At 39.2% G+C, this 144,179-nt stretch overlaps 1 protein-coding gene across 1 annotated transcript; it reads left to right on the plus strand.

Moving 5' to 3' along the window:
- The first annotated feature begins 11,998 nt into the window (after positions 1 to 11,998).
- Positions 11,999 to 106,205, plus strand: DTWD2 (DTW domain containing 2). Its single transcript, XM_059834032.1, has 6 exons — positions 11,999 to 12,153; positions 46,666 to 46,756; positions 52,231 to 52,325; positions 71,060 to 71,249; positions 101,539 to 101,667; positions 106,035 to 106,205. Exons 1-6 carry the CDS (start codon positions 11,999 to 12,001, stop codon positions 106,203 to 106,205), a joined length of 831 nt encoding a protein of 276 aa, XP_059690015.1.
- The last annotated feature ends 37,974 nt before the right edge of the window (positions 106,206 to 144,179 follow it).

The following is a 144,179-nucleotide window of genomic DNA, read 5'->3' on the forward strand; positions in this document are numbered from 1 at the left end:
CTGGTAATATATGTTTCTCATTTAACTCTTTAATCCTTCACTATTTGTTTAAAATCCTGACCACTTACAATGAACTATTAGTAGACACATTAATTTTAATATTTTATGCTTGCCAAATACAGATTTATGGTGTGCTGTGACATGGTTTGTTATTAGAGTCTCTGATAATGTAATTTCAGGCTAATTATACAACATTATAACATCATCTTTGCCAGAATGTATTTACTTCAGAGTTTGTCTTCTGCATGTCCAGAACTGCATTCGTACACTTTACTATTTTTTACAGGTTTCATATTTTTTCTCTCTCCACAGACTTTTCTTTTACAGTTTGTTATACCATATGACCTCCACATATTTTTCTGAAGCCTGCTATAACACTTGCGCTGACATCATTTTATTACCTCAAATAGTAAGTCATCAATGATACATATCTCTGAATTGAGCTGGTAATAAGGGGCTCAGTGTGTACTTCCCTGTCTGCCTTACTGCGATGACCTTAATGAGTTTTTGCAATGTCTCATCTTCTGCTGTGATTGCTGCAAATTTATTCCTCATTATTTCTGAGATTGGATAATCTAAGAAAATTACTGAGGTTATAAAAGCCTATCATTTTCAAATAGAATTGTCAAATACTTTTGAAAGCATTCATCTTATCAGATGCCTCATCAATCTTTATTTCCTTGTTTACCTCTATTATTGAATCATAGAGTAATATCTGGGGGAAAAAAACCCAGTCATTGTATTTTGGGAGGCACGCCCATTTATTTCTCCTTTCCTATGGATATTGTGAGTTTCTAATTTGCTTCTACCACAAAGAATATCTCAAAAGAAATGTCATATATTTGATTACCCCCAAGACCACAGTCAGAATGTCATCCTCTTTTCTTAGGTACCATAACTAATAGGATCTTCTGTTCTTACTGATTACTTCTAGTGTAAAAGGGTGTTTACACTGTGCTTTGAGTGTCTTTCTCATGACTAGAGGAATGCTTCTGGGATGACGAATCCCTGGACAGTTACTTGGTATTCCACAGGGTCCACAGCCAGTTTTATTCTGCTACTAAAGATATACTGATAAAGATATACTATTTATTTTGCTTCTTTTCCTCTGGACAACAAATTCTTGCAAAATGTTTACATCTTTCTGCAGCTGTTGCAGGATTTTTCAGGTCCTGGACATTGTTAGCAGCTGTGCATACTCCCTGTTTTTGCTCTAGACTCTCTTCTGAAAAGTGTTTCAGGTTTCCAAGATCCTCTTTTGGAGGACAGTCAACTTACTGTAGTTGTATCTTTTCTCTCTAACATTTTATTTCTAGCCAATTTCTTTATTTCACCTAATTCACCTAGAGAGCTTGCTAAAGGTTAGTCTGTATCTTCTACCAGTCTTCTCCACACTTTCTATTCTTGATTTCAATTACTGTATGATATCAAGTAAGTATAAGTAAGAGAAATATGAGGAATATGATGAAATGTGTCTGAATCATTATTTAAAGTTCAGTCAAAAAATTCTTCAGAGAATTCCTCTCCCTTCTGCAGTCTGGTGTGAAATCTGCATTTTTTTCAAAAGTAGTTTTTCCCAGGAATGCAGTTATCCTTTAGCTTACTGTCCATAAAATCTCACTACTTGCCTTCTCATCTTGATTTGTTAAAAACTCCAGCAATATTCAAGAAAATCAGTAGTTTTCTATTAGTCTCCTTTCTCCTTGGATCCAACTTCTTAAAAGCCTTGTTACCTTTTCCCCAGGATTTCACAACATTGTGAGTAAGTCTCAAGCCTTCTAATTTTTTCCTTTTTCATCCCAAAAGTCCTCTTGGAGGATCCCACTGCTGCTAGTGAACAGTGGCTGGGATTCCTCAGGGGTGGAGGGCTGAATCGGGACGTCGATTAGGAAAGGCTTAATGGTATTATGTTCAATTAGGAGGCTGGTGCTTGTGGGCCACCGCCAATCTTCCCAAAATCTACACAGGTGACAGAGCCTATGGCAGCTCTGTGACAGCCTATTCCTCACACATGTACTTCACATAGTGGTTTTAAGCTAGTTTGAGACAGTGGTTTTTCAGACTATGTCAAGTGACCAGTTCAGAGCAAAATCAGGTCTTGGTCTTGGAAACAAAATGATGCCAGTAGGCTCTTTGGGATTCACTGCTCCCACTGATATCAAAGCTGGCTCCGATTCTTCAGAGAGCATGCTCATTACTGGAGTGTCTGCTCAAAACCATAAGTGACCATTCTCGCTCTTACAGGACAATAATATAAAATGCAAGTACACACCTTAAATTCACAGCCAGGATGATCCTTAAGCAGGGAGCTGCCTTATAATAACCGCATATCCCCCTGCCTCCTGTGTCCTTATGCTGTTTTTAATGATTTTGCTGCCTGGCATCTACAGTGCTCTATAAAACAGCCTTACCCTCCTCTGTCTTCCCTATCTCTCCTATGCAGCCTCATGACTCAAATCGTCTACATTACATGCCTGAAGGAACACATTTGGTGCCTGCATAGGGGCAGCCCTGTTTAGGTGTGTAAGCACACCCCATCAATCCTTTCAACATCTGCATAGCTTGCTGTCCTTGCAGAGACAACGTCAGGGAGAAGTAGTCCCAGCATCCTTTTAAGAAAATCCCTGTCGTGACTTGTTGCAAGGACAGAGGGGTTTTGTAGACTGCCAGAATTCAGGCTGAGGTTGCAGATGGAAGAGAATACAGATGCCATGTCCTTGTCTGGGGACTGCCTGAGGAAGTATATTGCAGGGCCATTATGTCTATATTACATCAAGGTCTCTACTGACATAATTATTTTAGGCATTGATCTGGCCTACTGTATTATCTATCAAGCAGATGGTAGAGCTGCAGTAACACAAAATTATCTGCACTACCACAACTATTTACTGTGCAGGGCCACTCCATGGAACTACGTATTTAGGTTATTTACCTTTGTTCAAAGTCTTCCCTAGAAGTTAAAACTTCTTGGGAAAAGAGATTCAGTCCAGTCTAAGGAAAATAATTTGGTTGGGGTCTGGCAAAGCATTCAAATTAGGCTATTAAAAAGGAAACTGACTGCTCAGCAAAATAGAAATATTTCTAAAATAAGTAAGACAGTTTATTTTTGCTCCCTCTGATTTGCTAACTACTGGAAGAAAAAGCTTGTTTTGCCTGACAGTACTTTTTGTTACGTAAACAACTCTTTGTAGGCGAAACAAATCCATGAACTTCAACTTAACTTCCTTAAACACTTGATGTCATTTATGATATTGTTGGGATGATGAAGTATTAGCAAGTATATTGCCAGAGTAAACGAAGTGATCAGAAGCAAAGTAAAAACAGAATCACGAAACCCAGGACGTTTCAGCAGAGGTAACTAAGGGGGACATTATTACATCATGCATCACTGCTAACATTTTGTCTAAAAATGATCTTAGTTGTTCATATGCATCCATTTAAGAATTCAGGCTTGACCACGAGAATAAATATAAACTAAAGATACAGCTGTGATAGATGCCGTGTGTCTCAACATGGAAGACTGGTACAAGAAACAGTACCGAATAGCAGCAGATTTTGATCAGAAAATGATCTGCTGTGCTGTATGCTTTGCTGTCTAAGGCATAGTTTTGTTCAAAGTTCCTTCTGCTGGAAATATGTGTCTCATAAATACACCTTTCTTTCCATGCCACATACTATTTTCTCCTCCCTTACTACACAGGATGAGCTTCTTGTTCCATATTTGCCTTTCTCACACTTTGCTGTGGTCTGTATTCAACCTACAGTCTAGTCTTAAGTAGAGTGGCAGATACACAGATACACTATTTAATGCTATTTAGGGTTTGGTCTATAGATCCGGGACAATTGTTCTGCATGAATACCACTTTGGAAGAAGAGAGCTTTTCTGGCTTGCTGTATGCTTTCACATCTGTCTAGAGATGAAACTCTGAGATGCTCACATTTTATAGGCTAATGGTGTTATTTTCTTGTTCTTTACAAGAAATTTCAGCTGAATCTCCTGTGCTATTGCTGTAACTTGAGGCTGTTACTCCATTTGATGTAGACTTGTCTAGGAGACTGTGTTTACAGAACTAGAAAAACAGATCCTATGGAATGCATTGTGCATCTGTTCTGTGAAACTGCCTACAGTAAGCAATAGCAAGATGTTGCTAAGCACGTGGACATGAGTAAAATTGCCCTGACATTTCCCTTCTGCATTGTCATGTTTTCCAAATGACCCAAACCTCTTGGGTTCAAAGAGAAAGGTACTTCTCCTTTTTGGAGGCGCATTCTTGTAGCCAAGAATAAATCACACGGGTCATCTCTGTTTGTTGCATATACCATTCTGATGGAAGGAGCAGTGAACAAGCTGAATGTTACATTGCAAGACAGGTACAGTTTGGACTTCTTTCACCCTTAAAGCTTTTTGCTGGTTTGCTTGTTAAGACCAAAAGTAAGGCAGCTACGCTTGTTGTGGGAGGTGAGTTAAAGAAGAGGCAGCAGTTTCCACATATGTGCCACCTGCCTCCTTTGACCAGGGTAGGGCATACCATTACTGACACTGGAGCAGGAAACACTAAAGGAATACTGTAATTACGATGTTTGACCAGATTCCCAACACAGGTTTGTGAAGCATACTCAGGTGACATTAATGTCTTTACCAATGATCTGGATGAGGGGATCGAGTGTGCCCTCAGTAAGTTTGCAGACGACACCAAGCTGGGTGGGAGTGTTGATCTGCTTGAGGGTTGGAAGGCTCTGCAGAGGGATCTGGACAGGCTGGATCGATGGGCCGATGCCAACTGTATGAGGTTCAACAAGGTCAAGTGCCGGGTCCCTCACTTCGGGCACAACAACCCCAGGCAATGCTACAGGCTTGGGGACGAGTGGCTGGAAAGCTGCCCCGCAGAAAAGGACCTGGGGGTGTTGGTCAACAGCCGGCTGAATATGAGCCAGCAGTGTGCCCAGGTGGCCAAGAAGGCCAACGGCATCCTGGCCTGTATCAGAAATGGTGTGGCCAGCAGGAGTAGGGAGGTGATCGTGCCCCTGTACTCGGCGCTGGTGAGGCCACACCTCGAATACTGTGTTCAGTTTTGGGCCCCTCACTCCAAGAAGGACATTGAGGTGCTGGAGCGTGTCCAGAGAAGGGCGACGAAGCTGGTGAGGGGTCTGGAGCACAAGTCTGATGAGGAGCGGCTGAGGGAACTGGGGTTGCAATAGACAAAACCAAAAGCAACTGAGAAGACAGTTTTTACTAACAAAAAACCAACCAGACTCATGAGCTGACTTTGGCAACCAAAATAGTACTTTAATATATTTTTCTAGAATATGATCTCTTCCACATCTTTTGCAACCAACCACTAACAGCAAAATGGGGAATCTAGTACACAGAGATTTACTAAATCACAGAAACACAGCACCATGTGATGTGGCATGCTGGCAGGAAGCACAGCCTGAGCAGCAGGCTGCCGTGTTGCTTCACAGCACACTGTGGCACGGACAAGATGAATGCTGCAGCAGCAGCAGAGCAACAGGAAAGGAAAAGTGGTGGCTTACAAGAGGAAGGGTGACAAAAAAACCCCACAAGTGAAGCTGCCATGAAGAGTTATTTTTCACTGGCAATACTTCGATATATTGCCATTTGCCCTTCCAGCAGATTGTGACTATACCCTTCACGGGGCTGGCCTACACCGAGACAGTGACCGGGGACCGAGGCTAGCCCCTGCGGGCAGCAGCACATGCACAGAAAAGCAGTATTTTTTTCCTGGCATTTACTTTTTTACCAGGCTTTTACTTTTTTACTGACACTAGAAATCTGAATGGAAAGATGGACTTTTTGCTCCTCCTCATTCCTCCTTCCAGCACGCTTATGCCAGCACTAGTGCCTGGCTAGCCACAGGGTAAACTGAGCTGGTCTATCTGAGAATAAACAAGATAAAAAAACTTGCAGGGTGGTTGTGTGGGCACACGATGACTCACGTTAGCACCAGGGGTGATGGGGAGGGTGGGAAGAAAGGCAAGATCATCACCTTCAGCAGCAGTGACAATTTATGTACACCTTCAAATAATTTGTCGCATTTAGAAATATGCTGTGACTTTTAAAGTTTGCTAAATATATGTAGGCTTGAACAACATGCTCATTTGAGCTTGATGGAAATTGGCTGGAGGCAGCCTGCAGCAGCATTGTCTAAAACCTGCTACACTGCCAGCACTCACCAGTTTCTGAGCTGGAACAAGCAAACATTATTTTATGAGCACTCAATATGTGCATGTTTGTTGATAGATCTCCCTGGGAGAAGGGATCGCTAATCCACCATCAAGTAACCACCTTATCAGGCACAAATACCTGCAGAGAGCCATTAGCATCTGCCCACCAAATGCAGAATGCTGAACTCCAAGTGCAGGTAGACTGCAAACAGCCATCCAAGCACTGGAGTATTTATTAAATTAATTTGGAGTAGCAATCTTTCTGTCTAATTAGTAATATTGTATAGTAACAAATGCAACCAAAATGCTCAAAAGCTGCCTCTCAGTAGTATCTGCTGGCATAATTGTATCTATGCCAGAGGCTTTGGGCTCTGCTGGTATAGCTGTGTTACGTAAAATGTATTTGCAAGTGATGAATGATGCCTGCAGAAGTATGGAGCTGCAAACAAACCTTCAGCCTCCTGAGGGATTCTCTCTTCAAAATGGGACTAAACTATCTATGCGACTTAAACTAACCTGGGTGATACTTCAAAAGCAAAGCTGCAGTCTGTGTTGATATTTGTCCTGCCCCAGCACTTTCCATCTTCTTGGAAGAAAAATACTACAATATACGTACCTGTATATAACTTAGTTGAAACTAGTTCCAATGCAGATTCCCAAAAAGATTTCAGTGTTGTAGGACTGAGTGAAGAAATATGGTGCTACTCATAATATGTATCACTGTCTACACTATTATTTTTTCAAAATGGCAGGTAATTATCCCTAAGTGAAAGGGAGAAAGAGGAAGAACACTTCCTGGTATTAACAGCATGTCAAAACATGCACACCGACAGTTTCGTGATGTAGTAGTTACCTTGTAAAGTCACACCCTCGTTATTTCACAGTAACTCATTTGTGTAGTTACAACCAAAAATATAAGCATATATTCAGGAGTTAGCATGAGACAGCTGGGATGGAACAGTTATTTTGAGCTATTTCCTCACATGGAAATAGTTCTTAACAGTGCTTCTTTACAGGGTATCTCCAGGCTGTTGAGAAAAAAAGTTTTAATGGCTGAACATTATTATCCCCTAAATCCTGTGATTCTGAGAAGGAAACGATGGTACAGAAAAGTATCTCTCTTTCAGCAAACACTGCAGGAGAGAGGCACTGAAGAACAACAGTCAGCACTGCAGAAGAATTTTGATTGGACAGAATAAAGGCAGACTCGTTGCAAAGCATTGTGGACATCATTGCACAAATTTTAGTTCTTATGTCAACAGAAAAAAATGCAGATGAAGATTAAGCAACAAACAGGATGTTTCTGTCACTGCTGCTGTTTATCTAGTTTATGTAAAGGGCATTTCCAACTACTCTGTAGTAACTAAAATATCTGAAATTAATTCTGTGTTTTTCAAGTCACTTGCTGACAGTATTTACAAAGCAGTGAGCTATCATGAATGACAGACCGATCCAAAGACTTTAAATAGAACGGGTAATGTCTGAAGCCCACAGGTTCAGCAGATTAAGAGACAACATTATGCACTGTACATCATTGTTACACTGTTCTTAACATGGCATCAATTTTTCAGTACTGGATGGCTAAATCCTTTTCACCGGTTTTTGGGTGGGGGGTTTCTTTTTTTTTTTTAATCTGCAGTCCTTAGCTACCCAGGTAAACAACTAAGACAAGATATTTTACTCCCAGCTTTTGTGTTGTAAATCAATTATAGTATGGCACCTTCTAGAACAGAGGAAATCACACGCAGCTTTTGCCCTCGAGCCTCACAGCACCTCTGTGCATGTGGAAAAATACAGCACCTCCAGCAGCAGGCACGAAGTCATTGGTGGAAGATCAGAGTTGTATTATTCTGGCCAGTTACCTTGTCTCACTAAACCACTTTTTTGCTTCAAAAAGGCCTGTCTTGGGAAACAAATGGGCTGACAAACCAGGTCAGGCAGGCTTGCGTCAAACAGAAAGCAAGCTCTTCCCCAAAACTCACCAGTGCCTGGTTTTGAGTTCAGACCCTCTCAAACTTGTCCTGCATAGAGCTCTATTGCCACCCATAGTTGTATTTACCAACATTGCTCATGAACACCCTTAGCTAATACACTGGCTTCCACATGTGCATGTAGGCTTCTGTTCACACATTGCCAGCTTAGAAGGTGCTTTGTTAATACCATTCTTCTCTACAAATAGCAAGATACCTGTCTTCTGTTGTGAGGAATTGAGGCAGAAATATAGAACAAACAAAAACATCACCTCTCCTTTTTCATTGCAGCCTTTGTATGAGCATCTTCCAGCTCACCTGTCTCCAACTTCGTTTCCCCTTGGCTCAGTCCTCAGTGCTCATCAGTTCTTCAGGGTCACTTTTAGTGTCCTGAGACAGCAACTTAGCCTGTCATGGCTTCCAAGTGCCGAGCTCCGACTCCACTTATGCAGCCTATGCCTCATGCTGACACCAGTGACTGCGCAGTGAGCCCGTTCAGGCAGTTCATCCAGCTTAACTGCTGGCTTTTGGATCAATCCCCTGAATGTATGGCCAAGTATGGGGGTGGACAGAAAAGAAAAACCACAACTGGCCTGAATTCAACATTTGTGAGCTGCCATGAAAGCACATTCTGTATAGCTTTTGCAAAAAAGACCATAAATCCAGTGGGATTTCAAATCACTTATGTTGGTATTTGAAACCATGAGTCAAGCCAGGGAGTAGAAACACAGCAGTTTGAATTAAACTGGCTAAAGCTGCTGGGGAACTACACCTGCCATTTGAATAAGCTTGTTTGAGAACTGCCATCCTGACAGCTTCTTCACATCCCTCAAAACAAAAATATATTAAACTTCTTGGGGGACACACACATACGACTTTTCTGGGTATACCACTTGTAACAGCAAGAAATGTAACTTATTCTTACTGAATAAGGCCTAATCCTAGAATAAGAGAGAAATGGTTTATGTAAGGATGCAGATGAGATTGGACGTGCAGAAGAATGGTAGTTTCCATAAATTTCAGTGGACTTTTTATACTGCAGTGAGTCTACAGCTAGTCACTAAACATGTGATCATTCATGATCCCAAAAAGGGAACAGTGCAGTACATCAAAGACTACTAAATGCAAGTAAGAAGCTCCCAGTCATGCCATCATTTAGGTCTGTAAATTCACAAATTGCAAGCACTGGTCCAAAGAGATGTTGTGAGTTCCTCAGGTTTCTAGCATGATGGTGGAAGTTGTTAATTTGGATGTAAGGATGCATGTCAAATACTCAAGGTAGTCATGCATTAAATAGGTAGTGTGGACATACCTACCTATTAGCCTGCAAAAGCTTGATTATTAAGATCTGCCATAAAAACTATTTTACTTTTTGCCTCAATTTTCAGTATTAATTTCTCCTCTTAAACTTGTTCTGTTGTTTAAAACTTTTTGGCCTAGAAATCAGGCTTCCAATTTTTTTAAATGGGTATTTAGTGTCAGATTTGTAGTTTGCTGGCCTGTAGTGAGAGAAGTTGCTGGTCTGTTAAGCTCTGGCACAACATGCATTACAGCAAACACTAGCTCTGTTCCAAAAAACCACTAGGGTTGAGCTGGCTTTTAATCCCTTCTGCTTTTGTTGGTAGTCCAGAACAGCAATGTTCTCAATCTTCAAGCCTACATTTTAGGCATGGGCAGTTTATCCTAACTTGATCTCATGCCAACGTTTTCCTTCAGTTTAAACTGCTCACTTTGCTCTTCAGATGTATATATACAGAGAAAAGCTATAGCACTCTCTGTTTAGCCTCCAGCTATTCCCTGCTACACCTGCCTAGTCCCTTGACAATAAAAATACTTTGTGTCATGTTATTATTACATTTATTGTAGGCATTTATCTGCAGATCAATTCTCTTCTTCTGTGTAGTCAGACCAGAATGGTTTACCATGGTTTACTTTTAAGCTTACAACTGAAGCCGATTGTTCTTACCAGACCAGATAAAACCTCACTCTTTGAGGACTCTTGTGGGAAGCTGTGAAGGCATATCCAAGTTCCTGTCAGTAGCACTGCATAGGGACTCTTTTCAGCAAGGTGGAAGTGGAAACGTGACCCTGAACTAAGTCATCAATACTCCTCCTGTCCACTACAACTGCGTTACTTCTAATAATCAGCCTAAATAAGCTCTTTGTAATTTATACCAGCCCATGTTCTGACAAGGCTTTCAGCTTAATAGAGAAGTTCCCCCTGCCATTGGTCCCCCTGACCTACATCAGGTGACATATAATACTAGCAACAAATAACTTCGTAATTTAAGAGTTGTATAGTGGTATTTTCCTTTCCCTTACCTCTTTTTTTGCATTTACACTGTGTAATTTTACAGCCAGCTTCAGAATTACTGGTCTCTGATTTTTTTAATCTTCTGAGTGAAATGCATTCTAGCAGCTATACAAGAAAATAAATTAATTTGTAGCTTGGGCTGCAATTACAAAACTACAGTACAAGAATACAAAACCTAAAGGCAAAACCATCTTAATATTGTGCATGTATGTAGTACTGGCAGGCCTAAATTACATCAAATGGTTCTGAAGATTGTAAATATGTAAACACAATACACTTTATTTTAGATGCAGAACAGAAAACAGGAAATAACATAACTGGCCAACTTATCTGCAGTTGCTAATTTCAGGAGAGGATCTCTTCTGTGGAGATTCACTAGTTACTATCCTTCAGTAGATTTCTAAGGCAAACTACAACAACCTTGAATTTCACTTTACTGTGTAATAGACTCCAGTATACTCTGTTTATTATCATATCTAACTTAATGAGCACAGTATAACATGGACATAAATCCTGGTCCATATCTACAGGTTCTCTTATTTGTTAAGAGCAGGTTACTACAGAGGTTGGAAAAGACAGTCAGAGCTCATCTGTTATTTTACCACCCTCCTACTAGCATAGTTTGGACTGTAGCCTCTCTCCTAGACTTACGTAAACTCAAGAAAGGATACCTATGGACATGGGCAGGCCCAAACTGCCACTCTGAAGCGTTGCAAATAAAATATCAATTAAAATGGTCAGATACATATTTAACGACCAACAGTTAATTTTTTTTAAAAAACAGTATCTATGTCAGTCTCCAACGTAACTGTCACTAGCACCAGGAGACTCTTTCCTACACGTATACATGCTGAGCAGCAGGCTGCCAGCTCCAAGCCCTTGGGTGGGTTTTCTCGCAGCTCGTGCTCTGCAGAGCTGCCGACATCCACACAGGCCCCGAGCCAGGCCCCGAGCGAGGCTCCGGCCAGGCCCGCCGTCCCGCAGCCTTCCCCCGCCCCAACCCCGGTACTGCTCGGACGGGCCGAGCGGCACAGGCTAAGCTGCGATTCGCGCCGAAGGAGACGCCGCGGGTGGCAGCGTCTGTCGCCGGACCCGGGCGGTGTTGCGGGCAAGGTCGAGGCTTGCCGGTAAGCGCTAGGCCCGGCTCCACCGCTGCGACAGGCGGGCTGTTAGCGTCGCTCTCACCGCCTGCAGGCGCCGACACCCTTCCGGGTAAGGGCACGGGCCGCTCCGCGCTCCAGGGACCTCAGGCCACAGCCACCTCAACCCGGAGAGGCGGCAGGAGGGACTCCAGAGAGAAGAGCCAGCCCCCGGCAGCGACAAGCGACGCACGTCACGTCGCGTTACGTCACGTCCCGTCCCTCCCCAACGTGCCGTGTGAAAGACTCCCCGCGCCCCAATTGGACGAGCCCTCGAGACGGGGCGGCCCCCCGCGAAGGGGCGGGGACGCCACAGGTGGGCGGGGACGGCCACCTTTCCTGCCCGCCGGCGCCCCCTGACGGCAGCTGGGGCCTCCCGCTACGCCAGCATGGAGCGGGAGTGCGCGGCAGCCGGCGGCGGGGCGGCCCCGGCGCCGACCCCAGGACCGACGCCGGCGCGGGGCGAGGAGGGCGAGGGCTGCGCGGGTCTGTGGGAGCTTCCGGTGGAGCGCTGCGAGAGGCGGCCGGAGTGCGGGCGCTGCAGGTGACGCGCGGGGCAGGGCCGTGGAGCAGCCGCTGGGCCGGGGGGGAGCCTTTGGGAGGCTGCGCTGAGGCCCCGGGGCGGTGCGTCGTGGTAGCGGTGGGACGGGGGGCGGCGCAGAGCTGGGGACAAACGGGGTTTGGTTTCTTAGCAACGGGCCAGACGGGGGCTCGGTCACTTAGGAGGGAAGAAGTCGCCCTCACACACACACAGAGGCAGTGGCTCGAGTTTAACTGAAATCTCGCATGTCTCCATGTGAGACAGGCTGTGTCTCTGCGGCAGCCCATATACATACCTCGTCGAGGTGTATGTCCGTACGTCGGCAGCAGAGCTGGCGGTAGATCGGAGTTTCGGGCCACCCGTCGGCCGGTTCGCCTCAGGACGCTGCCTTCCCTGCGGCGGGCCCGGGAAACCGCTTCAGGAGCGCTTGGTGGATAAGATGGTGGGCAGCGGGCAGATGGGGAGGGCTTGGGGCGACTTACAGAGGCTGGCAACGAACTGGTGTAAAGTTTTATTTTTAAGAAGTCTCTGGTTCTCACCAGGTGTGTAAATTTGGCTGTACTAGGTGAGATCCCAAGACTTGCTTTCCAAGCACCATAGCCTGCCCCTGTGACACCTGGACGAGGTGGAAAATGTTCCCTGGAATCTGTGGGAGAGTGAGGTGGGAAGTGGATGGTGCGGTGTCCCCGAAGTGCCATGCAGTAAAGTACATGAGATCTCAGTATGGTTGCTCAGTCTTTGGTGCTTTGTCAAAAGAAAACAAGCAACTAACTTTATCTTACAACTTTACAGCTAATTTTGAAATCCATTCAGGTGCTGGGGAATGGAGGGGTCAATATAACTTGATGTGAACTCAGGTATCTTTTTAAAGCAGGCAGTGACTTCTGATCTTACAGAAATATCTTGTAACTTGGTTATATGGCTATGTACATATGTCCTTTTAATGGAGTGAGTTGGCAGTATGTCAGTTGTTCCTGAACTGAAATGTTTATGCGAAACTGCCAAAGAAAAAAATTTCCAGTACCTGATCGATTTCATCTGTTTCTGTTGATTGGTAAAACAAGTAGAAAGGCATGTAATTTTACTAACAGCGTAGTTGTAGTGTCTTTAAAGCATCAGAGTTCAGCAGCTTATTTTTGGTGAGGTTTCTGTAAATATATGTATCGTGTAAGTCATAACATTTGTAAATGTTAACTATTGGGAAAAAAAAACAAAAGTCATGGGCAAGAGTTGATGCCCAAAGATGAAAACTGAGCAGATGCATGACACTTCCCTTTTACTGCTATCTTTTTCTCCAAAGAGTTTTGGCTCAGGGGACTTCTGAGCCAGATGTGGTTTTGTGTTTATTTAATATGCCCTAATAGATTTTTTTTTTTTCCTTCTGTGAATATCTCTAGTCACCCTTGAACCCATGTAAATTTCTAGTATCTGCAACATCTGGCTGGCAAGAAGACATCTCAGGCCTACAAACCCTGTGTGGGAAGAATTACCTTTTTGTTTATTTTGGTTGTGGCTTCTACCCTCCTCTTTTGCACATAGTAGTCAAGGGGTGAGCAAGCCAGAGATTTATACCTTGGGTAATATGTTTCCGCTTAATCTTAGAAGGACCCTTCCTCATGCTGGGTGGTGGACTTAGCAGGGTTAGATTTACGGTTGGACTTGATGACCTTAAAGGTCTTTTCCAACCTAAATGATTCTATGATTCTATTCTATGATTCTCTTCTATGATTCTGTGCTGTGGGTGCTTAGTTTCCTAGTAACCTTTTGGTAAGGGAGTTTGTTAAAAGTCTTTTGGAAAGCCAAAGTTGATTTTTGACAACTATAGCATCCTCACACCCATGTTTGTTGAATCTTTCAGAGATCTTAAATAGTTTTGAAAAGCAGAATTTCCTTTTGCAAAAGCCATGCCAATTCTTCTCAAGTAAATCATACAGTTTTGTAAGTGTTCACTAACAATATTTTTAATTACAGTTTCTGCCTACATTAACAGTTTTGTTTGTTGCAGATTTTTTTTTGAAATTGTTTCACATTTGCCATTTCTAGTTCTGAGCGGCCAAGGAACTGCTGAATGAGAGTCAACCCACTGTCATTCCTTATTCAGCTATTTAATCTTGAGTTCTTTTAAAATGCCTATAGGGTGCTGCTGATTATTGTTGTTTGGTCAGTGCGTTTCACAACCTGTGCTCTAGTTCCTTCAATTTTGGACAGGTTCTCTGATGAATCACCTACAAAAATGGTTTCCAGAATAGGTATCTCCCTGTTTTCTTTCATAATGAAACCTGATGGAAAGTATTTACTCAGCTCCTCATCAGCATGTAGTATCAAAACACCAGCTTCCTAAAGAGCTCTACATGAATTATGCTTGCTATGAAGAGCATGGGTGCAATGAGGACAGACACTGAAAGAAATGTAGGGGCAGAGAAACCAAGGAGGATAAAAAGACCACAGAGCTGCTTGCTTTTTAAGAAACAAGGAAAGTGGCAATTTATTTAAAATTAAAGTTTTGATGGAGATTATGATGCAAGACTTAATTGTGCACTCAGTCTATTTTTGCAGGGTATCCTCTCCATCCTCTTCCTCAGGAATATAACTAAATTATGTTTGTCATTGAACACAGCATTCTGCAGTATGACTTGGAGTAAAAGTGAATGTCAGTGACTTAGGGTACATCGTGGGAAGGAATATTATGAAACTTGGTTATTACCCTGAACATTATCATGATGGTGGTGGTTGGGGGCAGGTATCTGTAACCAAATCCCTTGATTTTCTAAATGATAGAGTAGATTTTTACTGTAAAGCACCTTAATGAATGTGATTTAAGAGTGTTTGGAATCAATGTTTATAGTGGTGATGGTCTGAATTCAGTACAAAAGCGCAGAAGAATGGGTTTTCTTTAGCATCATCTGGTGATTCCTCATGGGGACCGAAGTAAGGTTTTGGCTTTTTTTTTTTTTAATATGGCAAGACAGCTGATTGACAGCTTTCTAACAAGTACTCAATCAGTCAAGATGTGAAACAGAAATGTGGAGTAAGGTAGATAAGTTTTCATTTTGGATAATGTCAATAACTTGAGTGTCCTGAAGGAACAGAGTGTTTCTAAGTATTATGTGTTTGAGACTTTCTCTTGCTTATGGTGATTGTGGAGAAAATGCTAGCATTTGCAGTAGCTCATGGTGGAGAATTTGAATGAAACAATGTAATGAAATTTTGCATTTTGAAGTAAGTGCTAATTTAAAAAAAAAGTGGAAAATGATCCTACTCACAGTTGGTGTTTGAGATGGCAAATGTCTGATGCAAATGAAGTACAAGATCCATTCACATGCATGTTACGTTTGGCAGCAACTAAAAGCCAGGTTGTGCCAGTAATTACTTTTCTTCATCAGGAGAGGCGGGTTCACTGTGGGACTGGAAGGACTCTTGTAGGATTTCAGGAGGGAGTTTCTGTATCTCATCATTTCGTATTGGTGTGTATGTATGGCGCTACTGAGAAGGAGAGGAAGTATCATTTAGTCTATGGAGATCTTTGTTATTTGTGGTCAGTGCAGCAGTGGTAACAACATACTAGTAATATAGCACCTTCTCCAAATGGTGGTGAAATGGAGCAGTATTACGATCTCATACTTTGGGGTAATATTTTTCCACTTTAGACACTTTCTCTTTTGCTGTGTGAAGAGGAATACCTACTTCCTATCAGGACATAATTGTCAATGACCACTCTCACCCTCTGGCAGTGTTAGGGTTCTTAGCTGTGGCTGTAGTATGATCACTCTGTCATGTCACTGTTGCTTACATCACAGAATCACAGAACGGGTGAGGTTGGCAGGGACTTCTTGAGATCATCTAATCCAGACCTCTGCTCAAGCAGGGTCAGCTAGAGCAGGTTGCCCAGGACCATGTCCAGTTGGGTTTTGAATATCTGCAAGGATGGATATACCATAACCACTTTGGGAACCTCATCCAGTGTTTGACCAGTAAAAAAGTTTTCCTGTGTTCAGATGGAGTTTCATGTGTTTTACTTGTGCCCATTGCCTCTTGCCCTGATAGTGGGCTCTGCTGAGAAGAGTCTGGCTTCTTTGTCTTCATTCCCTCCCATCAGGCATTTTTACACATGGGTAAGATCCTCCTGAGCCTTCTCTTTTCCAAGCCAAAGAGGCCCAAGTCGCAGCCTCTCCTCATATGAAACATGCTCCAGTCCCTTAGTCATCTTTGGCCTTGTGCTAGACATGCTCCAGTAAGTTTGTCTGTCTTGTACTGGGAAGCGCAGAACTGGACCCAACACTCCAGACGTGGTCTTACCAGTGCTGAGTAGAGAGGAAGGATCACTTCCCTTGACCTCCAGGCAGTGTTCTTAATGCAGCTCAGGATGCTGTTGGCCACCTTTGTGGCAAGGGCAAGGATACTTGCTGGCTCAGGATTAGCTTATTGTCTGCCAGGTCCTTCTCTACAGAGCTGTTTTCCAGCCATTTGGTCCCAAAGGATGTGCTGGTGCCTGAGGTTGTTCTTCCCCATGTGCAGCACTTTGCATTTCCCTTTGTTGAAACTTCATGAGGTTCCTGTGAGCCCATTTTTCCAGCCTGTCAAGGTCCCTCTTGTTAGAGTCCAGTATTCCCTGATGAGGTTCTTCTAGATATTCCACAGAAGGAAAGGCTGAAAGTTTAATAGCAGGTTTACTTACTTGAACATACCTGCTGTTACATGAATTTTGATTTAGCAGAGTGGTACAGCAGTGTACTGAAATCAGAATAGAATCACAGTGTGGCAATTGCAATCTACCCTGGATATTGGATCACAATAGAAATGTGATTACCGGTCTCTATATGCTAGCCATCACTACACCGTACATCCTAAGTTGCCGGGAAGGAATGCATGGGTTGAACCCAGCTCAAGCCCATTGCTCTCTTCAAAGTTCATTTGGTGTTTGTTCAGCTTTTATACTATGCTGAGCTGAGCCACATAAATACTTTCTCCATGCTGGTCTGGCTGGGTCAGGAAGATAATACTCTCTATTGATTATCTCAGGGGACACCATTTACAGAAACAGTTGACCCACTCAGCTGATAGGGCAGTTTATCTGAAGCAAAGGCCACCCTCCAGTCCCCTTTGTGTTGAACTAAGTCCAGCTTCCTTGATGATAGCTATGGTGACTTCCTACATTGTTTTCTGAGCCTTCTTTTCTTGAAAGGGTTCCTTTCTCATTCACACCTCTGGATGGCAGCACAGCCATGTACCCGCCACTCCTCCCGATGTTATATCATCTGTGAACTTGCTGAGGGTGCTCTCTGTCCCAGCATCCAGGTCACTAATGAAGAGGTTAAACAGTATTGGCCGCAGTATCAACCCCTGGAGTACTGCACTAGCGACTTGCCTCCAACTAGACTTTGTCCACTGGGTCACAACCCTCTGGGCCTGCCTGTTCAGCCAGTTCTCACTCCTCCTCATTGTTGGCTTATCTAAGTGGTACTTTATCAGTTTATCTAGGTCGGGGTTATGGGAGGCTGAGACACTGTCAGAAGCCTTATCAAAGTTGAGGTAAACAACTTCCACTGCTCTCCCCTCATCCACCAGTCTAGTCACATCCCTGTAGAAGGCCATCAGGTTGGTCAAGCATGATTTCCCCTTTGTAGATCCATCTGACTACTCCCAATCCCCTTCTTGTGCTTCATGTGTTTGGAAAGGGTTTCCATGAGGATGTTCTCCACTACCTTCCCAGGGATTGATGTGAGATTGACTGACCTGTAGTTTCCTGGATCTTCTTGCCCTTCTTGTAGACAGGAGTGACATTTGCTTTCTTTCAGTCTTCAGCAACCTCTGCCACTATCCATAGATAATCAAAATTGGCCTCACCATAGCATCAGCCAGCTCCCTTACCGTGCATGGATGCAACCCATCGGGCCTTGTGAACTTTTGAACATCCAGTGCTCCCTAACATTAAGTGCTCCCTAACCTTGACCTCCTCCACCAAAGATAAGTCTTCCTTGCTCCATACTTTCCCCTTTGGTTTCAAGGCATGGGTTTCCCAAAGGCTGGTTTTACTGGTAAAGACAGAGGCAAAGGCGGCATTGAGCACCTCAGCCATTTCCCCATCCTGTGTTACCAGATCCCCTGCCCCATTCAGCAGCAGACTCATGTTTTCCCTAGCTGCCTTTTTTGCTGTTTATGTACTTGTAGAAGCCTTTCTTATTGCTTTTCACATCCCTTACCAGATTAAACTCCAGGTTAGCCTTGCCCATCCCTACATGCTTGGACAGCAGCTCTGTATTCCTCCTGGGTCACCTGTCACTGGTTCCATTTCTTGCATTTATTTGTTTTTTTAAGCTTGAGTTTAGTCAGGAGCTCCTGGGTCATCCATGCAGGCCTCCTGCTATCTCTGCTGATTTCCTGCTTGTTGGGATGGGACTTCCCTGAGCGTGGAGGAGGTGACCCTTGAATATCAGCCAGCTCTTCTGGATGAACCCTTCTTCTCTCTGATGCAACATCCCATGGGATTCCTCCAAGCAGATCCGTGAAGAGGTTGAAGTCTGCTCTCCAGAAATGCACAGCAACGGTCCTACATTTTGCTCTGCTCTCTCTTCTTAGGATCCTGAACTCCACCATCTCACAGTCATACCAAGGCTGCTCTCCCTTGTTCGTAAGTATTCCATTCAGTAGAGCAACTTTCCTCGTGCGTTCCTCAATCACCTGTGCCAGGAATTTGTCATCAATGTACTCAGATCTCCTAGATTGCTTGAGCCCTGCTGTGTTGTCCTTCCAGCAGATATCAGGATGGTTAAATCTGCCCGTGAGGACCAAGGACTGGGAACGTGAGGCTTCTTACAGTTGTTTGAGGAAAGGCTCATCTACTTCTACCTGATCAGGAGATCTAGAGCAGATATCCACTACAAAACACCTGTGTTGGTCTGCCTGCTAAATTTGACCCATATGCTCTCAAGTGACTCCTGGCTTGTTTGTCCCAAGGCTGAGCTCCAGGCATGTTGGCTGGTGTCTCATACAAAGAGCAACCTGCCCTCCTTGCCTTCCCAGGCTGTCCTTCCTAAAAGGCACGTATTCCTCTGTCACAGCATGCCAGTCATGTAAGATATCCCACCATGTCTCCATCATCCCGATTAGGTTGTAGTGCTGTATCACAGAATCATTAAGGTTGGAAAAGACCTGTAAGATCATCAAGTCCAACCATCAACCCAACACCACCATGTCCACTAAACCATGTCCCCCAGTGCCTCATCCACACATTCCTTGAACACCTCCAGGGATGGTGACTCCACCACCTCCCTGGGCAGCTTATTCCAGTGTCTCACCACTCTCTCAGTAAAGAAATTTTTCAAAATATCCAGTCTAAACCTCCCCTGGCGCAACTTGAGGCCATTTCCTCTTGTCCTGTCGCTAGTCACTTGGGAGAAGAGACCAACACCCACCTCTTTGCAATCCCCTTTCAGGCAGTTGTAGAGAGCGATGAGGTGTCCCCTCAGCCTCCTCTTCTCCAGACTGAACAACCCCAGTTCCTTCAGCCGCTCCTCATGAGACTTGTGCTCCAGACCCCTCACCAGCTTCGTCGCCCTTCTCTGGACACGCTCCAGCACCTCAATGTCCTTCTTGTAGTGAGGGCCCCATGGATCCAGCCTGTGCAGATCGTTCTGCAGTGCCTTCCTACTCTAGAGCAGATCAACACTCCTGCCCAACTTGGTGTTGTCTGCAAACTTACTGAGGGTGCGCTGAATCCCCTCATCAGATCATCAATAAAGGTATTAAACAAGACTGTCCCCAAAACTGTAACTGCACACAGAATTCTCGCTCCTCCTGCCAGCACTGTCAGCAGGTCAAGGGAGGTGATCCTTCCTCTCTGCTCTGCACTGGTGATGTTTGTTCCCATCCTGAGTCTAGAAGCATTTCAGAGAGGCATCCAAGCATGCTGATTTCCCAGTACAGGCTTAAAAGCTTTCCCCATTAGGCTGTTCTGCAGGCACCTCCTTCTTGGCCCGGCTCTCCTCACTTCACTTCTGTTTGTTTGGTTGCTATATCCCTTCTTTTCCTATCACCATGAGGCTTGCCTACCCAACTTCCTTACTTTTTTGTTGAGGAATCACTCCCTTCCCCATAATTTCTAGTTTAAAGCTCTCCCTAACAGTGGGCTGTTAGCAAAAGTAATTTCACCCCATTTAGTAAATGCATCCCATTTCTTTCAAGTAGCTGTTGACCCTCAAAGAGGATGGTTGTAGAAACCAACACCCTGCTGCTGACACCAGCTGCACAACCAGTTGTTAACCTGCAGGGTCCATTGAGTCCTTCTGACACCTTTCCCCCTCACCAGCAGGATTGACAAGAACACCACCTGTTCCCCAGCCTGCCACCCCCAGAGCTCTGTAGTCACACTTGATACTCCTCAGGTCAGCCCAACAGTGTCATTGGTGCTTACATGGAAGAGCAGCAGAGGGTAGTAGTCAGAGGGCCAGATGAGCCTTGGTTGTTTTTCCACAATATCCCAAGTGTGAGTCCCCAGCAAGCAGCGAACTTCCCTAGAAGATACGTCATGGGGGGCTTCCATCCCCTGCAGCAGGGAGTCTTCTACGACCATCACTTCCTTCTTCCTTCTAGTGGTCCCGAGTGGGTCATGCCAAGCCATCAGAGATGGTCCACTGGACAGCACTCCCAGCTTCTCATCAGCTATGAAGACAGTGAACCTGTTGTGTAACTGCAGGTCACTGGGTGGGGCAGGAGCCTTCTTCCTGGTGTGAGAGGTCACCACCTTTCAGCCTTCGTTGCAATACGAGTTCTGTCTTACCAGCTTCATGGGCACAGGTTCTTCGTGCCCCTCTGCTGCTGTGGAAGGTTCAGGATCTGAGAAGAGATCCAGCTGATTTCTTTCTTATGCTCTTTGATGCTGTGTAGGGTGATCTCCCACAGTTCTTTCACTTCGTAGCACAGCTAGTGGAAAACTGCATGCCTCCTGCAGGCTAGAAGACTGCATGCCCCAGTGATAGGCCCCAAGCACTCGCTGCAGCCTGAGGCTTGCAGAGGTGTGTCTTCCTTCTGAAGCTCCATCTGGGTCTTAGAGCTTAGTAGCAAAGGATGGTTAATCCAGTGGTGCCTGAAAACTGTGCCCTGTAACCACAATTGCTGAGAGCGATATCCTAATCCAGTGTAGATTAATTATCATAGAATATCTCGGGTTTGAAGGGACCCATAAGGATCATTGAGTGCAACTCCCTTTTCCTCACAGGACTACCTAAAACAAGACTGTATGACTAAGGATCGTTCAGATACTCCTCAAACTCTGACAGGCTTGGTGCTGTGACCGCTTCCCTGGGGAGCACGTTCCAGTGGCCAGCCACCCTCTCAGTGAAGAACCTTCTCCTAATGTCCAATCTGAACTTCCCGCAGCGCAGCTTCATTCCATTTCCTCGCAGACTATCGCTGATCACCAGAGAGAGGAGATCACCACCTCCCCCTCCGCTATCCCCCTGGAGGAAGTTGTAGACTGGGATGAGTTCGACCCTCAGCCTTCTCTTCTCCAAGCTGAACAGACCAATTAGCTGTTCTGCTGAGTGAGTTTTCTGCTGGACAGGCTTTTACCAGCTTTCTGCCTGCTGTGGGTGGGGTTATCAGACTGGAGGTAGAAGGTGGCACTGTGGAAGCTTGACTTGGGTAAGTTTAAACTGCTGTGAAAGAGCACTGAGATAACTTAATACTACTAAATCAAAAGTATTCCCATTCACAATAAACTAAAATTAATTATATATATCTTTCTTGTGAGATACAGAAGATAATAGTGTAACTACTGATGATGAGGTTATATTAATACTGTCATCCCTGGCCATTTGACCAAAAGCTGGCAGAAAGAAGTAGTGCCTTCAACAGAGGAGTTGGTTTTGGTGAAGTTATGGGATAGTAATGAGACAGTGGCAGATTAGAGATCTGCCAGAAGAGCACAAGTAGCTGGTAACAAAATTTCATTCTGTGATGAGGCAAAAACCTCTAGAAATAGTAATTATTTGTAAACATGAAACTGGCTTTCTAGTTCTTACTGGCAATCAAAGGTTGCATTATGAAGATGCTACATATTGTAGTTTACATGACAGTTATCTCAAGAGTGTCTGCAGCATCAGCATTTGCTGAGGAAGATATTTTGGTAGGTGGTGTTTAGTATTTTGCAGATATGTCTAACAGAGCGTGTGTGGAAACTGATTATGTTTGAAGAAATTAAATCTTAGGTCTGCCTTTGGGTTTGTGTGGAAGGACTTTGTCAGCTCCACAACTCCAGTTTGAGGCTAGGGAAGAGGGAGGTGCCTAGCAGGGAAGCACTGGGGAGGGGAATTATTTTTTTTAGAAGAATAATCTTCAGCTGTTGCTGTTAATAGCGAAGTGGGTAAATTGTTCTGTGTGTTGCAGTATAGCTGAAGGAATCAGAAATTATTTATCTCTTCATGGATTTTTTGGCCTATAGAACTGAGTTTTAATTCTTGTAACTTTTTTCATTTATTACCTTTCAAAAAACATGGTGCGTTTGCAATTCTGTTGTACCCTTGTGTTGGCCTAGTAATTGCATGCATAGGTTTTTCAAAGTGTTGTCCAAACCTGGGGACAGAATTCCCTGAACTGGTGAATTGATGAGACTTGTGTAAGCTAGCTGAAACACAGATGAGCCCGATAAGGCTATATAAAGCCTGACAGGCCATGTCACCTGTATTTCTTCAAAAATAACTAGAAGTATTGGCAAAGATTTCTCATCTCCTTACTGTGAATATAAAATAAGTGTTTATTCCTGACATTTAGTGATTTTTATACAAATAATTTCAAATATGTATATAATTTAATACAGAAGGGTAGAGATGTAAATGTATTTCAGTTTCTGTAAGCATAGGTATATAGGCAGCTGAAAAGGTAAGAGAGACCTTGGTGTAAGTCAGATGTCTAATCCTGCTTTGGGGCCTTGTCAGCCCTGTAGCAACCATGAGTGGCATGAAGAAGGGCTGTGTTGCCATGACTGTATTTTTTTGATACTTGATTTATGCGGTCATAGCCAGCTTGGATATCTGTATATTTGCATAGAGAGATCTGAAGCAGTGCCCTTAGAAAGCTAGAAGGTGAGTTAAGTTCTTAAGCAAGGAGGTGCTATCGGCCTGCTGCCTGTCCCCAGACTTGGAGTTGATTGTATTTTACTGGCCAGCAGAGAATCCAGCCGCAAGACCACAGAACAAATTACTGTTTTGAGTTTTACATTTAAATACATGTGCATCAAGGGGAAAACACTCCTTAAAGGTTTTACAGCCTAATGCAGAATTATTTAATAATAAATGCTTATTTCTGCAACTGCAAAAATTATTTTGCAAACCATGGAAGTTTATTTCAGCATTAAGGGGTTATGTAGATTTTCCTGCCATTGGAGCAACAGAGGTATTTACGCAGTAGTATGTCAGCTCTTCTGAAGGCGCTAAGAAATTTTAATACGGCTAGGGGTGTGGAAAGCAAGAGTAAACAAGCTGAAAGTCTCTACTGTTCAAGAATTACCTTTTTCCTTCATACACACATATATCTTATGAGTTTTTAATTTATTTTCAGTAGAAGATTGTTAAGGAGTTTTAAAGAACAATAGGAGACATTCTTTAAATCATATACTTGATAGTAAAAGAAATGCAGAATTTACCAACCACAGATGAGGCTGTAACTTGTTTGAAATTGATGAACTAAGATATATGTAATCTGTACCACATTTTAGGACGAGAAGCTAAAGGTAAGTGGAAAAATGACAAAGCATTAGTTCTGAAGTTCAGTGCCTCTTATAATCTTAACTCACTTTTATTAATGTTGTTATTAATGTATTTACACACTAAATTCTGTGGCTTCTATTGGTTAGAATTATAAATACCACGCTGAACATTGGTCTGTGGGCTTCAGTTTATTTTTGTTCTGCGTTTAGCAGTTAGTGTATCTGGAGGAGTTTATGCTGTTGTTTCTTTGGCCTGTATTAGCAGGAATGAGCATCAACAGCAGAACTGTTGAGGAATTAAAAATTTTAGTGACTTGAATGTTACTTCTTTCTGTTGGGCTAAATTTCAAAGGCATTTATTCATTTCCTATTATATTGTGATCAGATTAATGAGTAGTGACCTTTTTAGGCCACTTATTTTGTGCCCGGCTGACTTGGTTAGCATCCATTTTGATCTGCTGGCATTAAAATTAAAAAAAAAAAAAAAAAAAAAAGGTATGTCAGGCTGGCCATGTCCTTTTGACTGTGGACAACTATAGGCTAGTAGGAGCACAACCAGAGATAAGAACTGCAGCAGAGAATAATCTTGTTAATTAAAGCAGCTCTAGTACCTTTGATCTGCTTCTTTTCTGTAATTACACCAAGTGAAACTTTGCCTTGGGGATGGTAGTGTATTGTAAGAGAAGCCAAAGATGTTTCAACATTGATCAAGCCTTCCCAATTTAATCATAAGGAATACTAAAAATACCAGTGGTTCCTTTACAAGAATTGCTATTGATTTTTATAAACATAACACAAAGCAAAAACATAAAAAAGATGTAATTTACTTTTTATGCTGTGATGGTTGATGATTTGTTATGCTGAAGTAGGTGAGAGCTGAAGACTGTTCTCCATATACCCAAATAAGAGTTTGTTTAAGCACAGCCAATTCTGTGATTTTTCTTGTAATTTAGGCTTGCAACTGAGATTGGCATAGGTGAATTTCACCTGGAATGTGGTGGTATGAAACAGAACAATATTTCCGTTTGAGGAAACCTGACATACCCCAGAGTTGTTTATGACATAGAAGTGCTGTAGAGCCTGTCAGAACATCCTGTGACTGATGTGGTCTTACTTCACTTGGATTCTTCCTCAGTTACCCTGTCTTTTTTTTCTTTCTTTTCTTCTTTTGTTTTCCCCTCAGCCTAATTGAGTTTCATTTTTACAACACCAAGCATTCCTGTCACTTCAGATGCACCACTCCAACCTCCCGCCCTTCTTTAATCTTTATGCCTAGAATTTCTTAGTGTGTTTTTTTTTTTCTTCTGACTTCTTTTCTTCTGACTTTTTTTCTGACTTTTCTTCTGACTTTTTTTCTTCTGACTTCTCCAAGAATTAATTATCAGGGTGATCAGACTTCTTCCACCTCTAGTTTTTTGGCTGCCTTTCATTTATGAATATTTTTTTTTAATTGTCTTCCATTTAATTTGTGGAGGGGGGCTGTTGGAATTTTCTTTCTTCCTTTTAGTGGCTGTATTTGATTCCGCCGTCTGATCTCCAATCCAGATTTATCCTTTGCAATGGACCTGTGTGTCACTTTCTGATCTTTTAAGTCAAATACTGTCTTCTGCGCACTGGATTCAGTTTTCTCATGGCTCTTTTATAATTTTACCAGGATTGTAGTTTTGCTCCACAAGCTCTCCTGAAATATTTTCCGTCAAAGTCTGTGATGCTTTCTGCTTGGAACAAATAATCCAACTTCAAACTCCTGGCTATGTCAGCCTAGTAGTTGCCTGTGTTGTTACTGGAAGCGTAGCTCTCCTTTGGCTTCTAAGACAGTTCTTGGCTATTTTTTTTTCCTCCGTCTTTCTACATAGCATTTCTGGGTTACACCAATGGTGCCTATAATTTCTGGTAAGAGTTTATTTTTAAATTCTTGTCCTCAGTTCCTAAAGCTATTAAACATCTGTGTTGATATTGAAGACCTGAAAACTGTCTGCAATGCATGGTTTTCATTTAATCACAAGTTTGTCTTCTCATGAATGTCCAGTTGTATCAGCTTAGTCACGTAAAGGAGAATGTGTCCTTGCTCCACTTAATTTTTGTCTTGCTGGGCACTGTGTAAAGAACACAGACAAAATGAGTCTTGGAGGCCTCATCCTATGGCTCTTCTAGCACAACAGCAGCAGATACTAGATGATTTATGTTGTAAAGTTAGCTGGAATTTTTCTTACCTAATGAATAGTCAAATACTTACTGGGGCTGATCTTTATTTCTTTCTGCATGATTTTCTTAATTGTTTCTATATTAATGATCAATAATACAATTTTCTGAGTTTGTTGGAAGTTTGTTGTTTTGGTTTTTTTTGGGGTTTTTTTTTTTTTTCTTTTATAAGCAGTCAATCAACTGTTATCCAAAAGGCTAGAGATTTTAAATAAAATTGAGTGTGCATGCTCTTTAGGTTTTGGAAGGAGCACCTTAAAAAGCACAGTTTCTGTATGAATTGACAATATCTGTTTATGCAACCGTACAAAGTTTGTTGTAAAATATCTTCATTTTCTTATGGTGTCATGGAATAGGCATGCTTCCCTATACTTCTGTTTAGTAGCACACTTCAACATTTCTATTTATTTCAAAAGTCCAGTTTAATGAAATTGAAAATAGGTGAATCACGCACTAGGGGGAGAATAAATGGAGCAAATTGGAATGAATGTGAAATTTTCAGGAATTATGTATTTTGATGCTCATATCAGATAGTGGAAAGAAAATGCTCCTTACCTTAAATAAAGCATGTACACTTTGTGGGTTTGCTAAGGAAGCCAAACAGTCTGGAGAAATCTGCTGCCACTAAAGCTGATCAGAGATAAGGTCAGACTGTTACGAGGGGACAGCGACTAACCATGGCTAGTTTTGTTAACACTGGATTATATTCTTAACAGCTAGAAAATGGTGAATCAAGAGAGTGGTATTTTATAAAGGATGATGCTCAAAAAGGGTGATTTGGGGGTTCTTACATTTTGTTACTTGTATGGGACAACAACAGTGCTCCACTTTAGTTTTATAATGTATGGAACTTGTTTTTCCTGATAGTTCTGAATTCAATATTACACTTAGACAATTTGGGAGTAATCCCTTCAATATTTTTCCTCAGTGTCTATTAGGATTTGATTTAGAAGCTTGCTAATTTCTCTCTCTCTGTTGGAATTTTCATCAAATGGAGTTTTGAGCCTGTAAAATCATTAAGGTTTAAATGTGTTTTGCTATTTTTAATAGAAGGGCTTGTTAATTGTACCCTCTAATAGGGAATTTCTTCATTAAAATACTAAAGAGATGAGCAATTAAATCCAGATGTCCTGTTTCTCTTGGAGACCTACATCTAATTCTCCATTAACATCTAAGGTCTTTTAAAAACCCTAATTTATGAAAAAACAGGCAGCTAATGCAGTGCATTAAGTTGATTTCAAGTGCCTTTTAGAATATGTCATCTCCAAGTAGATTAAAAAAGCCTCATCAAGTACAACAAACTTTCTTACATGTGTAGCCCCTTCATGCCTTACGAAACTGAAGCAGAGATTCTGATGGGTATGTATGTGTTTTAGGCTTGAGTAGTTTCAAAGGGATCTAGACATCTAAGTATCTTAGAGCTTCAGTCTCTAAAACTACTTTGGTAATGTCTTTGACATTTGTAACAGTACAGTGGATATAATCTGTCAAACCCTATTAAGTTAGTTAGCCTTTAATATCATTCTGTTATGAGCCACTGCTTTGGTTTTGTATTCTGTTAATGTTTGCAAATACAGATTGTGTAGCAGTTTGGAGAGGAGTCAGGGGAGAAATTTAATAAAGGCACTATCAGAGTACTAATGAAGTCATGTACCACAAAAGCGAGTGGGGGTAGGGGGCAGAAGGAAGAACAGCATGCCCACCTTCTTTGCCAGACTCGTTAATGGATTTAATAGTATCTAACCATGATGATGTGCTTTGAAATAGTGGTGGTTACATTCATCTGTGTGGATAAGAACACTAGGGAGGCGTTTGACAATTTTCTACAATATCCTGGTAGTCAAGTTGAGAAGATACAGACTAGATGAATGGGGCTACAAAATGAACAAAGACCTGGCTGGACTGTTGAGCTCAAGTGGTCAACAGTTCAAAGTCTATGAGACAGCTGCTTAGGAGAGGTTTCCATGGGGGTTTATGCTGTGTGCAAAGCTGGTGAACATGTTTCTAGTGACCAGGTGGAAGGCATGCACAACAAGCTTGCAGGTGGCACCAACATGGAAGGAGCAGTTACTGTAATGCAGGAGGATAGAGCTGCCATTCAGAGAGACGTTGACAAACTGTCTTGTTATTAGGAACCTCACAAAATTCAGCAAATTCAAAGCCCTGTGCCTAGGGCTGAACAAGCCCTGGCAGCATTGCAAGCCTGTGTACTGGCCGGCGAGGGAACCATTATGCAGCAAAGAACTAGGGCACCGAGGTGGGCAGCAGGCTGAGCGGGGGCCAGCAGCATGCCCTGGTGGCAGAAGAGGTCCGTTGTGTCCTGGCTGTTTTGACGAGAGTGTAGCTGTCTTTCAATTTAAGAAAAATCGAATTAATCTTTGTCAGAGTGGTTGAATGCTAGAGCTGGTTGCCTGGTGAGACTGCGGGGTCTCCATCCTTGGAAGTGCTCAGATCAGGTTGCTCAAGGCCTTTGAAATTATTCCTGCTTTGAGTGGGAAGCTGTTCTAGATGACCTCTGGAGGTCCCTTCCAATCTGAATTATTTTATGAGTCTGTTTATAGCTTTGTGCTGTTGTGCTCTGTCTGAGTTGATACCAGTGGCCTCTCAGACCAGGCAATGCTAATTTTCTCAGCGCAAAATCTTACTGTTGTGGTCCATCTCATTCCCGTCAGTCTCTTAATGAGGTACTCTGGTGCAGTCTAATTTTGTTTTTATTAACTTTTATGAGCATGCTTGCCAAATACACTACAATAGTTATAAAACTAGTGTTTTCAAGTTACACAAGAAAGGTTCATCTATGCAACAGACTTCTAGTTTTCTTATTCAAAAGAAAGTATTATTGTAAGGTATTTTTCCTAAGAAATGCTGCCTGCAAAGCACCTTGAGGGGTCATTAGGTACAAATCAATATGGTTCTGGGGTTTGATGTGGTGACTGCTATATTCAGCATTTAAAAGCACTTGTGCTTAATTGGTTGTATGCCTTAAAAGCAGCATCTTACAGTATCCCTAAAAAGCTTTAGACTAACTTAATGAACTTGATGCCCGGTTAAATAAATAAAACATTCTGCAGTCAGTAAAAATCAACATATTTTAATGAAATATAATAACTCTTTACTGCTTAATAACAGGTATACTATTTTAAAATACATTATTTCATTGGATTATACCAGGAAACCGGTTGACTGCTTTTTAATTGTTTGGGAGAAGTGCCTGCTATTCAGAAAAAGGACGCTAGAGTGTAGTGTAGCATTTATAATACTCCTATAGCTAAGCGGTATCGGGAAGTCTTCTAAACAGAACATCGCTTGCACACAGCCTTTTTTTCATACAGTACTACAATGTTGAGTTATACTGAACTTCTCTGAATATATAAACACAACTCCATTCTTCTACCATCTATGGCAGAAGAAATGAACAGTACACTAGAATACTTTCATTGAAGATTCTATCTAATACTTAACCATGTTCCTAACATTGGTTATTCATCATATGAAGCTCTGTTAACTGTATTTTTTGCTTACATTCAGCTGAAGATAAACTGCAGAGGATGGTAGATTTTCCTATTAACAGGAGTATGTACTCTTTAAAGAAGTTTTGTCTGATAGAAGGCATCCACTTTCATGTTAAGGCTAAATAGAGCTTAGAATGGGCTTTCTATCATGTATTAATTTGTTTTACCAAAATAAAGTATAGCAATACCATAATTTCATTGCGTATTTCTTATTGTTATTTGTGAAAGGAAGAATGCTTAAATTCATAGCTCTAAATGACAGGATATGGCGCTGTTGCGTGGATTGAGAGAGAGAAAAATCTAGCTCTTTTAACTTATGAAAGATGTGTGGGTGCTGAGCCTGCTTTCATTAAAAATCAATGGCAAAATTCACTTCTGACTTCATTTGGTACAGAACTGAGCTTTTAATTTAACTCCTCTTTCTCATTTGCTTGTTTCAAACTAGAATTCAGGCTTGTTTTGCTATTATCAAATAAAGTATACATGCCAATAGGCTCTGTCTTTAAAATACTGTATTAAATAAGGTAAAGTTGCATAGGTAGGCCTACATTTCAAATATTAAATCTCCATATATTGCTTACGTGGAGATAGAAAAGTCAGTTTTGTTGATACTTGGTCTGTGTTTTTGGAACAAGAGAATGCTCTGGCTGCAACTTAAACTAACTTCAAGTCAAAACTGAAGAACTTCATAAACTGTGGCATGGAAAGTTAGTGTTTTTATTCTTGCATAGGTTCTTGCAAGGTTACCCTTAATGACAAGTTGTAATTATCCTTTTTTTAATCAAGAAACCAACAATAACAAAACAAAAATGCATGAAGCTTTTAGGTAATTTAACTTCAGATTTATAGACTGCATTTACACAGCTTCAGTTGTTGTTTGAACCACTGAATGCAGCTGAACTGTACTGTCACTAGCTCCAGCTAGCAGTGTCTTAATCCCTCAGTTTCTCAAGCTGCCTTTCCCCTGGCTCGCTGCAGTGTTCACTATGACCCTTTATTCCACATGGGGTGCAAAAGAGCCTGTGTTCTTTCATGTCGAGGTACCAGACTGAGAAGGAGAGGAGGAGAAGGGCTGGTTAGCCACAATTTCTGAGAGTTCTCTGCGGGGAGGCTCTTTGAGCAGGCATGCAGGGGGCTAGCAAGCTTACCAGACCCGAGGCTGAAGAGAGGGCACTCCCACTAGTCCTGGCGAGTCAGAAGAGGTCATCTGCTGTACAGAAGTCCAAGTTCCTTGTGTAATATATTCCAGATAATATCTTCCGTATTATAAAGAAAGCTTGGTGCCAACAGAGAATCAGCATTGAGTTCTTTGTCTGGTGGCTTTTATTGCTTTGGAAGAACCTTACTGTTCTGCTGAAAACAGGCTGAGTAGGAGGCAGAAGCAAACTTCCCTTAGGCTGTACTAATGCTTGTCTAATTTATCAGTTATGTATGTTCTTGTGTGTGGAGGTACATATGTTAGCAATGCACTGGACTGATTCGTCTTGCAAATCTGTATAAAAATGTGATAAAATTTGTGAGTAATTGTGTGCATATACAGTTAAGACTTAAATAATTATTTGTTGCTAACCTAAACAGTAGCTGAAATACTGCTAAAAATACTAATTGCTGGTGAGTGTATTAATGCTCACTAAAATGACACTCCACAATATTAAATAAAATTTAATTTTGAATGGAATTTTTTATTTTGAAGCTTGCTGAAATTGAAGTGGCTGAGGAACAGGTGCAGCAGTGGGGGGCCACAGGCACAATGCAGCCTGGCAGCTGGGTGCTGCCTAGTGACGGCACCCACTGCGTGGCAGAGGCAGCCTGGGTCAGGTTTTGGCTTAGTGGCATTTTCTAGGGAAGCCACACAGCAGGTACTTTCTATGTTATGACCGTTTTTGTTTCTCTGGACTATTTTATAGCTTAGTGGTCTCTGCCCTGTTCCAGTTCATGCCTTTAACATAGTTTTCAGCTTTTTATTTTCAATTCTAGTCAAGAAAATTAAGATAATAGAAATATTTTGGGCCAGGTTAGGACAGACCTTCCTAGTATATGATGTTGTTGTGGGTAAATAGGCAACAAGTCTAATTCTAGTCAAGTAACTGCTCACACCTTTTCTCCTCTTTCATGTATAAGCCTTTAGAAAGGAAACTGGGTCAGATTGTATAACTGGAGTTTGTGAAATCCTGCCTACACAAAGTTCAGATTCTGTGTCTCTTCAATTAAAATCAATGGAGAGACATAAATTAAAGAACGGTTAGAAATGAAAACTTCAAGAGATTCTCTTTGACAGTCTATATAAGCGTTTTGTATTATGTTGGAAATGGTTTGGTGCAGCATCTTCACTTCTTAACCATGTTTTAAACAGGCTGCATGTCAACTTAAATAAACCATAGCTGGACTGAACTTTATCACATAAAGCCAACGGCACAGTTTCTCATTTTGTGATTATTATTTCAAAGGCTAAAATAGTAACAAGCATTTGGGGAAACACAACTCTGCAGTTTGAAGCAAACATTCAAACAAATGTCCTTCTGTAGCATTGCAAAAAAAATTATCTTCAGATGGTGATATCCACAGACCTCATTTAACTATAGAAGCATTAATTTAGGAACATCATATGCTCTTTAAAAATATACTTCTGTTTTTACTTTATGCTGTTAACTGGAATGTTCTCTGCACATATCAAATGGATGCAAGAATCAAGAGGCTGATTCTGTATTGTTGCAATTTTTTTTTTCTTTTTCTTTCTTGGATTGGTGGGTTTCTCTGTTCCACGGGAAATTCTGAACTTTTCCACAAGATTTTTTTGGTTACAGAATTTTTCTGTTTTGTCTTTTCTTGTGACAGCCTCTAAATTTCTGAAACAGATTGGGAATTATAAAGCTGGCAATGTAAAACTTCCGTTTAACTTCTTAATCTTAATGCCTCAATGGCTCACTTTAAATGCCATTACCGCTTCACCTTCTTCAACAAATTTAAAGCTCTGCTAACTGTCTGGCATGAAGCTTGTCAGACTGCCAGATATTTTGCCAGGCTATAGAGCCAAGATGCATGAAAATGTCAACAATCTCGGGCTCATTAGTTTTTGGCTTTCCTGGCCTTTCTGTAATGACTGCAGTGCTGCATAAGCTAAATGCTGGGGTTCTTTTATTTACTCCTATTAGTTACAGGGGAAACCACAGCCAACTTTAATGTAAACAATTGAAAGAGTGTTCTCCTGTTGATTTGTTAACTTCATTTATTTGCAAGGAAATCTGCCTGCCAAGGTCTGCTTCCATATAATAAATTAGGAAAATATACAGGGTGGATATTTTATTCTTTTCTTCTTTGTATGTTTTTTATAGCATTGGGAGATACTTCTTGTTTTCAATATGTTCAGATTAGCCTTGTAAAGATGCCACGAACATTCCAGGGTAAAAAATCCCAAAACTTACTTGTTTGTTCTTCATTTGTGATTTAATTGGTCAGGCAAAAAGGTTATTTGCTTGGGAGATGGTCACATGAAACACTGCACAATTTAGAGCCTTTAATAAAGGTGGCATGGACCAAGTCCGCATTTCTGAAATATGTTGATTTTTGTCTATATACCTTCAGCATGAAAATACTCCTTGAGGACAGCTTACACTTAACATATAGCATTCATACAGATGCTGGACTAATGAATCTACTAGTTTGTGGCAAGAAGAATCACAGAATCACTAATGTTGGAAAAGACCTGTAAGATCATCAAGTCCAACGATCAACTAACACCACCATGCCCATTAAACCATGTCCCACAATGCCTCGTCCACACGTGCCTTGAACACCTCCAGGGATGGTGACTCCACCACTTCCCTGGGCAGCTTATTCCAGTGTCTCACCACTCTCTCAGTAAAGACATTTTTCCTAATATCCAGCCTGAACCTCCCCTGGTGCAACTTGAGGCCATTTCCTCTTGTCCTGTCACTCTTCACTTGGGAGAAAAGACCAACACCCACCTCTCTGCAACCTCCTTTCAGGTAATTGTAGAGAGTGATGAGGTGTCCCCTCAGCCTCCTCTTCTCCAGACTGAACAACCCCAGCTCCCTCAGCCGCTCCTCATGAGACTTGTGCTCCAGACCCCTCACCAGCTTCGTTGCCCTTCTCTGGACATGCTCCAGCACCTCAGTGTCCTTCTTGTAGTGAGGGGCCCAAAACTGAACACAGTATTCGAGGTGCAGCCTCACCAGCGCCGAGTACAGGGGCACGATCACCTCCCTACTCCCTCTGGCCACACTGTTTCTGATACAGGCCAGGATGCCGTTGGCCTTCTTGGCCACCTGGGCACACTGCTGGCTCATCTTCAGCCGGCTGTCAATCAACACCCCCAGGTCCTTTTCTGCGGGGCAGCTTTCCAGCCACTCGTCCCCAAGCCTGTAGCATTGCATGGGGTTGTTGTGCCCAAAGTGCAGGACCCGGCACTTGGCCTTGTTGAACCTCATACAATTGGCCTGGGCCCATCGATCCAGCCTGTCCAGATCTCTCTGCAGGGCCTTCCAATCCTCCAGCCGATCAACATTGCCACCCAACTTGGTGTCGTCTGCAAACTTACTGAGGGTGCACTCGATCCCCTCATCCAGATCATCAATAAAGATACTAAACAAGACCGGTCCCAAAACTGAGCCCTGGGAGACTCCGCTTGTGACCGACTGCCAATTGGATTTTGCTCCATTCACCATGACTCTCTGGGCTCGGCCATCCAGACAGTTTTTAACCCAGCGAAGAGGGCACTTCTCTAAGCCACGATTCGCCAGCTTCTCCAGGAGAATACTATGGGAGACAGTGTCGAAGGCTTTACTAAAGTCCAGGTAGACAACATCCACGGCCTTTCCCTCACCCACTAGGCGGGTCACCTGGTCATAGAAGGAGATCAGGTTGGTCAAGCAGGACCTGCCCTTCATGAACCCGTGCTGGCTGGGCCTGATCCCTTGGTTGTCCTGCTAATGCCCTGTGAGCGCCCTCAAGATGAACCTCTCCATAACCTTCCCCGGCACTGAGGTCAGGCTGACAGGCCTGTAGTTCCCTGGATCCTCCTTCTGGCCCTTCTTGTAGATGGGCCTCACGTTGGCAAGCCTCCAGTCATCCAGGACCTCCCCCTATTAACCAGGACTGTTGATAAATGGTGGAGAGCGGCTTGGCAAGCTCCTCCGCCAGCTCCCTCAGCATCCTTGGGTGGATGCCATCAGGCCCCATAGACTTGTGAGAGTCCAGGTGACATAGCAGGTCGTTAACTGCTTCCTCCTGGATCATGGGGAGTTTATTTTGCTCTCCATCCTTGTCTTCCAGCTCAGGGAGCTGAATACCCTGAGGATACCTGGTGTGGCTGTTAAAGACTGAGGCAAAGAAGGCATTAAGTACCTCAGCCTTTTCCTTATCCTTGGCGACAGTGTTCCCTCCCGCATCCAGTAAAGGATGGAGATTCTCCTTGGCTCTCTTTTTGTTGTTAATGTATTTATAGAAACAATTTTTGTTATCCCTCACGACCGTGGCCAGATTGAGCTCTAGCTGGGCTTTTGCCTTTCTAAGTCCCTCTCTGCATGACCTAACGAGGTCCTTGTACTCTTCTTCAGTTGCCTGCCCCTTCTTCCAAAGATCATAAACTCTCCTTTTTTCCCCGCGTCTCAGCAAAACCTCCTTGTTCAGCCAGGCCGGTCATCTTCCCCGACGGCTCTTCTTACGGCACATGGGGACTGCCTGCTCCTGTGCCTTTAAGATTTCCTTCTTGAAGGAGGCCCAGCCTTCCTGGACCCCTTTGTCCTTCAGGACCGTCTCCCAAGGGACCCTCTCAACCAGTATCCTGAACAGGCTGGAGTCTGCCCTCCGGAAGTCCATCATAGTGGTTTTGCTGACCCCCCTCCTTACCTCACCAAGAATTGAGAACTCAATCATTTCATGGTCGCAAAGCCCAAGACGGCCTCTGACCTTCACTTCTCCCACCAGAGTCTCTCTGTTTGTAAACAGTAGGTCAAGCGGGGCACCTCCCCTGGTAGGCTCCCTTACCAGCTGCATCAGGAAGTTATCTTCCACATACTCCAGGCACCTCCGGGACTGTTTCCTCTGCTGTGTTATATTTCCAGCAGACGTCCGGTAAGTTGAAGTCCCCCACAAGAACAAGGGCTTGCGACTGTGAGACTTCTGCCAGTTGCTTTTAGAATGCTTCATCGGTTTCTTCGTCCTGGTTGGGTGGTCTGTAACAGACACCCAGTAGGATATCCGCCTTGTTTGCCTTCCCCCCTCATCCTTACCCATAAGCACTCAACCTTGTCATCACAATCATTGAGCTCTATACAATCAAAACACTCCTTAACATACAGAGCCACCCCACCGCCTCTCCTTCCTTGCCTGTCCCTTCTGAAGAGCTTATAGTCCTCCATCGCAGCACTCCAGTCATGCGAGTTGCCCCACCATGTTTCTGTGATGGCGACTACCTCATAGCTGAACTGCTGCACAACGGCTTCCAGCTCGTCCTGTTTGCTGCCCATGCTGCGTGCATTGGAGTAGATGCACTTGAGCTGGGCTATCGATTTCGTCCCCAACATTGGCACGCCGCCCCTAGGCTCATCCCTAGGCAGCCTGGTTTCATACCCTTCACCCTTCGAATCTAGTTTAAAGCCTTCTCGATGAGGCTTGCCAACTCATGAGCGAGAATCCTTTTCCCCCTTGGGTATAGTTGAGCTCCTGCAGCCAGCAGGCCCAGTGACGTGTAGACCGCCCCATGGTAAAAAAAGCCAAAATTCCTCCAACGGCACCAGTCTGAGCCACGTGTTGACCAGGTTCGCTTTCCTGTTCCTTTCCGTGTTCCTCCCCACCACTGAAGGGATTGAGGAAAACACTACCTGCGCTCCCGATCCCTCAACCAGTCTCCCCACCACTCCTCATATGAAGGGCGGCAGATCTCCTTGCTGAACAATGCTGTGGATTCAAGAATTTTACACGGGTTCAAGGGCAACCGGAAAAATTTTTGACATGAAAATCCATCAGATATGGAAGCACTGCCACTGAAGATACAAAGCCACAGCCAACTCCAAGTCCCCTGAGCTAAAGGCAGTTGGAGAAAGGCAGGAAGTATCAGCATATGCTTACCCTTTGTTCTTCAGATATATGTATACACTCACTACTACATCTGTTCATTGCTGGTGACAGCATGCTGTGCAAATGGACCTTTGATATGCCCTAGTATGGCCATTCTTCTATTCTCAGTCATTCTGCACAATTTAAAATGAATGTATACAATGTCAATTGCAGTGGCTTGAGATGACCTAGCTGTAATTTTTTACTTCTTGTATTCTATTTCTAAAATGTCTGTATGGATGTCTGCATTTCTCTGGGCAAAATCTTACAGCTCCTTTGGGATAGCCTTTTGTAATTGACAGGACTTACTGCCATCTTAAAAATAATTTGCTGAGTGTATTATGTTTCTGCTTTCCCTTGCCCTGTGGCTACACAGTATGTGACGTGATGCAATTGCCACAACTTTCATGCAAGATAAAAAGCCATCCTTATTAAATGAAAACCTGTCTCTTTTGCACTGAACAGTAGTGAAATAATGGATTACCTCATCCTCTACACGGCCAGGGCCCGTCTTGCAAACCCAGGGCCAGTGCAGCCAGGAGGAGGATTTGGTATTCCCTGTAGCTCTGCTGATAACAAGCATAGATCCTGCAAGAAGAGCCAAACTGCCATGGTCACCAGCTGAACTGTACGTTAAAGACAGGCCTGAAGTTCACTCTAGCTAAGTCTACACAGTAGACTTGAGATTTCTGAAAAATTGCCCATCCTCTGATCATAATAAATATGAGTCAGATTTAAACTAGAAACTCCATAGCTGATGTCCCAAATATACAAGCTCTGGTGATCTGCTTTGTTAAATGAAGCTCACACATGTTTTTAAACTACTGAGTAAGAGGGAAACTGTGAACTGTAATAATGAAATAATAAATGAAGGAATTCCTTGGGGTTCTCCATCTTCTTTTGTTTTAAAATTGAACAGGATGAGCCAATTCAGTCATTACCACTGCTTCAGTTATTATGAGCTGGCCTTATTTTCTCAGTAGTAGGTGGTTTGTACGTAATGTGGCTGGGCAATTTTAAGGCACTACAAGATGGCTGTGCAACATCACCATGTAAATATTCCTGATGGTTGCAGTGCTAGTAGTCTTTCAGTCTCATGCTCAGTTACACTGGAGCATAGAAATAACAAAATATCATCTATGGCATACTTCACATTTAATCAGGAAATTCAGGGTCATGATATATTGTTGTTTTAAGTCTCCTGCTTGCATTACTGTACTTTTAAGATGTCTACTACTATCCTGATAACCATTCAAATCAACTAGCCTACAGAAGACTAACTCCCACAGACAAGATCAAGAAATAAAAATTTAACAGAAGTCATATGTGATAGAAGCTCATCCCTTTTTAGCCTCAGTTTACTAATTACATGCCTACCATCTCTTCAATTTCTCTTTAAAGTAAGTTTTGGAAAGCCATCTTTCTGAGAAGTGCTACAGCTCTCATGAAATACAGAGAAACTCAAAGAGCCATCAGCACTGTTTAGGTTTCTTCTAGGCTTATTCTGAACATTCTTTACTTGAGCAAAATTTCCAAGCCTTAGTTTATTGGTGTTTCCTGGGAAAAATCAGGCATAGAAGATTATTCTTACTCGATTGTGTTCCAGCGTCCATCCTTTCCTCCGGTCTCTTTCAGAAGACTTGGGAACTCACTGGTCACGGGCCATAAAAATTTGAAATTAAATTATTACAAAGTTCATTAAGAGTCAACAGCCACATAAATTAAAAACACAGTATCAGAAACACAGGTGGAGAGAGTGTTGAGAACAATCAACAAAGCACTTCCTTTTCCACTTGGTAACCTGTATAGTAGCTGCTTCCTGGCAAGAAAAAAAGAAAAAAAAGAGGCATATTGCTGAGGCTTTGCTTCCCATGACAAGTTAAAAATAAATAAAACAAGTGTATGGTTTTGTTTTGTTGGGTTTTTATTTTAAATGGTGCAGCCAGTGAATTTAATGGAACATATCACAGTTTCTTGAGCAGAATGATACATTTAGTATCGTTTAGATACATTAGTGATTCTGTGATTCTGTGATTTAAATGGAGAAGCATCCAATACAAATCATAGTGAAAACTATCTGTGCTTTTTGAATTTCAAAGTCATAACTTAAAAGTTGATTAATTATATATGTATATTAATTAATAAAACACAACTTTCAAAACTGATTATGATATCTACTGATTAGTCAACCTGCATTCCTGGACAAATCACACAAATACTCCTTCTCATCCGCAGCTCCTCAACCTCTTCAACAGCTCTAGAAGCTTTTAAAGAGCACAAGAGTAATTATTCTGCTAACTTCCTCTGTAAAAACAGGCACAGAAAAGATATTCTAGCCAAAGAAAAAATCAAACACAGCGGGAAAAAAACTTACTTCCGTGTTATCCACCAACATCCATCAACTACTTTGCAAACTTTAGGTGTAAAGAGGTAACTATTTAAAGAAATTTTACAGTCATCCTGCACAAAGGCTTTTGTACCCTTTTCAACACAATTAGGGACAGCAACTTGAAGCAGTCTGACACAGGAATGAATGAACTCAGCTGATCAGAAATCTGGAATACTTGTTCTAATTCATACAAAATCTCTACCACTAAAAGGTGAGAGAGTAATGTACTCATTTGGTGTCTTTACATTTTATGGAAAATCATTTTTTGATGCATAGGGAACATGAACTGTGCTAATGAGCTAGAAGCACTGAGTTTGAATGTCAGGACTCTGTATAATGTCTACAAACATCAGCTTCCTCCTGTCATTGCTCCGGAATGCCAGGCAGAAACAGAGAAGCATCCTCCCAGAAACAGGTATTTAGGGCATTATCACACTGGATCAATTTGAGCCTGCAATGTATTCTGTTACAAGTTTCAAAACTTTTCCATCTAGTTCCAGGAAAAGCCACTGCCGCGCATTTTAAATTCATTAAGATACACCAGACTAAGTTTAGCATTTTGTACCAGACGAGATTCAAGGCAGTACCACAAATTTCCAAACCAACATGACCGTAAAAGCAACCAATTAAATACAGGTTACCATTGTATTTGACAAGTTAGTTTCCAGAAGACTTTTCTGCTAGTTATACAGTTGACACAACATAGCATTTGTTCTATGGAAGCCCTTGTGCAGCAGGACAGCTATGAGGTAGTCGCCATCACAGAAACATGGTGGGATGACTCGCATGACTGGAGTGCTGCGATGGATGGCTATAAGCTCTTCAGAAGGGATAGGCAAGGAAGGAGAGGTGGTGGGGTGGCTCTGTACGTTAGGGAGTGTTTTGATTGCATAGAGCTCAATGATTGTGATGACAAGGTTGAGTGCTTATGGGTAAGGATGAGGGGGAAGGCAAACAAGGCGGATATCCTACTGGGTGTCTGTTACAGACCACCCAACCAGGACGAAGAAACCGATGAAGCATTCTAAAAGCAACTGGCAGAAGTCTCACAGTCGCAAGCCCTTGTTCTTGTGGGGGACTTCAACTTACCGGATGTCTGCTGGAAATATAACACAGCCAAGAGGAAACAGTCCCAGAGTCTCCTGGAGTATGTGGAAGATGATAATTTCCTGATGCAGCTGGTAAGGGAGCCTAGCAGGGGAGGTGCCCCGCTTGACCTACTGTTTACAAACAGAGAGACTCTGGTGGGAGAAGTGAAGGTCAGAGGCCGTCTTGGGCTTAGCAACCATGAAATGATTGAGTTCTCAATTCTTGGTGAGGTAAGGAGGGGGGTCAGCAAAACCACTACGATGGACTTCTGGAGGGCAGACTCCAGCCTGTTCAGGACACTGGTTGAGAGGGTCCTCCCAGGACCTTGGGAGACGGTCCTGAAGGACAAAGGGGTCCAGGAAGGTTGGGCTTCTTTCAAGAAGGAAATCTTAAAGGCGCAGGAGCAGGCAGTCCCCATGTGCCGTAAGAAGAGCCGTCGGGGAAGATGACCGGCCTGGCTGAACAAGGAGGTTTTGCTGAGACGCGGGAAAAAAAGGAGAGTTTATCATCTTTGGAAGAAGGGGCAGGCAACTGAAGAAGAGTACAAGGACCTCGTTAGGTCATGCAGAGAGGGACTTAGAAAGGCTAAAGCCCAGCTAGAGCTCAATCTGGCCACGGTCGTGAGGGATAACAAAAAATGTTTCTATAAATACATTAACAACAAAAAGAGAGCCAAGGAGAATCTCCATCCTTTACTGGATGCGGGAGGGAACACTGTCGCCAAGGATAAGGAAAAGGCTGAGGTACTTAATGCCTTCTTTGCCTCAGTCTTTAACAGCCACACCAAGTATCCTCAGGGTATTCAGCTCCCTGAGCTGGAAGACAAGGATGGAGAGCAAAATAAACTCCCCATGATCCAGGAGGAAGCAGTTAACGACCTGCTATGTCACCTGGACTCTCACAAGTCTATGGGTCCAGAGAGTCGTCAATGGAGCAAAATCCAGTTGGCAGCTGGTCGCGAGCGGAGTCCCCCAGGGCTGAGTTTTGGGACCGGTCTTGTTTAGTATCTTTATTGATGATCTGGATGAGGGGATCGAGTGCTCTCTCAGCAGGTTTTCAGATGACACCAAACTGGGCGGGAGTGTTGATCTGCTGGAGGGTAGGAAGGCTCTGCAGAGGGATCTGGACAGGCTGGATCGATGGGCCGATGCCAATTGTATTAAGTTCAACAAGGCCAAGTGCCGGGTCCTGCACTTTGGGCACAACAACCCCATGCAATGCTACAGGCTTGGGGACGAGTGGCTGGAAAGCTGCCCCGCAGAAAAGGACCTGGGGGTGTTGGTCAACAGCCGGCTGAATATGAGCCAGCAGTGTGCCCAGGTGGCCAAGAAGGCCAACGGCATCCTGGCCTGTATCAGAAATGGTGTGGCCAGCAGGAGCAGGGAGGTGATTGTGCCCCTGTACTCGGCGCTGGTGAGGCCGCACCTCAAATACTGTGTTCAGTTTTGGGCCCCTCACTACAAGAAGGACATTGAGGTGCTGGAGCGTGTCCAGAGAAAGGCGACGAAGCTGGTGAGGGGTCTGGAGCACAAGTCTGATGAGGAGCGGCTGAGGGAACTGGGGTTGTTCAGTCTGGAGAAGAGGAGGCTGAGGGGAGACCTCATCGCTCTCTACAATTACCTGAAAGGAGGTTGCAGAGAGGTGGGTGTTGGTCTCTTCTCCCAAGTGACAAGTGACAGGACAAGAGGAAATGGCCTCAAGTTGCGCCAGGGGAGGTTTAGACTGGATATTAGGAAAAATGTCTTTACTGAGAGAGTGGTGAGACACTGGAATAAGCTGCCCAGGGAGGTGGTGGAGTCACCATCCCTGGAGGTGTTCAAGGCACGTGTGGACGAAGCATTGTGGGACATGGTTTAATGGGCATGGTGGTGTTAGTTGATCATTGGACTTGATGATCTTACAGGTCTTTTCCAACCCTAGTGATTCTGTGATTCTGTAATTACTCCTCGTGTTTGTTTTTGACCTGGCTTCTCCAGCCTTTTTTTTTGCATTCAGCGTGCAAGATGGGGCTAAACCAGAGGTTTATGTAGTGGCATAGTAATGTTCCCTGTTTAATTCTTTTATCCTTTCCTAGTAACACTTAACATCTGATCTGCATTTTTGAGAAGTGCCAGGCATTAAACTGCCATTTTCACAGAACCGTTTATCGTAAGGTCTTACTGCTGAATATCATGCTGTAATAACCTCAGACCCTGGGGTTCTTCTGTGTGTTGGTTTAGGATTGTTTCTTCCGAAGTGCATCATGTTATGTTTATCATTTTATGTTTTTTAACTTAATCCACTCACTCTTTTAAGGTCATTCTATAGCTGTAGTGGTTAAGGTGGAGGATGGAAAATGTAATCTGAAAACATTTTTAATTTGTGTTTGTCCTATAACAAAAAACTAGCAATAATAACATTTGTCCTCAGATTTTATAAAATGTATGGGCTTGTTCCTTTAAACTTCCAACACAGCTTTGTAAAATTCCTGAATGTTGTTTTAATGCATGTGTGTAATGGGATTGTGTTTGTATAAAACATGTATTAAAACGTTAGTATAAAACAAACATAGAGTAACTTTGTGGCTTTTCTCCAGACTTCTCAGGTGGGTTTTGACCTTGAAACCCTTGGTGTTTTGATCTAAACAGCAGAGATAACTAATTTACTTGAAGCAGCCATTTCTGTTTGGGCAGGCATGTTTCTTTGAAAATACCGAGTCTGGGGCCGGAACTTGACAGTATGTGTTGGAACATGTAAAAATTGCCACAAGTGATAGTAGTTTAAAAACATCAGCTTCCTCTTTATTTTAATATTGCAAGCGTTGTTTCTAGAGCATGTGCTTGGCATACTTACCCTCTTTACATCTGTCCCTAGAAATGTCTAGAAATGCTGAGCATAGAATTGTAACATTGTTATTCATTGCTTACTCTGGGTTTAAATCCTTGAATGACTTGCCTTTATTTTTCTGAATATGGATGTAATAGTATGCTCATTTGCATTCCCAGAATGGTGCCTGTTTTCAGAAGCCCTTTGGACATCTTGCCACAAGGTAAAAAGTTAGTCCTGAAGCAAGCGAGGACATTTATATTTGTAGGAAAATCATACAGAGACTTGGAAAGACTTTCTGAATTAGCTCACTATTTTTCAGGCTGCTGCATATTCACTTTTCAAGTATGTCTGCCCAGAAACTAGTAATTACACTAAACCTGACAACACAGTACAGCACAATCCACTGTCCAGAGTCAGTTCTTCTGGGAAAATAGACTAAATGTTATTCTGAATCTGAACATTTAGATGTGAGTAAGAGAAGGAAAGCTATGAGAAGTCTGTGCATGTTCATGGCTGTCTTTTGCGTATGGAGCACGTTTGCAAGACACAGAATGATTCTTTTATTTTATTTTTAGTCCCACCAATGTGACAGTTTACTTTGTCAAAAGTTTTAAAACTAGAAATGCTGTATTGAAAAACAGGTAAGAACTCACTGGATAGCTTTGAGCTGTAGTGAAATTGCATACAGATCCATAATACTGTAAAAGTTATCCTCCTTCAAATCCTAATCCCTACCCACAAGACTTTTCCGTAATACTCTGAATGCTACTGTTCCTGCCTGGAGCAGACTGCAGCTTTCATTTCCAGAAGTAGGAGAAAACTGATGTTTATTATTAAATAAGTTCCCTTGGTGCTGCTCCTACTCTTCTGTAACATCAGCTGCATATGTAGGGCAAGACTGTAGCAGAATTTTTAAACAAAAGAAGAAGACAAAAAGCCTTTTCTGCCTAGGTGGCCTTTCTCAGAGCAAAGGCAGCTTTTGAGGTGGTGGAACAGAACTTCTCTTGTTCTGCGTTGCTTCCTGTCTGACTGATGTAGGCTGGTAATGTCAAATTCATGTAGGAATAATTTTTTTTTTGTCTCGGCACAAAACTGTTAGGTACCAAAGTGAAAGTACAGAAATAAGTCTTGTGCCTCCAGGATGGGATTGTAAAAGTACATATTCAACATAATTAGGTACCTAACTGGGTGCTTAAAGTTAAGTAATGTATATACATATGTAAGTAATTAAATTATATTGGAAAGTATTTTATTTGTCATGGTTTGTGCTCTGGTCCCTACAAATGAAATTATAGGTAGAGTTTATCCTGTAACTATTTGAAAATGCTTGCTCTCTGGGTAATTTCCTTTTTTGGTTTAGTGGTGTGGTGTTTTTTTGGGTTTTTTTGGTGAGGTTAACCTAGGTTAAAAAACTACCCTTGAAAAATCCAAACTAGTGTGGAAAATACAAAAAACATATGTGAAAGAGAGACTTGAAAATAAGTAAGTTATATCTAGCCAACTTTGTTATGGTTAAACACCCTGAGGTCAGAAATCACTGGAAACTGTTTCCATCTGCTTATAAAAGCTGGTGAACAATGCAGCTCTTTGGATTGAAGTCACCAGCTAACTGTTTTGGAATAGCTTTGTGTAGTAAATTTTCATGCCTCAGTAGAAAATGCCATAACAGGGAGAATTTTAACAACTTTTCTTGTTAGTCAAACCAGCCATTTAATAACAGGGAGAAACTAAGTGTAACTTAGTACAAAATTGAGTTTCCACTAAATCTGATGATCAAAAAGAGGATGAGCTTCTACTTAGCCTCCAGGGGTATTTGCTTCTTCCAGGTTGTTAACAAAACTGTTTTCAGAAACTTCTGTTTAAATTGCTTACATGTGAGAAAATATTGGAAAAAAAGCAGTGATACAGCTCTGGAGAATTTCTGAAATTAGACCCAGCAGACCTGGGAATAAGGTTGATTTTAGTTCATCCATGGTGAAGGTCCCCAGAATAGCCCACTGAATAGTGAAATTAATGACTACTTAATTTTAGGCTCAAAGTCTGTCCATTAATAGAACAGAATATGTCAAATTTATGCACGATTAGCAACAGGAAAATGCCAGCACTAAAAGTGCGAAGGAAAGACAGACAGCAGGCCACTGGAACAGTATTGCAGAAGAGTATATGAGAATAATTTCCATTTTGTCATTAGGCTTATTTCTTGACCAGGGACCTTTTAGTCTAAATATTTTAAAATACTTTTTCCAGTGCTTTTTTTGATCAGTACCAATTCCTTCCCTTGCATCAATGCTCCCCCCACCGCTTTAGATTTAGACTGTTGTTGGGTAACCTTTAACTGTATACCCTATGGAGAAGGGAATTGTCTTTGTGTCTCAGTAATTGGGGCTAGAAGTAGGGGGTTTAAAGTAATACTACCTGTCAACTGTTAAAGAGGAGCTTATCTATTATTATTGCCTTTTAAAATGCCGCTATTTACTGGTAAGTACTAATGTTTGACTAGGGTACAGTTATACTGGCTTGGATTACTGTAACATTACTTAGTGCACTTGGCTGGGTGCGTGCTCTTGTGGACAAGCAAGTGCAGCGTCAGTTGGGCTCACCATGAACTTGACCTGGACCTGTCTTCAGAATTCCCTTCTGTAAATTGCGTCTACTGCAGTGATTGCTTGCTGTCTCTCATGTGTGACCAACATAGAAACTGTTACTAATAAAGACTACAAGGAGGATGCAGGTGAAGTTGTTCTCCGGGTCCCTAGCATTCTACTGGAAATCCTGACTTTACATTTTTTAATGTAGAGAAAGAGCTTTGTTTGCAGGGGTGGTATGATTTTAAGTGGTGAATACTGGTAATAGCTTTACTGTTAAGGAACTCCTTCATTTTTCTGAGTTACTGAATAACGTATGTGAGTAGCTGTAGTGACTTCTGTGCATGCATGTGTGTGTGTATGTGTGTTTTTGGTGTAATAACTTCAATTACTCTATGTATAACTTTGAGCTTAATTCTTTGCTTCTGTTTATTCTTGATCATTCAGCATATTAGTTTCATGCAAGTAATATTTAATTTCTTTAGATACAGTTCTTCTGATAGTCATTTTAACAGCTACATGTGGTACACCAAAGATTTTAAAATAATTTTTGTTTTCTTTTTTCAGACGTAAATTAGAATTTCCTGATAAGGATCTTTTGTTTTCATAGTACATGTCTATTACATATTTCAGCATAGATGGAATTATAAAAAATCAACCCAGTCATAAATATAGCATGTTGGGGGTTTCATGTGTGTATACTTCTAAAATTTTCTATTGTAATTAATCTATTGTAAATTATATCAATTATAAATATTATATGTTCTATTCTAATATTTTATCAAATTGTTGAAGCACTAACTTGGTATGAAAAGCAGTAACAGATTTCTCTGATTAGGGTACGGATTACTAGTAAGTTGCTCCTCTTGAAGATGATGAAAGGATTTTTACAGTGCTTTGATCCTAACCAGACCACAGGAGGGGTTTGAACACTTCTCAAAACTGTATTTCAATGAAAATCTTGCTTCTTTGTTTTTAGAAACAGAAGGAATTTCAAACAGAAATTTACATCAGGTTTAATAGACTGTGTCATAAGGGGAAGTTCTTAGTGCGGCTCTTGGGATGTGGTATGTATTTGTGCAAAGTATTTATGCCATCTTTCATAAATTGCTGATTACTTTTATTGTTCTCTCATTCCCTTCTGTCATGTAGCCGTCCTCAGAAGGTGTGTTTATGTCCATTCCTGCCAATACATCCGCTAAAGGTCTCCACCTGCTTGTACATAATTCAGCATCCAGCAGAGGTGAGTAAGGCTGAGGTAATGGTTGGAGTTCAGCTGTAATCTTAATGCAGCAAATGGTAGGCAAGAGGAAACAGCTACGCTGTTAACATCACATAATGATTTTTACTTTTAAACTTGATGACTGAAATGCCAGTTCACCTGAGATACTGTATCTTTTATTCAGTTCTTCTGAATTACTGTATCTTCTGAAATCACACCTTATTTCTGCAACTATTTCTGCACGCAAGACATCTTTTCTTATCTGAATAGTCCTGCTAGAATCCAAAGTCTACTTGTCTTGGTACAAACTGCAAGAATTGATCCTGACATGGTCTCTCATGGAGGTGCTCAGAGTTGATCCAGGGAGGAATGTGTTTTGGTTATAGCAGTGGTCTTTTATTGTTGTTAGTGTTCTGTTAAAAATATGAATTAAGCTATTCATCTTAGTGATTACCTTAGCTATTTAGCCAATTAAAAACTATAGTTTAGCTTCAGAACAGTATGTTTTGGTTTACCTAATAGGAGAATTTATGTTGATGTTTTCTTATCTGTCAAGAATGGAGTATGGTGGTGGTTCATAAGGGTTTTAGAAGTTGGACTGCAGTTACACAGATCTGGATAGATGGTGGGCCTACAAATTAGACTGTGAAGTTCAGAAACCTGTACTCTTCTGGTCCAGCTGTTTTCTTAGCACTGTTTACTTAGCTCAATCAGCACACAGAGAGTCTTTGAAGGAACGTAAGCAGAATGTAAAAGAGCAAGTTAGAGAAAAGTGTTCTGTCACAGCAAAACAAAACAGAAGCATTTGGTCCCTAAATGGGAAAGCTGTGATTTTTAATTGGCTGCTTATAAGAAGAATACTGTTTTGTGTTACTTATTCAAAAGTACTTAAGTATATGCTTAAGTCACTTGCTAGAAAAAAGAGGTTTAAAAATGAGCCAGAGAACTTTGAACTGGCATTTGAATTGTGTTGAATTTCTAATTCATGGTGGAAGATATCAGAAAAAGTTTGCAGATTCTTTTTAGATTTCGTACACCATTCCTGTGTCCTTCTGAAAGGCTATATACACTTTTTATTAATCAGCAATCACAACAGCTGTCTGTTACAACGGGATGCAACTGTTCCATTGGTATATGTTACATAATGATAATTCACTTGATAAACTGCTATTGGAAGACCACTGTATTTGAAGACAATCCATTTGAGAGGAAAAATTTAGCTATCTAACTATACGAGGGCACTTGCTTATCAGAGATAAATGCAAACAAATGGTGGGAAGCTAAGAATATCTTACAATGATCTTTGAAAGTGTTTGTCTTAGATGATCACAGGTGATGCTTTTGACTCGAGAACAGCAGAGGCATACCTGACAAAAGATAGGTACTGTTTGTTATAGTTGCTGATACTCAGAATACAATCAGTCTTGAAGGCAGATAAGCTTTCTGGACTGTATCTGATCCTTCAGTCTGCCATTTCATTACACATACACTCTAAGAGTCCATTTCAAAAGTATCTCATTAAACTAACCAGGTAGTGAATGTCTTTCCCCTACTGCACATCAGTGCACATCAGACTGTCATCCTCCATGTGCTTCATTATTTATTGGCTTTGGAAGTTCGCAGTGCAGTGAAGTAAACCACCAGCTATGGTCAAATGATGCCATTGAGACTTGTATTCAGGCAAGATAGTAACGTAGGAAGTCAGGAGCAAAATTTCTTGTGCTCTGATTCATGTGACTGTGTCTCCCCATTCTTACTATCCAGAGGCCATGCTGACAGACAGACCTGTGCTGGTATCAAACACAGTGAAAGAGAGAGGAATCATTTATTGCAGAGCAGTGGATCCCAAGTGAGGAATCCTACCATCCAGCTTCCATTTTGCATAATAGGTCCATGAATTAATTCGATTTTAATTTGTGAAGGAATTTGAAGAGAATTCAACATTCCATGTCAAGGGGCACATACTTGTTTTCTGAATAGTGTTAGTGTACCATTGTTTATAATGAGAGTAATTTAAAAATTAAGTATTTAGAAACCCAGTATACCAAACCCAGCATCAGAACTAGTGGGAAGGTGAAGGAGTTATTTGCCCAGCCTAATTTCTCTTTCTACTTTGCATATAGATATATATATAAAAGTAAATAAAATAATGTCATTTTTCCCTTCTCATGCCTACTGTTATGAACCTTATGTCAGGTCAGTGGCATAACTAGGTGTACAAACTCCTGTACGTATTTGTCTTACCTTTGCCTTTTATCATCCTTGGAGTGATCTCCAGCAAAGTGTAGGCCATTATGTACTTTTCAAAACCTGAGTGATAGCTATAACTCAGAACAGAACCCTTAAAGCATAGCAGAGGTGTCTGTTTAGGTTGTTCTGCTTCCTTGCCTTCTTTCTTTCCATAAGAATTTGAATTCTCAATGTTAAGCATCTGATAAGAAAACTGAGATTGTGTGTATTTAATGAATTTATATATTGATCTAATGCCAGTAATTAGCTTTGACTTGCTTATTATAATAATTCTACTGTAGAGTATTCCTTACTAAACAGTAAGAATCAAATATAAGGGGAAAAATTTTGCTAATTGTCCTAACAATTCATTAAAAAAAATGGAGGAAATATATATCTGCTGGCTTTAATAAATATTGTTATTAGTTAGCACTGTCCTGTTCATTGTAGATGGATAATGCTATGCTGACCAAAAGTACCACTAATTCCCAGAAAAAAAAAACCCCAAATGTCAAAGTGAATTGTATTGGGTCTGGCTGGGATGGAGTTAACTTTCCCCATAGCAGCCCTCATAGACCTGTGCTTTGTATTCGTGGCTAGAACAATGTTAATAATATACCAGTGTTTGGGCTACTGCTGAGCTGTGCTCACAGCGTCAGGGCAGTCCCTCCAAACCCTGCCTCCAAAGGCCAGTAGCCTGAGGGTGGGAAAGAGACTGGGAGGAGAAATAGCCAGAACAGCTGACAGAAGCTGACCAAAGGGATATCTGGTACCACATTGTGCAATAAAAGCTGAGGGGATGTGGCGGGGTGGCATTTGCTATTAAGGCTTCCTGAGCAACTGCTACATGAGCTGAGGCTCTCCTTCCCAGGAAGTGGCTGGGCATCGCCTGCTGGTGGGAGGTAGAGAATAAAATCCTTTCGGTTTCCTTTGTTTTTGCACACGGCCTTTGCTTTTCTTTATTAAACTGACTTCATCTTGACCCACGAGTTCAATTTCATCTTATTTTCTTCCCCCCTGTCTTGCTGAGGAGGGGAGCGATAGAGCAGCTTGGTGGGCATCTGGAGGCCAACCAAGGTGAACCCACCACATAAGTCCTTCAGTCCTATCTCTATTTATGTACTTCAGTGGTCAAATAATGAATAAACAAAGAGTTGCAAATCACTATTTAGAACACTGAGAAGAACAAAGGAGAGAGCAACTGCTTACTTTCAAACCAGTAAATGGAAAATAGCCAATATGATAACAAATAGGTTATATATGTAGTCTAATTAAATACAAATGGCTTTTAATAAAGAAAATACTAAACAAGTGAAGCCTTTTTTAATGTTAGTTTGACTTAGCTGTTCTTAAGCTTCTGTGCTCAAACAATTCCTTTCAGCTTTGAATTTTATGTTTGTTTTATCTTCCTGTAAACATGGGTTGTTTTTCAGATAGGAAAATTCCATTTTCCCTGTTGGTAAGAGAATGTATTTATTTGATATGAATTCTGAAGTAATGATATGACATTGGAGGGAACAGTTGAATGACTTACCCGTGACTGATGATAGGTCTTTTGGTTTTGCTTATCAAAGACAAATTGATTTTCTTCTGGTTCCTTTATTGCCACTACATTCTTGTGAAGAAGGGAGTCTTCTGACTAGTGAATTGGGGTGTTATTTAATTATGATGAAATAAAGACAAATAATACTGTATCACCATTGATGGCTTATTTGGCTTTGCTGAGATCGAAGAAATCAATGGTAGTTTGAAGGATATTTCTCCCTCCCCTTGCTAGCACTTCACTTCCTAGGTATTTTGATCTTCATCTATCCCTAGGAGACATCATGGTGCCGCTGCCTTGCAAAGTAGTGGTGGATGTAGCAGGACAACTTATTCCTTCAACTCCATGATGTTTTATTTATAGAGGATCAGTAGATATGGATCAGAAAAAGCAAAATTAATAAAGGTTTTAGGCAACAGTGATACAAGTCTTCACAGAACTAATTTAACAGCAGTTTGGTAGCAAGACAATGTGATAGCCACAGGCAGCTGCACATTGATACTTGTGAAAGGCAACAGCCACCCAGAGAGAACTGAGAGAGCTAATCAAGGCCTTACATGTTTACAAATACTGAGTTGTTGATATATGGCTCATAAATCAAAAGATGGACCAAACCCCCCCTGGGTTTTCATTAATTAATCCTGTCGTTTAGAGACTGATCTTTGGATTTTCGTTGCCTGAATCATGAGACATTCAGGTTGACAATATTGTAAGAACTCATTTCTTACTGGGTTTAGGGCTTTCATAATCCTGACCTGATCTCTAGTGTCTTGCCTCCTGCTAGATTCAGTTAATAACCTTCCTTTGCTCCTCTTGCGATAAATGAAAAAACTGAAACTTTCATTCCGTTTTCAGTGTTGGCTTGCTGTCTTCATTAAATGTAAGATAAACCTATGGTCCTTCTTCCTTGATGGGAAAACAAAAATTGACATCCTAAATATTCAAGCTTCATTTGCCATACTTCTTGTCTAGACAAAAGCTAGTGTGTTCCCATCTGTGTTAAATAAAGGACAGAAACAAATTGCTCCATTTAATAAGCAGATAGTGTGCTTCAGCTGGCAGTACTTCCGTCTTCCTCCACTTTCTGAAGCCCTGCTCCAACACAGCTCTTTAATGCTCTTTGAGATCTGAAGAGCCCCTGCTCCTGGCAGTCACCTTCCTCATCTGTGGCACAGAGATGTAGGCAGATGCCTGGTCAACACAGCCTGAATGGCACGAGACAGAGTACTCATGGCAGTGTTGGTGCCATTGTGCTGGCTACTGTGAAGTGACAGCAGAGTGGAGATGTTTGTATTTCACATTGTCTGTTCTGATACACCCAGTGCTTTTATTTTTAGCACCTGTTTGTGGAAATCGAGCCCTCCCCTCACTTTCCAATATAGAGACATTGACACCCCAACCTATTACATTAACACTAAAGCTGTTTTTTGCCTACTGTTTATTATTCTATGAAGTTTCGTCTTTGTTTTTGATACTGATAGCCTAGTTCAAATTTATGCTGATGATCATAGGTTAGTTAAGACTAAGTTTAATACTGTCAATCAAAACAGCACGATTTGAGTGCATCAAAATTGGATATTTTTTCTTGTTGATTTTTTTTTCTGTTATCTGGTAAGATTTTTTCTGTGTCTGTAGTCAAAAGAATTCGAAAGTAAATGGAAGCATTAACAATTCATAGAAGCTCTCCTTGATTTTATTCAAAAGTAACTTTTCTTTTTTGCAGGCAAGTCGAGTATTAAGGACGGTACCTTTGCTAGCAGCTTGTCTCCCTCCAGACAAATGTAAAATTTTGATTGGTCGACGTTTTAGTGAAGACAGGTGAGTGGGATTGCCTGTGCATTTTCTGGTCCTCTATATATTACAGAGATTCTTTTTTTCAGTGTCTTTATTAATAACCAACAGTGTTCTTAGATTTTATTTCAAGTATGCATATTGACTTTTGATATAATATTCTGATTTCCAGCAAAGATAAATTATATATAATAGTCAGAAACACTTGATAGGTCTTCTTCTAGGTTGTAGCTTTTACTGTCTCAGTTTTGTGCTCTTGGAAGGTTCAGGTGCAACTCTGTAACTCCTAGTTTTTGCAGTTCTGTTCTTATCTGGTACTAAGTTTGTCTTGCTATTCTTTATGGTTCTTTTTGTATTTGCTTTGTCTGACAAACCGTTTGGTGTTACTGAAATATAAGCAATAGTTTTTACTTGAGTGTGATAGATGGTACTTGAGAAGGCAGTCTATTGGTGAAAAACTCTCATAGAATATATTCTTTCAAATCCTTTTCTCTTTCTCTTAAAATTAATTATAAGAAAGCATAGCTTTCAGAATTCTTTTAATTATTTTTTTATTATTCTGAGACCTTGGACAATATTGGTCTCCCACGTAATGTCTTTAATCTTTATTAGATGAAGCTAAGTCTTAGAAACCAGTTCTTGGTACAAATGCCAATGAAATTTTACTACATACATTTTCAATAAAAGCAAATAGAAATCATCAATACTGATGAAGGAAATGAATTCTAAAATTGAGTTTAATCTTTGGAGAAAACTTTTTGTAGAGTTCAGTGAACAAAAATGTTGGAAAGTGATTCAGAATGGTGCTCCCAGACCTTTGTGCTGCCTGTATAGTAACTAGAGTACGTTAGAAATACATTGCTTTTCTATTAGTCTTCTGTGATAATAAGTGTAATACTTATCTAAGAAGTTCCAGGCTACAGGGAAATTGTACTATCTTCCCATTAAAACTGAAAATGAAGCAACTTTTCAAACTGATATGCACAGGGTGGAACAGTATCAATACAGTCTGCTTCTAGTAAATCTCCTTAGAATTTTTTTTACAAGTGATTATAGTATTACAGCTTCTTCAAGTTTGAATCCAGAGATATTTCTCTAACCTAAAGGATCTTCTTTAGGTCAAAACCAGTTGTGGAACATCTTAGCCTCAAAATAGTTTAGATAGATTCATAATTACCTAGTTCCTATGAGGTTTTTTGCCATAAAACATACTAGAGGTGATGAAAGAAATGAAAGTTTTCCTTAGGTTAATATGAATTTTGGGGATCTGACTTACCCAGATGCAGGGCTAAAAGTAATTAGGTAGTAGTCATGGCTCCACTCTGAGAATCTGCAGTATGCCTACTTTGTACTGTGGATGTAAGTGAGACTGCAGAAATTGGAAATGCTGAGTCATGGAGTTCATTCCCACCTTCCTGGGAGGAGGAAGGATAAGAAGGGGAGAAGAGTTATTTTCCAGCTTTGCAATGTGTTTTTTGTACATAATTTTTTTTCTTAGCTATGTATGCATTCTGCCAATGTTTTAATCCATATTCCTTATTTGTCACTAGCACTTGGTACTTGAATAGCTGGTTAGAGGATCATATCAGCATTATTTTAGAGTTCTAGCATCCTTTCAGGCCATAAACTGGGTAGATGTGTTCAGAGAGCTCACATTAATCACCTGGAATGACTTAAGTTCCTTCTCTGTTGTGGTATATTCTAGGAACAGGCATCTGCAGACAGGGGTGAAACATCTCAGTGTTTACTGTGAATGGGGAGGGCTGTAATGGTCCCTGCCCTCCTCTTAGGGTGAAAATCTCTGCTAATGGGACTTTTAAAACCTCAGAAGTTGCAGTGGTTCAGCTAATGTTTTATAGCATGTTAAACTAAACAAGGCTTGGGTTTTTTTCTGGTTTTCTTAAAAGCCGCACTGTCTGTAAGCAATTTGACAGCTCCTGTACAAGCAACTTAATCAACGTTGTCCCATGTTGGGGGAAGACTTCTGTCTTTGTTACTTTGAAGAAAAAAGATTATTAAAGAGTGCTTGCTGATACATTTTATAAGTATCATTTTATAAATATAATTCATAAGCACATTAAAGCCATACCTTTGCTTTTTTGGAAGTTCTGTGATATAATTTACATCCTTTGCAGCTTCCACCAGAACTGCATGGGTTGGAAGGGAATAGAAACCGTATAACTCTAAGTCTGTGCTTGTGAACATGTGAACAGTGCCTGCAGATGGAGGGGTAATGTGGAGCATGCATTCTTTTTCTGTGTACGTATAGAAGCCCTACCATGCGGCAGACCTGGGAAAGTGATGTCCTTCATGGTTGCCCATACATTTGTAAATTATCAGAATAGAATGGTAGTGGGCATATTTGTATTATCACAGGATCCAGCAGCTCTTGGCAACAGCTCGGAACACTTAGGAACACTTGAAGGTAGCCTTTGGGCTTTGAGTGAAAATTAAGTCACACACAGCAGCTGGTTTTTTAAAGTCTCCATCACAACAGCTCTAGCAGTGGCATGCCAACCAGCAAACAAGTTGTTGTTCTGTAACTGTCAGAAGAGAACTTTCAGGTGAGAATGAACATACCATCTGAGCTGGGTAGCTGTTTCAGTCTTTAGTGCCCCTCTCTTGAGGGGGATGGTAAGTTTGTTACCCAAGTGTATGTAGGTTACTTTCCCTCATTTGTTCTAATGCTACAAAATTACATTTTTCCTGTGCTTTGTAATCAGCATCCAAAACTAATGAGGACCACAGAGGTATTTCATAAGGAACTCCACATAGAATTGGGTACTACAAAGTAACTGGGATGATTTGAAAGCTTAACATTTAGGCTTTGATATTTATGACAGTAAGAATGAAAATCAGGACTTTTTTTTTTTTTTTAACTTGTGTTTGGGTGAAAGAGTAAACATAACACACATTTTTCCTGTTCCACCTTCTCAGGTCACCTTTTCTTGTGGTTGAAAACAAATTATGTAGATTACATTTATTCTTGATTGACCTATATTGCAGAAAAGCTACAGAACCAACTTTCGGAAGTCTTTCCAAAAGTGAACAGCTAATCAAAGCCTTTTGAAGTTGATATCTTCAACATATAATTGACACAGTGATGGTAAAGATGAGAACTGATTAATCCAATTGTTTTCAAGTGTTAATTTGTGATTTTTCCCAGTCTTGTCCATTCTTCCTGCAATCTGCCATTTTAATTCTACTGAAAGTATGTAAAGTTTGCATGGTGGTGTGGCTCATCAGAAGGCATTTCTGAATTAAAAGACCAGTTCTGGTAGTTATCTGTGGTTTGTTTTTTTTCCCCAAGTACTCAAAGACTTTAACTTCTGACCTATTTTGTATTGATTACATTATTGTCAGATATTAGGGTTAATCTTTGATGTGCTAACATGTTTAAGCTAAAAGTGAACAGTTTGACATGATACTTACAGAACAGTGGTATTGTAAAAATAGCACTTTTATGAGTTGTTAATATTTTCGGTTTGATCCTTTTTATAAATTGACAATGAATCCAGTATCACAGTAGTATGGCAGACAAGTGTGTTGGAGGGTGGGGTTAGCGTCACTGCTAGATCGGAGATTGAATTTTATGCAAAAATGTAAAATACCTCTCTGTGTGTCTGACACACCTTGTTAGTATAGATGCTGAGCCTGTTAAATATAGGCACCTTTTAGACATTGGCTAGAAGGATAGCATAAGCAAGCAGAGGGCTCAAATCACTTGTACTGAAATTTTCAAAACTTCTGTGCAAAGCAAGCTTCCTTGCATGAGGTTGGGTTGATTCCATTATAACTGGAGTTTTCACTTCTGACTTCATGAAGTGACCATGTGTCATGTAGTAGACACTGAAAAACTGATAGTAAGGATTAGTAAGACCTACCAAAACAGTGTGGTAGGACTCTGGTTAATTTCTAAATTGGCAGTAGTTTCAGTTATTTCTATTCACTTCTGTTATAAGGCTGTTGTTTTTGGGGTGTTGATATTGCAAAACACAGGAGTATATAGAATGAATTTAACCTTGACAAAATATGTTTTATCAGTAAATTTAACTAGAGACTGTTCTAGCAGCCTGTACCTTAGATTTTTGAACCTTCTAGAAAGGGAAATGCAGAAGTTAGTTTATATTGATACCTCAGAATATTTTTATCCTGTATTCATGAAACAAATGGATTTTTGACTGTTTGTAATAATTGTAATGTGTGTAACTTAATCACCTTCAATAGGAATGGTAGGAAAATGTTTATATGCATTTTTTTACCATTGTATCCTTTTTGTTTTGTTCCTCTCTCACTTAGAAATGCTGCTTTTCTCATGACTGTAGTTGCTGTTTGCTTCATGTCTTTTTTTTTAATTGTGTTTTTTGTACTGACAATTCGTGCCATTCATATTGCTCCTTTTCTGCCTGCCAGCATTCAAATGTGCATAACATGCATCATTTCCTTTCCGTCTCCCCTGCCTCCTTTGGTACATTCACATGTTAGAAATTGCAGATGTCTTTTATCTTTTTTCCATTCTTTGCTTAAGTCTTTTAGCAGCACAAATCCAGATAGCATTTCCTAATTTTTCCCCTCTTACAGTATTATTTTAACTGATTACTTTACAAATCCCTTACTGTTTTCATTAGCTACCACCTATCCAAGCCTTTCGTGTTTGACTTAAGATTTCTAGGTCTTCCTTAGTTGGTGGTATCTCAAATTCTCTAGCATTAGTTAGGATAACTTCTGCTTCATAGTCCTTGATCAAAACCTTTTTATATTAAATCAGTATCTCTGGATCAGTGCTTCTGCTTATCAAAGGCATATATACTTCTTCAAAGGTAATGTTCTCTTAGATTTCTAAATACTCCCACCTCCCTCTGAGTAATTTCCAGCAGCTTCCTCTCTTCTGCTCTTACTCAGTCGTCAGATGGTTTCCAGTTTATCAGTGTTCATTGCCAAGATTATCAGCCCCAAAGCTGTTTCATGTTCTCCATTGGTAAGACTGACCTTCCCATCCATGGCAGAACTTACTTTCTGTATTCACCTTATTCTCTCCTTCTTCAGTTCTGCTAACTTTTCAGCTAAGCAATTCTAAATTTTCATTTAAGTTAACTCAGTGTATTTTGCAACCTACACTGCCACCATCAAGACTTAATTTCCTGAAACATGCAGATCTTCCTCCAGCTCTTTTGCTGTCTTTCCTCAGTACTGAGGATTTTCCTAGGATAGTATTGACAGAACATAGAAGTGTGGTTTTTATTCTTGCCTTGTTGGGTTTTCTTTATTCTGCCCTGCACTGGCAAAAGAAGATTTTTTTCTCATCCCTTCCTTTCTTCTAGCTTAAGTATTTAATCTAGTGACACTGTCTTCTGATTTCTCTTGGCCTAGTCTCTTCTCCTCTATTACCCATCTTTCAAAACTTTGTTCTAATGTTGGGATATCTTCTACATTTTTATATTCTTGTTCTGTTTAGTTTCTGTCCCTCTATCATCATTTTGCCTTCAGAATGCTGTTCTTCTCTGGTTCAGTTTTGTGTATTGGTTTCATAGAAGCCTACTTCTTTTGTCTGCATTTGATTTTTACTGATTATCTACAGACACATGGCCATATCTTGCCCAGATGGTGAAAACTTGCAACTCTATGCTCTTTTGGAATAGAAGGAGAGGTCCTAATTCTCTGATATATGTTCTGGTGACTGTTAAGCTTGAGCTTACAATTCTTGTCTTGACTTTCGTCTGTTTCAAATATTTTAGTATGCTTTTCTTTGGCCTTGTTAAACGTAACAGTCTTCTCCCATGAAGGTCCATGTGAAATCCCGCTGAGCAACTGTTTTCTCAGCTTATTGAACTCATTTGTCCTGGTTGTTTGATGAATCAGGATGCTATCTCTTGTTGTCAGACTGAAAATAAGTATGTAATTTTAAGAGCTTTTCTTTGCCTGGTGTCCTGTTATCCCACTCACTCTTGAAATGTGTACATTTACCTCCTGTTACGCAAAGATGCCTGTTTCTTTTTGATTGTTGGTTGACTTTGTTCCGTGTGTCTGTTTAGGCTTGGTTGATTGTCCTGGAAACACTTGTAGAGGTAATTAGTCTCTGTTTTATCTGTCCAAAAAACTCAATTTGCTATATATTTTAATATGTGCATGCAGAATCATAAGTCAGGTTCCCGATATACTGAAAATACTTGAGGTTTGTCCTCCCCATTATTCTTATTATGGGTTTCTTGTTCCTTTACTTAATCTGTTTTACATCTAGTTTGTTAATTACTTGGTAGGGACTAGATACTTTTGGGTTTTTTTTACAATTCCTCAGTGAACTGATGTCTGGTCTCAAAAAGTGAGAGTCTTCAGTACTTGAATAACGCAAATTAATGCATTAGAATTTGTACCTGCAACTCGCATATGCAGTTGTAGTATTATGTATGTATTTGTTATGCTAATGCAGCAGGTAGTATTTTTAGTATATCACACATTTGAGGCTTTCTAAGCACATTAGTGTGTGATTACATATGCAGGAACAGACATAGCCTGAATCAAATTTGGTCATGATCATGTTGGCATGGGAACACTGAATGTCTATCCTTTTCTTCCTCCTTCTACACCACCAGCTAAATTTCTTCTTTGGCATAGAAGTGTTTAATAATGAATTGTATTCAAATGATGACACTTGGAAAATGCTTCACTGAACTTTTTGTTTAATACCCTATAAAAGAGGGCTGACTTACGCATTAAACGTTTCATATAGATCCCGAAGTTCTGACTTTGGGCGTTACCAGAAGTAAGTTTAAGTGTATGCAACCACTTGTGGCAGAGCCTGTTTCTTGTGTGTTGTTTGCACTGTGAGTACTCCAGGAAAGAAAGTTCACAGAACTCCCAGTGGATTGTGAAGGTTGCATGGTAGCAGTGATTAAGGTGATAAAGGGGAACCAAGATGCCTATTTGGTCAAGATACTGGCACACTTGAAAGGCAGATCAGATCCAAAAGTCTGCCTAGTGGAGTATATTCAACAATAAGCTTTACACAATCTAAATTTCAAGCCCTGCACTGAAAATGGAGTGTTATTGTTAGTAGACATGATACAGTGAGCAAAGGCAATTAAAAAATTAAAAAGTGCAGAGGAGGACAGAGGGGTAGCTAGGGCATCTTTTGTCTCAATTTGTCTAGGTAATTATTCTTTCCTGAATACAGAGTTAAGGTGTAGTTTATATAGCTGGACACACAGTGTGCAGTATGGTTTTCTGAAACTGCAGTTACAGAAGCATTTACTTTTGAAGGTTATCTCGTAAGATACTCCTTATAAAGAGATGATACTTCAAAAAAGGGGAAGGCAGGGGGAAAGTGTGCTAATGTCTTTTCCTAGCATCGTGTGTAGGACTGTATCTAACAATTGCAGTACATTCTTTGAGCTGTAGGTTTGCTTTTCACTATGAATTATTAGGGAAAAAACAACTATAGTCTCATATTCATGAATAAAGTATAACTTAGAGGTTTCATGTTCTTTTTAGGCTACTAATAAACTTTTTGCAGGCAATTGTTTTGAATAATACTATTTGTTCTGCTGAACAGGAATTTCTGGCATGTACTGAACAGAGATAGAAACTGTATCTAAAGTCTAACATGTCAAAAATTTGAATTATTTTAATTTGATATCATAGTTACATAAACAGCCTTGTCACTATTGCTTTTAAGTTTCATTTTATACTTTGTGACAGATTGGGAGGCTGGGTTTGCCTTTTTTTTTTTTTCCCCCTTCTGGAAAGGTAATCTTATTCTCAAACCTTCCCTCTTTGCAAATATTCACACTTCTGTAGTTTGCTAATTCTGTGCACTGTGATAAAATTATATACTCTAATGAATGATCACTAACAGGAAAGCAGATGCAAATATTTCTGCATTCACCACCCTGTTATTTAGGACAGCGAGGAGGCAATTACAAGTTTATTTGTGTTGCTCTCTGAAATCAAGCTACACAAATCTCCAACACATTCTGTACAGTATAGTTGCCAGCTCTACTACAGTTTGGTAGTTGAGATTGGAAATTAATTGGGGCACTTGGGAAAATCTGTAACTTCAACCAGTTTTGAAGTAATAAAATGCAACTTATTTCTGTTAATTTTATAAAGCTGTTTGTGGGTAATTAAATACTGTAGGTATGGCACTTTTCTAGTGCTTGTTCACAAATGAAAATATTCTTACTGTATCAAATACCAATTAATCGATTCTTACCACTTACCAAAATAAAAATATTTACAAGATATAGTTCTTTATTCAGGTAACTTTCTTGTAAGTTTTTTCCATGTGCTTCAGTGTCATTATATGCATTAAACTAAATTTGTGCCTTTTTACTCCTTATCTCAACCAACAATGAGTAGATGCAGCCAGAGAAAAAGCCTCTCACAACTTTTGTTGGTTCTGTGTATAAAAGTAATTAATGCTGACTAACTGAACATGTGCTCATTTACATCTGAAACTGTACTTTACCTATCAAATTTCAGATTCCTCAATATAATTTGGATAACACTTTCTCTGGTGATTTTCTTTGAATGTTGCAGCCTTCAGCTTTGCGGTCAGGCCATAGCAGTCCGTCTGTGCCACTCCTTCCTCCTCACTCTTTTCCCCTGCTCCAGCGGGGGTCCTCTCCACTGGCTGCAGCTCTCTTCAGAGCATATCCACAGGGAACACACGCCTGCAGCACCCTCTCTATCGAAACCATGCAACATGAACCCAATGCAGCATATGATCCTTTTGCTAATGTTTCAGTTCTTAAAGATTATGCTTCACAGTAGTAGAAGAGAAAGATTTGATATTACCAGCTTGTTGTTTTCAAATGCATACTAGTGCTTAGTGCAAGGAAAGAACTGTGCAAGTGAATGTAGTGACCAGTAGCTGTGGTTCACCAGCTGTGTAAGAATAATGTGGTGGTTTGGATTTACCTTAGCAGGATGATGCCTCTGGGCCCATCTCAGCAGCAGCTTTGTGAATTAGTGCCAAAATTCTCACTGAATTTTTTTCTTTTTTCACACTGAGTAAAAAGTAGAAGTTATCTGGCATTAGTAATTTATTATCTTTGTTTCACTTGGAAATCATTTGTTATAAATACTTCATGTTAATAGTAAAATTAATTGTATTAGCCCAAGTTACAGATGAGAAACAGGTGTATTATGTTCTTGAAGCAAAACTCGCAACTTTTTTAAAGAAACAGTAATGGATGTCATTTATTTTAAAGGGATGTGATATTTCTAGATAAACTAATTGCTGCCGCCATTTCAAATATGTGCTTTATTTCCTGGGCTTCAGTTTCTAATTTGCTTGGATTTTTTTGCTGTATTTAGGTGGTTTGTTCTGAAGTCTTTTCTCTGTACAATTCTCTGCTTTGTTTTCTTCATATACCTTGAGCTAGAATTAAAGTAAAGTATGCTACGACCTTTTGCTACTATACTGGGACTGTAGCGTTAGAAATTCCTTCCCCTCCCCGCTCCTGCTTGGGCTTAGGGTATGTCTGGAGAATTTTTTCTCTACTAGAAGGAGTGAAAGATTATTTTTGTCTCTGGTGGTGACACTTGAAGAATTCTTCATCAGCCTCCTGGCTGCTATTTCAATTTTTGTCCCCCTTCTCTCTGAAACAAGCACTTTGAAGAAGCACTGGCTTTTAGAATGCATGTGGTTAACATCCTAAATTACAGCAAACAAGTTACAAATAATGCAATACAGGTATTATAGAAAGCAAACGTTTAATTGAAGTTTTACAGATTTAGCAGGGAGTAAAAAGGAATCTTGTTATTGGTATTAAGGTTTTAAGATGTTTAGAGACATTAATGGGTGGGTAGCTTGTGTTATATAAAAGGCATCTTAAGACTCAGTAAAAGATCTATAAAAGTCTGTTAGAATTACTGCAGTTTCTCTGGCTGCCTTTCTGTACGAGTTATACATGCTGCTTGAGAGAGGATTAGACTTCTTGGTCTGGGTGTATATTTGTTGCATAGAGAAGTGGTTTAGCCTATGATTTTGGCTTCTAGGTGTTGCTAAGTACTGCTGTCTAGATTTCTCTGCAGTTAGTTGCTTAAAGAAGCTGGGTGTAACTTAGCAAAATGATTGCTGCTGTTCTTTTGTAGAAAGAATATTCATTTTCTTTGTAAGAAAACTGTATATTGGTTTTCTTACTTTTTTTCTATGATGCTAGATAAGCCGTAAAATGTTTTTGGTAAGCTTCACATTGTATGAACAGTAGATAGGAAGAGGTTACTGAATGCCATGTAAAGGGAGAAAGGGTCCTTCGGTAGAATATGGAGACCTGTGTTTTGGTGCATAAGAATCTGTTGTTGTTACTGGGTTGTTTTGGGGTTTTTTAAAAAATTTTTTTTGGCAGGGGGGTGGTTTTCAATAAACTCTCTTCACTGAGGAAGTCATTAAATATTTGAGGGAATTGGTATCGAGGTCCACTAACAAAGTAAATCTTGCCAACATAATGGCTCTGCATTTAATTTCTTGACAGGACTGCTCCTTTGGCTGCCATTGCATTAATTTTCAAAAATAATCTGCCCATGTTGCCAAATATGAATATTACTATATTAGTTAGAAGAGTCAGGTTTTTAAATGTTGAGATTGGTTGAAAATAATTTTTCTAGAAAAACCTGTTAGTACTGTAATAGTACAGACAGAAAGTAGTTTTCCTTTTATTACTAGCTTATGTTCTATTTTTGTTTTAATTTAAGCACAGTACATGAGAAAGGAGAAGTAAATTGAAATTGGAATAATAGAACACACAATAAAACCAACCCGTTATTATCCATTATTTCTTTTTATTCTAGTTTATTAAATGTTGCAGGCCAGCTCCACTTGTGACAGTAATAAGAAACTTGGTATCACGTACTAGGGTCCCAGTACAGACAAACTCAACTCTGTTTTATTTACATGTTTATGCTGTAAAAGCTAATGTTATTTGGAGGCATTGGTAATGATGGTTTTTCACCAGGGAGCTTACTAGAGTTTTTGCTAACAAAGTATTTTATATACAGGTTTTCATAGATTAAAAGGGCGTCTCTAACAAGCTGCATTTACGACCTTTTTCCCTCGTAAACGGTAAACTATTTAGTTGTAGAATTACAGGTTTCCAAACCTTAAAAATATTTCTCATGATTTGATCTTTCGACCAAAGATAATTTGTTTATGCAATTGATCTGTTTAAAAGGGAAGAAAAAAAATCCAGATTGTATTAGAGACTAAAAAAGTGGAGTATCTAATAGGAAAACAGCAATTTTTCTCTTGCTGGGTATCTCTTATGCTTCAGTCCTGATCCTAAGGGAAGGGACTGTTTCTGAGTGTGGAGATGATAGAGAGTTGTTGCCTTTATTTCTATTTATTTCATTATTTAATGGGAATTATGGGGATCAGTATTCCTACAATCTTCCAAGTGCGGGATTATTGAGAGAGGCAAAGGCACCTGCTTGTGACCAAGGTGAAATAGTAAAAATTATGAGAAAAACTGAGAAGTTCCCACAGATAATAAATTAGCATCTGTTCTGTAATATTAGTACTGTTTGCTACTAAATGGCAATATTGGATTTTTAAAATTTGAACTCTTGCCTTTTGCACTGGCTAAGTTTGATAGGTCCCTGTTGAATTAAAATCCACTTTGAGAGTTTGAGAGAAACTGAGTATAGAAGTGTAATAAAAATGTTTATGACACAAAAACTGCATTATAACAAGATAAGATAATGTTTAAATTACACATCTCAAGAGCATGCGTCCCAGAAATAATGAAATGCTACTTATCTTAAGTATGATCATGAGAACGTATAAATCTGCTATGACAAAGTGGTTGGATACAATTAAGGCACGAATGAAAGATCTGAATAGTTCTGCTGAGCGGAGACTGTTGTCAGACTGAATGGGTTATATAGGCCTGCAATACCTGCTGCATACCAAAACTAAGGCTGAATGGTGGTTTGTATGAGAAGGAAGTATTCCAAGTATTTCTCTTACAGAGTTCAAGACCAAAGTTGCACCTTAAAACATATCTTTTAAATCGCATAATCTTTTTGAGCTTTACATTAGCTGTTGGTCATGGAAAGATGGGTAACAGATAGGAAATTTTTTATTTATATATTTATAGAAAGTGATCATCTTCAGACTGATCTTGTTTTTAATTATTGCAATAAAATGTTACTTGGATTGAAGTGGAATACTGCAACTGTAAATGATACAAATTGATTTTTCTTGGAATTCCAGCATTTTCTGAAGTCCACAAACTGCTAACGAAAACTCAGAGCTAGTAATATACACAAATACAGCAGGTACAGTGCCAGGAATGAATGTTTGTAGGAAAATCATGTGTTATTAAGTACGTGTGTGAGATCACTGGAAACATCATCATGTCTGTATACAGGATATTCCTTCAGCATAGTTCCATTACTTGAAATCATTATGTTTAAGAATAAGATCAGCTAAAGATAGGTATATGTAGATATATATATATCTCAGCATACTTAGAGAAATAGGGATATAAAGATACTCAACATGCCACTGTTACTCCCCTACAAAAGTGAGATCAGCTGCATGTAGGCATGGTATTAATACCACGTACAGGAGAGTCTGCAGAATTCTCAGTGGGTCTGTTTTAACATGTGAACTTAACCATTAGAAAGTTTGTGAGGTTTTGTCCCTGTTTAGTTTGAATCTTTATTGCTGCAGTTATTATTTCTTTTCTTGTCCTCTGTGGACATAGGGAATAGGCTATTTCCTTCCTCTTGTGGTTTTGGAGACTATTAACTAGGTTTCCCTTTGGCCTTCTTTTCTCTAAAACTTAAAACCTCAGTTTATTCAGTTTCTTTGTGAAGACTTTTATCCCTCTTGCTGTTCTTGTCAGTAGAACTTCTCCAGCTAGTTCACATCTATACGTTTGTGGTTTTGCATTTTTTTATTTTTACTTTTTTTTCTAAGAAAGGACACTGCGTTTTAACTGCAGTAGAATACTTTTTGAGGTGGCCTATATTCTAATGTAAGAGCTGACTTGTTTGTTGCTGCTGGTTGTTATTATTCCATTGAAAAGGTCAACTGTGAAATTCAATTTTTGAGGGTTTACTTATTACTAATTTTATTTATTGCTATTTTTTCCTCTGGATTGCAGACCATTATTCTGATTCGTGGGCTTTTTCTTCCCTCTGGTTTTTAATTAAATGTCCTTATTTTTTACCTAGTTTTTGTGGTACTCACTTAGACTTATGCTATACTTTTATAACCATCCTTAGTATCTTAGTGAGTCTTTGTTTTATCTATACGCATGTTTGCTTATACTTCTTATCTTTTATATGGTTTATGACATCAGTGAAGTGTTCAGGATTTGACAAAAGTTCTTGTTGTGTTTCTTTTTCATCCTTTGCATTTTGACCCCTTAATTTGTACTTCTTTCTTCTGTGGAAATAGTAATTTCTTTTTTTTGTCCTTTCATACTTCGTATTGCCCACCAATTCTGTGAACAATTTTTGATTTTAAAATACTGTTGTCTTTGTTGTAAAGCTTGTTGGAGAGTCTCTGCTAGTTTTTAGCAACCTAGAAATGGTTAGAAAAGAAAATTCCAAGCCATCTGATCCTTCATATTCCTCCTTTGTTCTTTTTGTCCTTAGATATTACTTAGAGACCCACAGAAAAAAGAATAAATCTTGCTGTGCCTTGCAGGCTTCAGAGAAAGCAACACCTCTTTCTACCCGAGTGTATTTTTCAAGCAAGCTCTTTTTCTATTAAAGTCCAACACATATGAATTTAAAGTCCCTTTAGTTCCCACCAAGTGTCACTTCTATCACTTAAATCACATTTTTATAATTATATTGCTTAATACTCACTTTACAGTAATTCACAAACCTAAATCATGCCTTATAGGCAACCAAGCCATGTTTATTACCAGGACCTTTCAGGTAACATTAACTAAAAACTGTTATAAACTGTTACAGTTGTAGTATTTCCAAAAGGAAAAATTAAGCTGTATTATCCGCCCCCGCCAATAATTAAGAACTCAGTTAAACGATTGCCTTGGCTAGGGTGGAATGTTGCAGAGCTGCATATGTTTTTTCCTTGTTATGTATGTATGAGTGACTTGTGTATATTTGTACTTCACCAGACATTCACTATAATATATTCTTTTGAGATTCATGGCTTTGAAATCCTAATCATAACAAATCTACAGGAAGCTTTTGATAACTGTTGTTAATAGTGCATGAATACATGTGACACAAAATAAATGAAGGATTTGCTTAATTTGTTGTCTTCATGGCTATTAAGTTAACATAGAACAATTTGTATTTGAAATTCTTTACCTGGTCCACTTCTTTAATGAGAAGGTTTTTGTGAAGTAGCATGCAACGCAAAGCAATTCTATAGCCTGGTAAGTCTGGTGATACACTGAAGTACAGTACCTAAGTTAAAAAGTAAGTTCTCATTGTCACTCAGGAGTGTATATCATTCTTTTGCAGCATCTTTGAGAAAGGCTGAGTAGGAACAGACTGTTTAAGAGATTTTTTTTCGTATGTAGCAACGCTATCTTTCTTTTTTGCCCTACTGACACAGAGTTGCGAATTCTTTAAAAATCAACCTCTGATCTGTTAGAAGAAAAGTACTTGTTGTTTAGAAATTCAGCTTCTCAGTCTCCTCTTGAAATTTGGTGGCTTTAAAGAGTCTGCCATAAGCATATCCATTTTGACTGAAATGGAAGGTAAAATTAAAGTCCCCGTTAATTCTCTGAAGTTAGTCATGCTTCACACTAAGAAAGGCTTCTTCAAAAGCGCTATGGAAGGATCTAAGACTATGATATGGAATAAGATGTAACTTCAAGTAGTCTCCAACACTGACCAGCAACCACACTGCTCTTCACCCTCTTCATCCCCTCCCAGTTTAGCCTCTTGCGCTTACTGCTGTCCCCCTTTACCATGGCCGACCTTGACATTCTTTGACACATCTGCTGGTATTGGGCCACAGTCACATTCAAGCATTTGCAGATGAGGTTGAGGTTTCAAAGATGGCAGGAAATGTCAATGTTCTGAATGCTGGTGAGAAGAGATACAATTAAAGGAGGAATTTCTTTCACTGAATTGTTCCTGAATCCAGGTTGTCATAAACTAGCAGGTGAACTCATTTGTGGAGACTTTTCATAAACAAACCTTTGTTGAGAGGCAGGCAGTCCAGCTGTGTTGTCTACAGCAACTGCTGCCCGCAGCATAAACGTCTCCCCTTATTCCGCATCTGCACTGCCAAAGCTACCTGTCTTGATGATAGGCATGTTGTGTTTTTCCATGTTCGAAGTCGCAAATGCTGTGAAACTGTGTACTACAGTATTTCACAAGACGGCAAGAAAAGCAAGAAGACCACATTTCTGACTGTGGGCAGCTTCTGTGTGAAATTCTTCCATCTTCATCATAAACTGTTCCTTCAGTAGCTTGGAGTAGCTTGTTCTGGTGTGACTGCTCATGCTTGTGCTCCTAGCTTGTCCTTGTGCTTATCCTAACTCAGCCTTCTGCTCCTAACTTAACCTCTGTGTTTCTGTTGGGTTTCATTTCCCCACATATACAAGTCTAGCTGGACTACAGAACTGTGTTCCTGAATTTAAGTAAAAGCAGCTTGAATGCAAAAGAAAGAAAGAAACAAAAAACACCCCAAAGGATAAAGAGCTCACAGAAGAGTGGCTATAAGCCTGGTGAGACTTACTTAATTCCTGTCTCAGCTTTTAGCTGTTTGGAGGACTTGGGATCAGGGATGTGTCTTGCTAAGAAGTTGCTTATCTACTTCTAGTGCAGTCATCTAGTGCATGGCCTGAAATTTCTGTTTAGTCATTCTAAACAAGGCAGTCTGAACTGCCAGCTGGTACTGAATTTTTGACTCCACCCTTGTGTTACAGGGGAAATTTAGGCAGGGATAAAAAGCAAAAATACATTTTCCGGGGTAGCACAGGACTGAGTAAGGAGCTTCTGCTGTGACTCTGAGGAGAGTTTCAAAACTGGCATATATCCTTTAATATTTCATGAGTCATCATGAATACAAACATCAGCCTTAATGAAATTGTCTCCTGTATTTTTAATAAGCCATACTATTTGTCTCAAATCACTCTTGTACTTAAACAATGGAATAAATTATTTGTATTCAAAAAAATCAATATTAACATTGTTTGAATGTGTTTTTATAGTAGGATTATATGCACTTACTTTTAAAAGTAAAGCTCTGTGAAGATGAAACCTAATTTCTAGTCCTTGTACTTGTATGCTGTAGTAAGCTTAAGCATATGAGTGAAAGCTTATATGAGAAAAAAAAAAGCTGTACCATAGGGTGTGGATCAAGTTTTCAAAAGAGCTCAGCAGTCAACAGCTCTATTTCAGCATTGTAGTGAAATGACTAATTTTTTACAATTGTTTCCTGTAAGTTTCCTTTAAAAACATCTGACTCTTGTAGAGAAGATCCTGCCCTATAGCAGTAGTTCAGAAGTAGTGTGTGATTACAGTAAACACTGTATTAGTGTTTACCCAGAGCAAGCACATCAGAACCATGTTCTTGCTAAGTGGCTGTGAAGAGTGGTACTGTTGATATGTACTTGCCTTTGAAATGCCGTATCAGTTTGTTCAGTTAGCAGATTCTTTTTTGTTTACCGTTGTTTTCAACTGAATTGTATTTCAAAGACTAAGACTTCAGTTGTAGTGTTCATAATACGAAACTTGTAGTGCTTCATAATCATTATGGTTTTGGATTAGTTTTTAAGAATTAATTATTTTATTATTTTTTTAATCATCTGAGAGCTGTTAGTGATTTGAAAGCTCTGCTATCCCAGCATTAGGATACTTTGCTCTTCGAGGAGTTGGGCTTTCAAGACAAACATCTAAAAATAATGATTGATTTTCTAGATTTAAACCTTGAGTGCTAGGTAGCCTGTAGTGATATACCTCCTTGCTTTTAATTTTGTGTGGCATGATTCTTGGTTAAACTAAAGTGATACTAAATTACCATAATGTAAGTAAGGTTTAAAAAATTAGTGGGCAAAGAAGTTTCCGTGTACTTGTATTTGCCACGGACTTATCTTACAGATTTCCTGTCTCTATTTATACTACTTGTACTGTTCATTTTGGAAGGAGAGATCATTACCTTTTCTTTAGTAAGTAATGTTGACAGTAATGAACTACGTAGTGTTGAATCACTCTGGACTGTTTGCTTGAGGGGACAAGGATGGTCAAATATTGGAATACTAGCTCTGGACTTACTGATACATTGAATTCAGTTCTTCTTTCATTTCAGGTACTTACCATATGGTCCTATATGAATCTTAAGCTCAGGTTCTCAATGTCTTAGACACTGCAATTCTGCCCTGAACCTAACGCTGATAAAATGGTGTTCTCACATATAACCCCAGAGACTGATAATTGAGTGCACAGATTTGAAGTACACCTAATATATATTGACTCAAACCCCATTATTAACTATTTTATTCCCTGTTTTTTTCTCTTCCCCCCCCCCCCCCACCTTAAGAAAGGAGATTCTTGCCTGATTTTCGGAGGAGTGGTGCAGGTGCCCAATTCCTGGGGCTTAAAAGCTGTGGGATCACAGTGGCATTAGGAGTTTCTCTGTGTCAACTTACGTATTTACATCCTGCCTGTGTCTGTGTCCATGCTCTTGCACCTAGTGGTTCTTGATCGGTAGCATGGAGGGCCCACTTTGTGTGCTGGCTATTGTTAACCTCATTCTGATACAGCTTATTTTCTCTGATACTGGCTTCCCTTTCCACTTCGGAGCACAAATAGTCACACACTATTTCAACTACATACTGGTCTTCTCCTCCTACCACATCAGCTACTCTTTATGACCTCTGAGGTACTATGCAGAATTAATTTCTTATTCTTTGTCACATGCATCAGACAGTCAGCCCTTGCTTTGTATTTCTTCCTGCTTTCTGATTGAGGTGATTCTGAAGACTACATGATGATACTGCTGAAATTGATTCAAGACAAGTAATGCAGTCTTTGTTACACGGCCAGCTTTTTCTCAGATTCTCCCCTACCAGCCTACTTGACTTGGTGGTTTTTGAGGCTTCCAATGCTACTTAAATGACAATGCTTTTCACAGGCTTTTATAAACTAACTTATAGTGGTGTCCGGCAAAAACTTCAGGAATTTGTGTGTACATTAAGTGACCATTTAATAGACAGTAGTTATTCCTCTGGTAGCATTGCAAAATGTAGAAGCCAACAGGAAGGAAGAAGAGAACATACAAGTTTGGGGACTGTAACTGCAGAAGTAGTAATTAAAAAAAAAAAAAGATAAATTGTGATGGTAAAATTTTTTAAAATGTCCTGTTGATGTGGATTACTGATGTTCTTTATTTATACAACGTTCAAAATGAGATGATTGTAGTATTTTTGTGCCAAGTGCTTGAATAAATTTTGCTAGAATACATATGTTAAATTTTGGTAAACAATTCAAAATATCTTTGGTTCAAATAGACATCAAAGACTTAATGATTAAAGTATCAGAAAATATTCCTGAAAGCTTTATCAAGCTTTCATTGTTTACTTTTGTGGGTGTTTTTTTTCCTCCGCCCTTAGGAGCTGCAGGAGAACCAACAACTTCTGAGGTGTTGGAAAGAGAAAGTTGTAGCTGAGCAATGGACTTTTTTTGAAGCTTAAGTAAAATTTGGAGAAGATGAGTGGGAGTTAGTAACTTGGAATATCTAGAAGTATGCATTTTTCATGAAAAACTTTAATAATTACTGTCATTTTGTGTGTATATGCATTTTGTGTGTATATGCATTGAAGGTATCCTGAATTAGCAACTGTGTGCAGAAATCCCAATACTCTAATTTTGTATCCTGGAGCTGAAGCAACCAATTTGGAAGAAGTTGCTGTGATGTCTTCTAGTCCATCTGTTATGATCATCATCGATGGAACATGGAGCCAGGCTAAAGATATATTTTACAAAAATTCTCTATTCCGGCTTCCCAAGCAGGTGAGTTATAATATGTAAAATAAAAATTTTAAGTGTGTCTAATAGATGCTTGCTTTCTGACTAGCCAGAAGGGACTGTTTTTGTGAGGATGGAAAAGCATGGAAATCTTTTTTTCCTTCTCAGCTGTAACCAGCTGACAAGATAAGGAAAGCTTGAACAATTACATAAAACAGAGAAAGATGACTGTAAATATTGGGGGTTTTCACTTTGTCACTTGAAATTTGTTTTTGTTTGTTTTGAGTTAATGCATCTAACTTCATACTGAATCATTGTTTTGCAAAATTGAAAACTGGTTTGTGCAGAAAATTTTTGACTGTTGCCTAAGATCTTAGAAAGTATACAATGAAACAAGCATTTTTTTTCCCTTGCATAAGTGTTTTGCATTGCAGTAATAGGAAAGCTAAAAGTAGAATTCTGTAGCCTCTTATGAAAATGTCACACTCTTCCCTCCATATTTGTTCTCCACCATATTAAAAACTTTCTGACTTTTGGCAAATGTTGCTTAGGATTTAAGCAGAACAAATACTGGTGGCATGTGGTTTGGTTTTTTTGGGGTTTTTTTTTTCTTTTTTTTTCCCCCCTTAGGAACATCAACACCCACCCATCTGAACTGCCAATAAGGCTTAAACTGTGGTTATACAATTATTACAGCTGTCCCTGCCGTAATGAAAATACCCTAGATTTTAATACAATGTTAATAACATTAGTGGACATAGATTCCTGTTGCTGCATTGTGAGTGGTATGACACTACTTTTCAATGAATATTTTAGTGGATAATGGAGTGTGGCTTTGGCACAGGAGTCTTGAATGTAAGCTTTGAAGGTAGAACTTAATCTCATGTGACTCAGTTGCTGTTACTGAGTAAGTTTTTCTCCTGTTATTCGATTGAAGTCATTTATATTTATGTCATATAAACACACCAGGCAGCATTTCTTTATGTACTACAATGGTGTGTCTGACTTAAATGCTTAAATTACAGATTTTCTAGGAAAGGGTCTAATTTCACACTCTGCAGTTTTGTATCTGCATTGTGCATCATTCATAATGAACTTCTAAATCCAGAAGTTGGAAAATGTTACTAGTTGGATTCTTTGTAAGTCTTTGAAAGGAAGCATAACTTTTTGTTTTTCTAGTTTTGTCATATGCTTGTCAATGAAGCATGGAAAAACTGGTCAAACCATTAAATTTCTTCTGTGGCTGGAACTTGTCTGTAATACTGTAAGTTTGAATTTGTTTGGAAGTCAAATTGCTGTCTGAAGTTTAGCGCAGCCATTGCTTTACGTTTCCTTTTGTGTTGGTTCTTACAATGAGATTCTTGATTTTGCTCCTGACCACTTCCCCTACTGTCATACTGGTAGGAAGCTGGGGTGTGGCAGAGCACACAGCTCCTTGAAGGGTGAAGGGCCTCTGGCCCTTTTGAAAGAAAAGGTGCATACTTCCTTGAGCTGTCAAATGCTATGAACAAAGCTCTTGTGCAAGTAGCTGTCTTAACTCCAGTGTTTGTTCTAGTTTATAACTAGTGTGCAGTTCTTCATTTCTTGTGGTTGTTTGAAACTTCTGGGGACTGAAGGCTTTGGTGTGAATTCACAAATATATAAGTGTCCTGAAATATGTTTCCATCAGCTGGCTTGATTTGGCTGTCAAAAATCACGTACAGGAGCAATTTTGCTACAGATCAAAATGGGGCAGAATTTTGTCCTGATCACTTGGTTTCTTGTAGATAGCATGATGTCTGTAAGATATTTCCACCCATATATTGTCATAAAAGCATGTCTTAGAGGGAAGTTTTTCAACATGTGTAAAAAATACTGCCTTCTGGGTGGTATAAACAAGGATTTTGTTTCTATTTCTTAAGTATTTCCATAAGACTACGTTTATTTGTCCAGGTGTAATTTGTTGACAAAGCTGCCATTTTCATTCAGGGGCATTATTGAATTTCGTAAAGAAAGTATTAATACCAACAGTTTTACTAACGGAAAAAATTCTCTTCATCGTTGGATCACCTTTTGATCAGTGAAAGGATGACTACCCTTTCAAGAGGGGAGAGGAAGCGGCAATTTGCAAACTTAAAACCCAAAGCCTTATGACTATGATGTTAGAATGGTTTAAACGGAGTACTGTTAGTCAACATTCTGCTAATTCAAAAAAAAGAGCTACTCGAAGCCTTGTAAGAAATTTGCTTTAGGGCATGAAATCTGTTTTATATCAAATCTCGGAGTTGCTTTTAGGTTCTTACTATAGTATAGCAATTAAGTTATATTGGTGTCAGTGAAACAGAAGAGTAGACTCTAGGTTTTAGTCAGATTATTTTGGCCTTCAGAGGAAGATGGTAAAACAGATGGAATTCACATCTAGAAACTTACAGGATTCATTTCAATGTATTTCAATTTAACTGCAACTTTATGAATAGATTTTATGGAATTTATTTCACTGCAATCCATTTCAAATTCTGCAGAACATCTGTCATATGCTGAGGCACCTGGCCACGGATACATGACTTGCTTTTAAGTGAGAAAGTGTTTCCATTCATAATCTCTTTAGTTGGGCCGTACCAAATTTGCCAGCAAAAGTCCAAAATCACAGATTTGGTAAACTGGCTATTCTCAATTGCAGAGTGTATTCCTGAGTTAGAAAAAGCATTTTTTCCTAACCTATTCACTTGGAGGGAGAGGTAGGTAAAGGAAAAAAGTTTGTCGTCATTCTTGTCTGTTCCTTTTAAAAGTTGCAAAAACAGTTTCAGCTTTATTAGCCAAAGCCACTGATTATTCATGTTGCTTTGCAGCATCCCTCTTTTTTTTATCCCCTTTTTTTTTTTTTTGTCTGGAAGAAACAGATTAATATTTTCAAAGATAAGATCCAATGGTTGCAGCTAATTCCAGCCCACTATTCCACAACAGCCTTTTTCTGTTAACTTGTACAGAGTAGTGTCCCTTTCTTGAAAATTAACTTGATGAGTAGCTTAGGTGTTCTAGATCACCTTCCTTTTTGTTTCCCTTCTCTTATGTACTTGCTGCTGACAGAACTTCCTCTCAGTGTGTACATGTTAGACAGGTAATCTCTGGAAAACTTGGAACAAACAGAAGTGTATTGTATGCTTTGTAAAAGTGGTTTTTTTGTCCAGTCTTTTTAAAACATACTTAAGTTGCTTACTTCTGTTGTGTGTAATTCAGCTTTGAAGTTCATGCCACCTTCCCCTATAAAGCTGAAACTTGATCGTTGTTTTAGGAGGGGTTTTTTTGTACTGACAGACTGTCTTCAGTAGTGGATTTTGATTTTTGGAAGGTCAGTTATTTGACCATATTCTAGGTGATTGCTGCTTTATGGTACTTAACTACTATCTCTGTCTGCGCATAGTCAGTGTTTTTGGCAGATCAGATCAGTAGGAGTATTATGTGTGTAGATAATCCATTTTGTTATCTGTCTCTTCTTCTAGATAGCATCATCTCTGATTTCTCTTGCATTATAGTGTTGTATAGTATAGCTTCTGGGCTGTTACTTACTGAGCGTAGATGACTGCTGTTTCCTAATAACAATTGCTGTAGTAGAACCTATTTCTTATCCTGTATTGTAAACTATAAAATTTGATTTTTCTCTAATCAGTTGTTAACATGTAAGCTAAATTTGGATCCTAATGACCTGTTTAAACTAAAATAGCTGAACCTGCAAGAAATTGACAGTCTGTCTTTGTTTAGAAAAAAGCTAAAAATTTTACTATGGTACCTGGATTTTTTGGTAGTGATGTTTGTCTCATTTCACTTTATTCCTTATTAACACTTACTTCTCTCTGCTTCATTCTTGTACATTATTGCCGAGAAAAATAAACCAGGAGCTAACCAGCTAGTGAAACAATGACTGATTACAACAGATAACTCTTAAGAATAATCAAGGGAATTAAGTAACATGGTGAAGTCCTATTTCCATATGGGAAAGGCATTTGAAATAAAGTAGTTTCCCAATACGTTCTTTAAACAACTTCATGCTGGAATTTTGTTCACTGTATTATAGTTCCATTTAGCCTGTGAACCATACTTTTATTTACATGAGTGTAAAGAAGATAGTCAGTCAAGCATAAACCAGCAGAATTCATTAAGCAGTAAAAAATGAAAAGAAAGATAGTTGATCCAGTTTTATCCAATAGTTGAAAAGTTCTTTAAGATCAAAACTGCACTGTTCCAAAGAGAAAAATTTTATATATTCATAATGTAAATGCAGGGGCATAAAAAGAATCTGTATTATGTGTAGAACTAAAACATTTGTTTTAACCTGTCAAGCATAGCATTGAGTAAATAAGGTGCAGAAATGGAATAATAATTCAGGATAAGTTTTCCTCTTACTTAACCTTCTGTATTACAAATAAATCAATTTGCTCACGTTGATGTAACTAGAACGTTACCTGAGGTGCCTGTCAGAAACACCTGATAAAAAGCATATCTGTGAAAAAAATACACCCTGCTGACTTACTAGTCATCCAAATTCTGCCTCACCTATTTCTGATTGCAGCAAGTGTCTGAGAGGACACAGAAGTGAAGTTATTAATCTGGTCTATTATCATTATGGAAGAACTCAACGTTGAAAATAACTTCCTTAAAATTCTCTTATTTTCAAAATCCAAATGGTTTCAACTTTTTGGTTTTTGTAAGAAGTACGTAATGTTCTATTAGGCCTTTTGGGTTATCTGAGTGATTTGATCTTATGGCAAGAGTGAAAGAATGTATGGGTGAAATTTTAGGGGTCATAAAAGATAATTATTCAGAGTGGAGGTCCATAGAGACTCTGAAAACTACCAGGTCTCTAATACTTAGGCCTTGCCATACATTTAAGAATCTGTTTTCAGATTTTTTCTTATGTTTTATAATTAACTTCTTCAGTTCTCCATGTGGAACCACTTCTTCATGCTATGGTTTCTTTCTTTCTCATGGGACCCCCTGGAAACGTCTGCTGGACCAGAATCATAGAATCATAGAACGGCCCAGGTTGGAAGGGACCTCGAAAAATCATCTGGTCCACCTTTTTGTGGGAGAGGAAGCCTGGATGAGATTATCTATCTTGAAAACCTCCAGTGATGGCGACTCCACCGCATCCCTGGGGAAGTTGTTCCAGTGATTGATTGTTCTCACTGTAACCAGTTTTCATATATTGAGATGGAACCCCTTCCAGTGCAACTTGTACCTATTGCCCCTTGTCCTCTCCATGTGGCTCCCTGTGAAGAGAGAGCCTCTGTCCTCTCTGTACTTGCCCTTTAAGTACTGGAATACTGTGATGAGGTCCCCCCTGGCCTTCTCTTCTCCAGGGAGAAAAGACAAGAAGTATTGCGGTTCTAGATGAGATGGTAGTCAAATATTGAAGATGATGCACCCCTCAAGTCTGAAGAGACTCCAGTGTTTAATTCCATTTTCAAGTGTTGACACTTCGAGTCTTAAAATTATACCTGCATTACACTTGGGATGGTTGTTTTCCTGATTGTGCATATGTCCTTGAGATAGTTTTGAAGCAATCCGTTTAAAATTGTCTTATATAAATCTCAGTAGCAATCTTACTACATCAGTGTGTGGTCACAGTATGTGCTGTGTAAATGTGGGTATGATCCTGGTAAGCAGTGGCTTAAGCCAATGCTGTTAAATACTAGCTGAATTGAACCTAGCTATGTAAATCCTCATATGGTCTGAGCATTTACTGAAAGTCAAAGGGATGTGGACTAAATACATCTGTATTTTACCTGCCTAAATTTTTTAGGCCTTTTAATGGAGTGTAAAATATAATTAGTATTCCTGAGGCTGTTAAAATGTTTGCTTTATTAAAATAATAGAAAAATAGAAAAATTACGGATCATTTAGCATAGAAATGATTCTTTTAAATTTCTGAAATCCTGCCTACTGCAAAATGGAACTGAAAAAGACTTCAAAGTGGTAGGACAAGTAAAAATAATGTAATAAAAGTAAAGGAAGATACTATGCCAAGAAACTCTCGGAAAAGTGAGTCAGTAGTATTGACTGTGCTGCACGAAATGTTTTTAGCTTTTTGAGGTAGTACCACTAAATGGTGATAGAGATGATCTTCAGTATGCAAAACTGAAATACTAAACATTTGCTGGATATTCTCATCATTCCCACCATGGTTGATACTTATACTTGTCCCTGCAAGTATACATGTCTGGATACATATTTTTTTCTAAAACAATGATAGAACATAATAGTATTTCTTCATTAAAGATTATGAATTGCTTTTTAAGGGTGGAATGATATTAATGATAAAATGGGAGACAGAGAGAGACTGTTAGTGTTTTAAATGCTTAGAACTGGTATTCTGAAAAAGCCCAATTAGGATTAACATTCTTAAGCTTTCTTCTTTGGTTCTGTGATTTTGTTTGAAATGTGTTTTTCCAAAAAGTTCATAATTTCATAAGAACGACTGATATTTAATAAGTATTTAAAAAATCCAGTAAAATCAATTTATTGCTTTACTTTAGATTTACTTTAGTATTACTTTAGTTTTCACTAAGGTACTAAAATGTATTTGTGTACCACAGGAAACAAAAAAACATTTGCTGTTTACAAACAAATCTGCTCTTACTGTAGGAGGTTATTATAGCAGAAGGACTAGGTATAAATCACATCTACATGTGGTTTTGTAGAAACATAATTTGCCCATAATAGTTTTCTGGATTTTAAAATATTGTGTTTTGTACAAAATTTTATAGAAGTAGGAGCAAAGGTAAGTGTGGCGATGTTAATCTGGAGCCCTCTGTACATGAACATGGATAAAAACATGTAAATACATGATAGCCCTGGAAGTTCAATAATCAGTCTTCCAGATGCTAATTGTTAACAGAATACTGTGTAACTTCACTCCCTTGCAGTGTACACCTGTATAGAGGGTTTAAGATATTGCAAAAGTGAACTAGTGGATACATTTTATCACTGGGGTGGGTCACAGATTTTCTGAGAAAGTTCTGAGGCATTGAGTTATGAAGCAATGATGCAAACTGTCATACTCTAAGTAAGCTCTTGGGGGGAAATACGAGCAGACAGCAGGAATATCAAAAATGTTCCTAGCAGATTTGCTTCTTTGTGCATACTTGAATTCTGCATTGCATGGATCACAGCCTTTAACAGTTGCAGATACAGCCTGTCAGAATTAACACTTTGTACTTTTTATCTGATCTTTTTTTAAAGGAAAAGAATATTCTGCTGTCCCTACCCTTCTTTTTATTGGAATTGCATTGCAATTCTTGTTTTAAAGGGTTTAAATTCTTTGTGAAAAGGAAAAATACAGTGTCTCTTGAAGTAGTAAGTTAATAAGTGTATTAAAATATTTTTTTAAACTATGATGGATAATTTGGTTGTTACTAAATATACCAGAGCTAAAATCAATATTTGGTTTGATTTTTATTTTATATGCTAGTTGATACTTGCTATTTTTCAAATCACATGGAGCTGTTTTAATGACATTGTTGGAGTTCTCAAATGCAGAAATAGCTTTCTGGAGGAAAAAAAAAATGTTTTCCCATGTTGAAGTGTGATCTAACTGCCTTTAGTCTCTTAGACAAAGTTTAAAGGTTATGTTTAGTGGTTTGAGTTGTTATTTCAGCTCTGCTTGTACAGCGCCAAGTCAGAACTTGAGCTGTAACTGCAAGCAGTCATCTATGAGGCAGGTAGTGCTCAATGAAGAAACCAGTTGAGCATGGAGCACTACAAAGGCTACATTTAAGCGCTATGTACATAACTGTGTGTTAAGCTAAGTTTTGTCATTTTGTGCTGAAATGAACTAGAGGTACTTGTGCAATCCTCTATAACTTCTAAATAGTGAAAATTAGCAGTCAGGTGGTAAAAGATTATAATGAAACTGTCTGTAAGCAAACACCAGCACTCTTACGGATTAAATTTTGTTCACCCTGTGACTGTGTTCTGTTTCACCTTTCTCATTGAGCTAGACACCGTGACCAATACTCTAGGGTTTTTCTGGCTTTTTGCTATTTCTACATTATTTCCTGTTTTCCTACATTATAGTTAATATTTAAATTCTCTGTAAAATGTTCTCTACCTGAATAAGGAGTTTTTGTTTCATGTTTTGAAACTTTGGGTTGATAATATAGTTTTGCAAGATTAAAATGAGTAGAATGACATAATATTTGGAATTTAAGAAGGCAGGGTTTTGTCCCAGAAAGAATGAAGTAGATATGACAATATCTAAAGAAAGGGGGATTTAAAGGAAAAGAGGATACAATTCCTGCAGGCATTATCTGTAAATGAAAAAGAAACTGTTATAACTAATATTCTTCAACAAATGGCAATTTGAGCTTTTAATCAATTTTCTGTAGTTAGAAAAGAGCTATTTTAGTAATGAAGAGATTAGCAATTCTAAATTGCAAGATATACTACAAAGACACAATAAATTGGAGGCATTAGAAGATCACAATTAATCATGTTCCTTCACAGCTTCACTGATTTTGGGTAACACAAATTGCTATGTTGACTGATTTTAAAGATACTGTAGGATATTTTAATAAACTTTGTTGTTTTAAATTACTACTAAAATGTAGCGATCTTCAATGAAAAGCTCTTTTAATCAACAGCTCAGTCAGGAGAGCTTTTTTCTTTGAAAAGAATCTTTGAAGAAATTTCAATTGAGCTCTTCCAGAAAGTCTGAAAAGGAAATGTATCTATGAATCTAACGTATTTAACTTTATCAGAAAGATTTAAATTTATGTCTTGATCCAGAATAATTCTTATTGTTAGAATTTTTACAAATGACAAAGCATGGGCTTGAAAAAACTTTATAGCAGAAACTTATGAGACACATGACTTAAGGTGACTTTTATAGTTTATAATATGATTACATTGATTATTTCTTGTACTCCATGAGCTGGCACCCTCTAGAGAAGCACATTATCCCAGGATGTTTTCCATAGTCACAACTGAGGAAGAGGCCGCAATCATTAGAGTATGCACTGCAGGCTTTCTTGCAACAGCTGTTATGGTTTGCAAAGGTGGTACAGAAAATGTATTCTGTTAACTTGGAGCAGTGGATGCAATTAGTTCAGAGGGAAGAACGAGCTGGTTTGCACAGCAGGCATGCTTGGCACAGTTAGGCTGGTGGGATGTTGTACGAAGCGATCACAAAGCAATGTGGGTGAAGCTGCTTCTGTTTATGAGGAGATAAGCATAGCATAGTGGGAACAGATGGCTAAGAAAAACATTTGATCTTCTACTCCTTCAGCACCAAAAAAAGGTTGAAAAAATTAACCTAGTGACAAGCACACATATGAAAACATAGGCAAGCTATCCCATGTACTTACTGTCTTATCAGAAGTAGGTAATACATGAATCAGTTTTATTTATGTGTGTTTCTAGGCCACTGTTGTAAATCCAAGCATCTGATATCCAAAACCTGAATGGATTATTTCTATCACCTCATATTTTGTTTTCCTTTTTTGAACAGCCAATGAAAGTCTGCTTGGTATCATTATGTTTATGCTGTGTAGTTGTAGAAAAAAATAATTATCCATCCCTTGAAAATGTTGAAAAGTGCTATATACACTTGATTTTGAGAATTGGGGTCAGGAGGAATTCATATACTGCTATTCAGGTATCAAAAAATAATTTAAACAATGTATAATGATGTATGAAGGCTGTGAGTGTTTCCCTGTAATTTTACGCTGACATTAATGTAGCCAACAGTCAAGAGAAATATGATTTCAGTCAGTCAGGAAAGGGGTGTAAAGTGTAGTTCACTTTTAATTATTTTGCTTTTTCTTCTGGTGTGTTATGCATAACATTTATACCTAAGAATCTGTAATTCTTTGTCACTTTGTAGTCACAAAATACTTTCTAAACATCTCAGAAGAGTACAGTCTGTTTTCAGGAAGTTAGAGTATTCCAGTTGTAATGTTACCATTTGCACATGTGTAACTTTTTGCTTCTAGCTTAATTCACTGTACATCTGAATGGTGTACCTGCTTGTGCATGAGTGGGCATGGTTTGAGTCTGGGGGTAGCTTTATATTCACTTTGACTCTATAATTCTTTGTTGATGCACTCCTATGCTGCTTAATGGGCATAATAATGTCAGCAGCATAATGCCAACAAATCATCCTGTCTATTTATACATTAATCACAGCATTGCTGTTATTCAAATATTCAACACCCCATTTTCGCTTCCCATCATGCCTTCACAATTTCTGACACATCTATTTTGTTTTCCTTATCCTTCCTTTATTATATGAAAATTGTTATCATCAGCTAAAATCTGGTTTCTTACAGCAAATTTTTAACCCTTGAGGTTTACCGTTCAATTCCGCTTGCACTGTAGGCTTAAGTCTGCTTGACTAGTGGTGAGCATTTGTGAGCACATGCTTGTACTGATCCTAGCACTAGTCCTCAAGTGAGTCGATATTTTGATATCCGAGTTAAGATTATGCTCATGATCTCTCTGGCTGTTCTTCTCTCTCCCTCCTCACCCTTCCATCCCTGAGATGGGATTTATTTTCCTAATCAGCTTCGTTGGACAGAATACAGCCAATATTTTGCTCTTTTTTTTTTTCCTATCTGTACAGCTACTTCTGACTTCTCTTAATCAGGCTTTCTTTTTGTTTAACCTTCTCAATGATCTTTTATGTTACTTGGTCTCCCGTCTTTTTTTTTGTTTTGACTAGTGGACTATTTGACTTAAAAAGTCACTTCTGTGATTTCCCAGATTCTGTACTTGATCACATTCCTGTTTTTATTTTAGATTTCCCCTCCAGTGCAAGCTATGTTTCACCAGCTCTCCCCATACCACTTTTTTTTTAGAATAACTATTACTTTTGTAAAAGTCTTTTGTTTTTAGCTTATGAGAAAACTTTTTTTGACCTCACCACCTGAAAGTTCATAAGGCCAAAATCTTTTATAGAAACCAATTTGTTTCAGATTTTTTCATGAAAGTTCCTGCTGTTGATAGAGACACTTTGCAGCATTCTGGGGGAGTGGTGGTTCTGCAGGTTTAATTACGAATCAACAACTAGATGTGCTTTATTTTTAAAAGCAAAATTCTAAAGGTAGCTCTCAGAATTTAAGAAGAAAAATTAAGACCAGAATTTGCTTCTCTTATGCATATGACAAATGAGTGACGTTTATTTAAGTTGAGTTTACTTAGTATTTTACTATGTAAATAAAGGATAGCAGAATTTGGTCCTTAGTTTTAAAATTTCATTCCACAGTCTTTCTCATGCCACTGAGCAATTACTAAATATTCATGTAAGAAGCTACTCAGTAGTGTAAGTAGTGGCTTTCTTGCAGTCCTTGAGCCTGTGAACTTGAGCGTTTGATAGTAATTCTTGCATTTACTTAAAAAGATATTCTCATTTAAGGGCAGAACCCAAGTATCTAAGTACATTATCTATGTATGTTTTGGACTTTACATACACATAAGATAATATTTCAAATTCAGGACCAGATTTGGAATTGTTAAATAGGCATGTCCCTAGGCAATACCATTGTGGATGAGATACGTTCTGCTTGAAATCTCTTCACCAAAGACATGTGGAACACTTCTTTACTACAAATCAAAAAAAAAACAACAACAAAAAAAGCTTGTAGGTCCAGTGCAGAAATCCTAGATTTTACCCCTTTTGTAGTTAATTAGAAGTGGGATTTCAATTAATTGACATTCTGTTAAGTAGTAGTAATCAAATGTGATGATAGATTAACTTCATACAAGACTGTCAACATGCAGTCCTTGTAGACTTACTTCCATGACATGTAATGTAATACCCTGTCTAGCATTTATTTGTACTTTAGTCCATTCCAGCTGAGTGGTCTCTTTATCCTGCTCAGCTATAAATCCTACCTGTCTGTATTTTGCAACCTTGGTGAGCAGTTCGTGGTCTTCTGCAATGTATACAAAAATTTCTCTTGCAAATCCTGAAATACAAATTTTTGTGATGAGGCATGAATTCAGAGGCAGCAACAGCTCCTAGTTTGTTGTGCCAAAGGCAGATTGCTTGTGAGTTTCCAGAGATTGCTTGCTGTCCAAACAGCTCATTGTTTCAAAGTGGGAGGGAGACTGTATCACTTCATAGACTAGGAAAAGTAATTATACAGAATGTAAGGGACTTCAGCAAGGTCAGAAGTAAGCAGGGGAATTGGTAAAATGGATTGAAGGACTTTGTAACTCTCATGCTTTATCCATTTGTCAATTCATACATCTGTCAGTTTCATTGTTTGCCATTAGTTAAGCTTTTCTATTTTTATAGTAGCAATTATTACAGTTAGATATACACATAACTGTGAGTGAAACATAAATTTTGAGTTGACATGCTGAAGTCCCTTGGACAAGAAGTGCTTATAGCTCTGAAAAAGGGAGTAGGTAACTATCACTAGTATCTTCTTTCTTTAGTTAATACACAAAATTATGTATGGGGATTTTTATTTTTATTACAGCAGATTTTCATAAGTTCTAATAGAGAGGTGCATATGGGAGCAAAAGCAAAACACTCTTTTTTCCATGGTCTGTGGTTGTCTAGAAGGTTTTGTTGTCTTGGTAAAGTAATTTCAGTGTTTCTTAATACATACTTCTTCATTAAAATACAGAACCATCCTACTAATAAAAGGAATTTTTGATAATTTAATATCAGAAAAAATACAATAGTTTTTAAAATAATTTCTAACTTAATTTTAATAACCCTGATATGAACTACAGGTGGGTTGCCATGGATTTATTTTTAGATAACTGTTCTACGTCTATATGGAAGTTTTTTCATACTATTTTTTTTTTTTTTTAATTATGTCATCTGACTGGGAAAATCCAATTAATTGGATTTTCTTACAAGGCTGAAGGGAATAAAATTCTCCCCATCCCAGGTTCTAGTAACACAGAGCCATGCATGCTTCAGCTTTTGCAAAATTGTTAAACTGAGGATTAGGTAGGAGACAGTGGTTCTTACAAGTATTATGGGGAATACTGTGTAGCCATACTTTTTAATGCAAGGCTAGACTTTTAGTGGAATGCTTAATGATCTGCAGACAGCAGAATTGCTCTCAGTCTTTTGGTGCCGTGCTCTGTGGAGATGTGGCACTTCGGGACTTGGTTTAGTGGGCATGGTGGTGTTGGGTTGATGGTTGGACTTGATGATCTTAAAGGTCTTTTCCAACCTTAATGATTCTGTGTGATTCTGGGAGACAAATTTCCTTTAAAGTAGCCATTAAGAGTGAGCTGGAGCCACACAGTTAGCTAAAGCCATTAAACAAGTTTTGAGAAAAAAGCAGCTGCAGGAAGCAGAACCCTGCGTGTGCTGTTTTATTACTGCTGGGAATATACGGATGGTCTTACCTTATTTGTAGCATTGCTTTGTAAGTTTTTCAGGTTTGAATACTATCCTGCTACGCCAGAGGTATGCCTCTTTTCCACAGGTCTGATTTCCCTCTTTCTCTGTAGTCCCAGCATGTCAACCTGTTTGTATTATCTCCTTTTCTTTGGTCACTCCTCATTTGCTTACGGTATGATTTTATTGCCAGGTTTGTTGCAGGCAAAGCAGTTTTACTGCTTTTAGTGTAATTTCAGTAAATTTAATTTATTGTCAATAACCAAACTTCTAAGTACTGATTCTGGTAACAGAAAGAAAAAACCAAACACACAGTTAAGGATGGCTCCCCTTGTCTCTGTGAAACCTCTCCTACCCCATTTGTTCTCCAGGCCCCTTGCTACAGGCTACGTTTGACCCCTTCAGTGAGGGGAGAGGTGGCACAGGAGGTTGGAGGCAGTGCATTGGTGGTTCCTCTGCAGGTGGCAGTTCTTTCATCACCCACCACTCAACCGCTGCTTATGCGGCTGCTGCTTCAGCTGCGGCCTCTGCTTGGTCTGCTGCTAGTTTGACTCCTGTTTCCCCTCTCCTCCTGGTCTGGTGTGGTCTTTTCCTTTTGTCTGCTCTGGCCTTGTTCCTTTTTGTTTTTGCTTTTACCACTCTTTATTAAATATGTTTTTGTGCTGCAGACTCCTCTGGTTGGGTCAAGAGGCACCACGCTTGGATGATGGGCTCAGCTGTGACCTGTGGTGGGTCTGTTGAGAAGCAGGCAGCCCTTGCCCTCGTCTTGCAGTGGTCTCTCCTGCTGCCCTTCTGCTACCAAAACCCTGACAATTATGCCCAATATCATGCCCAATCATTTTCCTCAGCAAAATGTTATATTCATTACAAGTTCTGCTTTTAGTGTCACCATAACCTTAATAGGCATGTCATATAAAGTCTGCCTTTCCTAGCAGACAAAAGGAATGGATGTGGTAGCAATGTCTACACATGCTCAGTGAAACTCTGCCCCTTGCCCCTGAAAAACACCAAAATCAAGAGCATTACAATGGTTTCAACATCTATATGCATTGCAATCTCCACCCCTTGTTGCTGTGGATCAGGATATAGGTCCTGGTCTAGGTTTAACACTTCAGCAACCTCCACCCCTTGTCTCTACAAAACATGCATCCCTACCATCATAGCTGTTTGAATATTCATCTGTCATGGCTTCCAAACTTTGTCCCTCTGAGGGGGTGTCACCTTTGTGGAAACAAGAAGATTGACTCATTGCTCCACATACCCCTCCATCAGCTCATCCCAAAGGCTTTTTCCCTTACAGAGGACAGCATTTACAAGTGACATAGGCCCAGACTCCTCAGGACTCTGCTTTCTGGAGCCATCAGTGGTATCTCCCCAGCCCCAGTTGCCCCACATCGCCATAGCCATTTGTGGTGGGTTGACCTTGGCTGGCCACCAGGTACCCACCAAACTGCTCTATCACTCCCCTCCTCAACAGGACAGGGGGAGAAAATACAATGAAAAGCTTGTAAGTCAATATAAGGATATGGAGGTCACTTACCAAGTACCATCACAGGCAAACCAGACCTGACTTGGAGATACTAATTTAATTTATTGCCAGTCAAAATCAGAATAGGATAATGAGAAATAAGGACAAATCCAAAAAAACACCTTCACCCCACCCCTCCTTTCTTCCCAGGCTCAACTTGACTCCTGATTCTTCTACCTCCTCCCCCTGAGCAGTGCAGGGGGATGGGGGTTGTGGTCAGTTCATAACACTGTCTCTGCTGCCCCTTCTTCCTCACACTGTTCCCCTGCTCCAGTGTGGGGTCCCACCCATGGCATACAGTCCTTCATGAACTTCTCCAATGTGGGTCCTTCCCACGGGCTGCAGTTCTTCTCGAACTGCTCCAGCATGTGTCCTTTTCATGGTGCACAGTCCTTCAGGAACTGACTGCTCCAGCATGGGTCCCATGTGAGGCACAGGTCCTGCCAGAAGACCTGATCCTGCATGGGCTCTTCTCCACAGGCTTCAGTTCCTGCCAGGAACCTGCTCCTGTGCAGGCTCTCCATGGGGTTGCAGCTTCCTTCAGAGCTACCTGCTGCAGTAGATGTCCTCCACAGGCTGCAGGGTGTAGATCTGCTCCACCATCGTCCTCCATGGGCTGCATGGTGACAACTTACGTCACCATGGTCTTCACCACTGGCTGCAGGAGGATCTCTGTTCCAGTGCCTGGAGCACTACCTCCCCTGCCTTCTTCACTGACCTTGACGTCTGCAGGGCTGTTTCTCTCACGTATTCTCACTCCTCTTGCCCAGCTGCTGTTGCACAGGGGTTTTTACCCCTTATTAAATACGTTATCCCAGAGGTGCTACCAACATCACTGACAGGCTCAGCTTTGGCCAGCAGCAGGGAAGCTAGCTAAAACTGGCTTTGTCTAACACGGGGGTAGCTCCTGGTGTCTTCTCACAGAATCCACCCCTGCAGCCCTCCCCCCCACACTCCCCCACCTCCAAAAAACCTTGCCATGTAAACCCAATACACTGTTGCAGAGGTGCCTCCCTGGGGCAATGGCTGAGCCTCCCTCATTTAGATAATGTCACTCTTCTGGGTGAAGGACTGTAACTGGAATGGTCTGATCAGTCTGTGTTGTAAACTCACCATCAGGCTCCTCTTTTTTCCTGTCCCAGATGTTGGGGTGCTCATCTGGGACAGTTGCTCCCCACTCTCTGGCAGTGCTCTCCCTCCCTCCACAACCTGGGCAGCAGCTTCCCACACAGGTACCTCAAGTACTGCTGGCTGCTGGTTCCCTTCTGAGCTGAGCACTCGCTAGTGCCCTGCTACTCCAACAGAGACTGTTGGTTGGACTCCCCAGCTCTGCTAAGTGGTCCTGGTCTTCCCATAGTGATGGTCCAGGCTCCAGGCCACCACCAGGGCATGGACTTGAAGCAGAACCTGTCCATTGTGGAGCTGTCTGGAATTGGCTGTGTCTGGCACAGGGCACCTCGTCCCACTGAGGTCTGTCCTGCTGGCCCCTGCTACCAAAACCCTGGCAATTCATGCACAATGCACAGGTTCTAGGTCTTTGTCTCTGTGCTGGGACCTCACCTTGTAAGGACTCCCAGACAAGCTCAGAAAGCTCAGGGAGCAGCTCAAGAGTGCGCCTCTGTCCCATGGGCAAAGTGGGAAGGTGCCTTCCCAACTTCATCGGACTGCTGCAGGCAACCAGGGTGGGAATGACTGAGGAGACACATGTAATAGGTAGCAAGCTGTGGGCCATAAGGTTCTCCCTTTGAGACAGGTTGTTCCAAATGGCCAGTGCTGAGTGCGCAAAACAGTCAGCAGGTTGCTATCAAATGATACCAAGTTTTTAGTTCCACGCACATATTCTCATTTGTGTATCAGGGAAGATGAGTTTAGGGAGCCCCCATTGATGGAAATGCTGTTTTGCTGAAGTGCTTTCAACTCATTTAAACAAAACAAAAACAAACCCTGAGGTTTTTATGATGTCCTCCCATGAATGATGGGCTGTTAGCTCAGGCGTCCTAGCCAAATTCTTCCCGGAGTAATTAAACATTCCCTTAAATTCAATTTCCCACGTTTTTCCAATTGAATTAAGTGTTCTTTGTTAAACAGCTTTATGGGCTTGAAATGAACTCTTAAATGAACTAGAAAAAAAAGTGGCCTACTACTAGGTGAGGTAAATGCTACCATATGCTTTCTTTTTTAAACCTTTTTTTACAGCCAGTTACTCATATTTATATGAGATCTTAGGAATCCTGTGGTAAAATGCATCATCATAAAGCTACTAAAATATGTTGCACATTTGCAGGTAAACATAATGGTTTTGAGTCAAGACCTTCAGGGCGATTTGTTAATGAACTTGTTTGTGGCAATAAGCTGCAAAGTTTCAAGGTACCACACAAATATTCTTACTCAGCACTGTTTTTATAAAAAGATCATTCCTTCTGAGTTTATTTCCTGCTTTCTGTCTGACCTTTGTGTAACATTCTCATTCCATGCATAAGATGGTCACAGTCTGCTAAATACGCTTCAATTTGCAAACGATATAATCAGGTTGTTAAGAACACTTCTTGGTAATTTGAAATACCATAGTACTCAGAAAAACCCTCAAAATACTTCATTGTCTTCAATAGAAAGGAAAGGTTTACAAAAGGTCCTACTGATGACAGGAAGCTATAATCTTTGACCTCATAAACTGGTTCATTTGAAGTGTTACTATCAGTTCATAGTTGATGTGCTGTTTTCTAAAAAGGCCCTAGAAGTTTGCAGTGCCAAAGTTATACGCTATCTTGAACTTCAGTCAATGAAAGAGAATTTTAGCAATGTATTGGGTAGGGGGAACTTTTCCTTATTCTCAGCTTCTGAGAAACATGGGCCAAATCTATATGTTACAATATGAAGACACTGTGATGAAATATTTATGAAACACTTGTGCATTTCCATTTCTTTCCCATTGTTCACTGACCATCTTGTAATATGCCTGGGCAGTTGTCAACATAAACTGCTGCCTGGGTTTCTAGAGTTTTGATCTTTCACCAAACTTAGTCACATCACCATTTGCTTTAAGAATTCTTTGCCAATTTACCTTGTTGCTCACGTCAAAGCTTCATGCTGTGCAAAGTGAGTAGCACTTAATGAATTGACTTCATGGTTTCTGTGCTGCCTCTGGTGGGTGAGCATGGGTTCACAGATGCTTAGTGGAGCCTGAGAGTAAGTTTTATCAAGCAACTTGCTTGAAATACTCTCATCCTAGGGACTCTTTGGAAGAGCATTCTCATCCTTCTTCTGTAGGAGTCAGTGAAGGGATGCTCAAACTATTGGCAGGACCTCACTGAGCACTGTATCAGCAGTAAGAAATGAAGGCACTGCACTTGGAGTATGGAAAGCGAGGTAGGGGACCTTTGTTCAGACAAGCTGGCTCAAAACACTCTTACCACTCTTTTTGTTTAAAAGAACAGAAAAACAAAATTTAAAAAGCTGTTCCTTTAGGGATCCACCTGCTTTTCAATTCTAGTGTTGCCACTGGAGTTACTAGGTAGGAGAAGCCCATTGGGAAAAATGAGGGATTAAATGCTAGACAGGAAATAATAAAATGCCATCTGGTTTAAGGCAAAATGTATGGCAGATCGGATAAAATGCTAAAGTGTCAACAGGTGTAGGACATCGAATTGTAGTTGGCAGTAGGGTCTTCTACCAGCAATTCAACTTGCAGCAATGCTGGAGTTATCAATACAAAATTGGCAGCATTCATAGTTGAGCAGAAGCTGAAAATAATTCTGTTATTTTTCCAATAATGATGGGTAAAGTCATGAATGAGTTGATAGACAAACTGTAATGGTTAAAGGTGTGTGAATAGTTATATTGATGTGCTTTTTAATAGAAAGTGGGTTTTGTGGTCTAGTCCTCTGGTATGTTTAGATAATAAAACTTTATTTGGGGATTTGCCATTTTCAAGCCTAGAGGATTAAAAAAGGAGTAGCAGTCTGTTTCTGAAAGCATGTCAAAAAATTAGAATAATTTCTTTGCTGGGGCAAGCAGCTATTCTAAAATGTAATCTGCCATTCAGATAAATTCCTTCTAGAGGAGGTTAAAAACTTACTTCTAATATAGTTAGTGCTCACAGACATGAGTGTAATACAGTTTAAGATGTTTAGGCAACTGTCTGAACACCTTGAGAGAGGATTAGATTTAATGTAAAAATAGAAATATGGAAACATCCATTCATCTGCATACAGAAAACACCCAGAACAAAAAAGCAAGCAAGGTAGCAAGAATCACTATTGTCATCTGGCTATATCTTAGTTTATTCCTTTTCTGATGTTTGCTTTCTGAATTATTTTTATAACATCTCCTATTCAGTGAGCTAAGGAGATGCAGAGAAAAATATGCTCTTTCATCCTCAACAGTTATTGGATTTAGGCAAGTGAATATATAAGGATCAAATAATAAATAGTGCCAGGTAGTAAATACATTTTATTACAGTCCCTTTTTATCCTTCCTTTTATCTTTCTGTTTTCCTCTCTCTATTTTCATTTTTCACAATTTCCAATTTGCACGAGAAAGAGATTAAATACGAAATTTTGCCATAGAACGTAAGTAAATGGGCAGTGCCCAGTCTAATTCTGCAAGGAAAGAGCTACGGTGATGGATCAGGGTGCAGGTGGGCAGGAGGCAAATCAGAACTCAAGGCAACAAAGTCCAGCCAACAACGGTTGCAGTGGGGGAAACTGTAGTAATGTAGGTCCCAGAAAGTGCTATGCATTAAACCATGCATCCTCATACTAATGGAAGAAAAATACCTTGTTTTCACTGACTTGTTCTATAATTTTTTTTTTTATCTATATGTGTGTGACACTGGTGATTTTACTAATAATCATAGGAGAGCCCAGTTATCTGTAGATTGTAGAAGTCTTTGTGAGCTTTGATTGTAAATTTTTATTTCTGAGTTGAGTTTTTAAATTGAGTAATTTTTGAGGTAGCAAGAAAAAGTGTTTTCATTAAGTAGTTCATATCTTCTGCTGTATAATGACTTGAAAGTTAAAGATAATTGTTGAAATCTATTATATATTCTGAAATGTTTGATGTGTTCAGGTTTTAGCTGCTGTCTCATTACAAGTGAAACACTCAAGGAAATATTTTGGACCCTAAAGAACAAAGTGTTTTATGTTAGGATTGGCAGAAATTGCTGAGATCAGAAGGAGAGAAGTGGGAATTACCTTGGGTCACGACGCCATGCACAGTTCAGATATGATGCTGAGCAATCAACCGGAGTCTGTCCTTCTGACATATAGGTTAATTTGAATGACACTGGTCTACTTTGACATTTTTCTGGTCATAAGTATGTATTTATTACCTCTCAATACAGTGACATTTTCTTTGTGACTGAAAGGTCTCAGGTAATATGCCAGATGTCAGATGTGTATGCTATTTTCACTCCTGGGCAGAAACTTTGCTTTTAATTTATTTCTTTGCCAGTTACTTCATAATTGTTGTTAAACTCTTTGCTGAGTATCTGAATATCCTGCTGCTAGAAGAGTCCAGGAGCAATTGCAGGTTTTGTACCATTGTGCCTATGCTAAAGTTCTTGTGGGATATGAACACTTTGTAAAAAGGAAGCTAGAAATAATTTTCATTTTGATTGAGCTTGCTTTGAAATAACAAGATTAACTGAAGGCTTTTTCCTTCTTTTAGTCTTTCTTTACATGTTCTCTTCTGCCCTTGCCAAAGTTCTTCCCAGGAGCTTCTTCCACTGCCTTTTCCCTTTCCAAGGAAGTGCTTACTAGTATTTGCATATAATAAGAAAAAAAGAAACCAGAGAAAGCAAAAGTAATTAGTAGATTCCAAAGAACAATGTCATTGCATTGGTGCTACTTTCTGACACTGAGGTATTTAATTTTCCTTTTCAATTTTCTGATATCTGCAGGTAATTAAAGTTAAATGGCTGTGACAATACACGCAATTAAATTGTATTTCTTTGTCTCATGGCCCCATTCCCTAGATCTGTACTTTGCTCACTGACTGAATTTACTTGCTGCATTTTCCTGTTGTATTAATTATTAAAAGAACAGTGCTGCATAAAATATTGATCTGTTGCCTGACATCCTTTTTTTAAATGTAAGCAGAGCAAGAAAGATATTACCAGAAATAATTTCTGGATCTTTCTTTTTCTAAATACAAAAAATTACAGAACATGGGCATTAACTAAAAATGTTTAGTCATTCTGTGAAGTGCCAGGCCTGCCTTGTATGACTCGCACTTGAATATAATTATTTTTACATAACATAACGGCAGTGTTATGTCATTCCTTAGTTATAGGTAAAACCCTGCAGTTTCAAAACGTGAGACCATAACCAGATGGTATTTCAATTACTTGTGCAAAATATATAGTCCAAATATTACTAGGTCAGTCCTATCTTCTGTTTTGCCTTAGCTGTTAGGACTTTCCTGTCCTTGCAAGTCTGTTAGCTCTTAATTTTATGTAAGACTTTTGGGTCAGCCTTGGGCTGCCTTCTTTTACGGGAATTTGAACTATTATTTTTAGATTAGAACTACAGCTTGTCTGCACTTGAACTTTATTTCAGTTATCTTATTTTAACTGTTGACCATACTATTTTACTTTTTTAAAGGAAAGTAAGGCTTTCTGGGTTTTTTTTGTAGTGCTTCTTGTGCCTGTAAATATTCATACAAGAAACACAGGGGAAATAGTAAAGGAAACCTTGATTTTCTTTTATCTCTGTATGTAAGAAAGGTTGGCGTAATTCTTGTTTGTTTTTTTTCCTTGCCATTCCCATAGCTTTTTTAGAAATATATCGCATAAAAATATCAGAAGGAAGATGTTGTTCTTCTTATCTCAAGTAACAACAGCACTTACTGGCTCTGATTTGTCTCCTGCTTCTCCATCATCCGTTCCCCCAGCCTTCAAAGTGCTTTACAGAACTGGGTAAATATCATCTTACAGATAGAGACCTTGGAGCTCAGAGAAGGAAGGTGGCTTGCCTAAAGTTGCACAGTGATTTAGTGAGCTCAGTTTATTTCCTGAAATCATGTTCAGTGTCTTGTCTTTCAGGGAAGCAAGATACTTGCATCTTGCATCTCCTTCCAGCACTGATACTTAACTGTCACTGTCAGCAGTCTGGTTCTTGGTACCTTAGAAACTGCCGTTTTAGAAAACTTCTACTGATGACAATTTTGATTAATGTAAGAGTTCATGTTACTTATCTAGTGAGTGAAATACTTACTTTCTGCAGAGCAGCAATACTGAAGGAGTTACTTCTTTTTTTATAAATACTTACTGTTTACATCTTATTTATTAAGTGTAGGTCTGAATATCCTGTTTTCCTCTTTGAAAAAAGAGGTTCTCAGGTAGGCATAGGTTTATTTTCCAAACTTCTTTTGGGATGGACACTTATTTCAAGCTATATGTTTTCCACGCATGGTGTAAGGGATGACAAACATAATGCGAAATGGTTTGAAACATTATGATTTCTGTATTGTATGTAACATTAAGGATTCAAAATATGCAGATGGGCATAAGAATCTGAAATAACTTTCAAAAACGTTGTTTACTTTGGTGATACTTCTAAAGTTTGCAGGTGCTTCTACTACCTTATTTGACAATCTAAAGACGAGACAATTTTATTTGACTTTTCAAGATGCGACAAGTGCTAAACTGTTGAATTCTCCTAGCATCTTTGAGAAGATGCTAAAAATTTGAGCTCTTACAAAAACCGTAATGACATTCCTGGTAAAAACACATCAGAAATGACTGCATAGGCAGAAGAAGGGCCTGTTGTAAACAGTTGTATAAAACAGATGAAGTGCTAAGGAGGCCACTGCAAACTATTCCATGTTTTTGATTTCATAGTGCATTAAAGACAGAAATATGTAGCCTAAGTTGTTGGACTTTCTCAAAACAATTTGCATTCATGGTACTAAGTCTTTTGAATGACCAGGTTCTCCTGCAAGAAAAATTGTGCTTTGGAACCTGAATTTTACCTTAATTTCCTACAGTATCATGTGTAAAGTTGATCAAAATAGACATATAGATTAGATTACAGATATATTTAGAAAAGTGAGGTATCTATTTTGGTTGCTATTTTTAAACTTTAATAAAGTTAATAAATGGAAGTTTCATGTTTATGTATCAAATCCTCCACACAAGCTAAATTACAAACTGGGAAGGTTGCTATGTGAGAAATTTGTCTGCTGCAGACAAATGATGCTATTGGTAATGTTTTTTATTTACAGTGTTTATTTCTGCCCTGGTTAATTTACCACGATTTTTTACGTGTGGAAAATGTAATGTTATCGTGTACCATCATAAGAGCTTTGCGGTTATTCTGACTTACTTTTTAAAGGCAGTATTTCTTTTTTATGTTTATTGCTTCCTTGCCCAGCTCTTGGGAAATAATCTCTATTGAACAAATTTGGCTGAAGCACTGTAGGAGCACTCTAAAAATGTAAAGTTTGTCAGGGGTAGGGTGGAGAAAGTGCATACACTTGTGGGGTTTTTTTTGCCAAATTTCTTTTTCTTTTCTTTTTTTTTTTCCTCCCAAAAAGATCTTCTGTAGGAATGTGATGTAAAATCTCTGTGTGCGAAGGACACATTCCTTTTGCAATTTCATTTCTCTTCCTGTCAATCAACTATGTCTAAAAATGAAAGCAAGGAACACAGTAGAGAGATACTATGTACAATCTGAGTCATCCTCATTAGAAAGATATTTTAAAAGAAAGGTCAGAATATTGTGAAACACTGAAAAATATTTTCTTCCCAGAATGTACTTGTGGCATTCTCAAATATTTCTCTATATATCAAATTACAGGATATTTCTTTTCTTTCAAACTTGTTTATACAGACACAGGAAAGAGACATAATGAAATACAGAGGTGATGTTTTTAAAAGAGGTGTCATTTGACGTAGCCATGTAACAAAGAGACATCATGTAGGATTATATTCAGATGATGAACATTAAGTCATTCAGTGAGTAGCTCTGCTGATTTCTTCTGGACCATTTCTCTTTAGCATGTAATACCCTACAGCAATAAAATACGGTTCTTAAATTGTTTTGGTTCCAGAAGCAAAGAAAGGGCATTCTTGAAATTGCATAGAAGTTTAATGTATTTTCATACATTAATGACATTTTTGATGAAAGAAATTCTGGGCATTGCTTTTACACAGGTGCATTTTATGAGGGTGTAGGAAGGCTTCTGGTTTTGACCTGTGAAAGAGCTAGTGTGAATTGCAGCTCTGAATTAAGGCTCTTCTGCAGAGGCTGAAAGGAGCGTAAGTAGATAGAATCTACATACAGCCACTGTTCAGCAGAAGCAATTATGCTTCTTTTGCAGAGACAGAGTATTACATATTTACCACAGTTGCTATCACAGCAGCAGTGAGATATCCTGAGGCTTGTTGTAGTGATAAGACTTGAGTCTAACCTGACGCCATAAAATGCCTGAGAGGAGGGGTTTGTGGAATACCCAGAGAGAAAGGTTTTGGGGTTCATTGGAAATTGTCTGAGAAAACATGCAAAATGTCTTACATTTTCATAGAAATTGAACAAATTTCTTTGTGTTTACCTGAAAGTCACAATATAATCTATGACTTGTTTCACCATTTTGCATGGAATATACACAGGAATGTCATGGATATGCCTAAATATTAAATCAAAAGACATGCAAAGTGGACAGAGGTTTTTGTGACATCTATGTACTCTTTCAGGCTATCCATTTGTGACAGTTGCATGGCAGTTATTCCCTCCATAATTTAGAAACAGAGTGCTCTTAAGATGTCACTTTACATTAAAGCCAAGATTTTGAACAAAATAACTTATTTATATTCCTGATTTGAATTTCAGTAGCATGCTGAGACTAAATTTACTCAAGCTATCTTCTCTGTCACAAAGGTAATTTTATTTAACTGCATGAAATTTCTGTAAGATACAGAAAATAGTTTGGTTTGGCTTACAGGTAAAAAATGTGGTTGTGCCAACTGGATGCTGAGTGAAAGGTCTTTCCCATGCCTTATTCCCTTTTCTGTCTGAGGTTGGTTGTATAGTAGTAAACAGAGAATGCTCTTCCTCTTCAGCACCTTAAAACCAGTTTTTTCTTAGTTTGTAAACTGATGGGCGAGATGGCCAGATGTGGTTGTACCCTTCCCAATTTTTTTTTGTGCCTTTTGAGTGCCTTTAAAAAAAATAGCTAATGGTATTTTTTCTGGAAGATATTTATTAACGTAGCAGTACATATGAACATTAACTACTGCCTGTGTTAAGCAGGATGACAGATGGTACTTGCTTACTTGATTCTCTGAGAGTTGAGCAAATTAATTCCGAAACAGAAATTCAGATTTTATAAGGACACTGTCAACATAAGTAAAAGAGGAGGTGATCTTAAAATAAGTACTAAGTTTTTCACAGAAGCCTCAAAAGGTTATGTTGTTCCTCTGCCTGTTTTGAGGTGCCTGTAGTCTAACTGCAGAAAACAGGACAAAATCAAGAATTGTTGAGCGTTCCTTGTGAGACAGGTGTACTAACTTTATAGCCTTTCTGTGTTCTTGGGGATGCACTATTTTCCAAATATAATTTTGCATAGTGCTGGATTCTGTTTGGAAAGTAAAGCCATTAAGAGTAATGATGAAGAAATTGGCATAGAAAAGGTAAAAACATAAGGATATTGACATTAAGGAGAGGACTGAGGATAGCACTTAGAGCTTTCTGCAGGAGCTCCAGTCCTCATACTTTAAATAAGAGCAGAAATCAGTTGCCTGTCTCGACTGACTTAAATTTTTAAAATTTCAAACAGCAGGTCTTTGACCCCATAAGGCAACACTTTTGCTTCCATCAGTTCTGAACAGGATCAGCTGTGTTGTCACTTGCCTGGGGCACCTCCAAAGAGGGCCATGAAAGAAGAATGCAGCCATGAGAACTACTGAAGGGTCACTGTTTTTACTGTGGTTCAAATCCTTTGTAAACGCTCAAAGCATTTGCTAAGGGGGTGGTGTGTTGGCAGAGAAGCCAGTGTTTATTAAGTTAATCTAACAAATTGTGATAATTGCTGACATTCAGGCTTTTGGAAACGTTGGGTCTTGAGTTACACATAGAAATGAAACTTGATTGTAATTGTTGCTTCATGCTTCTGATGGCTTGGAAACTAGCCCCCCCCCCCCCCCCGCCCCAAACTCCCTTGCACTTATAAAGAGAACAGATAATTTCAGTGTCTTGGCTAACTTCCAGTGAGTAACTGCATTCAGCTTATCTAAATTCCTCTCTCTATTTTGAATTGCTTGAGATAGTTTCCATCTTCTGTCTTGTGCAATTGTTTATTTTGGTGAATGGTGTTAAAAAGGCTGCTGTTTTGTCAACTTGACATTGCTGTATTTTGTTAGTCACTGAAATTATTCCAAAGTGTGCATATGATTTGCAAATCACTTTGACAGCTAAAAAAAAAGTAAATTGTTGAAACATTGTATCTTTATAATTTAATGGAGAAGTGGTTATAAAATATCATGATTGCTGTTTTGAAATGTACTTGAATAGGGTATTTATATATATTCATTCTGAGTTTTTGAAGTGTAATGTAAGGGGTAGATGGTCTGATTTTGTTTACATTAACTGTGGAGGAACATTTCTGTAACTCTGAATTAGGCTTGTTCAGCTGGATTTAAGATATGCAGGTTACAGACAAAGAATAAATCCATCTAGGTAGTGCAGAAGCTTTGATGAGACTGTTGCAATACCCTGCCTGAAACTATTAACTCCACAAAAGGCAAGGCAAGTTTTAGACCTGTTGGTGGAAAATGAGAGAAGTTGTCCTCCTACCCAATCACATTTGAGAACAGTAAATATTTCATATATTTAAGCAATTTTTTTTCAAGATTATATTCTTCCTATGTCTGAAATATGTATTAACTATATTAATTTGTTTTGGTTTCTATATTGTTTTGGCTTTGTCTTACCATTCAGTTTATGCTATAAGTTAACAGAGCTCCTGATTGTGTGGTTTTTTCATTCAGTGAGTGTACCTAGTTTCTGATAGATATTCAGTCATTTGGTGAGTCTGTCCGATTTGTGATAGACAAAGGCTACCCTAACTGTATTTCAGGTGACTAAGGATCTCTTATTTAGATACTGTGCCTCTCTGGAGTAAACAGTAGGGTAACATGCATGTTTGTCGAAAGAAGCCTGAGAGACAAACTGTAGCAGGGAGTTGTCCCAGTAAGGTATTCTTCCTCTGATCTCCACAGCTGTGCTGTCTGTCTGTGGTATATTCATCTCACCCAAGTGAATATGTCATTTTCCAGAAAAATAGATGGGGACCATTTGTTTCCATCCTCTCTCACTCTTCCCAGGGAAGAAGAAATTTGGTTGCTCTTGCTGTTAGAAATAGAAAGTTGCCCCTTTGTACAATGTCAGCTGTTTGAGAGCTGCACTTACAGACTTTTTGGCTCCACGGTGTAAGGTGCAGTGCAGGCAGCTTTTCTTCCATAGAAGTTGTCTTGCAATCATGAATAATTTTCCTTTCTCTGTAGTCCTGATGATCTTGAAAGTTTTTCAGCATGACCCCCAAGAAATGAAGTACAGAAACCAGCAGGCAGAACTATTCCCAGCTTCTACAAAAAAGCCTTAAGGCACTGTTGACTATGTCCAAGGAGGGGGAAGCCAGTGTGCCTGCAGGTAGCCCATGAGGTGCTTTCTCTGTCTCTGTAGAGACACTCTGTGAAGAATGTGGCTGTCACCTGTTGAGAAAAAGTGTGGATATTTCTGCTCTGCTGCTCAGGGTACATGCTGGAGAAACAATGGACTGAGTTTACCCTGCTTTTTAATACCTATCTAGGAATTTCTAAGTAGGGACTAAAAGCTCCCTCCAGCATAGATTTCTGTATACTTGAAATAACTAGCCTTCCTCCTCTGTCATGGTGGAGATCCATACATGGTCCCAGTAAAGGGAGCACAAAACCAAAGCAAAGCTTGAGGAACAAGAAATTAAAATATTAATTTAATTTTGTTTTCATTTCATTATATACACTGATGTCCATATTCTACATTTTCTCTCCTAAATCAATTTATTTTCTTTTTGATTTTTCAATACCAAATTGAAGAAGGTAGTTGATAAAGGCTAGTATGTATCCACTAGATTCATTCCTGAATCTGCCCTGGATCTGTTCCCCAGTCTGTGGACTGAATTTGCTGTTGAATATCCACGTAACTGCTAACATTTTTCATACAGTAGATAAAAATTTTACAGTATGACTGTAAATTAATTGTATCATAGGCTTCCAGTATAGTAGAGCAACAAGCATAATCTGCTAATGAGGTGCTAGGTATAAATCCTTTTCTTTTGACAGTCAGAGTACAGAGCTAGAGACTAAAGACCCTGAGTTTGCAGACATGGAATAATCAACTACTTCAAATATCTTGGCTTTAAATAGAAAATATCACGTTCGACTTTATAGTAAGTAGTAAGCATTCATTGAGTAATTTGTCATACATTGTGCCAATTCATTTGCAGAAATATGCTGAATAGCTGCAGAAAATGAAAATTAGTTTTAAGTGGAGATGACCATTGAATTTGCAGGAAATAATTCTGTATGTCATCACCTGTAACCATTACTTTCAAATACCGAAGAATAATAAGCATGTTCAGGAAAGATAGGTTTATATGTGCTTTGAGACCACTGCTGCATTTTCATTTTAATTAACAGTTGGTAATTGTGTAACCTGATTAAAACTACAATGCATTCCAGGTAATTAATATGGTAAGCAGCCTTAAAATAGCAAAAGCATCGATCTTCACTCAAGGGGGCAAAATGGATTTTGGAAGATGTGATTTTAAAATTATTTGATTAAAATGACACCTCCTATATTACAGTTCTGAAAATAATACAAATATATTTTTCTATAATGCGAAAATCATAACGTTAGTATGCTGTAGATGCATTCATCTTCTCAGTTTCTCAACCCGCGTGTGTATTCTTTGCCTGTTGAAAGTGATCTCTCCCAACTATCTAAACAATCCTTGCTGGAAACGTAAAACATTCTGAAATGTGCATGTTTTGGTCCTTCAATAACAAGACTAGCATTTTAAAAAAAAGTTTCCTTTGATAAACAAGTTACGACCTTCTGTCACACAGGTACATTTTTCTGTCTTTTCCTGTATTTGAGTATATTGAACTTTTATAGCTAACTTATTTGTCCTTTCCAGGATGGCTTTTCTCTTCTCTTGTTGCCTTCTTTTTATTTATTTGTATTTCATTCCCATTACATTGGGATCAGGTAAAGCATTGGAATTTGATCTTACTCATTCATGTTTCTTCAGCAGCTTGGAGTTTCCCTTTTATAAAGGAGATATCTTGAACTTTTAAAAATGGGTGATTGCATGTAAGAGAGGTGAAGGAAAATGAAGCATTACAACTAAAAGCAAAAACCGGAAAAGTGAAGAGGGAAAATACTGAATGAAGTGAGGAATGCTGAGAAACCTCTGGCAAGCAGAATGAGAGCAATATTATGATGGCCATGGGGAACAGTCGCTCATTTTTTTGAGAAGAAGGGGAAACAAAAGACAATTGCTGGGATGAGATTAAAAAAAAATGAAAATTTACTTGCTCTTTTATAATGATTCCTTAGGGTTTATTGTACTGTACTATAATTTTTTTGGAAAAGGAACTGATAATTTTTTGTTAAGAATGGTGACAAGGTTGCTAAAACAACTTGTTTAGCAAATTATATTTTAAACAGATGTGGAGATGGAAATTTTAGAAATAAAGGAATAATATCTGAATTTTCACACAAAGTCTAGTAATGTAGATTCTATGATGTTTCAGCTGCTGTTTATAAACTCAGTGAAAGCTTTTGGAGCTGATAAAACAGGCAGTGTAGTGGTTGCATTAAATTTCTTTTTCTTAGAAACCTTTAACTTGTGAGATAGTGTAGAGTGGTTATCACTTGAGGCAGAGCCAATAAATGATTTTCAAACATGATTTTGGTAAGCAAATAGTTCTAATCAGTGACCTAGCACATTATATGAATAAATGTAGTTTCTAAAAGTCTTTCCTTCAGAACTTGACAAACAATATTTAACCAAAGTAAATAGTGACTATGTAGTCATTGTACATTGTGCAGGATCGTGTGTGTGTTTACAGTATGCAATAAAACAAGCATAGGTGAATAATTTTATTTTTGTTGTAGCATATCTATGGCAACTGGAATTGGTTGCTAAAATTTCACTCAGACTTTTTCTAACAATTGTATTTTCTTTACATGTTTGTACAGTAAGAAATGTGCAGTTCTTATCTCTGATGGCAACTCACAGGTATTACAATATTAAGCTTAACAGTAGCATAAGGTCATTGGCTACTGGGGGACAAAACAGCAAAAAGGAAAGAATGCAACTGACCATGGAGGGGAAGGGGCTGTATTTTGCTTAGTGTAGGGAAGAAGTATCTCGTTTGCTATACTGACCTGCTTATTTTAGTAGAGTTTGCTGTTTTTCAGGTGCAGTTAAGAACCAACGTTTCAAGTCAATATGTAATTCGTACACAGCCAACAAACACCTGTCTGTCTACGCTTGAATGTGCAGCTGTTGCTCTTACTGTCATGGAAAAAAATAAGAGTATACAAGAGGTACGTAATTTTAAACACCCGAGTTTTTCTTTTATGAATAGCAGAGGGACAGTGAAGGTACTTAACTATTAATGTCACATTTGACAGTCAAAATCTTAATGATATTGTAAAGGTTTTGTTGCATAGCAAACTAAAACAAGAATGTACCAATAGAAACTATTTTTCTACAGATATTTATTAACTCTAGTATGTTCAGAGCGGTGACTCTTTCTTGTCGTGTTCCAAAAGTCTCTATAGTTTTCCTAGTCTTTATTCAACATTGCTGTCAGATTGGTGAGGGAACTTGTTAAATACAAAGGTCTTGAATGATTGTTTTGCTATTCCTCTTTTCAGTATGTTAAATTCTACTACAGCATTTTTTGTTCTATCCTGTAATGGAATTAGATTGGCTCTTTTGCCACAAAGAGTTGTCTAAAGATAAACCTAGGAAAGATTCAGGGCTAAAAATACTGATTTGATCATGTTTAAAGTACCAGTTAGGGTCAGATCATGTCCTGTAACAGACTGTATTTGGTTCTGCAATGTCCATCAAGGCTGACTGCAGACTACTTGTCTTACAGACCAGTTTTACCCTGGTAGCTCATTTTGTGTATGGAGTAATAGATTGGTTATTGAAAACAACTGCTACCTTCCCAACGCATCTTCTCAATTCCTCTTTTTTCCTTTTTTTTTTTTTTAATTCCTTTTCTTTACTTGTTTAGTGCTTTCGCCAGACACTTCCACTTTCCCAAGTTTTCACTGTGCAGTGGTCAGGTTCATTTGCCTCAGGATTTGAGTTCTCTTTTTCCTTACTTGTTACTCTATCTCCCTTTTGTTCTTCCCTTTTTTTTCCATTTGCCTTTTCTGTTCACAGCTTCTCTCTTGTACCTTTTATGCACTTTTAACTCAGCAGTCCAGTTCCTTCTTTCCTTCTACCTCATTCTCCTTTCCCATCACATTCTCTCATCCTGTACTAATTTCTTGCACACTTCTTCCTGTAATTCTGAATATGATCAGAAGAGTGACTCAGATTCTCTTCACCTGTACATTACTGTTTTTAAAAAGTTGGTTTATTAGGCACCAAATATATGCTGTGCTTGCCTATAGAGATGACAGTTGGGGATTTAGCCCAAAACAAATAGAAGTACTACTGTGTATATTGCAGGGCAAATAGTGCAGAGATGCACTGTTGTAGTTATCTCTTCCTGTAATGTTTTTCTAAGTTCACTTGACATTTCTTATTGCAAAACTTCAAAACAAAGACTATGTACAAGGCATGTGTAATATACTAAATTGTACAAATATAACATGCTACATTGATTTTCTCTTTTTAAACAGTTTTATTTTGGTTATTTCTTAACTGTAGTGTATTGAAAACTACTTTGTTTTATGTACTATGTTAATTAACTGTAATTAACAGTTGACTGTTAACAACCGTTGAGTTGCTGTAATGTATGGAACTTACATGTTGCACTTTTATGTTACTGAAGTTATACTCAGCCTAAAGTGTGATAAGTATTTTGTAGCAAAGGAAGGTATTAGTAAACTTGGCAGAGATTATAGCTTATAATCACTCTAATGTGTAATTTTCATGAACGCAGAAAAGCATGATTATTTAGTTAATTAGTGATTCATTGGTACTGAACAATGTGACAAGCGGTGTTTGGAATGGAATTTTTGTGCTGGGTGTCGAAGGCTTTGTGCCATTGACTTTCTTGTGCTTTTTCCTAATGGTAGATAAAACCTGGAGCCACTTAAAGTCAGGAGAGTTTATTAATTTTAAATCGTACATCCTATAATAGATGCTAGCTGGCAGTGTATATGTATGCGCACCTTAAAATGTTTATTTACTTCAGTTGAGAACAAAATTGTCATAGAAACATTCAGATATTTTCACGAGTCTCTTAATATTCTAATAGTGGGGAATAGTATTACTTCAGGTACTATCCGTTGAGGCTCATGCGAATTTGTAAAATACCTTTGGATACAACTTGTTAAAAAGGAGAAGTATTTCCAAGATGTGAGAAACTTAAGAAAATTTGGAGATTAGTATCAGTAAAGTTTCTATCTCTCTTATATAGGATGTTATTTAACTACCTTTAAATTTATGGTTAACTTCTTCAGTTAAGATCTGAATTTAAAATTACTGGGCTGACAAATGTCATTGAGAATAACTGGTGCTAGAGTCTAAAAAGTTTCATGTAGTTAGCAGACAGGTAGGATTAATTTCCTTTTTAGCATGTGTTGGTCTCACAATATTTGCTGGAGTCAAATAACTGTTATCTTTTTTAATACATCCATGTTTTTAAATGATACTCTGAAGTGAAAGTGCAGCAAGGTGATCTTTGACTCTCAAAAACCCCAAAGCTGATCCAGTTGGAGACAGGCAGTTGAGTATATTGGTGTATGGAAAGTAGTGAGTTGTTTTCTGCAAAAACTAGACGGCAAAGATGATCTGAATACCCCCTCACAGCTAGCTTGAAGATAAAATGCTTTTGTAAGTCTGTCCCACTGACCTCCTGCACTCCTGCAGCCATGGAATGCAACCCACTGGGTTATGTCTTCCTACCAGTCAGCTCACAACTCTTATGTGTCATTGGAGGAATTTGGGACTTAACAGTTCTTGAGTTTAAGTTTATCCCAGGTCAAAGAATACTAATTGGACATTAACCTTTTTATTGCAAGTTGTGATCTAGCTAGTCTGTGATGGAAGAGGTTATTAAGATAATGTCCTTCTTAATCTTTTGTCGCTGACATCAGTAATATCAATTTAATAAGTCTTTTGAAAAAGACCTATGAGTAGTTTTGCAACATAGTCGCAGGTCTGCAATGTGATTGTGTGCCCAGAATGTAATACAGAAGGGTCTCTGAAAGAGAGATTTAAAGCTCATCCATGTATTCACTACATTCTAGTGTCCACCCTGGCATGCTCATATCCCCCCATCAGAAAATTAATATTTTGGTACTTGACCCCCACCTACTAAAAATGTTCCCAGGTCAAAAATTTTTTCTGCAATTGGCATAGTGTAGAGTATGCCACCCCAGTTTCTGCCTTTGTGACACTAGAGAGTCACCTCAACATTAAATCAATTGCATTTAGAACCAGACTGGGACAAAGTGTGTGGCCACACAAGAAAATACGGCTCAGAAATTGGAACTCTGCATAAAGAAACTTTTCTAGAAATTTGTGTATCTTTTATAACAGGGCAGCTATCATATGATTTTATGTTAAAAGAAGGTAATTATTTATTGTGGAAGTTAAACCCATGAAAAATTAGAAATACTGAAATTAAAGTGGGTTTTGTATATTTACGTTTTCCTTTGGTGTACTAGGACAACGTTGGCATATTTTTCCTTTATTAGGACTTCTATCTTATTCAAGTCCAGGGTGAACGTTTTGTTAGTGTCTACAATTCCCAGTCCTATATTCTGTTTTATCCCTACCACTCAGAATTGGCCCAGCCTACTACTTTTCAAAGACAAAATAATCAGTTTCTCAAAGGTGCTTCTATAAATGTGGCAATAGCCAAGAGCTTCATAAACATTTGTGCACTTTTTTATACCCTCTCTGAATTAAGTGAGTAATATTCCCGGCATATAAGATGTCAAATTGAAGTTGAGAACCATGGAAGTTAAAAATGGGCACTTAGTTTCATGCCCAGTGTAAGTCACTTGATTTTCCTGTATGCTCAGAAGTCACGTTTTACTTGGTAGAAACTCAGCTCCTGCTGACTGCAGTTACATTTGTGATTGCTTTACACATCTGCACACAAGACCCCATGATACTGAGTCAGGCAACCAGAAAATTAAGAACCTACAATTAGGAACCACTTGAGATAAATTTGGTTTGTGTAGCTTCATTAGTCCTACGTAATATTGCTGGGAAGAAGCAGGGATACAGTCCAGTCTCCAGATAGCAGTCCAGCTGCCTTGATCATGAGTCCCTCCTCTCTTTCTAAAACCCTGCCTCAAGGTATTTTCATGCAAGCACAAACAGCTTAGTTATTGTTACTTACTTTATTACAGCTTGTTGGCTGAGCCACAGTAATTGATTGTAGTCCATTTCTAAGGTCACATTAAAGCCATAGCTTCTAGTAGTGTAGCTGGGGCTGAAGTCAGGATTGAGTGGGTCCGAGGAAGGAGTAAGGGACAACAGCAGGTAGGTGATGTATGGCTGCCATGTGACTTCTTTTTTGTACATCTCTTATTCACCTGTGCCCTCTGTGTCTCCAAAGGTTATATTTTATCAGCATTTATCATCCAAGTCATATTTTATCAGCATTTTTGAGTAGTCATTGAATACAAGACCTGGAATTATTGATGTCTTTAAAATAGCTTACTAAAACGTTGGGGTTTTTGTCTCCCCCCACCCTTTGATCTTTCTGCAGATTATACTCCGTCCACTTCAAGCTTTATGCTCTTTCCAGATTCAGCATGGTGCCCAGATCCATCACAGCAAGGAGCATCTTCTCAAAAATGGCTTATACGACAAGCCAATGCCAAAGAATAAGCGCAAACTCAGGAGAATGGAGCTTTTGGTGAATAATGTTAAAATATAAAAAAACTGTACTGCCAGTACAGTGGGATTTATTTGCAGCTAGCAAATGAATATGAATCTGGATTTGATCCAAACAGTTGACTGTATTGTAATAAAACAACTTTTAGGTCCTTCATAGGCAAAAGTTTATCTACCAGTGTGACAAACAGTAACGGACAAGCTTTTTCATTTTTGCAGTAGGCCAGGTGCTTTTGTTCAGATGATACAGGATAATTCTCGTTTACTATAGGAAAGAAGAAAACTCTGAGCATAATTCAGAGTTATGTTATCTCTTGGGTGACAAGTATGATCCTCAATATAATATGACTGGATAAATTTACTTTGGAGAAGCTTTTATCGCTACGAAAAGACAAGGAATATGAATGTAATGGAACGGTAAGGCTTCAGCATTTAGAAGTATATTGAACTTCTGCTGAGCATTTTAACTTTAGTATCTAATTACAGTAGGTTTTCAAACTGAAATTCCTTATATTCCTTAGTTCAGATGAACATAAGGCATGCTGTTTGTATAGTTCTTTTTAACTTTGAGATTTTTATTTCTTACATTGTTAGAATTCCTTTTAATAAATTTATATATATTTTACAATGCAGTCAAGCTTAGTTTCTCTCTCAGACTTAATACTTAAATTACACCTACATATGTTTTTACCAAAACCTGAACACTTCCGACTTAAAAAAAAAAAGTGAATGTAGAGAAATGTGTTTTGGAATTATAACTCAGGTGCTTCACTTTATTTGAGCAAAAACTACTCTTCTGCAGAAGGGGACATTTTATGGCATACGTCATACCCATCCCCTGACATACAATGGTTATGATACTAAAGGAATTAAACAACCCCAGTGTAAACAATCCTGTAAGAAGTATGATGCAATGACAAATGATTATGTCTGGATACAACCTACTAACATGATTGCAGATCCATTACATGTGTTCTTTAATTAATTCTTCTCTTCTAACAGTGATATAACTGTACCTCTTTCTAATGGGAATTGCTAGAAGCAGAAGAATTGGGTATTTTTACAAGCTTTGTGAAGTAATATTTTATAATCTGGAGAAAAAAAAAAGTGAAATAAAGGTTTTGATGTTCTTTCTTCACGTTCATAATTGCCTCCTTCATGAAACAGACTAAAATGCTTAATGTTTGTCTTTACTATCGGTTCCACTCTAGGCAACAACATGGAGCAAATTGGGCACTAATTAGTCTGGGACAAAGATATTTTGTCTTTTATTTATGAGCTAGAAGGCAAGAAACTACAGAATTGGGGGGTGTAAACACAGCTAACCAATATATTAACTGAAAGTATTTCTGCAATTAACAGGAGAGGTCAAAATTAGGTCAGAGATTAGTGAAGAAGTTTCAGTTAACCCCGAGCTAATAGTCACCTTTTGTTTAGGCATGGATTAACAATTTAATTTGTCTGGCTACGTTAACAAAGTTTATATAACCTTTTTCTCTTCTCCCAGTCTAGATAAATCCTGTATCTGTCGCTAAATTCAGCAAACCTGAATTAGTTTTGACAAATCTGAAGCAAAACAGTCTCATGTGATTCGTGATAGCGTGGATGCACTTTTGTTCACGTTGGAACAGAGAAGGGGCATGTTTATTCCTGTAACGAAGTACAGTGCAGCAATCTCCAGGCTGGCTTGGAGTCTGAAGTTGCAGTCTTGTGCAACTTGTGTATGCAGCCTTGTGTGTGATGCTGCCTCCAGTTCTGGGGTTGGCATGGCTTGTGCTGGGCTGGGAATCTGTTTACCCTGTGCTCTAGAACATGGTCCAAGCATTCCTTAAGGAAACAAGGGTATCAGTTAGGCTTTACTGTTAATGCCATATTTACATATATGGATGATGATCACATTTAATTTTGTATATGTTAATTTAGTTTACCCTATTTTAGATTCACCTAGAACAGTAGTGTATTTTTCAACCTACATTGTAAAGATTATTTTCCTAGACAGAAGGCTAAATGTGTCTTTTCATAAAATTTGGGTTTATATTATGGAGAATAGAAAGAAATTTGTGTTACAGCCTGGGATTTACAGACGTCTGCAAAATGCCTTGGAATTACAGGATCAAAGAAATAGTTGGCTTAATTGAGTTATAATCCCACATTAAATACTCTTGGGCATGCAATCTGTGCAGTTTTCGTGTTTTTCAGAAAAGGACAAATTCCATACAGCTTACCATAAGCACTTTTTAGTTGTGTGGATTCCTCTTGTTCTTTTAATTTTGCTCCTGTGGTTGACAGGATTTGTAAGATCTAATGGTAGATGCATGGAAGCCTTTGATTGCTAATTTCCTGTGTTGTACAGTACTAGATAAATCACTATGCAGCAGTTGCTGAAGAAACAAAACCCAATTCATTGCAAACCTCCAGGCATTTTATTTTTTGAGTTTTTTGTATGTCCCATCACAGCTATAATATAGTGATCATTTACGTGCAACACAACAGTCATATGAAGTTCAATTTCAGATTTGTTTGAAGCTATTAAACACAAAATACAATACTTTTTTAAAACTTTCTTTGGTGGAACTTGCATGGCTTTAAAAATATATGCAATGTAAGAGGAAGAGTTTAGAAAGTTTGTTTTCAGGTCTCTTGGATTCAGAATTTACCTCGAAATGTATTACCTCACAGAAATGGGTATTCCAAAGTCCAAACCCTTTTGATGAAAGTTGTGTGTGATGAAGTAGCACTCTTTGCAAGCAATTTCATTAGAATGAGTTTAATTTGCAATTTTATTTTTTTGCCATAATGGTCAATCTGTTTCATTTTTCACTTACCAAAAGATTAATGAGTCAAACCCACCAGTCTAATAAGATATCGATTAAAAAGAAAGCAATGTGTTTGCTTCTAATGTTTGGTCCTTTGTCCTTTTCCACATGGTACTTCCAAATATTGCTACCAAAATGAAATCTGCCATAGTGTGCCACTATGTCATGCTTTGGGGAACTGGTGACATGGATAGGGTGACACGGATAGCAGGCTTTTGAACACATAAATGCATGTAAAATTTTACAATGGTAGGCATTGTTAAGTCTCCATATTTTCATAATTTGTAAGACAAAGTTTAAGAAAAAAAGGCAAAGCTAGAAATCTTTCAAAATAAGAACACAACTCTCCATACACCTTTTGTTTAGAAAGCTTTCAAATTAGAAGTGAAGAGATGCTCAAGACAAACCTATTTTTCTTCAAGATTTTACTTTCATTGCTTCATAACCCCATTGGAATTCCAGCTGGAAGATGGTGTTCCTATACTACCAAGAAATTACTTTTTTATTAGTTTTTCTTTAAATAAAAAGAAAACTTTTCAACTGACTTTGAAAGGGGCAAAAATTATTTTAAGACCAAGGGGTTTCTTCTCAACTGTTACATTAGATAAAAAATTGCTTATGCTGCATTATTTTCTACAACTTCCCTCCTTGTTTTGAAAATTAATTAAAAACCGAACTTTTTAAAAGTGATAGTGATTCATGCTTTTCTCCTGAGGTTTGCGTTTATTATGCCTACGTACATGAATGCACATAAATTATATATTTGTTTCTGCTTCGAAGCAATAAAGATCTAATTTACTGTGATCATGTGCCGCTGCGTCTCTACAGAACTGAATTTGTTCGCATGTGGCGGTATCACAAAGAGGTAAGCCTCGTCCTTTGTTGTGCCTTCTTAACACCATTCAGTCAGTTAATGAAGAGATGTGGCTTTTCATATGCCATTTGAAGAAAAAGGTTCCTTTGTTATCCGTTGAAACCTGCATGAAGACTGAATTGCTGCGGCAGTTTCTCAAGCATTTCGGTTTCAGAGCTCTCTTCTCACTTTCTGCAATAGTGACTGACTCCTGTTTGCTACCCCACAAACATGCACATCTTCCCATGCTCTAACATCCTCCAAGCACTGTGTCTCCAGCTCAGTGCCTTACTAGGAATGATGATCTCAACATCCTGTATCTCACCCACATTTTTTCCTTCCCCAAATTGTTGTACTCAAGTTAAAAAAAAAAAGCTGCTTCTATTCTCATGCAGCCATTCCTCATCTCCCTGCTACAAAACCTGTGCTTTAGGGACTTCCATACATCCTTGGTTACCATGCTTGTTCATTGTGTTCCTTGTCACGATTCCTCCAAAGCCCCAGCACTTCACGTCCTGAGAGCTGCTGCTTTTGTGGTGGGGGACTGATGACAGGGAGAAGTAAAGACAGGAGAAGGAGAGAAAGGCCTGTGTTTTAATACTTGAATAAGAGACTTGGATAAAAGTTGCTCCTGTTGCTAGGGTATGGCTGTTACAAAGCTTGATACTCATCACTATGGCTTGGTGTTCACTTAATCCTAGGATTGTCCTAACAGTTTGACTTGTTTGTGGAGTATATCCTAGGGCAGCTGCTTTGTTTCACTGGGTTAAGATTCACTAAATATTTCTTTGTATTTTATAAAAGATGCTAACTAGTTTTCTGTGTGAGACAGTACTTTTATCACTACGCAACAGAAAAATTGCTATCCCTATCTGACAGTAATGCTTGAAGCACTGAAGTTGATGTATGTACACCACTTGATCTCGTTGGACCATGCATACTGCACATCTTCTGTCATGGATGTAAAAGGCAGCAGATGCTCAGTTGGAAGTAGCTCTGAACTGTTCTCTCTGCCCATGCAAGTAATAATTAAAAACCTCAGTAGCTGTAACAGACCATATGCTATGCTATGGCCTACTGTGTCTGTAAGTACAGGTAACATATTTTAGCTTTTATAGCTGAACTGAAGCTGGGACTTTATCTGGCATATGAAAGATTCCTTTGGGCTTGAATACTAGGATTTATTCTCAATAAAGAGGTTTATCAAAAAGTATATACAAATTATTTAAAGAACATTAAGACTTACCTACTCTGTGCATTAGTGGAACAGAGCAACTTAGAATATTTGGCAAATTAATAATAGAGAAACCATTTGTATATATACATGCATGTAAATATAGATAATGTGTTTACCAGATACATAAGTAATTATTATAAGTTATCACAATCTTTTTAATAGGTTTTAAAAGTAAAATTAAATTTCTATGAAAAGAAGTCAGTGGTTTTAGTTCCTTGTTTTCCTTTTGTTGCTAAAAGTGTCATATATATATAGCAGATGTGTAGATAGTGAATTTCTGGTGGTTTGGGGTTTTTTAATGCTTTTTTCATACATTTTTAAATGGATATGTTAAAAAATGGGTCATACGCTGGTTGTGATTAAGCATTTGTAGAATTGAGGTAATTTACGTTACATTTTAATCTTTTCAGCAATTACTAGCAGAAGGTAATGAGGAAAAAGTGATACTGTAGTATATTAATTTATCAACTTGGGTACTTTATTATACTTGAAACAGTCCTCTAAGGGATTTTAATTTTACACAAAATCAAGTTCCCTATTCTTTTCAGAGGTTAGATAGGATGTCTTGAATCAGTGCTAGATGTGCTGCTGTATGCCAAATGTGGAATCAGTTTTGTGAGGAATACTAAGTTTAGATGAAAAGATCATTTGTATAATTTTCCCTAGAAAGCTTATGTGGATTTTCTTTTTCACTGAGACTGTCTATGGAACAGTGTCTATGTTTTCTGCCATTTGAGTATAATAAAGTTATGCAGAACTGGAATCTTACTGGTCATTCTATTTCATTCTGGATTGTATCAATAATGGATTTGTTAATGGAAAGTGCTTGTAGTCAGGTGTTAGCCAGAAAAATTGAACGCTCACAGTTTGTAACCCTTGCCTTATTCAAAGACATTTTCTTTCTCCTTTTCTTTGAGCAGGCATTTGTAGTAGACAAAATACATACTTCAGTTGATCTTGAAAAAGTTCTTGTTCTGCTTGGCTTTGTTCACTTGTCTCCCCCCAGACAGCCAGCAGTTCTCCCCTCTGGGATTGGTGCCACTGGTGTCCCTGTGATCAGCGAGAGTTTCACATTCTTTAGCCATGCAGGCTGAATTTACACCTCTGCCTGCAAAACTAAATCATCCCTGCCTCTCTGTTCAGACAGCAGTCATGTTCCCTTTTTGACCCCGTCGTCACTATGGAGTCATGGATGATATTTTGCAGAGCTGTTCTGGCACTGTTGGGGCGTTACGTGCTTTTGATATAAGGAAGGAGAACACGGTGTGAACGTAAATTTCTGTTACAGTTCACTAGGGGTTTATTTGAAATGGAAAAAATAAAAAGTCAGTATTTGTCCAATGATAAAGGACCAAATATGAAAGCAAACTTTTAAGGACCAGATTTTACACCTTGCGTAGGAGCAGGTAACAGGAGGTCCTTGCTCATGTGACCTTCACTAGAGGCAAGGGAAATCATAGCCTTTCTGTTCAAGAGAATAGAGGAACAGTTCCTTCCCTCTATCTCTAGAGGCATGTATCACTTCAAAGACAGAGGGAAAGGGGCATGACTATTGTATCGCTCAAAATTGTTGTAACACTGTATATTACTGCTATAAAAGTGAATCTGTGGATGGATGCAGCCTTTTCTTTAGGATATGTCCTCTTTAAGTTTTCAAGTGCTTTACAGCAAGAGGAAGTTAAGTGTGTTCAAAAATCAAACAAGAGAAGCATTCACTTACGTGGCAGCATTGTTTATCTGAGACATAAACTGATCTGAATTAATGTTGTTGTTTTCATATTGTATATATAAGAAAATGATACCTAATTCAAGACGATAACAAAGTTTGGGGACAGGGAATTGGGTGTTTCTGGTTTTGTTTGGTTTTTTTTGAGGTAGCTGTAGAATTCAGGAGCAGGGCAGAAATTATTGGAGGAATTGGATTGGATGTGGAGAGAGGTAGGAGTTAGTTACAGAATCAAAGAGTTTAGACCCTGTAATTTGTATCTGCTCTGACTTCCTAGCACTGTCAAGTCAGAAAAATTGTAATGTGAATGCCATAACCTTTCCAAAATCAGTCTTTATCTTTGTATTCTGTTGAAATTTTAAAAAAAGGTCCTGTGCTGCCCTTTTCAGAGGTGTGAACTTTGCCTTTGTGAAGCTTTGGTTGAAGTTTTGGTGATTTGGATCGAATTCACTGCAAGTTTTACAGTTAGCTTTGATGTTTTGCCTGAAAAATACTGAGTATATTCTGCCTCCGAAATTGCTGAAGCAACCATAGAAGATGGAAACCTGGTTGTAGTATTGTAGGACTTTGTATGTCTTCAGCTTTCATAATGAAACATCAGCTTCCTGAAATAATTTTGTCTATTCAGTGGCAACAGCTGATTTTCATCCCTTTATAAGTTCATCTTAAGTTACAATCACACTAGTTCCTTTATTTTGAGAAAATTACTAGTTCCTAGAAGTAGGTGTTTGGCAGGTAGTTATTTATATCAAAATATTATTCATATCTACCTATTTGTATTTATTCACTGATTTTTAGTAACTTTGTCATCTGCACAACAGATTTCCCACCTTTTAGTCCAAGGTGGTGTTTCTTATGTGTGGCACAATTTCTTTCTCAGGGAAAAAATGCAGTGTTTTTGATTAACTTTGGAACTTAATAAACAGGAAAAAATAAAATGTGACAGGAGTGTTCTGTTGAATGATTCTTCCGCTTAAGTTGATGATTGTTACAGGGGAATGCCTCATGAATAATTCAGGTAAGACGGAAGCAAGTGCCTTGCTGGCCAATGGCTCAATGAAGAAATCATGTTGGAACCAAAGCATCCTATGTAAAATGTATGATAGTCTTAATGCTGTTGTTTAAATATTAATAAGTTTTGCCTGTAGGATAGCCAGAGGTGCAGTAGGATTGGACCCTGAACAGCATTTGTGTGTATCACTTCTTAAGCTGTCACAAATGCTCTGTTTTAAAATGGAACCAAGTGGATGGTCACTGTTGCCTAAAGTAGCGCCAGGCTCCACTTCTCAGGCAAGCTGACTGTCTTTTAAAAGAGAACATGGTGACAAAATTTTACATATGGATATGGAAAAACTACAGGGAAGAAGCAGGTACTCCACTCTGTGTTGCTCTGCTCCCTGAAGAGTTAAACTTCTTTGTTTAAATAATCTAAGCAGGAACAGAAGCAAGCTTTAACAAAAATCCAGTATCTTTTAAAAATGAACTATGGTAGCTCACTTAAGAAATGCATAGTAAATACCAACTGTTGTGTTTTAATTACTGTATTTATTAAACAGATAGATTTGTTGTGCAGATATGCCCCAGTTGTGAATGCAGCCTGGAAAAGCTTGAGTTATTTGGAGAACAATGACTGTTATCTGAGAATCTTTGAGGAGTTTAAAAAGGCTGCTTAATTTTTGCATTTTCATTGTGGTGCCAAAACCTGCTAACATGCTTGCTTTATGCTTGAAAGGAGTTTTTGAAAAGTTAATGGGTCAATTGTGCCGTTTCTATTTATCTGTTTCATTAGTGCTGTTTGGTAAGGCTAGAATTTGTCCTTTGCAGCAACTGTGGCTATTGAAGGCCTCTCTTAGGTACAGCTGGAAACTGCTCCTTTTGCTTCTGCCTTACCATCATCCTGGTTTTGTACACTGGCATAAGGACTTCACTGCAGCACGTAAAATTTGTTTCAACATCCCAGCTCTGAAAACGTGTTCTAATGTGGCATTCAAAAGGTCAGTGCAATAGCTGGATAGCTACTGCAGCAGTTTTTACCCGTTCTTAAATGTTATCACACAGGGGCTGCCAATGTCGCTGACAGGCTCAGTTTTGGCCAGCAGTGGGTCCATCTTGGAGGTGACTCTTCAGGAGGGATAGACAAGGAAGGAGAGGCGGTGGGGTGGCTCTGTACGTTAGGGAGTGTTTGGATTGTATAGAGCTCAATGATTGTGATGACAAGGTTGAGTGCTTATGGGTAAGGATGAGGGGGAAGGCAAACAAGGCGGATATCCTGCTGGGGGTCTGTTATAGACCACCCGACCAGGACGAAGAAGCTGATGAAGCATTCTACAAGCAACTGGCAGAAGTCTCACAGTCGCAAGCCCTTGTTCTTGTGGGGGACTTCAACTTAACCGGACGTCTGCTGGAAATATAACACAGCCGAGAGGAAACAGTCCTGGAGGTTCCTGGAGTATGTGGAAGATAACTTCCTGATGCAGCTGGTAAAGGAGCCTAGCAGGGGAGGTGCCCTGCTTGACCTACTCTTTACAAACAGAGAAGGACTGGTGGGAGAAGTGAAGATCGGAGGCCGTCTTGGGCTTAGTGACCATGAAAGGATAGAATTCTCAATTCCTGGTGAAGTAAGGAGGGGGGTCACTACGATGGACTCCCGAAGGGCAGACTCAGCCTGTTCAGGACACTGGTTGAGAGCGTCCCCTGGGAGACAGTCCTGAAGGGCAAAGGGGCCCAGGAAGGCTGGGCCTCCTTCAAGAAGGAAATCTTAAAGGCGCAGGAGCAGGCAGTGCCCATGTGCCGTAAGAAGAGCCAGTGGGGAAGACGACCGGCCTGGCTGAACAAGGAGGTTTTGCTGGGACTCAGGAAAAAAAGGAGAGTTTATCACCTTTGGAAGAAGGGGCAGGCAACTGAAGAAGAGTACAAGGACCTCGTTAGCTCATGCAGAGAGGGAATTAGAAAGGCAAAAGCCCAGCTAGAGCTCAATCTGGCCATGGTCGTGAGGGATAACAAAAAATGTTTAAATACATTAACAACAAAAAGAGAGCCAAGGAGACTCTCAGTCCTTTACTGGATGTGGCGGGGAGCATTGTTACGAAGGATGAGGAAAAGGCTGAGGTACTTAATGCCTTCTTTGCCTCAGTCTTTAACAGCCACACCAAGTATCCTCAGGGTATTCAGCTCCCTGAGCTGGAAGACAAGGATGGAGAGCAGAACAAACTCGCCATGATCCAGGAGGAACCAGTTAATGATCTGCTATGCCACCTGGACACCCACAAGTCTATGGGGCCTGATGGCATCCACTCAAGGGTGCTGAGGAGGCTGGCAGAGGAGCTTGCCAAGCCACTCTCCATCATTTATCAACAGTCCTGGTGAACAGGGGAGGTCCCAGATGACTAGAGGTTTGCCAACGTGACGCCCATCTACAAGAAGGGCCAGAAGGAGGATCCGGGGAACTACAGGCCTGTCAGCCTGACCTCGGTGCCAGGGAAGATTATGGAGACATTCATCCTGAGGGCGCTCACAGGGCATGTGCAGGACAACCAAGGGATCAGGCGCAGCCAGCACGGGTTCATGAAGGGCAGGTCCTGCCTGACCAACCTGATCTCCTTCTATGACCAGGTGACCTGCCTAGTGGGTGAGGGAAAGGCTGTTGATGTTGTCTACCTGGACTTTAGTAAAGCCTTCGACACTGTCTCCCACAGTATTCTCCTGGAGAAGCTGGTGAATCGTGGCTTAGAGAGGTGCACTCTTTGCTGGGTAAAAAACTGGCTGGATGGCCGAGCCCAGAGAGTCGTGGTGAATGGGGTGAAATCCAGTTGGCGGCCGGTCACAAGCGGAGTCCCCCAGGGCTCAGTTTTGGGACTGGTCCTGTTTAATGTATTTATCGATGATGTGGATGAGGGGATCGAGTGCACCCTCAGTAAGTTTGCAGATGACACCAAGTTGGGAGGGAGTGTTGATCTGCTGGAGGGTCAGAAGGCTCTGCAGAGGGATCTGGACAGGCTTGGGGAAGAGTGGCTGGAGAGCTCCCCCACAGAAAAGGACCTGGGGGTGTTGATAGACAGCCGGCTGAATATGAGCCAGCAGTGTGCCCAGGTGGCCAAGAAGGCCAACGGCATCCTGGCCTGTATCAGAAATGGTGTGGCCAGCAGGAGTAGGGAGGCGATCGTGCCCCTGTACTCGGCGCTGGTGAGGCTGCACCTCGAATACTGTGTTCAGTTTTGGGCCCCTCACTCCAAGAAGGACATTGAGGTGCTGGAGCGTGTCCAGAGAAGGGCGACGAAGCTGGTGAGGGGTCTGGAGCACAAGTCTGATGAGGAGCGGCTGAGGGAACTGGGGTTGTTCAGCCTGGAGAAGAGGAGGCTGAGGGGAGACCTCATCGCTCTCCACAGTTACCTGAAAGGGGGTTGCAGAGAGGTGGGTGTTGGTCTCTTCTCCCAAATGACTAGCGACAGGACAAGAGGAAATGGCCTCAAGTTGCGCCAGGGGAGGTTCAGGCTGGATATTAGGAAAAATTTCTTTACTGAGAGAGTGGTGAGACACTGGAATAAGCTGCCCAGGGAAGTGGTGGAGTCACCATCACTGGAGGTGTTCGAGGAACATGGGGGTGACGCATTGTGAGATGTGGTTTAATGGGCATGGTGGTGTTAATTGATGGTTGGACTTGATGATCTTACACGTATTTTCCAACCTTAGTAATTCTGTGATTCTGTGATTCTGTGATTCTGTGATCTGTCCTGTGATGAAAGGCCGAGAAAGCTGGGACTGTTTTCACCTGGAGAGGTGATTGTCCCACTCTACATGGCACTGGTGCGGCCCCACCTCAAGTACTGTGTGCAGATTTGGGTGCCTCAATGTAAGAAGGACTTCAAACAGAGTGTGTCCAGAGGACAGTGACCAAGACTTTTAGGAGGAGCAGCTGAGGTCACTTGGTTTGTTCAGCTTGGAGAAGAGAAGGCTGAGGGGTGACTTCATCGCAGTCTACAACTTCCTCAAGGCGGGTAGTGGAAGGGGAAGTGCTTATCTCTCTCCGGTGGCTAGTGACAGGACACGAGGAAATGGAAAGAAGCTGTGCTGGGGGAAGATCAGATTGGACATTAGGAGAAGGTTCTTCACTGAGAGGGTGGTTGGTCACTGAACAGGGTCCTCAGGGAAGAGGTCACAGCACGAACCAGAGTTCAAGGAGTGTCTGGACGATGCTCTTAGTCACATGGTTTAGTTTCTGGTAGTCCTGTGAGAAGCAGGGTGTTGGACTTGATGATCCTTATGGGTCCCTTTTGACTTGAGATTTTCTATGGTTCTACTACACATCTAAGGTAACTGGTTGAGATACCACTGTGCACTATTTCCCCATCACTTGGAGTCTTAACAGCTTGCTATTTTTAAACAAGCCAGTAATTTCTGCTTGGCAACTTTTTTTACAAATGGAAATAATTCTGTATAGCTCTTGCATACTATCCTTGTCTTTTGCAGTGTGCCTTCCTGGATATAATAGGTTTTAATTAGACCCACTCAATTTGAAAAAAAATATTTTACTGATGTTCTGTAATGCCAGAGATTTTACATTTAATGGCATTTAAAGCACATTGACACATGGAACTGTAGTGACATGTTTATATTTCGGTGTTCAAAAGTCTGTTTTAATAAAAAATGGCACAGTATTTATGATGCTGTGATGCATAGGTCGTCGATTCTTATTGCTGTAGGGAATGGTATGTCATGATTTCAGGAAAGTAGATGTGATCCCACTGAAATTTAATGACAGTTTTAGCAGGAGTATCAGTAATTCAGGCTCTGTATATCTTTTGATTTCCTTTAGGGAAATTAACTTCAAAAATATTTATTCCAGATACGAGGTCAGATCCAACTTCAGCAAAAAAACCCTAGGAAATACAGGCTAAAACAAAATATGTCAATATATTTTAGTCCTTAAATCTCAAACTGTACATGGTTGAGCATGATTTTTAGTTAACAATATGAGCAAAAAGAGTTCAGGTAATGTTGTAGACTAATAGTATTTCCTGATGCGTGAGATGTGGTAACTGGCTATGTATGTCCTTCAGACAAGATGCAATGTAGAGTCGTTAACTTAAAACATCATTACGTCTTAGCATCTTGTGATCATGTTTTGAAGTCTGTGAGCTGTCCAGTTAGCCACAAACACTCAGTGTAGCAGTGTAGGTCATAAAAGTCTTTAAGCTTGTAGCTGCAAAAGTATTCAGGGAAAAAAAAACCCCAACAAAATAATTTCAGCATTAAAAAATGTAACTTTTACTGATGCCTTTTCCTGTTGTCTTAATAGACTCTTGTCTCTCTGTGAAACAGAAATCAGGTCTGTAGTCTTGCTAGAGGTTTCTCACTCAAGTCACAGTTTATCCATAGCAAAATTTTAATTCTCATAAATTGCAAACATAGTTTATGCTTTACAACGGCATGAGATACTGCACATACCCCTTCAGGACTGCTTGGGTTTCCTGAGCCTTTCAAATTCCTCTGTTATCTTTTCCTTGATTTTTAACATCTGTATACTAGGAATTACGTTCTAACCTCCTCGGTGTCTCTCTTGAGATGCCCTCTTCTCAAATAAGGGCATATGCTGACCCACCTCTCTGAAAGGCTGTGTTTAAATATCTTTCCTTTGGCTTTTGTCGGACAAGTTGCTAAAAACGGGAGCACCAGTTTTCCCAACTAATAAATTATCAGATCCTTTCTTCTATTTTTATATACCTAGGTTTTGATTGGGCTTGAAAATTACTTCTCCAAGTGTCTGGAGTTTAATTGCTTATAAATTAGTTTTTTCATTTGGCTTACCATGCTAACCATTTTCTATTAACACTGCTTTCAAAGATCCATTTTCTTTGCTCTGAAGACCTCATATCTCAATATGAGATTACAACATTTTATGGTTCATAGGGCTGCATCGTAAACTAAAGCTGCAACATACAATTGTGTGCTGCCATGGCATCTGTTTTCTATGACCTGTTCTGTTTAAAGTTTGCTCTTCAGGAAGATCTCACTAATTTTCCCATTTGGGACCTCTGGCCTTCCTGTATGTTAACTGACGTTTTATCAGATTATAACTTTCTATAGAGCACTTACTGTGCTATAAAACACAAAAGCCAGCTCAAGATTTGTTAACTGTGTTATAGGAGATGTGTGGGTGAGTTTGTAGCATCACATTGGTGCTCTTTTGTCTTCTCTCTTGAACACTGTCCCTCAGTCATCTGTATATTGGTGCACATCAGGCCTTGGCTTTGGTGTGTGCCTACTTCCCTTTGTGAGGAAGCTCTAGCGCTGGACACAAGCTCTAGACAAAGTGGACAAACACTTTCCCTTTTCCAGTATGGACACAACTGGTGCGCTCTAAAGGTGTCCAAGTCTACTGTGGTGGAGGTGCAACTGGTATGCACAGTGCTCCGTGAATTTAGACATAGAGGTGTAGATATTTACCAAAGTCTTTAAGAGGTAGTTCTTGTGACTGTTCAGTCACAAACTGTACGCAATGTGTACCCAGTGCAATGGGAAATACTTGATCCTGATGATGTACGCAACATGATCCAGCTACCTCAAGGGATGGATAATGTGTGAGAACGCTTGTTTCTGCTCTTCCCCTAACTTTCCACTTGCATGTTTGTCATGTCTCTTTGGACAACGATAGAAGGACTGTGATGGCCAAAGGAAAGATACGTTCAGACTTTCTCTTCAACATAATTTTATTTGACATAAAATTTTACTGCTTTGGAACTGAGGGTAGTATCACAAAACCAATATTATGCCTTCCTCGGGGAGGAGCTTAAAAACAGTGTTTAGTAATGAATGAAGCTGGGGTTTTTTTTAAACCTCTCTGAATTTTGCCTTAGTATTTGTTAACTTTCTGTCTAGTACAAAAGTACCATCTTTCATTAAAAGGAAACTTTGGGCTCTGATTTCTCAAAGATCCCAAGGGAATCCCGTAGTTTTGAGCGAAAAGTAATTTATACTAGTCACTTGTTTTAGTTTGTGGCTCTGGGTAATAGGTGCATAGGCTTCTGATGTTTACTGAGTTTTTGTTGATGTAATTGTATAAGCAATTTTTCAGTGGAATGGAAATATTTATGTGAATGTTGACTAGGCATGACAATGCTAGTGTTGTCAGACCAGTGCCTGTTCTGAAGTCCTTTAAACTACATGAGAGTTAGTTCAAGGGAAGCTTTAAAGTTTGTTCAAGGTTTCTAAGACATGTCAGTGGAACTGGCTGGAACGGGCTGGAACTGGCTGGACCTGTACAATGTACTAGAGCTGATCAACAGGAGACGCAAAGTCTACTTACTTTTCCTTTCTCTGTACCTGCTGCTACAATGTTTCTATCTCTGGCATTTCATGAATGTAACAGAATCATGTCAGTGGCTAAATGGATTCCATTCTCCCTGACCTTTTATTATAGATCGAGATAGCCTTATGTGGCAATGTGAAGTATTGTTTTAATACTTTCTGGAAGCACTGGATGCTTGCTTCTGAACGGATGTGAGCACTGAAGTTGTTGTTTAAAACCCTTGAGTTTCATGGTGTGCTTTACAAGTGTGTTTCATGGTGTGCTTTTAAGGATATTGAAAACAAATTTTGATTTTTCAACTAAGTAGCCCCTTGGTAAAAGAAGTGAGTAATAGTAAATAAATTGATTTGCCTCTTAGGGGATGACTCTTACATGGTGATAGAATGCATTTTTTAGTCCAGAAATAGTGTTATGACACTGCAGAACATAGAGATGGTTGAGAAGGAATATCAGTTCAAGGGAAATGTATGAGTGAGGTACTGGTAACTGTGCAACTGGGAGAGAAGGAAAACAACTAGGAAATTTCCCAGCCTAAAGAGAGGGACTGTTGAGGTTTACTGGAGCAGAGAAACTACTAATATAATGATGGGAAACTGAATATATTTGGAAAGTGAATTTCCAAGTTGTATATTTTATTTATATATATAAAAATGTGTTAACATACATATAAAATATTGTGTGTGTGAGAAAGTAATTATACTTTGTCACCAAACTGTGTGTAAATGAAGGCTATAATTTTGCTTTGAGTTTTTGAGAATGTGCTTTTCAAAGTCTTTGTCTATAGTTTCTGGTGTCAGAAGAATCCCATTGTTGGGGCTGTGCTCTGTGGTGCACTCTTAGAGGAACTTTATTTATAATGTATTTTCAAGCAGAATTAATTGGTGGTAACCCTAGGCAATTGATTTGTCCAAAGTAGAAACTACTTTATATTTTTGTGAATGCATAGGGTACTGTACACAGAAAGTACCTTTTTTGAGTTTGTCTCAATTTTTATTCTCTTTTTAAAATTATTATCTTTAATGATCTCTGTCTTCTTATACTGGAAATTATATAGTAGTGGAATTTTACAGCTACTTTCAAATTTCTAACATCAGTGAGTGTAGTTTGAGGGGAAGAGGATAGTAGAGCCTTGAGTAAAAGTAAACTTAGTGGGCCTTCCATGTCCAACTACTTTTTTACTCAGAGACATGACCAAGAAACAGTAAGGTATCTTCTGGTTTGGATTGGGATTTTGTAGGGAGCCAAGTCATGCAATGAGATTTGTGTGTCCTTGGATTCCTTCAAAAATCCAAGTGTCAAATAGTACTTGAGGCCACTGTCCAACTTTATTTCATTTAAAGCTCAGCAATGGTGTCTGAGCTTAAGTACACACACAGATGCCTAGGCTAAAGGAGGAGCCATGAAGCAGCAGCTCCGTTAAACCACAAAAGCAATTGAAGCTACTTATCACTAGGGAGCAAGCTTTGAGGCATTTAATCTGAAGGCTGTTTTAAGTTAAACTCAAAATATACAGGAAATGTGTGGGGAAAAAAAACCCCTTGAAAATCATGAAGCTGTATACAGCTATTTAAATGCCTTGAATAGTTATGTAGATGACCCACAAAGCTAAGGGGAAAAAACAGATCTGTAAGGCTGTTTAGGAATTTGAATGACTTATTCTGAGGAATGAATCAGGAAATTTATTATGCCTTGCTATTTCAACAAAACTAACTTCATTATTTTCTTCATCTCTCTGCCAGAAAGAACACATTGCATTTGAGGAAAGTGTTGGGTTTTTTTTCTTTTATTCATAATTCAATTCTGGTTCTTCACAGAAGAACTATTTTGCTACAGCAACTTTACTAGCACCCAGTAGAGTTCATACATAGCTTGTAAACAATTTTTTTTGTCTTTGTAAACACCTTCAAAGCAAAGATTTTGTCACGGTTGGATGGAACTGCACATCGCAGAAGCAGCCATTAGACCTGAAGACAAACTAATTAGATGTCTGCCTTTTGCTACATGATGTTAAGACTTAAATTCTAACACACCTAAAGTTCATGCAATTCCAGGCATCAGTCAATTAGACAAAGGAAAAACAGGTCAATTTTATTAGACTCCATGACTCAGGCAGTTGATTACACTGAGAAAACACAGGACTTGGTGCTTTAGCAGAGGGTTTGCTTTTGTAATTGACTAACTGCTGCCTCCTGCTCTATTGACCTTCACTAATTTGTAGTATTGTCTGTCATTCCTTATCTGCAGCTGAGCAGGGGGGTTCATATGTAAACATCAACATTGTTAGGTCAGGGGGGACTGCATCTGTCTCTGTAGCCTGTTCGTTTTAATTGTGTGTACAGCCAGGCTGCAGGCTTTCTGCCATTTTGTTTTGCAAATCTATCTGAAAATCTGCAGTCTTTGTCATGCTGTCACTCTTTTAATAATAATGAAATGAATAGTGAAAATAGCTATGTATCATTTAAAAACCTCAAGAGTTTCTTCTGGTACGGTACCTGCCGTGCCACAGCGCTGCAGGGGAGCGGCATTGCCTGGGAAGGAGCTCTGTTTCAACATATGGGGTAGGCTGGGTAGCCCTGTGTGGCGTGGTGGTGTAACACGAAGGGTATTTCCTGTTGTTCTAGTTGCTGTGGGACTCCCTGCCATTGCTATATCAGTGGGGAGGCTGAAACTGAGAGAAAACTGCCTGAAATTTTTACTCAGAAAGGTTGCATAAGTACCCTCGAGTTGTGTTTCTCAATGTTTTGGATACGTCTACATGAAGTGGAAAAATGTGTCAATGTTTACAAGGGCCTGTCAAGATCCCAACTTTTAAAGAAAATGGTTATATAGCATTATTACCAATAGAGCATTTAAATGTTTGCAGTTTAACACATTGCCAATTGTATTAGTTAAAACATTGTGACAAAGCACTGGAGGATCACTGTTGTTTGGTAGTTTCTATATCATCTCATTTCTGCTGCAGAATGATTGTATATAAAAATATTGCTTTTTTTCTTCCTCTAAATACTTTTGAAGCTTCAGTTCTCTTTGTAATATTTCCCATAGCCTGATGTATTTTAGCTTAAACTATTTTTGGTAATAACCATATTAAATGTCCTTATTTTAATTTCATCTCTTTGTTCAACATAGCAAGCTTTCTGTTTCAGCAAATGATTCTTCTTCCTTTGATGTTTCTTCCCTTCAGATATTTGCACCCACTCACTTTATTTTCCTCTTACTTTACCTTGGCTAAGTTGACATACATGATAGTCTTCTAAGAGTTTTTCCTTCTTATGTTGATATTGCTTAGTCTGAAGCTTTTCAGTAAGTTGTCTAGATAAATACCCAGAAATCTTGGTGCCATCACTTTGCTAGCAAATGACTGCTCCTTCTCCATTCTGTAATGAGATGGAGGACCCAAACATAATTTTTTTACTTCCCTGTTCTATATCCTAGTGAGCTGTCCCAATTAATAATCACCTTCATTTAAGTATTAGTATTCTGAATTATTTTGCATACAGAGGTTCTACATTTTGCATACAGAGTTTGACTTTTTTCACGTTGATTTGCAATGTATTTTGTTTGTATTCCAAAGCTTCCTTGTTTTTGAAACAATACATTTATGCATTTATAACCCCTATGGACATGGTATTGATCAGGAATAAAATTGACATGTTTTCTTCCTACTGAAGACTGTGAATAGGAATACTAAATAAGTGTGTTTTCTCATATGCTAATTTGAGCAAGAAGTACAAAACCAGAGAGTAGGTGCTTCAAGGTCTGGTTTTGAAGCAGTCTTGAATGTATAGAAAGATGGTGAGTGCATTAATGGACAATGAGCATTTTCACTTTGGCAAAAGTCAATGCAATGTTTTTAAAGGCAGTGACCTACCTGATCCTCCCTCCAGCCTTGCTACTCAAAATGATCTTCAGAAACCAGTGCTAACCCGTACAGAATGCTGAGAAGTGCTAAAACTCATTCTGCACATCGTGATGACTAATTGAAAGAAACAGCTTAATGAATTTTCTGGTCCAGTAGTCTGGCTTTTGCAGAGAAAACTGCATTTCTGAAACACTGAAACACAGCAAGCTAAGACCAAAAAGTTATTGCCTCTGGCAGTGGATCTTTGATCTGGCTCTGACTGATGTTGCATAGCTGTGAATTCCACAAGGTGACGCAACGTCAGTTCTGAGCCGTATTACTTGCAGATCTGGGTGATGAAGCAGAAAAATAACCTGTGTACATATTTAACCCAGCAGCTGCATTACACTGCATTTCCTTGAACGCAAGCTCATGTTTATTGCTTACATTGCTTTCTTGGGAACAACAGCGCTGTTTGTGTATTTGTTAGCCCTAATGGTGATATCTCTTCTTCAGTGTGACTAAGCATCACTCCTGCCTACAAGTAGAGTGTAGATGAAAGGAAACTAATTGATGCTCTTGGGAAACTGCAGTAAAATACTGTCCTCCTCTGCTAAATTTGCACACTGTAAGAGTGCTAAAAGAAAGCAAGCATCCCACAGTTCTCTGCTAGCTGAGGAGATGGGGGTAAGATCAGCTATGAAGGGTGTTGTAAATTCCTCATACAGCTAGTGGGAAGAAGGAAAATCCTCAAAATTTTGTGTCCTAACAGTTGCATATACATTGCATGCACATTCTTGGATGTTATTTTCCTATGACAGCCAGATGACATCTATCTCCCTGCCTTAGTAACATTGCTGTAGTGATGTGCAGATGAAGAGTGAAAGGAAACGAAGGCAAGGTCAGCCCCAAAATAAAAAAGCATTCTGTTTCAACAAGCCCTTTATTCCTGGACAGAAGGGCAAGCTTTTTTCCTTTAAACCATGCTTCATCAAGTGACTGAAACACAGAGTGAAGCAGAGAGAGAGAGAGAGGCGTAAGTGGGTTAATTCAATTTAGCCTGTATTTCCAAGATTTGGTCGAAGACTGACTAAATAATTTGAGGGGAGTTGGTTTGTTGTTTTGTTTAGTTTTAAAAAAGGATTAATTACAGCTTGTAAGAAAATTGTCACAACCCCCAAAATGTATGAAATATTGTGTGAGATCTGTGTACAACACTGGTACAGATTATAAATAAACGATACATTATTTATGCAGTGCATTTCATCAAGAATCATTTCAAAGTACTTTGCAAATGACTGTGGCTTACATACAAACCTATGTAGTGGATGGCAGAGGCCAAAAGAGTGTGATGCCCATCTTAGAAAATTACTTTGAAATTACTGATAAGCAAATTTACTTTTATTAGATCGTGGGGCAAAGGCAGCAGTGGCTGGGGGAAGAGCTCAGCTGTAAGTGAGGAAACAGGAGGTTATTGCAAGATTGGCATCAAGGCTGGGAGGAAGGAGTCTCTGAATGTGGGCTAATGGGGAAGAAATACTAGACAGGAATGAATGGCTGATACTTGGTGTTAGAAACTTCAGAGGATGTGATGCTAGTGTGCGTAAGTGGTGGTGCTCTTTTCATGTGAACAGGATTGTTTAACAATAGGAGAGAATTTGCTCTCCTGCATTATGGCACAAATAAGGAGTGGAAAATTGTGTTCATGGAGAACCACTCTGATATTTAGAGGTAAAAGGGCAAAAACTGGCTTATTCGAGAATCTGATAATTAGGCAGCTAGATCCCATTAGAAAGGAATCATGGAACACATAAACCTCCTAAGCCTGCTTTTCTGATTTTCGTTATGTTTATTTGTTGAGTATGCTGATTTCCCCATCTTTTCTCATTGTCTAAGTTATTTAAGAATTTCTGGAGACAATGTTAGTATTTTCATAATCTTTATGCTCCTAGGCCAGAGATCCCCAGCCTCTTCTGCATGGAGACAATCACTGATGCAGAGCACTGAATAAATCAATGGCATACTTCAGAAAAGAACAAAACCCAACAACTGAAAATGTGCAGGGAGATTATGAGATTAAAAGGCAAACTTCAAATGTACAAGCAATTTTTGTTGTAGTGTGCTTTTTTTATGTAAGTGTTGTCTTGCTTGGCTGGAAGTAAATGTGATATGTTATGGTACACTGAAATAGTGCTGCTTCTTTATAAAACTGGGGATTAAGTCTGCTGCTCTGCTTCTCTGGCCTTCTCATCCATGAACAGAGGTTTTGAATAGAGCATCCAGCCATGGCCTCGTCTGGAGAACTCACATTTCCTGAGACCGTGATACTTGTTCCACAGTGTCAAAATATCCCAAGCTGCCGAAGACTCGTATTAAAGAGACAAAGCCAACAGGGACTGTGAAATAGCACTGGAAGCATGTTAGTCTCTGATGAGACTGGTGGCTGTGGTTAAAAGGGATGGTGTTACCTGTGACCTTCCACTTTCTATGGGCCTGCTTTTAACTAAGTTTAATTTTTGTTTAGGCCAAGTGTTCAACTATGACCCCGTGCCTTGTCTGATAGAGTCAAATGGGGTTGATGCATATGAAGATATATTGTCATATGCTCACAGTTTCTGTTGACTTGTAGTACAAGGGTGCCCTGAGACAGAGACATAATGTCTAAGAGGTCCAGGATGTTCAGTTTTCTGACTAGAATCCTACAATTCTTAGTTTTAACCTGAGTCACCAGTGTGAAATACCTGTATTTAGCATAGGCATTTTCTCTGTAGTTCCATTTGGGCATCGCAGCAGGTAGACAGGTAGCTGCAGTGACCTTAAAAATTCCTGTTCAAAAAGGGCCCAAATCCTTTTCTTTTATATCTACTTTAAGATATTAGCCCCATTTGAACAAGATGCAGAATATCAAAGGCTGCATCTCCTGTGCTGTAATGCATGGGTCACTCAGAGACATTCACTTCATTCTTGCTAAAGCAAGGTGATAGATATCACCCATGACCAAGCTACATTGGCTTAGGTAGTAGCTGATGTCATGATAGTAATCAAATGAAGAAACACATGTGTAAATATCTTTCTCTTCCTCCCCACAAATCCGTGTTTCACCTGTGTTATTTAGTGAACAGTTTTACCACATCATGTTGGTAAAATCTCTGGTGCACTGCTACCAATCATCAAGGATTTCTCCTTTTAGCTTCTTGTTCTTCCCCCTGAAGGCTAGACTTGACAGGACTTGGCAGATCTGGCAGAACAGAGATCCCCTAGTTCAGTACTGCCACCTTACTGGGTAGGTGGGTCTATGGTACCCACCCCATCCTCCCCTGGATCAGTCATGTTCCCTCTGTGTTGCATCCAAGTTCCCAGTCTTTTTGGGTCTCTCTCATGCAGGCTGAAAATACAGTGTTTGTTTTTCACTCTTTACTACTGGTGAAAAATAGTTAGTAAAGCACCTGTTTGGGTTAGGATAAGAACACACTTAAAGGAAAACCGGTTTTGTCTATATTTACAGGATTTAGGAAGGCAGATGAGAAACAAGGCCAGTGCAGTGCAATAGGGTTGATTATCCAGGAGGTGGCAGCTGAAGTATTCCGTTGCAGTGAAAGCCGAAACCAGCTTGTAACTAACACAGCTTCTGCTTCTCTGCAAGGGAAAAGGCTGTGCTTCATCAACACTATGCTAAAAAGAAAAGTCGTAATGGATGTGTACTTTTATCCTACCACCTTAAGAATCCATCCCAGTCTTTGAATTAATTCTGGGTATTATTGTGCAGTGGTACTCAGAATTAATTCAAAGCTTGGAAAAATTTGCTAGTTTGCCATTTCATTCCTGTGCCTTTTCTTTTCTGACTGGCTTGAAAATTGCTAAAGAAATTCTGGAATATGGGGGGGGGTGGGGGGCATGTTTTTGATTTCTTTGGTACATTTTGTTTTGTGTTCTTTTCAGAAGCTAATGTCCAAACTTGTTGCACTTGGAGTGCCATAGGCAGTCAGAATATCTTTTTCATCATGGCAATGATTTTAATCTTACCAGCTGGGTTTAAGTGGTGTCAGCACAGCTTCCACCTGACTAACAATCTAGTCTATATATAAATAAATAGACCCAAAGTGCCTATTAAGTCTGCAAGGTAACATGAGTAAGGAGAAATCAAAGCACAGCTCCACGGGTAGCCCCTGACTATGTTATCCCTTACTGAGCAGAAGCTTTATAGTAGAGGGCATTGTTGACTGGACTGTTAATGTTATGGAGAAGATGGCTCTTTCATCCGCTTGCATTAAGTGGTTAGAAAACAACAAGCTACAGCTGGCCTGACTTCTTTTTATGAAAATAAATTACACAGGCAGCCTGAATCATAGGTGTTTAAAACATTTTCACCCTTAACAAGCAGGAACAGCTAGCTGGGGATTCCTAGCTTTTGATTAAATGTTTGGAGCAGCCAGCCCTTCAACTGTACAACTTCCAAAATGGAAGGTGTTGATTTTTCTCCCTCAGGCAGCAAGTGGAAATACACTTGTATTCCATATTAAATTCAAACTGACAAAAAAACCCCAAATCCTGCTGTCTGAAGTAGAATCTGTACTTCTTCACTGGTCTGAAACATATCTCACAGCTTCTAGGGAAGAGAATTTCTATCCTGTAAGCTCCCAAGCAACTGAAGCTTCAAGGCCTGCCCCTGAACATAGGCCTAAGGATGTTTTTAAATATTTTCTAGGGTGGAGTAAGATCTCTTCTTGGTATACTGGCACATCAGGGACATATCTGTGCTGCCTCATTGTACAGGATGACAACTCCACTGCAATGGATGCAGCAACACCATTGAGCAACACCGTTGACTGAGCTGTAGTGCTCAATCAGGCATCTAATGACAAAGCCTTGGTGGTGACAACAGTATTGTCTCAGTTCTTGAATGGAAGAAGTAGATGAATAGCAAATACTTGTTCACTCCACACCAGGTTTCTCAGTCAGTTATGTGTAGGGTATGCTTGTCTTGACCTCAGTAATTTGCAAGTGTTCTTTGAGAAACCTGTGTGAATTAACTGGGAATGATCCATGGTACAGCCAAACTTTTATTAAAGTTTCAGAGTTCTTTATAGCTAATATTTAAAGAACAGTATCTATCTTTGGGACATTAGTAGTAATTAAATCCCTCTGGGTTTCTATTTATCTTTCAGTGAAAAATACCTGCTGGTTACATCTGGGCCCTTTGGTCATACTTCAGCAGTGTAAATGGGCTTTAAGTGAGACTCTCGAGGCCAGTTCAGGAGACACAGCATGGATGTGAGGTATGCATGCTGACCTCCCTAGGCTATAGGTATGTAGTTAGGTCAGATATGGGAGACCACTGGCAGATAGATACCAGAAGTGAGTGGAGTGTACTCCTAGATGCCATGTGAACTCAAACCTTATGTGTCAAGGGTGAATTTACAGGGAAGCCAAGGGATTATAGCTCTGCCCTCAATCCTTGTTAGCACTGTCCAAGAGTAGACACGTTTGGCTCTAAGTGATGGAGCCAGAAAACTCACACGTATCTCCAGCCCTGGACTAAACCTTTCTTTGGGCCAAAAGAGAGGTCTGGCTCTTCTCCAGGAAATGCAAGATCTCACAATAAAGGCTGAGAATTACCTGTTCGATCACTGGAGATTTTTTCAGCCTAATGGCCTGGTTTATCTTGCACACATACAGATTCCCATTTGCTTCCCAGCATACTTTTTTTTAGCATTTTTCTACTTGGCTAATATTGGTAGCAGAATAAATGTATGTGAAATGTCTGTTGACGATGTACGGAATAGCATCTGTGTAATACTGTAGTGAATTCGTGAAACTTACTTTCAGTAAATATTTCTTTGCAGTGTCCTCCTCTCCACTAAACTCATCCTTTGTTTCATCCACTCTCCTGGCTAATGGTAAAAAAAATGAAAAAGCCTCCTCCAAAAAAACCCTCACTGCCCCTTGGCCTTGCTGCTGAGACTGTCCTGATGTCCTGGCAGGATGAGGCTTCAGTGCAGCGTCCATCAGCTGTGCTTCACATAGAAGCTGGTTTCTTTCCTGTCAAGGCTGTTGGACTGGGTAAGAGATGAGTCTGGGCTGATCTTCACATACTCTGTAGTCTGCTCTTTTCTGATGCTGAAGTGGAATTTGTATGTGCATCACGGATTTTCCAGGGGATGAACTGTAGCTCCAAAGCTCTAGAAATGCAGGTCCTAAACAGCTTGATACAAGTCCTTCTCAGTACTGTTACAGTATTAGCACACAGGAATAACTGGTAGAAACAGGGACGTCACCTGGGGGCACTATTGTAGCCAGATACTGAGATTTCCTGTCATTTGCATTTGAAAGTTTTTAGCACTAGAATACATTCCTGCTAAAGTTTCCTGCCCTCCTAAAGCTGCTTTTTATCAGGAGCTTTCTTTTAGCTCAACTGCTGGTTATCATTTTAAATTATCTGTGCCACTGAGTAGGGAAAACAACAGCAAAAAAGTCTAATTAAGAAACTTAGTTCCCTGGCTTGCTTGCTGTTAAAGTTTAGTTTACTTGATTGATGAGCCAAACCTTATTTTATCTTTAAAAATTTCCTACAAAACAGTAACCATTTCCCTGTGAGTTCTGCCAAAACAAACATTCCCATCATTTTATCTTATGAGGTAAGCTGATGTTCCATATACTTTGTTTCTCAATACGCTTTCTACCGTAAAAAGGCAGTCTGTATCCAAGATGAGTTTCCAATATCCATGCCTCGCTGCAAGAGACAACAAATGCTTTGAGACCTTTTACTGCACTCATTTCTGGAATTAACCCTTACACCAAACAGGTGTATCTCTCTTTGGCTTTATTTTGTAGTAGGTAGTGTGAAACACAAAGAAAAGAAGTAGTTCCAGTTGTGTTTGTGACATTACATGTGCTGTGATAGGGTTGCAATGAGATAGTAAATGGATGAATTAAAGCCGTTGATAAAACAAAAGCCATGTTATTGTGACACTCCATATGCTGAGAAGATTGTCAGAGTTACTGGAAATGGTGTCACTGATACCTTATGCACATCTGTTTGGAAAAGCCATGTAATTATCATGCTGAAATGGACCTGTATAACACATCATTGTGCAAATTCTCATCCTCTTTTCTTCTGTGGTTGTAAAAGCTCCAACTTAACCACCAAACTGTACCAAATGGTTTGTCTCATTAAAGGACTTTAAAAAGGAAGGTACTGAAAGTCTTGGTTAGACAGGGGCATCCTCTGTTCCAGCAAGAAATTTTGGCTTTCTGCAAAGAAAGACTGTAAGAGTGTTAAGAATAGTGAGTAAATTTTTCCTGCTTGACTTATTACTTGTGGCCTTTTGTAGTATCCCTTTAGCAACAGCTACATGACATGACCTTTTCAGCATATTTATCAGTCTCAGCGTTATGGATGATCCAGAGTTATAAATGTGGTTGCTGGGCAGGAATGACCAACTCTAGGAGACCGTTCCAAAATCAGGTTTTGATGGGGGTGCTTTGAAATGCTTGTGGGCTGGTGCATGTGCCTGACTTCCACTCTGAATCTCTGACATCTGAGTGTAAATCACAACTCTAATTCCACAGCAAAAATTGGGAGAAAGAACTTGAAATTAGACTAAATAGCAAATAGGCTGCATCTGATGAAGCATGAGTGTTAGTTTCAATAAAATATGCAGATTTACAACATCCTACGTTGTGTTTTACTTTTTTTTTATATATATATATATATATGCTTTTATGAGTCTTGTTGCCAGAGTAAAAGTAGTACAAAATTAGTAAAGAAAATGACCTAGTTTCTGGGTAGCAACATGAATTTACATTTTTAGAGGCTAAAATACACATTTATGATGCAATACATTGTCATCCAAAGAAATGGCTTTTGATTTTGTTGGAAGTTCTTTCTTTTTCTTTTTTTCATCCACAGGCATGATCGTTCTGTGGTTCCTGTTGTAGGGAATCTTATCTTTGAAAGGCAGAGGATTTGATATTTGAGCAGTATATTATACTTGAGGGGTATGCTGACTTATTAAATTGGTTTCCTGATACTCCACTGTGGCATTTCTTGCATGTGTATGAAACTTCAGATACTAAGGGAGTATGCCTTCATACCACTGAAGTCAGTAACAAAACTTCTGTTAATTGCAAAGGAGCTGGGTCAAGACCTGTGTGAACTGCTACACTGATTCAGCAGTTCTGCCCTTTACTCTTGAAAGATCGTGCACTGTGTCCCATTTGCACACAAAAATTTTTTCTCTCATCTTGCTGTGTTAATCCATTTACAGAAAAATTAATAATGTATTTGTGTTACCTTCATGGGTTACCTTCCTGGTACTCTTGGCAGATTTTACAGTCACTCCCCAAACTTTCAGATCTTTCACTGGCAGTTACGAATAAGCAAAAAAAGTAAAATTGTAAGCTAAAGGCAGATGGGGATGAGACAGGAGAATGCCATGATCCATGGTTTGTGATACTGAAGAAAGAAGAATATGACAGTTAATCAATCACCTCATTGTAACAAGTAATTTCTAATAGAACAAGATTTGTGTACAGTGTCAATGACTGAATTGTTGCTATTTGAACTTACTTATTTTAAGCATTTATTTCTGATAAAGTTGATAAACTTCTGATGAATTCTATCATTTCTTAGCCATCTAGCATGTTTTTTCTCATCTTCTGTTTTATGGCTACCCTGCAGGACTTGGGTTTTCCACTGTGACTCAGTTACTGACATTAACACCTGTTCTAGAGCCTGGAGCCTTTCTAGGACAGGAACTTATTTTGTAGCAGGTGCTGCATTACACGGCTGCAAAATCTGGGATGTGAACAGTGAAGAAATTCTCACTGTGTGCCTTTCTAAAGCTTTAGGTTTGCCTTTTGTGTAGATAAATAATGCCTACTGACTTCATATCACTGAACTTGTCTCAGAGACCTGTAAAGGCTCCTGTTGAACAACAAGATGGTACCCCTGCTGAGGCCTGTCCTTGATTCCTGCTGGGACTTGCTGTTTTGGGAAGTTAGACACTCTAAGATACGAAGTGGAGTGCATTTGAGATGCACAGGTTAGGGAATCCAGTGACTATTTCAATTCTATCCTAACTCTAGCATCTGCTCATGTTGATCATTGCTGACCCTGATGTCATCTGTAAGTGACTCCTTGCTTGCAGAAAGGAATTCCCAGTTATTGTTAGACCCTTCTGCATCATGCTATGGAAGTGAATTTAAAAATGAGCAAACCTCCCTTTTTTTTTCTTTTTAATTATTTTTTTTTTTTATGTACTCTGCCAGCAATGTGAAAAGGAGCAGACCTCCAATGAGTTTGTGTTCTGCAGTCCAAAATACCTGAGGCTCCCCAGTCCCAGTTTACAAGATGAGATCAAGTGGAAAAAAAGCGTGAAGAACTGACAAATTTCTGCCTTCATAAGGTGAGGCCCATAGAGAGGGAGTCATGCATTAGTGAAAATGTACAAAATAATCAAGTACGGCATAGGATATGTTTAAAGAATGACATCTTGTAAACTTTTATAGACAATTCCTCTACTTGTCCAGAAGTGCTCCCTGAGGTATCATTCAAAAGTCTTGCCAGAAGTAACAGATTTGAACAGCAGACATCTGATTCAAAACATTTTGCAGCTCATAAAAAGAGCTACCTCCATAAGAAACAAATAATTTCCATAGAGATCCACTGTAGCTTGGTGACGTTGTTTGAATTGTGGCAATGCTGAGATGCTTGATACCTGTGGTTGCCTCCTGTTTAAGCCATGCATATAGAGCAGTTCATCCTATGGCAATTAACACTTTCAACATCACATGAAGAGGCAATGATAGACACATACCAGAAATCTAGGAGACTACATCCAGTTGGAATCTCCAAATTATGAGCTTTCTGAGAACCTGCACTATAGTTTATCTTATGGCATGGCTGTTTCCTGCCCCTTTTCCCCACCTTTTGTTATGCTGAAATGACTTCTTGCAGTTCTGATGGATACTGATTTGGATTGGAGACAGAGTCATTGCTGAAGTCCAGCAAAGAGAGGTGCGGATGCTGGGGAAGGACTAGAGGAAAAGTGGGAGGAGGTTGTATGGTACTGTGCTACAGTACAGAGATTAATTTAAGGAGAAAGACTGCATACTGAGGTTCAGGACAGAAAAACACGTAAAGCAAATTGATCTTCGAACTTCTAACATGGTGGCAAGACCAGATTCAAACAGGCCTATTAAAAAAAAAAACCACCAGTAAACAACTCTGCTATTTTAGATTTATTTTTTCCTTCGTGGCATACTGCCTGTTTTTTCCTCTTTTTTTGTTCAGTTCTGTTCAGAACTATGTGAATGTATCCTCAAGATTTGGATTTTAAGATTCTAATCCTGAAAATCTTTATGTATCAGCAAAGCTTTAAGTACACATGTTGGGTCCAATAACTTCTCTTTAAGGAAGTCCACAAAAGTATGCAGGACAGTGAAAAAAAAATCCTTAGAAGAAAAAGATTGCAATAGGATAAAATGACTCTTTAGACCATGTTATATAGGAAAAAAAATGAATCACTTGGATAAACTTCAAAACTTATATTGAATTTATGTGTTTTCAAACAATGTTAGTAGATTGTTATGAGTTTACATTTTCATTTTTTTCTTGTATGTCATACAGTTTAAATTCCTTTAAAATAAAGAACGACTTTGCTTTTAGGAATGTGAAAAGTTATACTTGTTCACTAACCAGAAAAAAATTGTAGTCCATGTTAGATGGGAAAACCTTTTTGAGAGCAGCTGTCAGAGTGGTCAGATGTAGATTTTCAACTAGTTTTTTTTATCCTCCTGTCAAACTGAGAAAGGGGAAAGAAAATGCATAGAAACTGTAACGTGCTCAGTTGAAAACAAACTGCCTAACTGTTGAAAGAGTTCAAGTCAAAAGTTCTCATGCTTTCTCCATACCCTGAAGCTTCAAAGAAAAATGTACACCTTAGACCTCTGTAGATGTGGATGAAGTTGAAAATGTGATAAGTGGAAGCAACCAAGTTACGCTATCATAACCTAATATGTCTAGTATCTTCCACTGGTCACTGGAAGTAATACTTTTTATTAAAATGTTGTTGTCTTTTTCTGGTCTTAGTCCATCTCGTGTTAACAAATATATTTTATGGTCTATGCTTTTAAAGAGGGTATAAAGGGTAGAAAAGAGGAGGAATGCCAACTGAGTTTGAGATAGTTGTTGATATTGCTGCTGGATGCTTCTGAGAGGCAGAAAAGATTACATGCCCATCTTTTCTTTAAAAACATGCCACAGCATAACAACTTCAGTGATTTGATGCAGGTATTTTAAGAAAATGAATCACTTTCAGTGCTGATTTAGCAGTCTGTTCCAGTGGAGCTCATCTGACTTCAGGAATGAGGCAATAGAGCTCAATTTAATTGAACAGTTGAGTGACTTTCTATTTGAAAAAGGGTTTTGCCAGCATCAGTCCCTATGATCTAAGACAGCATCCAATCCAAACAGTTTCCAAATACTTGAGAATTCCCTTTTATGTAATAGGGGTACTGACTGATAGCTGTACTACTAGGTATCGCTGACTGCTTGCTAGTGATATCTTTACTTAAAATACAGGAGCTCTGGGCAGCTTGGTGTACTTCACAAACACTAAATGAGAAAGGTCTGCATTTCCCCAGTCACAGATACTGTGGGAATGAGTTCCCAGTACACTGGTAGAAAGCAATCAACCTTTTCTCACAGGGGAAATGAAATCAGACAGATATGAAAGATCTTGGCCAAAGACTGTGATGCCAAATGGGTGGCACAAAATTCTAAATTTCATGTCTCTGTGTTCTTACTCAGTAATTGCACTGTGGTAGGGCTGAGGATGTCACCCTGTGAGCGCTGAAAGGCTGACATTCAGTGTTACTTAAGCCTGCAGCCAGTGTGTGCTGAAGAATGCCTGCACGCTTCTACATCTAAGTTGCAATTGAGCATAGACAGCTAAGCTTAGTGCGAACCAGTAAATACTGTTTTCTCATGCATAGACCTAGGAGAGTTTGGGCATAAAAGAACCACTAGACAGAATGATTTGCTGATCTTGACACAAGCTCTGTCTTGTGGGTAGCTTTGCTTTTTAGTAGTAGTACCTGACATTAGTCTGAAAATTTTCACAGGGGCTTGCTTTTAGAGTGGTAATATTTAAAATGGTGTATCAGAGGAGTGTATCAGAGCAAAGTTTTGTTTGTTGCATTTCCTGACATCTATCTAGGGGAATTACTATAAATGTAGCTCATTATACTAAACTAATTTTTCCTGCCAGTCCGCTGAAGTTCTTCCGTAGGCTGTGTCAAATTTGCATTATGAATACTGCTTCTACCCACATCTCTTTTGAGGTTTCCCCTTTACACCACATTTTTCCTTTATTGTCTTGTTAGGCTTGCTAACCTTTTTCATTCTTACAGCAACCTGGATAGAAAGAATGATTTCTGGCTCTGAGTCCCTAGAAAACAATTTCTGATCTTTTCAGCTTGAATGTGAGGAAGTGGAACAGCAGTATATGAAGCCCTTTATGGGATAGATCTTGACAGATAGTATTATCTTTCAGAAAGAAATGCGTATGCTTGCTGCCAGAATGTGCTGCTGGCTCTGCCCCAAATTCTATTTTTATTTCTATTCTCCTTAGCAGAACAGAACAATAATAAAGCATTCATTTTATTTTTTTTATTATTATTTGAATTATTTTCTAGCCTAACTCCAAAGGGCAGCCTCCAAGCAGAAATGAGGTCTTTGTAGAATGGCACCTGCTGATCCTCAGTGAGGCAGCCTTCTCTGGCCTGAGCCTGCTAGATCTCTTGGCAGAGCTGCATTATTCCTACCAGGTGAGAAGTGGGCTGTTTGCAATCACACTTGACTTGTTGACTGGCCTAAGTTTTTATTTTGTAAAGTCTAAAGTTTTCTTAGTTACACTTGAGTCAGAGATTAATTTTACTGAAATTGAATCAGAGTTGAATTTTACTGCCCAAAGCTTTGAAAGGGTCACACCTGGCCAGACTATGGCCGCAGAGGGGAGAAGCACAGATAGGAATAGAGTGCCTGGTGACACTCTTGCTTCATCTCGATTGGGAGGAAAACAGGAACAGCAGTAGATGCCACTCAACACACACCAAGTACTCACTGTGTTGGTGCCCTGCAGCCAGTCTACTGCAGCTGTCCACTTCGCTTCTGCAAGATAGGTGGCTCTATCCTGAATATGCCAAATAGCAATTACTATTAACTCTTTTTAATTTTCACAGGAATGAAAAAGTTTGGAGTGATAAAAGATATCATTCCGTAGGTGTGAGCATGCACATGTCTACAACCACAACCTTTGAATATACTTGATAAAGTTCTGAGCATAGATGTGCCAAACTCCATGAAGCTCCTGCTCAGTTAAGCAAAGTCCACGTCCTTACACAAATGGTTTAAACTTCTTGGCTTACCTATGTTACAGAAACCATAACAATGTCAAAAACTATTATGCAAGAGGAAAAACTTGTAGAAAATAGGTAGGAAAAGGAGAAGCGGTTAATATACAAAAGTAGACATGTAGAGACAATTTTGAGTTGGAACCTGTTCCACCTTTTATCCACAAGGGTATAAATAGGATAAATTGCTTCTAAAATTTTTCTCAGAAGGATAGCCATAGGATTTTAGGATCAGATAACACCATATTATATGCACTAAAGAAAACTTTTCTTCCAGTACCAAACTAATGATTTAATTAGAATTTCATGCTAATTAAGAATGCATTAGTTCTTTTTCAGATACTTTCATTCCTGGTTTGTGTATCCTGAATGCAGTGCTGCTCCTGAATTCTTTCCAGATTCAGGAAAGCTTTTCAGAAAGCTTTGTGCTAAAGACACCCTCTTGTACGACTTTAATCTGTCTCTGGTTGTGTCAACTAGCTAGTTGTCTGCTGCAGAGGCCACAATCTGCATTAGCATATCTTGTATTCAAATGTCTAGTATTGCTAAATGTAGAAAAGGGAGAGAAAGTAATTTTTCTGCAGCTGAAAAATGATGAATAATTGCTCTAGGGGTAGTAATGCAAGGCAGAACAGAATAGGAATTTTGTTAGCAATTGGAAAAGACACAGGAAGCTGTTGGGGTGTTTCTACGAGCAATGGATGGAATTTCATTAAGGTAGGGCTTCATAGGAAGACCATGTTGTGTGGATTACAAGGATGTTTACGTGAGAACAAGCAGAGCTAAAGAGACTTGAAATACACTGAGACTTATGCTTGGCTGAAAATGGGATCTGGCTATTTCTTAACCAAGGTGGTTATGATATTTGTTGGCTCTGTGTCTTTAAAAAGTCTCTGTGAATTTCAGTTGTTCTCCTTCTTCACTTCCTACTATTTGGCCTCAAATTCACAGTCTGCATTCATTGATTAGTCCATACATTCGTCCACCACTTGCTTTTTATCACTGAAGTTTTGCATGTCAATGTAGTGACTGCAGGATTTCTGCAAGAGAATAGAAAAATAATACAGTGCATGAGCTATTAAGGATCTTGAATAGCAAGTTAGACCAAAGTGTGATCATGAAATGTAACTGACTTAGTTTTACAGTTAAGCGTAGTGAGGCAGGGAGAGCATAAGTATTTTTCCTGAATTATGTAGCAACCTTTGCAAAGATATGCCCAGCCCAGGATATTGACCTGAGTAATCTACGCTCTATACTTCAGTCACTCTTTCAATAAAACACTGATTACAATTGAACAGGAACAATTCTCCTCATCCCAAACCATGTTAGAAAATATTTTAGCACTCAGTATGTGCGTCTATAGCAAGATTTGTGCCATATTGCTATAGCAATATATGTTATTACCCAATTATATGTACCTAAGTTCATTTTAAGAGCTGTTTCATTTCTTGGCGGATGTTTTCTTATTGTAGTTTTGGTTCCTTCTTATTTAGGTGGCTTTTGTTAAGGTCATTTGTCTACAAGTTCTCAGGAAAAAAATTTCTTGCCCCTTGATCTGTGAAGTCACTGGCATGGGCTTACTAGCTTTACAGGAAGCAGTAGGTATTAGCGACACCAATGGAAAAAGAGTGCTCTCCTACAAATCCTGTGAGTTTCAAGCAGGAACCTGTGGTGGGGTAAATGTGGATCCTTTTCTGGAGACAAACACAGCCCTTGGACACTGACTCTGCTACCCTCCTTAAGTGTGGGTCAGTGCACCCACAGTCTGCATGGAAAAGCACCTTTTAATCTGTTTGATGTAATGGATGGATGTTCTGAGATTAAAATGAAATAAAAAGGTTTTAAGAGAGAAGAAAGAAAAAACTATAATATTAGCTTAGTTGGAGAGTTTAAATGAGCCCTAGAGCGCTGTTTCTCCTTTTGTTTACGAAGAAAGAGAGGGTCGTCTTGTCTGGAAAGCTGTGCTGTTCACCTCTGAAGGATCTGGTCTCGTGATCTGAAGGATAAAAGTCCTGTTGGTTTGCTCGGCTCTTAAGACTCTTTCTTCCCGCCTCAGATTTTCTGGTAGCTGAAGGTAGAGGGGAGTAAAGCTTTCTGAAGAAGGCTGTTCTCCTCTTCAAGAGAGAAACTTCTAATTTTGTCTAATGAAAGGATCTTAAAAGTTTATTTCATTATGGGTCTGCAGAGTGGCTCTGAGTTTTAAGACAGATGTTATTCTCTGGTGTTTTCCTTATCTTTTCCCGGTTTTTTCTGATGTCAAATTATTGAAAGGCTGTTCCTTTACAATCTTTTGATTCTTTTTTTTGCATTTTGCGTATTTGGAAAACTTCAAATAGTGTGGCCTCTCTGAGGGGGAAAAGGGAAAGGGGAGTATTTATTCTCTTTGATCACAAGCCAGCACTTTCTTTTGAAATAGTATTGTTGTGTATAAATACAGGAGAAGGACTTCAAGAACTTCTGCCTACAGAGATGGGTGAGGACAGAGGAGTGATCTTTCCCAAGATGAAGACTACTGAGGAATAATTATTGGCAGCATGCCCATAAAGCTGAAACTGATGCCAGGCTTTCATGTCTGGTGTAAAACTTCTATTACTATCTAGTTAGTATAGACCAGGTACATCTAATAAAATGCTGGTCGTGTTTAATTCCCGTCAAAGAAAAACTTCCAGCCAGACATGTTCTCTTTGAGCAGAGGACAAGATATAATTTTCTGGGCAGACAAAAGCTTTCATTTCTCCTAAGAGAAAATATTTGCATCAATAGCAAGAATAGAAGATGCCTTTTCTTTTCCTGTTGTGAAGTGCCTGTAGAGCAAGCAGAAACAATTCTAGCACAGATCAGCTTGCACATGGAAGGAAAGTAGGCTGTGGGGACTTTAAAAAAAACAAAACAAAACAATAACTTGTTTTTGGGAAAGAAATAAGATACTACTAGTGCAAAAGTTCATCACTAGCCACAACTGATTTGCCCATAGCCATCTTTTAAATGATTCACAAAAATATTTTAATCACTTTCCCACCTCACTATTTTGTAGTATAAGGTTATTTCTTGGGAGTGACTGCCTGTTTGCACAGCTATACTCACAATATCGTCCATTATTTGGATTCTGTCTGGGGTAATACAATACCTTGACCCAAACAGTTTTAGAAATATGTGACAGTAATGATGTGATAATTTTGGATCACTGCAGAAGTAAATGAATTAAAGAGCAAGTATTAGAAAGAAAATCGAGACGGCTTCTTCTTCAGCACCCCATTTTTGGAGTTACTCTAATTAAAGTAACAGAAATGTTCAACATGTCAGGGAAAATCATCATCTTGAATACTACTAGCTTAACCCCCTCAAAGCGAGAGAAGTTTCTTTGCATTTACATCAATGTCACTGAAAGTAGAACTTGGCTTTGATTGAGCCTTCTTGTTTGTCAAGATTTGTTACTTCCTGGTGGAGAGACGAATGAAGATGGATATTTCATTCTGATGACAGCCAGAAAAGTACTTTCACCCTGGTCAGAAAGTTCTCCCCAAACTTCATGATGCTTATGAGTCGGAATGGTGTTTCAAATTCCCAATAATCAGCAATTGTGTATTTGGGAGCCAGGGCCCCCAGGACTCCCAAATCTGTCAGCTCCGGCAGCTTATTATGTTGTCCAAATAGAAGATATAATGTTCATACATACGAATTAAGACATCTAAGAAAGAATAATAAAAATGATGGAGTGGGATCTGGTAGAGATCTAAAATTTCATAAATGATAAAAAGAAATAAATAAAAATTTCTGGGTTTTTTTGCTACAGACTTGCATCTAATCATGAAATCAAGGGCAATAATTAAAAGAAATTATCTGCTTCACAATGGTTTAAAGCAATAAGTTAGGCATTTTCATTTGTTAGTTTAAAAAAAAATAAGGATTTTTTTCCACAGAGTCAAAAAATTCAGCCCAGAGTAACCATCTTGTACAATGCTTGGATTAATAGTCAGTATAGCTTTTTGCTTGAGAGAATATAAAATTCTTCTTGATATAATTTAAACAGGTTATTACCTTAGTTGTTTTCTGAAGAATCCTTCATATCCATGAAGCGTATTATGAACAAGAAGAATGAGATTTTTATTTTTTTCCATTACTGCACCCATGAGACAAAATATCATAGCAACAAGGGGAATATCAGTAAGGTCATATGCTCATGCCATGCTACAGTGGTTCTTGGCTGTGGGCCACTGTTGTATACCAATGTTTGTGACTAGAGCTTACTCTTATTTACCTCCAGCATGTGTAGTTCCCTGAGGCCTTGAAACTTAAAAACCCCTGCTTTTGGCAAGTGGTAGCCCAGTCAGTTCACAGCTAAGATATGGTGTTAATAGAAAACTAACAATTCTTTTTAAAACTTTATGCAAATCAGTCAAACTAGATTTATTAAAAATTATGAAGGAGAGCAGTGAAGTTTTAATGAGTAGCTATGCTGTGCATTATCTGTGCACAAAGCAGATGTAATGATGCATTATAAATGCTGAGAAAATTTAATCAGTGTAGAAAAAATATAATGAAATGGTTGTTTAAACACTGCAAAGCTAATGTTATAGTAATTACTTCCCATTGAGCAAGACATGGCGCACATTATCTAGGCTGTGTTTGATTAGTGATCCTGCCTATGACATCTTGCCTTTTCTTAATTTTACTTCAATATCATTTAAAAAATCTTTAATTCAAACCCCAGTTAAAAAAACAAAAGCGAGCATGACATCAAATTCAGTTCTCCTTCCTTTCCCTTTCTGACCCAGTCTGCATAAAAATCTGCTTTGATTTACTATGGCTGTACATGATGAGGCTGAACACTTGCGCTTACAGAAAACATGGTTCTGTGGAGTTTGTGTTTTTTTCCCCTGCAAAGTTATACCAGCAGTATTACTTGTAATGATACTCATATTTTTCAAAACGTCCTTGTAGAAGGTGGATTGGAATATATATTGAAGTTTTTTGTAAGATTTCTTTTAAATTAATAAGACATGGATTTCACCACTGATATTTCTCAGTTCTTCAGAGCCTACAGGGATACTTTTTTACTAATAGCTGCATGCAAGTCCGTGAAATGAAACATATGGAAAATTCTACTCATAGGTCCTCTTGCAACTATAAGGCTTAGATATGAATAAACAAGAAATTATTCATCTTGTCTACTGGCAATTATTTGTAGGAGCTGATTAGGACTTTTTCATTAAGAACTGTCTTAAAGTCATAGAGATTCTGAATTGTGGCTGATGGTCTTTTAGCCATGTTGGATCATAAATAATAAATGGAAACTGATTTTTTTTGTAACCTCCAATCAAAAAGATTTACTCTGGGTTTTAGGATGTGTTCAGCTCTCACTGAACACAGTAAGCGAGGGCTTTCCACTGCTTTTATGAGAGCTGAATTAGAATCCTTTACTGGAAGGTTTAGAAACCTCTATCTTGCATTAATGAAGATCAGATCAGAATTATTGCAAATGTGGAGTAACAAACTTTTATGCAGAAACCAGATCTAGAGAGGAAAGAGTAGGCATTTAAAGAAAAGAAATTACATTCTCCCAGTAAATATAACTGAAAACACAAAAAAGTAACTGGACTAATTATAGCTATGTTACAAATTCTGCATGCTCTTGTCTTCACAAATATTAGAAGAGTAAATACATAAAAGATGATAGATTTTCTCGCTTGCAGTTTGAAGCATGCAACCCCTACATGATTCTTCATTCTTTCTCCTATTGAACAAAAGAATTTCAGTTATAAACATGAACTTTAACTGTAATTTTAAATAATAAGTCGTAAGTAATATTGTCAAGCTATAGTT

This window comes from Gavia stellata, chromosome Z, assembly GCF_030936135.1.
Source record: "Gavia stellata isolate bGavSte3 chromosome Z, bGavSte3.hap2, whole genome shotgun sequence".
Taxonomy (NCBI): Eukaryota; Metazoa; Chordata; class Aves; order Gaviiformes; family Gaviidae; genus Gavia; species Gavia stellata.

What these genes read in the sequence shown, in the direction of transcription:
- DTWD2 (XM_059834032.1), top strand. Translation starts at nt 11,999, where the DNA reads ATGGAGCGGGAGTGCGCGGCAGCCGGCGGCGGGGCGGCCCCGGCGCCG. An exon ending in TAATTCAGCATCCAGCAGAG is followed by an intron (nt 46,757 to 52,230) that starts GTGAGTAAGGCT and finishes TCTTTTTTGCAG; the next exon opens with GCAAGTCGAGTATTAAGGAC. An exon ending in TATTCCGGCTTCCCAAGCAG is followed by an intron (nt 71,250 to 101,538) that starts GTGAGTTATAAT and finishes GCTGTTTTTCAG; the next exon opens with GTGCAGTTAAGAACCAACGT.